General features: G+C 41.3%; 7 protein-coding genes and 1 pseudogene across 19 annotated transcripts in view; 6 read left to right on the top strand and 2 right to left on the bottom strand.

Annotated features, from left to right (window-relative positions):
• The window catches only part of mical2b (microtubule associated monooxygenase, calponin and LIM domain containing 2b), a 33,738-nt gene extending 23,537 nt beyond the window's left edge, over window positions 1–10,201 (bottom strand). For 7 of the 8 annotated variants that reach the window (XM_084672220.1, XM_084672225.1, XM_084672226.1 and 4 more), the window contains exons 1-2: window positions 2,556–3,038; window positions 81–288 (exon numbers count right to left, since the gene is read on the bottom strand). In XM_084672220.1, coding sequence (XP_084528346.1) covers window positions 81–288; window positions 2,556–2,819 — 472 coding nt within the window. In that variant the 5' untranslated portion in view covers window positions 2,820–3,038. Of the gene's footprint in view, window positions 1–80; window positions 289–2,555; window positions 3,039–10,005 lie in introns of those variants that run through there. The other variant, XM_084672221.1, reaches the window with a different exon arrangement.
• Window positions 10,202–11,122: 921 nt separating this feature from the next.
• On the top strand, window positions 11,123–15,993 carry LOC146258321 (dickkopf-related protein 3-like). Of its 2 annotated transcripts, none has more exons than XM_084673343.1 (7): window positions 11,123–11,605; window positions 11,972–12,088; window positions 12,234–12,302; window positions 13,582–13,692; window positions 13,839–13,983; window positions 14,426–14,576; window positions 15,414–15,993. In XM_084673343.1, exons 1-7 carry the CDS (start codon window positions 11,420–11,422, stop codon window positions 15,436–15,438), a joined length of 804 nt encoding a protein of 267 aa, XP_084529469.1. In that variant the 5' UTR covers window positions 11,123–11,419; the 3' UTR covers window positions 15,439–15,993. The 2 variants fall into 2 exon arrangements, with proteins under 2 accessions (XP_084529469.1, XP_084529471.1); XM_084673345.1 differs by having other exon boundaries at window positions 11,126–11,605; window positions 13,600–13,692.
• A 1,282-nt stretch (window positions 15,994–17,275) lies between these two features.
• Window positions 17,276–18,466, top strand: LOC146258320 (alpha-1,3-mannosyl-glycoprotein 4-beta-N-acetylglucosaminyltransferase C pseudogene; annotated as a pseudogene).
• Window positions 18,467–18,848: 382 nt separating this feature from the next.
• Window positions 18,849–23,242, top strand: rlig1 (RNA 5'-phosphate and 3'-OH ligase 1). The gene is made up of 7 exons (XM_084673196.1): window positions 18,849–19,099; window positions 19,912–20,029; window positions 20,154–20,249; window positions 21,304–21,420; window positions 21,524–21,721; window positions 22,333–22,502; window positions 22,648–23,242. Exons 1-7 carry the CDS (start codon window positions 19,010–19,012, stop codon window positions 22,834–22,836), a joined length of 978 nt encoding a protein of 325 aa, XP_084529322.1. The 5' UTR covers window positions 18,849–19,009; the 3' UTR covers window positions 22,837–23,242.
• Window positions 23,243–25,042: 1,800 nt separating this feature from the next.
• LOC146258318 (solute carrier family 23 member 1) lies at window positions 25,043–38,189 on the top strand. Its single transcript, XM_084672190.1, has 12 exons — window positions 25,043–25,114; window positions 27,624–27,782; window positions 29,073–29,230; window positions 30,239–30,416; window positions 30,636–30,817; window positions 32,268–32,385; window positions 33,218–33,374; window positions 34,050–34,303; window positions 34,561–34,725; window positions 35,522–35,630; window positions 37,198–37,293; window positions 37,429–38,189. The coding sequence occupies exons 1-12, from the start codon at window positions 25,043–25,045 to the stop codon at window positions 37,623–37,625; spliced, it is 1,845 nt and encodes a 614-aa protein (XP_084528316.1). The 3' UTR covers window positions 37,626–38,189.
• A 17,848-nt stretch (window positions 38,190–56,037) lies between these two features.
• On the top strand, window positions 56,038–77,242 carry kitlga (kit ligand a). The gene is made up of 10 exons (XM_084672937.1): window positions 56,038–56,422; window positions 69,110–69,217; window positions 70,997–71,053; window positions 71,177–71,329; window positions 71,526–71,739; window positions 72,391–72,435; window positions 73,008–73,111; window positions 73,314–73,423; window positions 73,663–73,716; window positions 73,809–77,242. Exons 1-9 carry the CDS (start codon window positions 56,408–56,410, stop codon window positions 73,691–73,693), a joined length of 837 nt encoding a protein of 278 aa, XP_084529063.1. The 5' UTR covers window positions 56,038–56,407; the 3' UTR covers window positions 73,694–73,716; window positions 73,809–77,242.
• Window positions 77,243–97,882: 20,640 nt separating this feature from the next.
• tmtc3 (transmembrane O-mannosyltransferase targeting cadherins 3) lies at window positions 97,883–120,267 on the bottom strand. The gene is made up of 14 exons (XM_084672782.1): window positions 120,200–120,267; window positions 115,356–115,569; window positions 114,735–114,953; window positions 112,406–112,505; window positions 110,939–111,054; window positions 110,453–110,625; window positions 108,763–109,015; window positions 105,721–105,869; window positions 105,354–105,474; window positions 104,998–105,109; window positions 103,547–103,650; window positions 102,451–102,620; window positions 101,546–101,772; window positions 97,883–100,629 (listed from the first exon to the last, which is right to left on the bottom strand). The coding sequence occupies exons 2-14, from the start codon at window positions 115,542–115,544 to the stop codon at window positions 99,761–99,763; spliced, it is 2,802 nt and encodes a 933-aa protein (XP_084528908.1). The 5' UTR covers window positions 115,545–115,569; window positions 120,200–120,267; the 3' UTR covers window positions 97,883–99,760.
• Window positions 120,268–123,037: 2,770 nt separating this feature from the next.
• cep290 (centrosomal protein 290) lies at window positions 123,038–143,526 on the top strand. Of its 5 annotated transcripts, none has more exons than XM_084672456.1 (54): window positions 123,038–123,561; window positions 123,708–123,785; window positions 124,193–124,262; window positions 124,429–124,475; window positions 124,812–124,955; window positions 125,080–125,133; window positions 125,320–125,340; window positions 125,666–125,812; window positions 126,155–126,337; window positions 126,602–126,691; window positions 126,866–126,988; window positions 127,391–127,514; window positions 127,722–127,894; window positions 128,100–128,262; window positions 128,376–128,476; window positions 128,560–128,626; window positions 128,748–128,857; window positions 129,021–129,105; window positions 129,520–129,653; window positions 130,209–130,379; window positions 130,877–131,026; window positions 131,200–131,315; window positions 131,465–131,567; window positions 131,727–131,957; window positions 132,313–132,486; window positions 132,631–132,742; window positions 132,862–133,067; window positions 133,232–133,383; window positions 133,469–133,580; window positions 133,695–134,150; window positions 134,306–134,470; window positions 134,633–134,740; window positions 134,947–135,081; window positions 135,491–135,760; window positions 135,840–135,947; window positions 136,048–136,247; window positions 136,683–136,896; window positions 137,056–137,193; window positions 137,324–137,545; window positions 137,819–137,950; window positions 138,069–138,214; window positions 138,332–138,490; window positions 138,818–138,941; window positions 139,207–140,076; window positions 140,300–140,434; window positions 140,595–140,681; window positions 140,786–140,950; window positions 141,202–141,324; window positions 141,612–141,781; window positions 141,926–142,067; window positions 142,271–142,338; window positions 142,439–142,542; window positions 142,908–142,966; window positions 143,180–143,526. In XM_084672456.1, the coding sequence occupies exons 1-54, from the start codon at window positions 123,466–123,468 to the stop codon at window positions 143,366–143,368; spliced, it is 8,226 nt and encodes a 2,741-aa protein (XP_084528582.1). In that variant the 5' UTR covers window positions 123,038–123,465; the 3' UTR covers window positions 143,369–143,526. The 5 variants fall into 5 exon arrangements, with proteins under 5 accessions (XP_084528582.1, XP_084528580.1, XP_084528578.1 ...); XM_084672454.1 differs by lacking the exon at window positions 139,207–140,076 and having other exon boundaries at window positions 123,039–123,234; window positions 123,494–123,561; XM_084672452.1 differs by lacking the exon at window positions 139,207–140,076 and having other exon boundaries at window positions 123,039–123,234; window positions 123,417–123,561.
• The last annotated feature ends 321 nt before the right edge of the window (window positions 143,527–143,847 follow it).

Raw genomic sequence — 143,847 nt, 5'->3', positions numbered from 1 at the left:
ACACACACACACACACACACACAAGTACTCAAGCCTTTCAATCCCTTTGGAACTCATCCATCCATTCGCCCGTCACTCACTGATGTGGTCGATGGCTCCAGCGCAGAACTTTCCGTAGAACTTCTTGGCCCCGAGGCCCCGGAGGTCGTGGATGGTGTAGGGCCAAAGGTGGAGGACGTTGTTCCTGGAGAACGTGTCCCTCTTCTCCATCACCACCACCTTGGCCCCCAGCAGGGCCAGCTCGATGGACGTCCGCAGCCCACAGGGACCCCCGCCAATGATCAGGCACTGGGACGAGAGTAGGGGGGGGGGGGGGGGGGCAGAGGGAAAGCAAAAGAGAGAAAGAATAGAGAGAGAGAGAGAGGAAAAAGAGAGAACGAGAGAGAGAGAGAGAGAGAGAGAGAGAGAGAGAGAGAGAGAGAGAGAGAGAGAGAGAGAGAGAGAGAGAGGATCAGAAAGAGAAGGAAGAGAAGAAGAAAAAAGAGACAAAGAGAAGGAGAGGGATAAACAAAGGCAGGGGAGTGACATTTCAATGTTCCTTGGTCCTTGCGCTGTGGGAACATGACAAGGGGTGCAGGTTTCAACGTGACCTACTAAGAGGCAGGCCAGAGGGGGCGGCGTCCGCTCAGAGAGGACGAGCCTCCACCTCAACCTGCCCTGGCACACCCTCTGGGGGTTTCACAACCTGCCTCCACACCAAGACTCACCGCAGGCCCATTGTGACCCAGTCATCTACCGCAGAGCCACTGGGATGACATCATCCATGTCACGCCAGGGATGGGATCACACAGACAGCTGGTACAGGGATTCTGGACACGGCTAAACTGCCACGGCTGAAGAATGCCATACAACCACACAGACCAGATGACTGGTCTGAGATCAGGGACTACAGTCTGATAGACTGAGAAGAAGCATGGGTAAGAGATCGGTCTTGGATGACAGAACAGCATGACACGATATGGCAATGGCATGTTCCAGAAAGAAGGAGGAATCTTATTTACGACGGTCGACTTGAGTCTCGTGTCACCCTCTCGAGACCTCCTGTTCATGTGCAACCCCTCCATTACATTCAGAGTTCATCCTGGAAATGTCCGGGCAACAGATCACTGTAAACATCACAGGCGGAGACAGCATACATGGGTTGAGCCGGAAAGTCCAAATCAGATTAGGTTTCATCCTGCAGCGAGAGCTCCGGTAGGCACTGAGGAAACACTGGTGCTGCGCCCTGATACAACGCCTCAGAGCCTGTCTGAGGAGGGGGCGGGGGGGGTGGGGGGGGGGTGATGAGGGCTGAGGGCTTCCTGAAGAATGTGCGTTGAGATCCTGACAGTCCAGAACCACCCTTTCTAGCCCCGCCTCTCTTGACCGTATAGAACAGTCTAGAACCACCCTGTCTAGGCCTGCTCCTCCTCCTCACCGTCTGGACCCCAGTTCAGCTCTTCTCCTCAGAGACGAATGTCGGATTCAGAATGTGGGAGCGCATTTGGATGAGTTCACTCACTGTAGTGGTCAGTCCACTCGTCAGTCTTAGAGGCGTTATGACATAAGACTTTGGTAAAGTGTAACGATGGGATTTCCCTCTCTCTCTCTTTTTCTATTCCTTCTGATTTCTCTTAAGTCTCTCTCTCCCTCCTTTTATGTCTGTCCCTGTCCCTGTCCCTCTCTCTCTCTCTCTCTGGTGTGTGACTCCAGCCCTGCTTCTCTGAAGGCTCTTATCAATGTTCCTCAGGGAGATATGAACTCAGTCCTTCCACTAAACATTTGTCTTATCTTTCATACCAGACTGCACGTCTATCCTCACTTTCTGTGTTGGAGACAGAGGCTCAGAGATGTCAAACCTTTAAACAAAGTGTAAAAGACATGGTTCGGTGAACCATTCCCGAAAAGGCACCGCCTTCCATTTGAAGCCCAGCCTTTAGCTCAGAGGGTAAACTCACCGTTGTAACGGGCGAGAGAACCATGCAAGCCATGTGCCAGCCACAGGGTACAGGAGGTGTCATGTTTCCCAGGGTTACCTGATCAGAGACAGGGCTGATGGGGCAGAGTCGCCAGCCATGTGCTCAGCGTACCATGTCACTGCCATGAAACCCGACACAAGGGTAGTCACATTCCTGGAGACCAGACTTCCAAACTGCCGACCACGTGACAACGTACAGCATGGCTGTCACACGCACGATAGCTTTAAGGGCGCTCTACATAACACGGACAAGCGACATAGTTCCGGACTGATAGGGGGGTCTAGACAGAGACCAACAACCACAGCCGTGAATCTGAGATCCATGCACCTGACAAATTGTTCCAGAGGGATGTCCGACATCGTCCATCTCTCTCCATGTTACAAGCGTCCGGTATTATTTTGTTACGGTACCAAACTGTAAAGATAACGTACAAAGACATTCTTTCAACGTAATCTCCGTGTGTCTCGACTAACTGCTGACGTCTGAGAAAAAAGACGGAGAACCTGAGCAAGCCTAGCTTATCTTAAAGGTCTGGACAGACTTTAGCTCTGCTGTATAGAACAGTCCCTTCGGCAAAACAGGTTAAAAGCTTCCTACCTTGGTGCCCGGGCAAGCTTTAGACTGATTGTACTCCTTTTGGCTGGCCCTCTTGTCCAGCTTGGTCCAGAGAGCCTTGGCCTTCCAGGAAGTGACCGTGGCTTTGAGGTTGCTGTAGAACGTGGCGTGTTCGAGAGGGTCCAGGTCCATTAGACGACACAGGATGCTGAAGGCCTGCAGCGTGCCCTTGCAGGTGGACGCCTGGACAAAGTTCTCAAAGAGCTGTCCGGCCTGCACGCTGCGTTCCTCCTCCGTCTCCCCCATCCTCACTTCCCCGTTTCTCTCTCACTCTCTGAGGAGGTCTGAAACGTGTAAGGGAGTTTGTTTAGTCAGCGGTTTTCCTAACTATTTGCTTTGTTACTTCTTTCAACTCAAGACATTTCACACAAACAGCTTGGTTGTTGTATATCAAATAAACATCCATGACTTTGCTTGAAAAGTCCAAAAAGCTGATTAGGCTCGACCCTGCAGCAAGAACAGAGAGAGAAGCATGCTGTGTTATGTTCTAAACATGTCATTCAAATCAAAACAAAACAGAGATGGCATTCTAAATGTGTGGCATACGGGGGAATAGGAGGAAGAAAGAGAGACTTGAACAGACTGTCAACTGATTGTGTGAGGAGAGATTTGTCCTCCCCTCACCTCCCCTCTCCCCCCCCCCCCCCCCCCCCCCCAATTCTCCACACACACGGGGGCCTTGATAGGATTATGACAAAGTGTGCACATGAAAACTTTCCACAGAGCAGTCACGGGGAAACATGGTTTCAACAGCTTAGTCTGCAGCGATCAGGGGGAGAATGGACCGTCCAAAACAGCTGATTGAGACCCCGGCTGTACAGTAGGGCTGGTCGAGACACACAGAGTTAGGAGTCAGAGTCAGTCAGAGTCGGGAGTCGGGGTTAAGAGTCAGTCACCCAGCAGACACCTGCAGCAGGACAGAGTTTTAGTCTGTTCCCATGATGAGGCCTGGAAACAGCTTCCGTGTGCAGTAGCATGCAACATGAACTGGTGTCAAAACTGGCAAGGGTCTGCCTGTAGTGTCCCCTCCCCACACACACTCTGCCCTCTGCAACCCTTTCCCTCTCCGCTCCACTTCTGCGGAGCCTCTCCCCATATCTCTCACCATTCTTTCCTTTCATCCCTCCTATCCTTCCTCCCTCCCTTCCTACTCTCCACCCGCTTGCCTCTCCTTTGCCACCTCGTAGGACCCTCCTCCATGTTCTCCTGGCCCCCTCGCTCTCTTTTCTCCCCTCTTCCTCTCCTGCTTTCCTCCTGCCGGCTACTCTTCTCTCCCCTCTCTCTTTGGTTCCTCCTCCTCTCTCCTTCAGTGCAAACATCTCTGATGGCAAATAGACGTTTTAAGATGGTCCTCCTTCTGTTGTTCAACTGGCGAGTGAGTTAAAAAAACAACCATGCAAAACTGGAAACAATCATTGGAATCCCAACAGTCCCATCTCAAACACAGTGCTAGGGGAACGCAATGTTCTTCTTGGTGACTGAGATGACATTTGTGACAGTGTGATGGTTTGATCTTGGTTCCCCAATTCTCCCACATGTCTGTACTGGATTTCTACACACATGGATACACATACAAGCCCACACAGGATAAGTCAAGTCAGAGCTAAGGGACAGACAGAGCAGATGTGTTCGAACACCCGGTCAAAAGGTTTCCTTGACGACTATGAAACTACCATTCAAACACACACACACACACACACAAACGCACACACTTGTGGTATGGGAAAGTTCATGGCTGTTAAGCTATATATATATAACGGCAGAGTGCATTGTGGGAATGTCACAGAGGAAGAGGCTGTCAAGATAACACACTCAGAATCTGGAGCTCTCTGTGTGGAACTAGTTCAGCTCAAGAGCACACACTGACTAGACATGGAGACAGAAGACAGCTTGACCAAGTATTTGCACTGAACACCTTGCATAAAGGAATACCCATCTATTACTCTAAACAACACATATTAGCATCTTAGACTGGGCTGTCCGAGCCTGTTCCTGGAAAGCTACTGTCCTGTTATGCAAGTTCACGCCAGTCTAGCATACATTAAATGTTAGCTTATATGAGGTTGTGTCTGTCTAGTGACGACAGCCACTCTAACCTTGTTTTGTAGCAGAGAGCGGAATTACAACACACAGCGAGCAGTCAGACTTTGAAGCTAAGTCCTTCCCTGCCGTTGTCCAAATACTCCCTCAAGCAGTAGAGAGATGAAGCCAAGATTTCAGAACCTCAAAAACAGCTCTACATAATTAGAACTCAAATTCTTCCAGAATCGTCCACAGCAGGCTGGTGCCATGGCCGGTCTGGGGCTACAATACTTTGCACGCAACTCATGAAAGCTGCATTTTAAAAGCACAACACCTGAACCTCTCGCTATTGAGAAGCAAACTGTGGGTAACTGTGAAGACGTTTGTGACACTGCTTGTGAAAAGGGCAATACAAATAAAGTTGGTTTCGATTTGATTTGATCCAGGCGTGTATGGCAAGTATGGAGAGAGATGTGGAGCATTGAGGATAAGTCAAGTCAGAGCTCAGGGACAGACAGAGCAGGTGTGGGTTACCTCAACTGGGACCCTGCTGTTCCAACACCTGGTCTAAAGGTTTCCTTGACGACTAGAAGACTACCATTCATTGTCTTAGGTCTTGGTGTGTACAGTATGCGTAAGTATGTGTGCATGTGTGTCGGAGGTGGTAAGCTAGCAGGCTACATCCTGGCTCCTGAGTGTTCTGACAACACTGACATAGTGGATGAGGAGAACATATCAGTCAGCTTGTGCTGTTTTAAGACCAGTGCAGGAGGGAAAGACAGAGCGAGAGAGAAAGAGAGAGAGACAGAGCAAGAGACAGAGAGAGAGACAGAGCGAGAGACAGAGCGAGAGACAGAGCGAGAGAGAAAGAGAGAGAGACAGAGCAAGAGACAGAGAGAGAGACAGAGAGAGAGACAGAGTGAGAGACAGAGCGAGAGAGAAAGAGAGAGAGACAGAGCAAGAGACAGAGAGAGACACAGAGCGAGAGACAGAGCGAGAGAGACAGAGCAAGAGACAGAGAGAGAGACAGAGCGAGAGACAGAGCGAGAGACAGAGCGAGAGAGAAAGAGAGAGAGACAGAGCAAGAGACAGAGAGAGAGACAGAGAGAGAGACAGAGAGAGAGACAGAGGGAGAGAGAAAGAGAGAGAGACAGAGCAAGAGACAGAGAGAGAGACAGAGACAGAGTGAGAGAGAGCAAGAGAGCATACAGTAAGAGATTGTGAGAGCCAGATCAAAGCTGAGTGACCAGTGCCTGGTAACACAGATGCTGTGCCAGGATCTCCTCTGAGGACCACTTCAAAGACCCAGCCTCCAATCAGCCTCAAACCAGCCTCAACCTGGCCTTAACCCTGCCTCCAATCACCGGTACCCACCCGGCATTACAACAGCGTCATCTGCGTAAACCCAGTCTCCACCTAGCCTCCACCCAACCTGTAACCAACCTCAACAATAAGCCCTATTGATTGCAAAAACACCACATGCACACATCCTCAACTGCCAGGGTCATGATCTCAAACCATGGTGTGGGTAGAAGTAGTTACCCAGTACTTAATTTGAGTTTGCCTTTGAACCGAGGGCTAACTTTGGCTTTAGCTAGGAGAGCTACCACAGTCCTAGAGGCAGCTCGAAGCACATTCCTGCAGATGGAGAGCAGAGTCCGACAGACTCGAGTTTTGCGGCGAGTGAGAGAGTTTGTGTGGTGAGGAACAGGAAGTAGAATGTGAGGCTGATTGACTCCAGTTCTGTTTGGTTTCCCCCTTCAGCAGGAAATATCTACCAGAGGAATTTCAGAGATCTGAAATATGGACTTTGCAGGCAGCTAGCACACACACCACACACACAGAAAAAGCCTCAGAGACAGAGAGACCCGGAAAGAGAGAGAGAGAGCCAGAGACATAGAGACTGCGGTTGTGTCTCTTTCTCACACACGTCAGACAGGGCTATAAACAGACTAAATGATTAGAGGATTCCTCATGGACTCAAACTGATGTCTATCTGGCTACAGTCTGGCATGATTCCATGAAGACTGAGCATAGTCCGTGTCCGGCGTCCCGCCCCTCCATAGTCTGAAACGCTGGTCTTAATGACTGCCAATGTAGGTCACACACCAGTCACACAGGCAGTTGGGAGGTCCCTGGAGTCTTGTCAAAACTCTGGAGGGTTCAATATCCAGAAGACATCAACCCTGCCAACACACACCCATCATTAAACATCATTAATTCTACAGCACACCAGCTCAGCCAACAAAACCGTTAAAAGAGTGTGCGTGCACGTGAGTGTGTCTGTGTGTGTGTGCGGAAGATGCACTCCTGCAGGTTGTAGGAGCTCGGGGAAGTGCAGGATATTACATGAAAAGAAGAGGAAGGAAGGAACCAGGGAGGGAGGGAGGAATTCTGGAAGTATTCAGTCAGTGCCTCACGTTAACCGGTAGGGCAGAGGGGTGGATGGAGAGTGGGCCGCCAGGAAGGAACCGGAAGTATATTTGGTGAGAGCGGGGAGGGGCCTGCAACCCGACAATTACAACCCACCAATAAGCATCCTCAGCGGACACAATGTGGAGGAGCCAGGACAGCAGCTTGGGTTACTGACAGGCCGCTGAGATGAATAAACAGGTTTCAGGTTCCAGAGCCGATCAAACATGCGATCCTCCTGGCATGTTCCACTCTCCAGCAAAAGGGGGGACAGGGATGACGAATCATACAACCCTGACAGACAACAACTAGTAAACTCCCACCAGAATTGACTCATGATAGCATAATTTACTTTAGGTGTGTTTGTTTTACCCACCCAGGCCCTCGAGAACTATGTGCCTGTTTCAGAAGTAATATGCAAACTTAAATAAAAAATACCTGATCAGATTTCAGAGATGAAGTCTATCAATTGCTGAATCAGCCAGGTAGAGAGGAGGAGGGGGAGAAGGAGGACGATAAGGAGCAGAAAGAAGTGAAAGGGAGAGGAGGAGGAAGTGAAAGGTAGACTGGAGGAAGAGGAAGTGAAGGTGGAGACAGGTCACAGAGAACAAAGGAAGCAGCAAAGAAGACAGTGTGGCCCTCTCACCTGTTGAATAACGTCCAAGTAACACACACACACACACACACTTGCACACACATTCAAATATGCCATTCAAATGTATGAAAATCACTCATACCAACCTCAAAGTCACCAAAACCAACTATCAAATCAAACTCCATGCCCCTGTGCCAACAGAACCCTGTGCCAACGGAAACAAATTCCAAAAGAAACAGAAACTTAAGTGTTGACGGTAGAAACGGATGTTTACCAGTATTAAAAGTGGGTCTCTAGCTCATCAGTGAAAACGATGAATATAAGGACAACACGGCCCATCACCTCAGGGTGCCCAGCGTGTGATGCGGAGAGCTGGGTAACAACAACCTTGCCTGTGTAGCCTCCGCCTCCAGCTGGGACATGAGGAAATGAGGAAGAGGACCAGGCTGCGGGTCACTCACAGAGTGATGAATCATCTTATTGCACTGAACAGCTCATCAGACGAAGAAACAAACTGCCATTTCAATCAGAACATACATTGTAACAAGGGTGACTGCTGTACACACTAGCTCTGGATCAATCACACACACACACACATACACACACACACATACCGCAGTACAGGGAAAGCTGTTGACTCCAAGAATGCGCCTGTCCGATTGTGGGACCAGTTGTCAATATAAACATGCACAGGATATGAGCAGGAACTTAAAGGAAATCGTCTATGAGAACGAGCCAATCAGAGCTGCAGGTGGTAGATGAAAAAAGGGGTTTTCCTCCAGCCAGAGGTCTTATCTCCTACCTGCCTGGCTGCTGTTTACTAATAAGGACATAAAGGGTGTCTGCAACCTGTAGAAAACAGGTCCGAAGGTCGGTAAGACTTAAAGGACTGGACATTGCTCACAAAAGGCAATCAAAGGAGGGGGAATGTTACTGTAAAAGGAAAAAAGTGACTGACTACTCTAGTGTGCATGTATGGGTGTAGGCGTGCTCATTGGGCTGACACATACTGAAACAGATCGTTTGGCAAAACAGAAAAACCACACATCTCCTTAGATGGATTCTAGAGGTATCCATTTCCCTTGTTGCAGGGTGTGTCTTGCCACGTCGAGTGTTGTGTCAGATCCAAGGCGTTCCAGGTGGGAAGAGCTTGTCTGGAGGATTCAGGGGACTACATGGCTGAACAGAGCCCAACTGAGTGCTGCTTCCCTGGCCTGGCCTGGCTCGTCTGCTCCCTCTGATACGGACAGAAGCCCCTACGGTCAGATGGTGACACCCCCTGTGTATTTTAGGCCCAGGGCTGCATGCTGATAGCCAGGGCACAGCCTTATAAGTCACTGACTTATTCCAGGAAGTCTCAGCTTGTGTAACTGTGTTTCTTGCCCCAAGGGCAGCAAGAAGATTATTATGAAATGTAAAAGCCCTCATGAAGATTACCATCCTAAACCAGGGGTGAAACGTGCCAACATGGGGACTCGGTTAGAAATAACTGCTAAACTGTCATTGTGTAGCATCCAGGTCCTAATTAAAAACGTTACAGTCAGCGGTATCAGGCCTTTTGAAATATAATTTGAGAACACACACACACACACAAAGTCATGATGTTATGTTTACCTTTGAGGTGGTTAATCACAAATGAACCACCTGTCGCATCACCCTTATTTTGAATCTAATTCAGGACCAGTTTTTTACTTCCTCAAATTCTCCTCATGAACAGGAAAAGCAGAAGTGATTCAGCTACCTTCACATTAGAGTTATAGGTACTACGTAATATTTTATGTACTATGTAATTTTGTAGAGATGTTATTGTTGTACCCTATCCAGACAGTTGAAATGTGGGTATTTTGCACTGTGCCTGGTAAATACTGACTTTTTCTTGACTGACAACCGAAATAGCTTTCTGTTATGGAATTCTGATCCTTGGTTTTCTGCTGTACTTTCTCAATGCAGTATTTGTTTGTCTCAGATTGCTAATATTGCAATCTGTCTATATCCAACTGACTGGTAACTCATACCCTGCTAGGTTTTTGCATTAGATGAATTCAACAGAAAAATTGACGGGTGTCTATTTTTTTGTTGTGTTCTAATGATATTTCCTGTCATTTCCAAATGCCTCTGATGTTTTCCCACGTCGCTTTAAACTGTAGCCTATAGCCTACGACAAAGATCACGGCGTGAAACCGAAAAAGTGTCTACCCCGAAATCATCGGCTGAGTAATGGATAATTATTTCATTCGTACACAATAAAGAACAAAGCCATTTGAGGGTTAGTTATGAATGATGGGTAAAAGTATCCATTTGCTGCAGTTTGCGTCATAACTAAGTTCTTCATATAACATTCCACTTAATCGGTCAGTCGTACACTCATGCTCAATGAATAACAGGCTGTCAAAATGTACTTACACTTGAGTTTCAGTTGTAACTTCTGAAAATGACAGCGGTCGCAATCGTATCTTTTTCGTTTAATCCAGGGTTTTTTTTTTGTCTACAGCTAACGTTACAAATTGTTAATTCCACAATTAAAACTGCGTTAACGTTTAGCAAGCGACCGCTATGCTTGCGTCAAGAGCGATCGATGCAGTTCTCTATAGAAGCAAACGGGAGCCGCTGCTGGTGTCTGACAAGGCGGTGCTTTGTTAATGACGTCCAATGGGAAGTTAAACGATACACTCAACACGACCCCAGCATAATATAATCGACGAGAGGGATAACTGTCAACCATTGTTTGTCTATTAAAAGTTATGATCAAGATATTAGAATGGAATGTTATTCATGAGAGGAGAACAGGATTCAATTAGAGAGCATAAGAATAATTTCAGAGAGAGAGAGAGAGAGAGAGAGAGAGAGAGAGAGAGAGAGAGAGAGAGAGAGCGTTTAGCATTCAGCCAACCCCACGTAAACTTCAGGCCATGGTTAGAGAGAGAGGGGGCGGTTTTTGGCATTTCACTCTGAAATCACAATTCACCCACTTTGGATTTTAAGGTCTAGGCTCTTCATCACTGTAAGAAAACTTTTGAATAGTTGAGCATGTAGAATCGTAGACAACAGTGCCATCTGCTGACCAGGATGCATAACCACCTCTGAGGCAATTAACAGGTGTGAACTGGCTGTTCCCATCCTTGATTGTGATAGGCTATATCGCGTTCCATGCCGTTGTAAAATCCAGCATAACCTCACAGGTTGTCCTCATAACATTCTTTAACATTCCATATTACTGCGCATCAAATATTTCAAATTAAAAAAGACGGCAAAGATCCATCTGGCTGTTGCGTGGCAACGATTTATGTAGGCTAGGAACTATACTTTGTAGTAGCGGAAGAATGACGGTTTATTATTAAAGGCCTACTATTTTGTTTCTAATTGTTTTTATTGATGAAACCATATCAAATATTTGTAGTAACAGTTTTAGAAAAGCAAGCCCCGCGAGTCCGTGGTTTACGCTGATTTTAGAACAGGTAAGGGGAGTTGTTGGGCACCACGCAAAGCATTTCAGGAAGTGCACCCCCATGTAGAGCACTCTTGTCGATGATTAGCCTACAACGATGATCTTGCTTTGTGATCTACACACATTATTTGGAAAGTAATTGTAGGGACATAACAATGGCCGAGTTTCCCAGATTCGTTAACGAATCTGAGAAACGCTGCAAATACCGGTATTCGTCTTTTTTTAATACGTTTTTTTTTCACCCGTCAGACTTTCCAAATAAAACTTGCATGCGCGAGCTACGTCGGCGTGCTGCCCGGTGTTCAGTCAAACGGTGAGAGCAGAGAGCTTGCAGCTGGATCCCTCTGGTCTGTCAGCCTACCGATCACGACTATGGAGCTCGTGTCGCTCTTCTCTTTTTGTCTATTTTTTGGAAGCTCGAGGCAGTACCTGCTTACTATCGGAGAAGCCCTCGATGACTCACTGGAAAGGGGGCACACGAGTCTGAATGAGATGTTCCGCGAGGTTGAGATGTTAATGGGAGACACGCAGTTCATTCTGGCGGAAGCCGTGGATCAGGTCCATATTCCCATATCGATTTTGGAATACTTTGTAGGCCTACATTTGCAACTCTGCAGGCACTCTGTAGCCTACTGTCGGGAGACTCTAATCTGTTCTTTTGAAATAGACCAGACCTGTTTGTTCATATTTTTGTTGAGATTGTTCTCTCTTTAGTTTTACAGACTAAATTGTGTCTTTTGTACATTCCTTGGATTTTTTGTTTTGAATTCGAATGATTAGGCTATATTGGTACAAATCTAACGATGTGTCGTTGAAGAGTGTTTGTCCATTTCCAACTATATTGCAGTTCTACAGCTGCAATACACATTGTAGACGTATCCTGACAAAGCTCTCTATGTGCACTTTTGATTTTTTTTTTTATAGATGGCTAGTGAGAGTGCCAAGTCTTCTATGACTGACTTGGAAAAGCTTGGCACACTTCTCAACGATACCTTACGCACTTCTCGGGATGGGAACCACACCACCGACAGGTTTGGCAAGGTACTCACTCTGCCAGCAACATGGACAACTGGCACCACAACATAAGTCACTTATGACTTAGACGTATTTTCTTTTAGTCGTGCAATTCTGGGCATGGAAGTTTGTTTGACCGAAATTTGTTTTTTGTTTTTCTCCTGTACGGTAGGATTCTGACGGTATTACAGAGGACACCTCCAGTATGGAGATGAATGGCAGATGGAATGATTTGGATTATGTGAGTTTGAATGTGCATAATTACTTACCTAGCAGCTTTCTAATTGCGCAGCTACAGTTAGGCTAGTTTAGGAACCATCTATGAACGTTAGCAGTTTCTGTCTACGGTCAAAAGTGAACAGGCTATAGTTTAACGCCGTGTTGGCCGCATGCTGTTGACAGGTAAGCTAACCCATAGCCTGTATATAAGGTCTTTATATACAGTGTACTCTATAGTGTAACTACTTTTATGTTTCACACAGTTTATCAAGCCGTAAATGGTCCGTCAATGTTCCCTTGTGTGAAGCTCAGATTCAAGAGAACAGGAAATTGGTTGTTTGTATTGAGGCACAGAGACCGTATCCTGTTGCCCCAGTTGCAGACTAAACGCTGTCAAGGGATTTCATTGGTTATGGTGGAAAGTCTGAGTATGCCTAAATCGTCAGATTCAGCTGAAAAGGGAAAGAGACCTAGTTAAGGAACACTTTGCATGGACTGACTGAAGCACCTTTTGTTTCAAATGAGGTTATTTCTTTTTAACAAGTTTAGAAGGCTATACTTCGCATTGTTAAGCAGCAGGAGAACACCAGTATTAAAGTCATTACTTCAACAGACCTTTTTGCCATTAGGGTTTTTTTTTTACTGCAGCACTTAATCTTTACTTTCCTGGCAGCGTTTCAGATGTGGCCGCATTAATAGACTTGGAAAAAATGCGGAGGAGGCAGGCAGGCAGGCAGGCCTCCGGAACAGCCTGTAGAATGACTAGGGTCTACAACTATTTAACTGTTTGTCTGGAAAGAGACACAATTTTCACATGCATTCAAGAAAACATCTTTCCTATGCTGAAACTGTGCTGTAAGCTTCACTGTCTTCATAATTCTTCAAAATGATTTTGACCACCCATTTGAAGAAGGGAAAACATTTTCAGAGGAAAATCCGTCAGATTTTTTCTCTGATGATACAAAGATAAGTACTATGTGGAGTTAACAAAAAGCATCTGGTATTTATTACCGGAATTACAGTTGTGGGTTCTGTGAACCAATGTCTCTCTGAGCCACACACACACACACACACACACACACACACACACACACACACACACACACAAACCTCCTGTATCACAGAGGGATGTGCTCCTGCAGAATAGGGAGTGGCCGGGGATGGACGTGAGTTGGTTTGTGAAGGAAACTTTGACCACTCACACACAAACAACCACACACGTACGCACACACAAAAACAGGCACGCGTATTTACTCAATTCACGCACACATACACATTTTGCTGGAGGGTTTCTGATGTAGGGGCTGTCTGTCTCCAAGGAGTGCATGGTGGATGAAGATTGTGGAGCCCTCAGCTACTGCCTGTATGATGTGGACGCTTCCAGGTGTTTACCCTGTAGAGCTGTCGACATGGTGGGTACTTATGGATTAATTTATGGACTGTATTAAAAATACCGAAGCAGAAGAAAATTCAATATAAAGCCATGGTTCTTTTGTTATAAATGTGATTTATAATAACTAATTGTCCTTTCACTTGTGCGTGTGTGTGTGTGTTTTAGACATGCAATAAAGATGAGGAGTGTTGCTCTGACAGCATGTGCGTGTGGGGGCAGTGCACAGTCAACGCCACCAGGGGCGCTGCAGGGAGTATCTGTCAGTACCAGAGTGACTGCAGACCATTGCACTGTTGTGCCTTCCAGAGAGGTAAGGTCAAACATTTCCAGCTACTACAGAAGAAAGTTCATAGACACTGATGAAGTATTGGTTTGGGATCTTTTGCATGGGATACTGAATCATTTTCCTTTAGCTAAAACTGTAATCTTGTCAGAAGTAAAGTCTAAATTCTTCTCTCCTTCTTGTCTCTTACCCATCCTGTCCTCCCTCCCTCCACTCCCTCTTTCCCCTTCTCCCTCCCTCTCACTCTTTCCACTCCCCCTTCTCTCTCTCATTCCCCTTCTCCATTCTGTCTCTTTGCACTTATTTGCCCTGCCCTCCCACTTCCCCATCCCTCCCCTCCGACTTTCCTCTCTCACCCACTCCTTTACCCTCTTTTACCCCCCCATTCCCCCTCACTTCCACTTCCCTCCCTCCACCCCACCTCTCCCCACTCCCCCGTTCCCCCCCTCCCCCCCTCCCCATGTCTCAGAGCTGCTGTTCCCCGTGTGCACAGCCAGGCCCAGCAGTGGGGAGCCGTGTCTCAGCCACCCCAACCTGCTGATGGACCTGCTGGCCTGGGACCAGGACGGCCCCCGTGACCACTGCCCCTGCGTCAGCGGCCTTCACTGCCAGCAGCAGGGGTGAGGGGGCAGGGCTCAGCTCAACCCACATGGCAGAAAAGTGGCAGCATGGTTCACTTCTCTTGGGTCCAGTGGGATTTTCACTGAAACAGGCACATCTGGACACTTCAGGAAGTCCTTGGATACATAATCCGCAAAATCCACTTTGAAAAAGGCACGTGAAGCAGTAGTGTAGCCACAAGGGGGCCGGGGGGGGCTCAGGCCCATTAATTTACAAGTCCGACTCCTCCAGATTTCTAATAGCTTACAAAAAACAAAGTATGGAGTTGTTGACATCTAAGTTTTTGTTTGTGTGGGGCCCCATCATTTAACCCTAATTTCCCTAGATGGATCCCCCAAAAACAAAATTCTGGCTACGCTACTGAGGATGAAGACGTGTTCAAAAGAAAATCCCAAAATGGGTGATTAAAGGCTGGGTAGGCAATGTTGTTGAGAAGCACTTTTTGTCCTATTTGCCGAAAGTTACTTCACGTCTTCATGGCAACCAATATATTTAAAGTTTTGATAGTAATATAAGATCATTCTGACATCTTTGGGCGTCGCAATACTGTAATAAACACGACCAATAATTAAGGGTTACCCTGACTATTGATTGGACGGGCTACCTGTCTGTCTACCTACCTACCTACCTGCACGCACTCTGCCCCTCTGCTCAATGCCTGTCACTGTAGTTTTGTGGGAGTGGCTTTGAAGGGAGGATGTGGGATATTTTGGTTTGAATCGTGTCAAGTAGAAGGTAAAATAGCTAGCTTCGCGCAACTTACCTACCCTGCCTTTAAAACATCTCAAATGTATTAACCCCCCCCAACCCCTAAATTTTCTGATTTATTTTAACAGGCGTGGTTCTCTGTGTGAGAAGTAGATGGGAGACAACATCACAGAGGAAGGTCTGAGTCTACTGTCTGACAGGAGACTGGATGGTTCTGTTTTGACCAGAAACAACAGCTATCCCCTACCTTGAACCTTCCTGATGATCTGAAAAGAATGGACTGGCATGAGAAAGTAGGAATGATGATGAATTTGTTTGCTTGTGCCTGTTAAAATACTTTTTTTATACATATTTTTTTAATTTCACGATGCAAAAAACATGAGGTCACAGTCACATTGGAGGATATACACAGGAGTTGTTAATTACAGAATGGTACCGTTTCATTCACATTCGCTTTTGTGTTCAGTTGCATTTTCTATAGTTTCAGTTGTCAGACTCTTGGTAGGCAGGTGTGAATCGCATTTAGACCAGCACTCTTCTCCATCTGTTTTCTGTAATCTCTAATTGAATGTGACACTGTAGCCTATATGCTGTTTATAATGTCTGACAATTGGTTCAGAGTGGGAGGCTCTCTAAGAAGCCATCGTCTTGTAATTGTCTTCTTCGTTGCAACTATGAGAATCTTTTAATAAACATTTATCTCTGGTGTCCAGTTTCTATCCAGTTTCTATGTTTACAAGGTAGAGAGAGACAATATTTAACTCAATGTCAAGTCCTAGTATAGGCCTACTCTTAGTGGCAGCTTAAACATCAGCCCAAAAATATGGGACAAACCAAAATATGTGAGGGATCCGCCATTAAGCGACCACATTGTCGCCAGTATTGATCCCGAAGTCTTCCCACAAAAATATTTGAGTTTTGGGGTTAGGGTCAGGTCAAGAAAATTCATGTCCTCAGTTGTATTCACTTGGAAAAAAGCTTGTTTCCACTTTATCAAAATAAATGTAACACAAACTTCAAATGAATTGTATACAGACATACAGCACTTGCAAATGATTTACAGACATGGACTAAGTATGTCCACCGGGAAGCAGTATTGTCTACATGTACCCTTTGTCACCTCATCCAGATTAACAAAATGATTAGAGAAAACAAGTAACATTAATATTCTGGACTCCCTTTCTGCATATTCAAATACAAGACAACAGTTACAACACACCTAAGGTCAACTACCTTTTGTATTCAACTTTTACACAAACAGACATTTCAGTTCTCCATAAATTATGAATACTGTTGATTTATTTATACTCTAATTTCCATGTAAATGTGACCTATGGGAGAGAGGTTTGTTCCTCTCGCAAAACTGTATGTTTTTTAGCTTTCTGTTGCAGTGAGAGTGTACGTGCATTCATGCTTGGCTATTAACAACAAATCTACTACCTTACATCTCCTTTTGGCATTTCCATTTGAGATTTTGTGGTGCTCTTGTGTGAATACTGAACTTGAATTTACAGCTGTTGTGTACATTTTGCTTAAAGCATACACTTACTGTGATGATGGTCTCTTCTCTTTTTCTTTAAGAAGAGCATTTGCATGACAGATACATGTAAAATGTGTTGCAAGGACAGCAGTTTATCTCCCCCAGCACTGAGGCCATGTACAACATTACACTTCATTTCGTTGGATTTGATGTTTATTCAATTTATGGGTACAGTAGGGTATCAGGCAAGACTGTAATTGGCATTGGTTCCTCATACGGAGCTCCTTGGTCTTCATTTTCAAGGCTGCTCACTGTATAATGAGGTGAACAAGCTGTCCTCACAACTGGGATCAGTCATTAATTCATGGTGTCATGATGAGAGAGAGTGTATACAAGGGGAACAAGGAAACATGGAGGTTTATTTAAGCTTCCTGCCTCACAGATACATTGACTTCATAAATTAGTATAGTCGTAAGTCGTACATGACATTCTGTAAGGGAAAAGACATGAATGGTGTCGAAGGCTTTTAACATCAACAAAGAAGGAGTACACTGAGGGTCAAGCTATGAGAATCCAGTTACGATACAATGAACTTTATTGTCCCGCTCAGGGAAATTTGTCTTGGTCTCTGTGGTGCGTCATAAATGCCTTGACAGTCACAATGACGACAAACAATACGACAAACAATACATCCTCAGCCATCAACTGTTACATAACAGTACTGCACATATCCTATAACATAACAGTACTGCACATCCTTGGAGGGGCTGAAAAGGAACTACAACAATCCAGAAGAGAGGGTCCAATTCCCCTCCAAACAAAACACGGACTATGCCTTTCTCCTGAATTACTGCACCAACCTCTCTCATTTCTACATGTTGCTTGAGGACGATGTGCGTTGCTCAAATAACTTCCTGACAGCCTTGAAGTGGTCACCTCAAGAGAAGGTTCCTATTGGGTGATGCTGGAGTTCTCCAAGCTTATATATATATTAGCTAGATTGGGAAACTCTCCCAATCTAAGGACCAGCCATGCTTGGCCCACTTCCTTCTTATTTACTACCAAGAGATGCCCTGTGACTGGGTTCTCATTCATTTCCCCAAAACACGTCATCCATTTCAAACCCTCCCTGTTCCAACACATGGGGTACTACTTCTCCTATGAGGGGGCAGAGAACAAGTTGAAGGACGATGATTTTGAGGAAAACTCCATTGATATGCCTGATAATTCTCCAACCAGCCTTCACACAAACATCAATGCATTTGAGAATTATGATGCCATTAAGGTTTAAAGCAGTGTTGTGGATGAGTACTTCAGTACCGGTCCTAGCACATTTGGCGCCCTAGACAAGATTTATCACGAGCCTCCTTCAATAGGAACTGTTTGTAGTAGTTTTAAACATATCCGCAGATTTTTGAAATTAAGGTCACCACAGGAACAGACGATCGACTGAATGACATTCATCACCATGGAGTTCTAAAGGTGGGGGAAAAGTTAGTAGGAACAAAGCAAAGCAAGCAGTGTACTTCCTACACCACATTAGGAAATATCAAAAAAGGTAACATTGACGTGCAAGATGTGTATCACAAAATTGGCTTTGACATTGAGTGTGTCCATATTGTGGTTACTGTCAGTCTGAAAGAATGGCTTATTATCATAACAATAGGTTTATTGACAATGACCGGGTTTCCGATTTGTTAAGAAGCTCTTAACGGTAGCGCTTCTTAGGAATGGTGTAAGAGCGTTCTAGAGCGCTCTTAGAACGTTCTTAAGAAGCTCTTAGCGTTAAGAGCTTCATAACGAATCTGGGAAACCCGGCCAATGCAAACAACTAATCAATGAAAGACTGACAATCACAACAAATATTGAATAGAAAAAAATATGTAAATGGTTTGTAAGCTATTAGATTATTAAATTGTATGCATCAACATTGTGTGGAGTTTGAAACTGTGTTTCCAGTTTTCAATACTGACTTTTAATGTTAAATGGCCTACTAGTTGGAACTGCTAGCTCAGGATCGTCTTTGGGCTCCCACACTCCAGCTCAGGTGGTGGCGGTAACGCACCAAAAAACGGAGGATGCCAACCGCTGTTAAACACCACTGAGGAAGAATCCACATGGATAGCTCACTAACTCTATGGGATAGCTCAACGAAACGTAGCTTGGCTACTGCGTTTGTTAAGCTACGAACTCGTTAGCTGTTTTTTTAAATCAACATTTGCCAACAGCTACCTGGCTGCAATAATGAGCCGTCTTGGTTCTGTTCAGCAAAAAATACCATGCGTTTTAATGACGGAGGTGAAAGAAGAACCATCCATAAAACGCCAGAGTCAGGTTGGTTGAAGGCTTTAAACGTTTTAAGATAGCCAATTCGTTGATCCTTTGGATCGTTGTTTTGGTTTGCATGTTTTCTAAACCCCGGTCACAGAAGCTACTGACTGTCAAGCTATCTGAAGCGGTCTGTTGTTGCTAGCTTCTGGTAATCCAATGATTTATAGGACAGTGAGGTTCATGTTTTTGATTGTTTTAATAATTTTGGATTCATATTTTTGTGATTGTTGTGTTTTTTAGTGTACCTGTATGGGTTTAATGTTAAGAATATTGTTGGGGTCGGCTATGTAGCTATAATCATAGACAGAATATGGCTATAATTACGTGGGGAGTACATTTCCGGGTATAGTTCCGGTATTGTGGGCTACCAAAAACAGTGGCTTATCGAAAACTGCAGGGGTTACTGTTCTAATGGCTTGCCAATGTTAGGATAAGGGGTAAGGGCTGAAACGATTGCTAAACAGTACGGCAAGCCATTACAACAGCGACCCCTGGTCACAATTTTGGATAGGTCACCGATTTCGTAAAACACCTGCTCATGCGTTGAAACGTTGATTAACTCAATCTGTGTACGGTCTATGTGGCACAGAAATGGGTTCAGATACAGAAATCTCTGCCTCTGAACGTTTACTAGTACTTCCAAGCTGGCTCACCACAAACTGCATAGTTATTGACTTAGTTGTCTTTCTGGAAGTCATCTAGCAAAATGTCCGTTGATTTTCCACACAGGAGTTTGGAGCAGTTGCCGAGTTTATGATTCTGTCAGATTCCCCCCATCATCTTAATTTATTATAATAATTGTTCTTATTTTACAGCAATTTCGGGTTTTAGCAACCAAAATTGTGAATCCGGTTGCACTTGAATCGAATGTTGAATGTGCACTTGCCACAGAAAAGCTGGATGGCACCTGCTGCTATGTTACTGTTTATAAGGGTGAGACATAATTTACATGATTTTTGTCTAGTTTAAAAGCTTTTCATATCAATATAGTTTTATGTTGTGTTATTCATGTTGCTTCTAGAATATGTAATGATAATGTGTATTCGTTTTTTTCTAGGCCAACCCCACCTTTGGGCTCGTCTAGATAGGAAGCCTAACAAGCAAGCAGATAAGAGGTTAAAACAATATCATCATTCCCACAAAACCTGCAAAGGTATCTGCACTGTGTGTGATATACACCCAAAATAATGTTTTTAAGGTAAAAAAAATAAGTAATCATCCCAATATAACACCAAGTCAATAACAATTCAGGAATGTTAATCTTTCAGTTAGGAAGCATAAGCCATTGTGAATCAATGTCACCACTATTGGTGTGAATGAAACAGGTGCACTGGAGAGGCAACCGCAAGACAATCCCCAAAAGAGAAGTGGTTTTGTGGGTGGTGGCCACAAGCTCTCTCCTTATCCTTCCTGACTGATTGTCCTCTAGCTTTGCGTTTTGCTAGTGTCCTTGTCACTACTGGTAGCATGAGACGGTAACAGCCCATTCAGGTTGTCTCATCAGGAGCAGGCCCACTATCATTTTTTCAGTCTGAAATATTGCTTTGAAGACAGATCAATATCGTCACCATTTTGCTCTTTGATTTTGTCTACACATGCCTGACCATTGTGGTCACTGATGAGATTATCTTACGACACCAAGGAAACCATTTGATTACATCTAAAGAACAGTGAGTTATTGGGCTTTTAACTGTTTAAGATGACTGTGTAAGAATGACTGAAGACTTTGAAGCCCTTTTTGTCGAAAAATCTCTACAAGAGGTGTATACAACCATGTTGAAATCATTGTTACTCTGAGTGACCCTCTAGATCCTAGTAGCATATGTATCCTCTGGGTCTGCAGACGTAAAAACTAGGCTACTTGACAGAACAGTATATGCTGTAAGATCTTAAACGCTTACCTTGCGTATCAATTAAAATAGTGTGCTGTGTCTGAAATTCCACAACACACTACTGAGTCATATTATGAGTTGCCGAGATTACATTTACACGATTACAAGTTGGAACAGCCTGGGATTTCTATTGGTTAACCAATGGAGAGAAAGGGGATTTTCTTTCTGGACACATTTAGAATGAACTTATTTTAGGTGTAGCATCATTATCTACCCTCCTTTGTTTTTAAAAAGGTAATAGATGTTGTTTTTAATATGATGTCAATATCATAATAAAACTCAATGTTATTGATATGCAACACTTTCGTGCATCAGGCTTTACCTGGAACGTGGAGAAAGATTTCAAGACATTGCCAGAAGCCTGGATCCCTGCACACAAAGTCCAACACGTGGACGGCCAACCAGTACCTGATGAACACGGACACATTCCAGGTGAAGAGCTTGGTTACAATGATCCAATCCTATAACGATCGATTTGTCTGATTGTCAATGCATGTATCCTACTGAAGACATAATGGTATCAATTTTGTGTTAGGTTGGGTTCCAGTGGAGAAAGACAACAAACAGTACTGCTGGCACTCCTCTGTGGTGGACCATGATGCTGGGGTGGCTCTTGTTCTCAGGGTCAGTGCTGAGAATGAAGATTTGCTGGAGATCACCATGGTCCCTCTTGCGGATCTTCTAGAACAAACCCTGGAGCTCATTGGAACAAATGTCAACGGGAATCCATATGGTGATTATAAAAGCAGCACAATGGGTCCCACCTATTCACCTATACACACTGAATTTGGCCCATGTATGTCATCTTGTCTACATTGTTCATGTACTTGAACGAGACATCATACAGCTCTCATGGCTGTCAAATGTTTGTAATCTGTTTGTTTTTTATTTTAGTTTTCCTCTTCCAGTTTTATTTAGTTACAGCCAACATTGTTTAATGTAAACAGAATTCGGTAACAATTTAGAATATTTGTCCGTTGTTAGAGTAGCTATGCAGGAAGTAATAGGTAGTACTACATGAACACCAAACTTAATACTATTAACTAATATGAAATCAAGATTAACTAAGCAGGAAGTAATAGCAAATTTAGTATAAAAGTAGTTCCTTGGTATTTGATTATTAGTAATAATCATTATTCTAAAGTGTTACCCAGAGTTATTATATGAAATATTGTTATTAAGTTATTCTTGTTTCTTGAATGTATGTTTATTACGCAATGGGGTGTGTATGCTCACGTGTCAACAAGAACTACAGGATGAGGGAGCAGAAAGTGTCATTTCAGGTTTATCGTTGTTGGTAACGGCTGTGTTTTGTGCTGACATTTTTGCAACCGTTTATAATAGGGATGGGAAGTAAAAAGCAGCCTGTTCACGTGTTGGTGGCACATGGAAGCATGCGCTTCCGGAACCCTCCCCCTGTGGACTACCAGCAGCTCTGTTCCTGGTTCCAGGACAGCCCGGAAGGTGGAGTGGAGGGCATCGTCTGGCACTGTAACAATGGCACTCTGGTGAAGGTATGCAAAATGTTGAACAATGATCTCAGGTATGGAAATACCTGAGGTGTGAACTTTTGCCCTTGAAGGAACATCTTGACTTTCCTTCTCACCGGAAGTTGCTTGTGTGTCTCGTTGATGGCTTGTGTGTTTTCTTGTCCAATAGCTTCATCGTCACCACCTGGGGCTGCGGTGGCCAGATGGAGAAACCTTTCTTAACACCAGGCCTGTGGTTGTGAATGTGGAGGGGACTGTGAAGGAGTACGACATCACAAGGAAAGACTTGTTCATAGCTCTTGGAAAGATAAATGCACATTGCTTTAAGAGGCTTCGGGACATTCAGATTGACTCTTAAATCAACCTAGGCTGTGATCTAGACACATACTTCTTCAAACACTTTGGAAGGGGTATGGTAGTAAATGTACATTTAAATTCAATAACTTGTTTACACAAAGATGACACTTTCAACAATGCTACTGTATAACATTGCCAATGTTATTGTTGCCATTAATATTATTTTATTTTATTTTTATATATGAATACAAACATTCATATTTAACAGCACTAATCTTATTGATGAATCTAGCATGTTAAGATAACTAAAGTGACTAATTTTCGATTGAAACAAACTTTTAATCAATCGAGATTGGTGGTCACTGGAGGTTGTGGGAACTGCAGAAATGTGCATCGACTGACCCATCAGTCTTATTGCATAAACATTGTAAATATGATGCCACATTAAATGTGTAAGGTGAACAATACATGGCCCCAAGGCAGTTTTTGTATGCATTCTTTATGCAAAACAGACATATTTTGCATGGAGTAATTTTACCTCAACTTCTCACACCATGACTAAAACTACTGTTGCACTCTGAAGTTAGATGTTTGTAGGTTCAGAGTTTGCCATCTCAAAACCGTGCATATTACTAAACATAAGTGAAACCTAAAGGCACAATAAATTAATGTTTGTATGTTAAATTGGAAAAAGTAAATGACCAAATGCAACATATAACTATTAGGAAGATATGTGCCCTGTTAGATCATTCTAAAGTACCATCAAATAGCTTTTCAAACAGCTCAAATATTTCATTATGTGGCAGTTTAAACAATACATATTGAAGAAATGTATCGTCACAGATCTGCAGTCTGAATTCACTGCTTTTGCCAGTCCTTATACAGGAGATGCTATTACCTGATACTAAAGTAGAAACTTCCACACAATGTTTGGCAAACAGATATCCACATTCCTCTGCAACATAAAGTATATAGAAAAACGAACCAAAAGGGCATGTTAGTTGGCTCCTTCTTGGCTCCGTCCACATCTTTTTAAGCTGGCTCTACATGTTCCTGGCTTTTTACATCTATGACAGACATTTTGTTGAATAGGTTTCATTTGTAAGAACTAAAGTGTACAGTGATATTTTTGTTAAATTTGAGGTACATATTTTACAATAGTTATATTCCTCACTATTGTGTCCTGTATTATATTTATTTCTCCTGTATACTGTTATAATTTTTTATCTTGAGTGGATCCAATGCACACAACAAGCCATTTCAGTTCAATACTTGAATTATTTAATCATGAAATGTTTTTCCAATGCTTAGTTGGACATTATCTATTTGCATCTGAGAAGCCACAACAAGTGAACTTGATGGTCCTCTATATGTAATTTTCCGACACAAAGCTACGTAAAACATGACAAACAAACATCCGTGCTCTCCAATTCTCTAAAGTTTTGTTTGTCAATGACCACTGCTCTCATGGCAAGTCCCCATCTATGGAGACATCTCCTTAAATTGATTTCACGTCCTGCTGATAATTAACCGGGTTCACTTTTGGTATGTGGAACATACTAAAGTTAATGTTTAAAAAAACCTTTGTCTTGTGTCCTTAAACTGTATCTGATTTTTGATCATGCGTTACAGGAGCACGTGGGAAAGTGTGTTTTTAGACCAATGAGAACCTGAAGAATACAAACTTGAAGAGAAATTCTAAGGGCATATACTGAGTGCTACATTGAGATCTGCAGGTCCAGATACCTTATTTCTTGAATAGATTTCAGAAAGTGATTGAAGTTGCCAAGCACGATGCCCAAATATCTGTAGATGAAAACACTAGAGATGGAGATGAATTTATGGTTAATCATGTTCACATAAGTAATGGAACCTCTTCCTAAATGTACGTTTAATTCAAGTCAAGTACTGTTGAAGGGAAACAACAGTATGTCACTGTAAAGTTAATGTCTTACATTGTCAGCGAAGGCAGCTTAATCGCACCTTATTGTAACACAGCAGACACATGATGGTAAGTCAGGTGATAAAAAAAGGAACTCTTTTTTTCTTGGAAGGTTGGAGGGAGCTTAGTAAACAACTGTTAGCTATCACTGAGTAAGCTCTTGTTTCCCTGACAACGTAACCCCCGCTACCCTTCTCTCCCTCCCTCTCTCACCCCGTCATCCCCCCCACCGTGAATCTAACTTTTGTAGTGAGTGTGTGTTAGTGAAGAGGTCCCCAGGAGACACTGGCTGTCCGAAACCGTCTCCACACCCACAGACACCATCATGCATCTCCCTTCGGATCCAAAGGTAGAGATAGGACTCAGAGAACAAGGCACGGTCAACCTTGCGTTTGGGGTAAGTGGCATCCTGTTACATGAAAACAAGACTGCTGATTAATACTGCTTTGCCCCAACTTAAAATGGTGTTTTTTGTATTTTATTTATTTGGTTGGACTTGCAAAATGGGTCAGGCAGATCTCTGTCGTTGGTCAGTGTGTTGACTTTTAATCCTGGGTATACTGCCTGGTGTTCATTTTGTATTTATGGTTATGGTAGTTTGTGTTTCAATGGACCCTGAGGTATTTTCTCCTTTCACTTCCACGCTCGAAGAAAACAAAGCTAATCGCTTCTGAAATAAGAGCTGTATGTAACCCACTCTGGAATGTTATTTTCCTGCAGCATGGCCTACAGTAGACTGGGTAGCTGAATGGAAGTTATTGTATTGATTGATTGCAGCACATAACATCTTGTACATGTTTGTCCTTTCCCTGCATATTGTATTTGATATCCTGCTGTCCCACTGTCTTGTAAGAGACTGCACCAACATTTGCATAGGACTGATACCTGTGATGTAATTATGCACTGTGCTTGTTAAAATACAGACCATTTCTTGACTAACTTCTGAATTTCGAAGTATGTACTAATGATCTTGATTTCCTGCTGTACTTTATGTATGCACTTTTAAGTTATATGTCGCTTTGGAAAAAGGTGTCAGCAAGACGAATAAAAGGTAAATGTAAATGAGTGAAATTAACTTGACCAGGTTAACAGAAATTAGACAAGAAAAGTTACTTGATTTTGAGGTCATGCAACTGACAGATGACTGTTCACAGTCCTGTCAGTATGGAAGCTATGCTGCTCGGCTAATTTCCAGTTTTCTTTGAATATGTTGCATAAGTATGGATTCTGACATAATGTCAAGTTTTATTGGATGGGGCCCTATAGTGTACACAGCTGTACTGAGGTTTTGTTTTGGACAAAGGAACATGAACAGATAAACACAAAACAACAGCTGTCTTAACAGAGACATACTTTATCCGGTTATATGTAACAAACCATCTGGCAAGTCAGGTGAAATGCCTACACTGGTCAAGCAGAAGTACACAGTCTTTCATTGACTTTGTCAATAGATAACTCCTTGAGAAGAGTAGTTATACTAGGCCTTATGTCTGTTATGAGGCTGGTTACCATAATTCATGCTATGTAGATACAAAGCCAGAAGATGGCAGCAAATGAGTTGACTAACTGTACCTAGACCTGAAATAATTTACAGAATGTTTTCCAACAGTACAATTTTATATATATATATATATATATATATATATATATATATATATATATATATATATATATATATATATATTGACAAAATCAATGAGACAGTGCACTTCTGCTTGACATGAGATATATATATATATACATACATACATACATACATACATATATACACACACACACACACACACACACACACACACACACACACACACACACACAATGTGATCATTTGACTTCATCAAATTACCCCTGAACTGTCACAGTTTTATACTGCTGTCTTAAACTTATGAGGATAATGTTAATGATGCTTACAAGTGAGTGCTGAGAGTTTAAATTTACGAGGAATGAAAACTGGTGATTAGGCGTCCACCAAATGCGTCTATCCCCCCTGCTGTTCTTCCTCCCTGGGCGCCAGGAACAGTGGGCAGCCACATCAGCAGCACCTGGGGGCCAAGTCTACGCACTCACCCATGTCTTGACATGGAGAGCGATCTGTTTTGCATGTTTTTATATTGGGGTTCTTTGCAGAGGGATCCCATGTGAGCACAGGAAAAACATGCAAACTCCACACATAAAGGCCAGGGAGATAGCCCACCCGAGCACTGATAGGTGAGAATCAAACCCAGGATCTTCTTGCTGCATGGTGGCAGTGCAAGGCACCAAAGTCTATTTTATTTTAATTTTATTTTTTATCAATATTTTTTCAATATTGGTAGCATTTAGATGCAGTTATTTTCCCCTGTAATCAGGTAAACGTGACCAGTTCTAGAAACTGTTAGAATAACAACTTGGAGTCCATTTAATGACACTATTGTGCTTGTAGGTATGGAATGATGATGGCAGGCTTATGTGTACTTGTATTAACATATATTAGACTTGACAACTGCAAGTTAAGAAACAGGATTCTATTGAAAGTAGAAGTACTATCACATTTCAGAGCTTCTCTTTTGAGGCACCAACACTTACTCATTGCAGTAAATATTTTTTATTTTTCTTAGACATTTTGAACTAAGCAACAACTATTTAATGGTCAGAATGACTACACATTAAGCAATAAACTCACTGTGAAATCATAAGTCCTCCAAAATATGTAATGGTACATTCTGAGACTGATTTATATGTATGTTTGTGTTTTTTTTCTTCTTCTGTTTGTTTGTAACAAAGTAAAGCCCTCTCATAAAGCAATAACATACAGACTTCAACCATTTTATCACATTATTGTCTTCAACACAATCTATCATAGTCCTTTGGTACACAGGTACAATTAGCTATACATGTGACAGAAGTGTACTTGCTTCTCTTTGCAGGGTTCCGACAGCAACAGAGGAGCAGACAGGATTGACATTGATGGGCCACATAAAGAGAACAAGGAAGAAGAACTGGGCACCAAGATTAAAGGCTTGGATCTGGTCTACTCCCTCAACGACAAGCCTCCCTGGTACCTCTGTATCCTACTCGGTTTCCAAGTAAGGACCAACCAGATTGTGCCCCTTGTGTGTTTTCTATTGTATTCTTTTCCATTAGCTTAATTTCTTTGACCTGTTTTGACATCCGACCTCAGTGACTCAGCACTAACTCAGTTTTTAGTCACATTGGGACAAAATGTAGGTGACATGCATGGCCCTAGTTTAGGATAGAAGGAAGAGTGCCTCACCGCCCTCTAAACCAATAACAGCATTGATTGAGTATTCCAGTCAGAGGAATAGATTTATTGTATGATTGATCTTATTTGATAAAACTAATTACATACATACAGAGACAACATTATGGCTAGATGGTAACACCAGGGGGTTTGCAGTTAAACTGTAAACTTATTTCCTGTATCACATTACTGTCAAAACATGACATTAGAAGTGACGTCACTCCCCAAGTCAACTCGGGAGAGACTTGCAATGAATGAATGCACTGTAGAATTTTGGTTTAGAGGTAATGAACATCTCACATGAGTGACTTGAATACTTGTCAGCTATCGTACTCTTGGGATCAAATCTGGCAAACTGACGATATGTAGCCAAATGTGCAAAGAAATGGGTATCCAGCTGATTGAAGCTATTCTGGGTACCTTAGGTATCCTCACAACATCCTATGTTACTGCCCTGACCCCAGCTCAGGCTGTTATCCATTGATTTATGGGAGTTGTAGTTTTGAAAAATACAGCCATAAATCCACAGTGGACTGCCAACATCTGTCTTGAATTTTGTTCATCTTTCAGCCTAGAAGTCTTTAAAAGTTTGGAGCCTCAAACCTGGCCTCTCTCTCATCCAAAGACAATGGTCCATATTTATTTGCATACTCTCAGTTGGCAGCTGGAACATGTAACATCTTTCCTTGTCAAATCCGACCCAGACCCATTCCTAGCATAGGACTACAACCAGACTCAGGGATCAACTGTTCGCACTTACCAGTCAGCCCAGCATGTGGGACCAATATTAACAGTTTATCCTGTAGTGCCACTCAGAGAAGTAAAAAGTCATTATCATTGGGTTGTTCAATAGTTAATCTAGTGATTTATGTAAAGTCTAATGTAGGGTACTTCAAAGTACAGTGAATTGTACAGTGAACTTCTGTAACAGTGAATTCATTAATCGATTTTCAGATTGTACTAAGGATTGACCCTGGCATCCTATGGAAGGGTGGACTGGTCTTGTTTAAAGTGGCATGGGACTCTCTTGGTCCTAGAGAGTCAGGTCATCCTAGCAGGCATGTACGTTTTTATTGACATGTTGTTGGTTTCACCCATACCCCTGTCTCTGCAGCATTACATATTGGCATTTGGTGGCATCATCGCAATTCCTCTTATCCTGGCGGAGCCTCTCTGCATCGGGGACAATAACGCAGCCAAGAGCAAGTTGATATCCACCATCTTCTTTGTGTCTGGGTTGTGTACACTGCTCCAGACAACAGTTGGAACCAGGTATCCCTTTTGTCTTTCCAAACAGAAATGCATTTACAATTAAGGTTAACGACCCGATAAACAAATATAGAAAATCAGGATATCGATGTGCAGATGTATACCTAAGATATTGTGTACAGTACCATGTACAATTGCAGCATAGGTATGTAGACTCAAACACACACACACACACATACAGACAGCATGAACGGACAAGTGTGTAATCATGCTCACATCTGAACCCAAACACAGCTACCACCATCCTCCTCACTAATCCTCCAGGAGGAGATATAATTCCTGTTTCTGGATGTAGACGAGCCGTGTGTTCACCTTTCAAAGTGATGGCGTCAGACAGGCCTGGACCTGTAATCTGGCATACCGGGCAAATACCCAGTGGGCCGACGCACTTGGGGCCAATATAATATTACAAATATATATAGATCTTTAAATATATATATATTTTTAATACATTTAAAATTGGCCGACAACTGTCCCATAAAGCGGCCCATTGGTTCATTTTCCATACTGACACTGGGCTGGCCCAATCACATCTCATTTCAGGCTCCAGTGGTGTCTGACCGATTGTGGTGGGCTGGTCTGAGCAAAAAATACCAGGGCCATTTTTTTGGCCCAGTCCAGCCCTGGCGTCAGACAGTTTTAAGATAAAACCCCAATATATTGCAAGCACAGAGTTAGGGCTTACCACAGCTTAAAAATGCTTCCAGTCAAAAGCCCCACGTGAGTTACAGCAGTGAAACCAGGTGCAGGATTAGTTTGTTTAGTCATTGATGAGTCAGTATATCACTCTGAACAAATCCATGGTCTCTCACACCCCAGTCATAAATTATTGGCAATACACACATTTATTGTAGATCTCCACTAAGGTTTTAGGAAAGTGTTGCTATGCAGTTGTATTATTTGAGCTATTCAGTCAAGTTAATGAAATAAAGTGTAGAAACTGGATAATGTCTAGGGGCTGTATATTTATAGGATTGTAGGAATCTGATTATTTTTTTCTTTTTTCTTCAGGCTTCCAATCCTCCAAGGGGGCACCTTTAGTTTAATCACCCCCACTCTGGCGATCCTTGCCCTGCCTAAATGGAAGTGTCCTGTCCCAGGGGCCCCGTCACTGTCCATGGAGCTCCAAAATGCTACCGACTTCCTGCAGGGGGACCCTGATGAGGTTTGGAAGTCCCGGATGCGTGAGGTATGTTTAACCCCATTTTCTTATTTCGTTGTTTTAAGACAGTTGTTTTGTTAGTCTATGTTGTGAAAACACAACATTTGGCACACATATCAGTTCTTTATACCTGTATTGAAATGTGGACAGGGTGTTTTTGTAAACAGTTTTACTGCAACTATGCAAAGTAGTGGTTATAGTAATGGTTATAGCTGATGATAGACCCACTAATCCTTTCTGATACAGATTCAAGGAGCTATCCTGGTGTCTTCCCTGCTCCAGCTAGTTCTGGGCTTGTCTGGTATGGTGGGCTTGGTGCTTAAGTTTATTGGCCCACTGGCCATAGCCCCCACCATCAACCTCATAGGCCTCTCACTCTTCATAGAAGCTGGAAAGAAGTCTGGAGCACACTGGGGAATAGCAGCATTGTGAGTGTAACAGAGTTCACAAGTCATTTTTGTAAATTCAAGTCAAGTCTTGAGTATCTTAGAGTCATGTTGAAATCATGTCTCAAGTCCCTTTGCAATAGCTTTTAAGTTAAAGATGTGTTTAAATTCTTTAACCATTTTAAAATACTGCCTTGTTCCTCCCATGCAATTTCAATTGTACATGAAGAACATGAAAGTAAACTTTACTGCTAAAGGTGTTCCTATTGTACTGTAAATATTCAACTGTTTGTCCAATGAAGCAGATGTAGTTTAGTATGGAGTTAGCACTGGTATCTTACTGTGAATTTTGCTGCCACTGCCATACAGCAGGTCTTACAACCTAACATAATAATTACAATTAGGCCATTTGGTTACAGCTCTACTCTAAAAAAGACTGGTCACAGTGTAAGAATACATAAATTACACAGCGGTCTTGCCCATTGTAATCTGATGGAAAGCACAGCAAAAACAAAAACAACCAGTTGTTGCATCGTTCCTTCTCTTCATTGATCCAGTCTCTGATCTACTATTATAAATGGCTCAGATCAGAAGGTAGAAATTTAGACATTTAGAATTTGGATAGCTTTCAAAGAAGGGAAGAAAGGAAGGCTGGCTTTAATTGCTTTTTGTAGAGCTTTGGAAGATGGAATTAGCTCCAGAACAGTCAGTCCTCAACGTTGGTATCCTTTACTTGAAATATGATGTTCTTTTAACAGCTTTAGTGTTTTTGGCCTGTTCATCTGTTAATTTGTTTTAAAAGAACAATACTGTGTACACTGTGTATGCTCTTTATCCATGCCTACTCTCAGCACCATAGCATATGCCCTCTAGCATTCCCCCTGTCAAACACTGGAGTTCTACAAAAACAGATGATTGATACTGTGAGAATGTAGATGTCATTGTCACATGTTTCTGGAAACCAGAAGGTAGGACCTGTGATCATACCTACCAGGGGTTTCTGACCATTAAAGAAAACTCCACTTAGACCGATTTTAAGGTTTGTCACAAAAATACAAACACAAGTGTCAGAGCATCTGCTTCCTTGTTTTCATTGACTAACTCTGACATAGAATTGTTCTACTTTGTTTTAAAACCCTTCACAAAAGTTCAATTTAACATGGAACATCTGTGGTTATTTAAGGGAGAGGTCTAATATGCAGAATTTTCCATTCATTTTCACACGTCACCCTGAAAACCCAGCCGAACACTGATGTTTGATGTGCATTCGGTTTCCTGTTGCCACATACTTTTAATAATTCCCTTAAAACCTGAGTAAAGGTTGGTGCTGTGTTGATATATGAGAAACATGTTTTTACTTGAGCTAATTCACTTTAAGATGGGGTTTATTTGAGGATCCCAAAACAAAACCAACTAAAACAGGCTAGTACTGCAACATTAATAAACAGTGTGTGAGTGTGTCATGTTGTTTTTATTGCACTTTTGCCTACAGGACGGTGTGTCTCATCTTGCTATTCTCCCAGTACCTGAGCAAAGTCAACGTACCTTTGATTACATACCAGGACAAGAAATGGAAGGTTTTTCAATACCCTGTCTTCAAGCTCTTCTCAGTGAGTAGACTGTTGCATGCTAATACTTTCAATCTAATACTTTTCATATGAGCATTAGAGATTGATTGCTGGACATCTGTTACAAATTATTCAAAGTACTGTTTAGAGATATACAGGCTGAAGGTGGGTAGAAGCCGTATGAAATCTAATTAAATCTGTTCCATTGACATTTCATGGTGTCTCACAATTGTGAAAAAAGAGAACCTAAGGATCTCCACGGAATAATGTGTTTTGTTGCTTCTCGGAACATTTTGAGATAAAGGGGATGGTAAAAACAGCTGTTCATAGGGACAGATACAGTAAAGAGATACAAGAAATTTGAGGGTGAGAGATGGGGAAGAAAGGTAGATAGTGTAAGGTAGAGACAACCATAAACATATTTTGATGTAGGGTGGGCACAACTTTTGACAGAAGTTGGGACTGTCTTGCGAGTTTGTGTATGGCAAAAAGATGGGATTAACTGACAACCAGTTCTTCACATATTAAACAAATTAGGGGAGGAGGTGGTCTTGTTTACTTCCACCGCAGTGTTACACTTCCACATGTTGAGAACTTTCTGTCTTGTCCAGAAAATGGTGGTTTGCCAGCAGAGGCACAAAGAGGTTCAGGGAAAGATCTGGCAGCTACAGAATTATCAGAATGAGACTGTTTTATTCCCAAGAGCCAAAGCCCTTTGTTGAAGTTTCATGTTAGTGTGGGGGAGGGAGTAGGAGCCAAAAAGGCTTGTGCTCGGATTCAACAAATAACCTCCATAGGATTTGCTTATATGAGCATGTTCTAAAAAGACGAAAAAAATGATTGTCACATGTACTTCTTGATATCTCCCTCGCAGGCTTTGTTTGGGATGTGTGGAGCTTGGTTGATCTGTTTCTTGCTGACTGTCTTTGACGCCTTGCCATCTAAGCCGGACGAGTACGGCTACACAGCCAGAACCGACATTAACCTGCAGGCCGTGTCCACGGCTCCCTGGTTTCAATTTCCATATCCAGGTGAAAGACAGAACAAAACCCTAGTGGTCATTTGCACTGACAGTTACTTTTGTTTAATTTCAAACTTAGTGGGACGTGTAAACAGGCCAGTGCAATAAAATTATAATTTCAGTGAACACAAATCATGTGTAAGGATAATTGTCAGGTAATTGTTATTGCCATTATTGATATTCTTGTCTCATGTAAGTATTTCAGCTAGGATGTTTTTGGCTTTAATAAGCCCACTCAGCACCTGGTTGGCTAATGCTTTGTAATCATCATGGCCACAATCTGTGGGCAGCAATCGATCAGCTGCTGTTTTCAGAATGTTATTCCTTTCATCTTTTCTGAGCCAAACAACAATTTAACAAAGTTCACATGCCGTGGTATCCCTTCCAACATAGTAATGTTTTGCAGAGAAAAAAACAAACATTACTCTGTCAACAGATCCTTGGTTGGATTATAAACAGTGCAGGAAATTGTGAAAGAAAAATTGACCTTATTCCCCAAAGATGTTGGCAACCTTAAATTCTTTCCTAGGAAAGCACAAGTTGAATATGGGAGTTTTGTTCCTGTCCTAAATAGATTGTCACAGGTTGGACCATGCCAACAGTTTTGGGGGATATGGAATTTGCTGAATGTGTGTCTGTCCGTGTAAAACCAAAATGTATACTGTGTATGATTGTGTTTCCCCAGGCCAGTGGGGAGTGCCCACTGTGAGTGTGTCATCAGTGTTGGGCATGATGGCGGGCGTGTTGGCCTCCACTATGGAGTCCATTGGGGACTACTATGCCTGTGCTCGTCTATCAGGGGCTCCTCCACCACCCACCCATGCCATCAACAGGGGCATTGCAGTGGAGGGCATTGGCTGCATCCTGGCTGCACTCTGGGGTAGTGGAAATGGTACTACCTCCTACAGCCAGAATATCGCAGCACTGGGAATCACCAAAGTACGCATTGTATAAAATGTTCACTTGTTATAAGTAGTTTCCCTGACTTACTTTCAAAAATGAGATGCAATTAACGATACATTTAGCATCAGAGCTGTTCTCAAGCTGATCTTCGACCTCCTCAGTGCTCCTAACCTGGTCCTACTGACACTGTTTACGGTCATGTTTTACAGCCCTAAAAGTCCAACTCAAGATAAAACCTTCACCCAAATGTTATAGATAAATAGTGTCCCTTTGTTTCCGTTTGACCCTGGCAGGTTGGCAGTAGACTGGTACTCCAAACAGCAGGACTCTTGATGATCTTCTTGGGGCTCTTTGGAAAGTTTGGCTCTGTTTTCATCACCATCCCAGACCCAGTCATAGGAGGCATGTTCCTAGTAATGTTTGGGATGATTGCAGCTGTCGGAATATCCAACCTTCAGGTAACAAAACTAAACTGATGGTTTACTTTGTGCTCAGCCATCTTTTTTCTATTACAAGTGTGTAAATGTGGCAACCATTTGATATTGTCTTTGGACCCGACCTTCAAACTATTAATCTTTCTGCTTCAACAGACCCATGATGACTGGCTATCATTTGGCCTCATATGTATTCCATAAGGTCCCAAGGCAATTGAGAGCCGAATATGGTTCACAGATGAATTTTCTAAGAGAAATGCATTTGGCATGTACAGGCTTAGTGTGTTGGTAATGTTTTCTTTGTAAGGTGTGTCAAACATGAGTCACAGTATAGTACATAAGCCTCAATTGAGAAAGGCTGTCAATCACTGAACTGAAGCATTATCACCTCAGTCTTCAGAACACAGAACAACCACACGAGATTCCCATGGGTTTTTTCTATCCATTAGAGCTTTTTGCTGTCCTTTTACCACATGGGCTAATAGCAAGGTTCCTTAGTTAATGTGCCACCAACAAGAAAAGTATGCTGTTTTGGTACATGATTTATATTTTCGCAAATGTATTCAAATTTATGTACAGTAATGCAAATTGTGCATTGTGCTATGCACATTACTAACTATTGAACGACATAGTGTGGGCCTTAAGGCCCACATGTATAGGGTTTGACAGTATAAGTTACAAAACCCATACTGTTAGTGTATGATGATTCCTTTGTATTCCTGTATTCTTGTCCACTACAAGTATTGTCATATAGTTGCTGAATGAGGAAGCTCACCCTGACTGACATCCCTGTCACCTGTTCCTCTCTGACCCCTCGCAGTATGTGGATCTCAACTCCTCAAGGAACCTGCTCATTTTGGGCTTCTCAACATTCAGTGGCCTCGTCCTTCCAACCTGGTTTCACTCCAACCCAGGCATAATTGACACAGGTGATTGTCACATGCGGAAATATATTCTACCCAGACGCAAGCACATGCACAGATGTGCGTACACACGCGCACACTCGCACACTCTATGTCCAATTAGGAGTTCGAAAAAAGCCTTCTTTAATACTCCCAAAGTCTAAGCAATTGCACTAATTCTCATTACTTCCTTCTTAGTTAAACAGTTTGAATGCTTTGTTGAAAAATCAGGTCATCAATTTATCCATGGCTCATTATTCCACCAGTCATAACTATAGCTACGAAAAAACAAAGGGATCCAAAAATGTAAAATATTGCATAAACCTTTCCCAGCCTGATCCTGCTTGATAAGTCGTGATATGGACACTCTCCAAGAGAAGGTATAATTGTACGGGGTAGAGGAGAGGTTACCAGGAGATGAAGACTTGTCTGGCTTCCTTAGGTCTAGGCTGCTTACTTCTCCAATCCTCTTGGCTTGTCTCATTGTCACTGGCTCTAATGTGGCTGTAAGTCTCGGCTTGGCTCAAGTGCCCCCCGTCTATCTTTAACAAGCCTTGCCCTATCTTCAACCCTGTACTTCTCACCTTTGCCCCAATCCCCCCCCCCCCCTGATTTCTTAGGTTGTGCTTCTCCTACAACAAAGCAGCCAGTCTGTAGCATTGATAAACAAAGTGATTGTCATCCTGAATCCAGTTAAACGTACAAAGTACAACTCATGGGAATTAAAAAGCTTAGCTTTGAACTCCTGACCGTTGTGACAGGGTTGGGGATTGGGTAGATGAGGGGTGTAGCTTATTCTGCATTGAGTCTCATACAGATGGATGTGGTTGGTCCCTGGGGTACTTTAACAATGCCAGGATTGTGAAAAAACCTTAAAGGTGCTGTAAAGCAAATTCCATGATTTGCTTCTCAGTACATTGTATACGTGTGAAATGAGTTGCTGAAAGCATGTGCCAACTAAGCTCTAAAACATTGTTGCACTGAAATGTGGAGTTAGAGCAGTTTCTCACCCGTTTTCAGCTCAGGTTTTATAGGCAAAACCCAACCTATCTACGTCACAGCCACCTATCTACGTCAGATCACAGACGGTTTATATAACCTGCATTCTGTTACTCAGCTGGTACGATGCAAAGACAAAGTAATTAACACATAAAACACTGCAGGTAGGTATGTTCTAATATCTGCAATTGATTTAGCTAGTTGTTGCTGTTGTTGCTAAATTCAATAAATTTGAAGGGGTGGTGCTTCAGCTCCTTCAGGCGACACGCCCCCCCAAGCTCAAGCAGAGAAGACTGCTGATTTTCTCACAATTTCAAAGCCAAATGTGACATACTTGTCTTTGTTCTTTTTCATTCCAATTTGGATGGGTAGTTAACAACACATTTTTCTGTGGTGTGATGAACTTAACTCATTTTCAGTTCTGCTTTACAGCGACTTAAATTACATTTTAAGCAACTTCCCTAATCTACTTTGGGGAAGGAAGTTATGAAAGCAAGCATCAATTATCTCCTAAATGAACTGGTACATTATACTGTGAACATGGGGCCTGTGTTCATGGTAGATTTACTGGATGATTTCTTACTTCATCTCACAGGTTCACAAGAACTGGATCAGGTCATTGTTGTTCTCTTTACTACGCATATGTTCATTGGAGGATTCTTTGGATTTGTGCTAGACAACACAATTCCAGGTAAGCAACTGTTTTCCTACTTGCACAATTATAGTAATTTGAAATATTTTGTTGAATGTGCAATACTCATCAAATCACAAAATATTTTTCTGGTCAGATTTTTCTCATGCATCTTTTTGTTCCTGTCCCCATTAGGAACAGAAAAAGAGAGGGGCATTAAGAGTTGGCGGAACAAGGTAGAGGAAAGCAGTAGCACTCAAACAATGGACGAGTCATGCTACAATATTCCATTCTGCAAAGGCTTTCTAAAGCGATTCAAATTCTTTCATTATCTACCTTTTCTTCCATCTTATAATTGTCCAGAACAGACAATGCCAATAATCCCAGAGTAACTCATTTAGTATTACGACTACTGTTACAAGCACCAAGCATCATCTTTTAAACCCTCCATTAAACAATCATTCAATCAGCCACATTACTTTACGTGTTTACCTGTACGTGTTGACTATATGTAAAGTGAAAAGTCTTGTGAAGTTATGACCAGGGTACCATGACTGTGACACATGGGAACACAGAGAGGGTCCAATCTGAGCTTCTTCCCACATTAAACAAAGAAAAAAAAAAAAAATGCAATATTTACATGGCCCACCTTCCATTCAAGAAACAATAGGAAACTTTAAATCTCACATGCATGGGGCCAAACTGGTAGATGTTTCCATAATAAATAACACAATGTTATTTAACACCGGAGTCATCTCCAGGGGAACTGTTTAAGACATAGTCAGCAACATTCCCAGGTATCAAAGGAATGAAAATATAAGGCATCTACAGATTTATGGAAATAGTGTTGCTAACTGTTGCTAATCTTCTTATAAACAAACAAATTATTATTTTTTTGTCTTTGTTTTTCAAACTTTGTAAACTAAAAATGTATAGATTAAAACATTTTGAAATTATTTTGCAGTTATTCTTTTTTTTAAGTTTTGTATGTTAAATTAATTGTAATACTTGTGGAAATATAACAGGGTACATTTTAGTCTTGATTGGTATCTTATCATCATTGGTCAGGGAAGTACAATTTGTAGAGCAGTGGCAAATAATGTTTGTTGCACATTATAACTTTTGGAAGATTATACTTTACTCTTTGTGGATATAAATTGTAACTGACGTTATTGTTAAATGTTATTTTTTGGTTCAATATTTAGCTATGTAAAATGCTGAAATTTGCTGAATTGATCAAACTGTCTTGCTGAAATTCCCTTAGATTAATCTATACATTCCAAGTTGTTTATTTGAAAACGTTTTGGACTTATTTATGTTCAGCCTTTATAATTAAAAGCTGTTGACAGTCAATGTTTTACAGTCAGCGTTTATTTTACAAAAATATACATTGAATTGTTATAAGAAATCCCTTCACACTAAACCAATTACAACTAGAGAGCATACAATTTCTGGGGAAATTGTGAGGGTGTGCTTGTGGCTGCCCCAGCTTTCCATACACTCCTGGTGTTTACATATTTCAAAAAGCATTTAAGTGTATGACTACAGTTCTGACCATTGTGTTCCCTTGATAATAAGTTTGTAAAAATGACATGCATCACTCAGATGGAGGAGAGGTGATACTGGTTGGTTGGAAGAGAAGGAGGCCAAATGTAGCTCATGAAGATGCAGCGCTAGATAACTTATTAAATTGTAATCAGATATAAACAACTTGTTGGTTGCCCTATTATGTCCTATTATCCTCCTATCATCGCCCTATTATGTAATTTGAACGCCCTGAACGGCATCATTTGAGTAATGAGGGCAAGCGTAGGCTTATTGATTACTTAAAAAACGTTAAGTTTCATTATGCATCATAGAGGAGCCTAGTTAGAGAAGGATTTAGCAGTTTAATATTAGAAGCCTATTTTATTAATAATTTTCAGAGTAACCTCAAACCTTTCTTTTGTTTCTTTGACCTTACATTTTCTTTGAGGGCTTAGTGGTCTCGGTTTAACATCATTATTTATAGCGACATAATTACCGGACACTGTTAGCTCGCAATGTAGACAAAGAATGCCCCTGCAACAAAGTTGTAACTTGGTAACAAGTAGCCAGCTAGAAACCGAGCAGAAGTTTGTAGCCATATAAAGGCCTATAAATATAGGCTACTTGATTTGGCTGCAAGATTCGCTGATTTTGAGTGTCCAAGATATGATGGATTCTGATCTGGATCAACAGTCTAGCCATGTAGCTAAGGCTTGTCCGGGAAGAGTACATTTTTTTTACGGCAAGTCTGGAAGATCAATTTAGGCTAGTGCTACTTGCCCCGATGCACTGGACAAGTTATTAAAACTCAAACAAAATAAAATGCAATGTTAGGCCTACTTCACGTTATGTGCCACTCGTTACGTCTATCGATTTTATTTGAGCGAATTCTGCATCAGTAAAACCACCAACCCAAGATCTCTACAGACCAGCTAATTTCCTGCTCAACACTTCAACGGGGGCTTATTACTTGAAAGATGAATTAGGCTATTTACGGTCGTCTCAGTTACACCATGAGGGGTGGGAAATACTGTGATTTGCTTAAGAAGGCAAATGGCTAGTAAAACATAACATTTCATAATAATTTCAATAAATCAAGCAGCGCAGCAAGACCCAGTAAAATGTATATCCTACAGCTAAGCAAGGCTGAAGCAGGCTGACATTAATTATTTTCATGAACAGACAAAGTTTTGACATTGACAAAGTTTAGGCTGTGGCAATGAAGTTCAGGTTAGTAGTCAGATACTTTCACCTATTGAAAAACTTTTGAGTAAGGGGAAAGCCAAACATGTTCCGTCGCCGTTTGACTTTCTAAACATCTCTAAAGAGATGTTTTTGTTAGCTACTCATTAGTGTCTCGGGTAGGCTACAGCGTTGCAGTGAGCCGCCACACTGATTTGAAACCACAGGTAATGGTCATTTCACCAACAAATCGTTTATTAATGTCAAAATAAATCCTACAACAAAAACGTATTTGTGAGGAATGTTTATTTTAACGATTGAAAACAGATGCATCATGACCACTGTAGTATGTGTTGCCCAAGCAACAGAGGCTAATGTCATGATGCTAATGCTTCAGTGAAATAGTAGACTACCGTTTCCGAAAGTAGATGTGGGCCTACTTACTTAATAATATCAGCTAATATTGTACATTACATTTTACAATTATGTTTCACACCACAAAGTAAAATGATTAAATATCACCCTGGCCTCTTTGCTTGTGGCGTTTCTGCAGCTGCCTTGCAGATTAGTATCCCCCAAGTTAACAGATGGGAAACTAATGTTCTGCTAGAGATAGTCACGCGAGTTTTCGTGACGTTGGTGACGTTAGTGGCGTCAGTGACTGTGGCTAGCAAGTTAGCCACCGTTAGCTTCACTTTTTGCCACAAAAATGTAATTTCTACTTAAACCGTGCAATGGAACATAAATCCCAATACAACCAACGCAATCGCTACCGAGACGAACCTTTTGACATCGCCGTTGTCTATGTAGTCCAAATATTGAGGCATCCTTAGGGGGGCGAAAAGAAATAATAAATAATATATATGTGAGATAACAATGGTTTGTGCTCGCCGAAAGCAAGCACACCCCAATAAAATCTTTGTGCTACAAGTTCACACCATGGGTTATAGTTGGTATAATTACAAGTAGTGAGCAAACAACATTGAAACGTAGTTGTGGTGAGGGGTTTAGTCTGGTAGGGAGGCAATATGTTCTGGGGGAAGACTCTGCCCAGACACAGGTCTCCCAGGAAGGCCGCTTGCCTAGAACTTGTGTTCGCACATGTGTCCACTTACAAAACTGGAGTATATCGAGGCCATAAATTACTGAAGACATTGAAGTAAGAGCCAACCAGGAAGGAAAAACACCAAAGCAGACGCCCTCTTCCACCAGTTTATAGCTCCGCTTGCAGCAACGTCTTCAACCACTGAGGAACACATTCTACCACACGCCTGCCTTGAGGCACCTGTCAGATGGGCCACTAAGACACCATATAACAGTCTCAGTTGTCAGACCCGTCCCCTGCCTCCAGTCCTCCTTCCAGGACTCATGTCCCTGAGTCAGTCCTTTTCCATCTCCTACATCTGGTTCACACCACGCTGAGCGAAAGCTCTACCTCGTGGAACGAACCCACTGATGGCCATCACAGGGCTTTTGCCCTGTCTTTTGTCTGCCCAAAATGTTTCGCATTTTGACCCTTTGCCTCCTCCAAACCATTGTCTGAGCCTTCACTACTACAAAATAACCTTTGCATTATATCCAACTCTGTGTCCTACTTCATTACAGGTATTGTCTTTACTGTGCCAGGTCTAATCTCACCAGTCTGGTACACAGTACCAAAACATCACATCATTGTCATAGGTAAAAAATAAAATAAAATGAGAAAGCAACTATAAAACCTACTCAGGAAGATATTGTTCTCCGAAGTGATACACAATATCCGTGCTTTGTCACGTAGGACAATCTCTTGTAGATCTGGAGACTGCCCATGACGCCATGTGAAGAATGTCCATCAGAGCTTTTCTTAAGAGGTTAAACCTAAACCCCTGCTCCCAGACCACAGGCATCTCCCTATCTATAGTTCCTGTAAATACCTGGCTGTTTTAGGATTCTCCATTCAGAGACATCAAAAGGACCATAAGTCTGTAGGTGATTGTGTGTGTGTGTTCTGAGTGTGTAAGTGTGTGTAAATGGTATATACTCGCTGACTCCTTAGACATGCTTTGAAGCTTCTTTTGGAGCCAAGTCCAAAGAGCTTATCTTAATTGTTTGGCTTTCTTATTCCACTTTATACCATGACATATTTACAGTCTTCATCCCTTAGATTATTTGTGATCTACCATTAAGGCATTCAACATTCATGTCTACAGGTTTGAATGAACTAAAACAAATAACCAGGACAAATAATTAGGATACAGGTTACCCTACAAGTTCCTTTGGTATGCAGTAACATGCAGGATCAGATCAAAGAGCTTAACCAGTGTTGCCAGTGTTGTAAAATATCTTAAGATTCATACAATGAAATATGTTACAAGATCCATCACATAATTGCTACTCTCAAAATCAGTGTTTTCTCTCTAATTAAAGTTGTTTTCCTGCTCAGCTTTTCTTTGTTTAGGGATTTGACATATTTGGCAATCTAGGACTGCAAACTACAAGGGTATCACACCTCTCAGCCTCCCTGGTAAAATTCACGTACTCTAAGGTGCTGGAGAGGAGGGTTCAGACGATTATCGAACATCGGTTTGAAGAGAAACAATGTGGGTTCTGTTTCGCCGTCGAGTGTGAAGTGGGTGGGATGAGGTTTAGCACCTCTAAATCTGAGGTCACGGTTCTCAGCCTGAAACCGATGGAGTGCTTACTCTGGGTAGGGAATGAGTTCCTACCCCAAAGTGAAGGAGTTCGAGTACCTCTGGGTCTTGTTCATGAGTGAGGGGAGCATGGAGCGGAAGGTTGGCCAGAGAATCGGGGCGGTGAGGGCGGTATTACATTCGCTCTATCGCACCGTTGTCACAAAAAGAACTGAGACGGAAGGCAAAGCTCTCAAACTACCAGTAAATTTTCGTTCTTCCCCTCACCTATGATCATGAAGGCCGAGTCATGACTGAAAGAACTAGGTCGCAAGTACAAGTGGACAAAATATTTCCTCAGGAGGGTGGCTGGCGTCTCCCTTAGAGATAGGGTGAGGAGCTCAGTCATCCGTGAGGACCTTGTGAGGAGCTTTGCATTGAAAGGAGTCAGTTAAGGTGTTTTGGACATCTGGAAAAGTAAGCCCTCCCTAGGGAGGTGTTCCAGGCACGTCCAGCAGGGAGAAGGCCTAAGGGAAGACACAGGACTAGGTGGAGAGATTATATCTCCTCACTGGCCTAGGAATGCCTTGGGCTCCCCCAGTCAGAGCTGGTTAATGTGGCTTGGGATAGAGAAGGTTGGGGCCCCCTGCTGGAGCTGCACCCCCCGCGATCCGACTCCAGATAAGCGGTTGACGATGGATGGAAGGCATATAACACCTAAACCTTAGTACGGCGGCGTTCTTCATTCTGTCAATGCAATCTCATGCTGTATGCCTGAAATAAAAAATTGCAAGCATTTTGTTTACCACACCCACCCAGATTGTTTGATGGGGTCAAAGATATGCTGGGATATACCATTCCAAACATAAAAATCAAGACAGCTTCATTGTACATTTCCCTACTGTGTGGTTTGAGAATCAGATTGAACACAATTCAGAATTTGCTACAGATGTATTCTTGAAGCTAGGATTTTAGTCTGATTAATTGGTTTACATTCAGTTGGGTCATTGGATGCAGAGCATACATTTAACAGCATTATTTATTAGAATGAGATTGACAGGACTGAGACATATCAACAGCTGTAGGGTGAATTAGGAGAAGAGGCTCTGGTCACATCTTAAATGAGATGTTCAGAGCGTAAGGTACAGCATTAGAGAAAATCTGTTGGTGCACCACCTGCCAAGCATTGGAGCATGCTTGATTCATTTGGGTTCTTGCGTCACTCTGTAATTGGGAATCACGTATTTACAATCTGTCATTACATTTTATTCTGATGTCCTTAACATTTACAAATACCTTTTATTCTCACACTTTGCCATAACGACAAGCATTGTATTTGCATCATTGAGTCAGGTCGGATGTTTCAATTTGATTAAGGTGTGTTCATTTGGCCTGACAAAAGACTAATTACCCCTTGAGGTCTGAAAATGATGTGAAAACACTTTTAATGTGCAGTGCATCACACCCATCCTTTATTTGATCTTTTCAGTGTGGAATAAGAAGTACCACAAAGTTGTGCATGACACAACAAATAGACCATTGATCTAGTGTCCAGTGCCCATCTCTTGAGCCATCTTAAGCTTCTTTCTACAGCTTTACCTTAAAGTACATCGTACTGAATTAGTCTTTGGGCCAGGAGGATGGCAGCTGTTATTTTGGTACTGAATTGGTTTGTGATGCTTCTGGCATGGCTTCAATTAACTTAAGTTTAATTGACTTGTGAAAGTCAGGCAGAATTGGGTATAGCAGTGCAGGGGTTGATAGACTATCACTCTAAAGTGATGCTGTTGTAATACTTCAAGTGGTTTGTGTACATGCAGCTGAACGTCCCCGGCAATAAAAGAGCAATACAAAACTGCCCAGTGGTTTATGTCACATGATGATATGAGATTACTTTTTTGCAAGATGAAATTTACTTTGACCAAGTTGTCTGTGTGTGTTTCGGTCAAACACGCCATCTGTGCTTTGAGAGGGTATGTATTCTCTCTTGTTCAAGCATTATAGTCACATTTCATCTGGGCTCCTAAAACAACATTTAGCAATCAAAGTTTTGCATGGGGGAAAGTCTCCCCTTACTGTGCAACCACAACACATGGTTTGCCTCTCTTGCTGGCTGAAGTGCTTGAGAATGTTGTGGCTCTCATGAAGCTACTAAAGGGACATCTCCCAAGTTTGGATTTCATCACACCCGACTTTGAGACTACAAACTGACTGAAGTGTACCTGTTGTAGGTCAGAGGGCAAGTTAAGTTCAAGATTTTCTCACAGACACGTAAACACAACTTTGAGGTAATAAGTGTGCAATGTGACAAACCACAGTTGATGTGTTACATTGATCAACATTATTAATCATCTTCAAACAGACAGTTTTGTCCTGACACATCGTGCTCCGTTTGTGATTTTTGCAAATGTTTAAGTATTTGTCTCTCATCTGTACTTTTCCTCTGTATGTTTGTGAGAATTGACAAGCCATACTCAAGTCAAGTGCAGTGGTCAGGGGCCAGGAGCCCCTTTGGATGGTGGTCTGGCATGGATCTCTCTCCACTCAAAAAGTGATTTGCTTTGAGGCAATCAGGAACAATTTGTCTCTTTTTTGGAAACCATCCAAATTAAAGCCAGTGAGTTTACGTCTCCTGACCAACTGTAATCCCCTAAGCAGCAGGGATTGTGTGCACTGTACATCATATCATCACCAAGTCAGATCCTGCCATTTATAACTGCCTTGTCACAAGCATTTTCAATTGCCTCCAGTATTCCTAAAGACCTGTTAACACTTCTAAGCCTAAACAAGTTTATCATTTATGGCCGCTTGTTTCCCTCTACTCACATGGTACTGCTTATAATTTCAAAGTGCTTTAGCCTGAACATTTGGCGGGATGACAAAAATGGAGTGTTTGCTGTAGTAAACACTTGAAAATCAATTCCATCTGACATCCTAAATTCAACCCTTATGCTGGTCCATGTGCTTTGAAGGTGACACAGTTCTGTTATTTCAGTTTTTCAAACAAGGGCATTTTTGTAAATGATGTGAAGAGAGAGTTATACCAAATCCTTTAACAGGTCACAGGTCAAATTTGTGTCACACGAGGTTATGGTAAATTTGCTCCGGCCGATTGCAAAAACATTTCAATAGTAATTTTGTTGCCTTAATTCTATGCAATATATATGAAATACAATTAAATTATTGCATAGATTTAATCAATACAAATTAACATTATCACATACTTTTTATTTTTCTGTTTGAAAGTAGGAATAACATAGAGGGAAACAGATGAGAAACACTACATTCTGCTTTTGGACTCAAATGAAGATGCTTTCTGTTAGTTGTACACATTGAAACACTGTACATACATAACTGGGTTCTCATGCTATGTCATTTGTCAACTCATGGAATTCAATAGTTCAACAAAGCCACGCATAATATGGCACACTGCAGCTACTGTACTATGCTGCTCTGGATTTGTGCATGAGTCCAAAGAGGACAGTAAAGAATTGCATGTATCTGTTCATTGTCAAACATGCCTGCTCCTCTCTCACAGCTCATTTGATTGGACGTCTGGAGAGGATCAAGGGTCCGATGCTACACAACTGCACACTTTTCCAGGGGCCTATGATTCACTGTGATCTTGGGGTGGGTCCTATCCCTATGGTGGGTCATACCATAGTCATTATACAGCTTGAACATACCACTACAGTATGTGGCTGCCAAATTAACTGACTTCATGTAATTTTGCAGTAAGCAGCCAAACTGCATTTCCCATCATTTAAAGAATGTGCAAAAACTGTGTAGTGAGTCTCTTCAATTTTTACTTCTAATAAAAATGGTCTCAATTCTATTCCCACTGCATAAACAGAAGGAAAAACAAGCCAGAAAGATTATTCATATTTTTGGCCAAAACCCAACCATTAGAGTGCAAACATTGTTCATGGTTCATTAAAGTTACATCATTAGAAGCCATTTCTTCAAATGTGGATTTTATCAGAAAAGTGTGGTAGCATAAAATATAAATACTTAAGCTGTTTTTGTAATGTTTAGAGTGCGTACCATTAATCATGTTTACCATAAGCAGCTGCAGATATACAGTACCTTAGTCATCACTCAGTGTTGGCCCGAGGTGGAGCTTCCATTATAATGCTGTCATTATAAAACTGTGAAGGCCCAGTTACTGTAGGTCATCATGACTTCAAAGTCTGTCCAGACTTCTAATTCTAGTCTGGCAAGTCTCGTCTGTTTTGGTCAAGTGTATATTATATGAATATCAGTTCTGAGTTTGTATTGAATGTGAGCATAAAAAAATCCTTACATAAACTCACCAGGTAGCAGTTACTTGTTTAAGAGCTTAATCTTAAAAACATGTATAGTAGCTAGAAAAAATCCTAACAATAGCTCAAGTCTAGGCAGTGTGGTGTATTCCTGTCCCTGTAATCCTGCATTCCTGTTCTGAAGTCCCTTCACCAGGTTAACAACACTTCCTGTTGGCATCTAAATGTGGGTTAGCAGAAGAATTCAGTTGTGTGCTAACACCCCTGCTGATATGCGCTTATGTAAAGGAGATTAGTGGCTAACCCTTGAAGCCTCAGACAACAGCCAATTATTATGCCAGACGGGGGCATTCCTATAAAACTCACTTCCTGGTAATGATTTCACAGGGCAATTGCCTTGTGTCTTGTGCCTACCATCTCCAGTATTTTGGGGAATTTTGTGTCCAGCAAAGAGTTCAATCAGTAAACACAATGTAACTGCTGCTGAAGAGCATACTGTACCTATGAAAGTCAAACCTTTTACTAGGTTGCTTTGCACTGTCGCCTCACAGCAAGAAGGTCCTGGGTTTGATTCCCGCATGGGGCACTGTTCGGGCTGTCTCCCGGGTCTATACGTGTGGAGTTTACATGTTCTTCCCATGTTCATATGGGTTTCTTCTACATTTATTCCAATATAAAAACATGAATGATCGCTCTTCTGACCCTGCCCCTGGCCCAGAGCACTCGGACTTGGTCATCGGATGCTACTGATGTGGCTAAACACTGTTCTTGGAGCCCTTGGAGAGTGGACATTAGAATGGGTCAATGCAAAAGGCATTAATACAAGAGTGTACACAATAAATGTCAACGAATCTGAGCAAAAACGTTTAGCGAATTGCACCGGGAACATTCTGTAGAACAATGACCTATTTCATCGATGTTTTAGCTCTTGATAGTTGCTCACCAATTAAGCATTCTGGTGGAAAACAAGATACTTTGAGAGGTGCTTGACAACAGCAAAAACAAATAAAGGACGTTGAACTGGAAATGACTGCTACTCGTGAGATATGTGCTATCTTACTTGATCATCACGATCGTTGATCATTGCACTTTCAATTATCTTCTTCTGTGAGATAATAAATGAATGACAATAAATAATAGATATGCTGGTGCACTTTATTTCTGATGTTACCAATATTTAAGTCTACCTGAAAACAACCTATCTTCTGTTCGAGCACATAGTATGATTCAGAGCAGTCTTATTGTTCTGTTAGATGTATTAGGTGTTGAGCTGAAACGCAGCATGTAAGCCTAATTATTATTCTCAGCAAGCTAAACAGCTAGTCATCAACCGTATGTGGAAAGCTAGTAATTATACAAAGTGTTGTATATAAGGAAATAGTGCATCGTGCCCATGATAACATTTATGGCACACACACAGATTCATGGAATTATAGATGCCCGTAAAGCAGCAGATAATTACATTTTTTCTCTGTGGTTTTGGTATATTGCTCAGGTCACAATTAAAATGGTCTGTCATCTCTGAAGCACTTGTTCAACCTCCATATCTAACCTAGTCAAATTGTCAATGCTGTGGTAGCCTACATTCATGCAATTGATTATTTTTCCTTCATTTGTCTTCTGTTTCCTACGTTATAAATTGCTTATGTTATGTTGATTAAAATGTAGCCTACTACATTGGTTCTCTGTTAAATTGTCCTACCAGTACAAACATTTAATTCTCAACAGAAGAAGGATAGTTTAGGCCTAATTTTATGCCTGATTCACCATACAGTGCTTGAACATTAGCAATTTGCTGGCAGTTTTGAGTAAACACATGTATGTAACAATTCACTGATCTATATACCTGAACGTATATCCACTTTATATTGTCGTTCTGTACGCTAGACAGCCTATGAATCTCGCTGCAGACCAGAGGACTAATCAGAGTGAAGGGACTGTGATACTAAGAGAGCAAGCCAAGCTGCGACAGTCTAACTATTCATTTATTTATTTATTTTTACTTATAAAGAGTTTCTCAGTTATCGAAGTAATACCTAAAGGTCTTGTTCATTTTATGAAGGGTCATTTATCGTTCGTAGAGATTATAAAGATTGAACCTAAATTTACAGTCGGGGACAAAATCATGTATGACCCGAAGTGCAGTAAAGCCAGCCAAAATTATAAGAAGTATTCTCTCTTCGAGGAAACGTCTCACCCCCAAGGGGAAGTTATTTTAGAATTCACAAATAGAGAATATAAATTGGAAAAAAGCATGGCTTTTACCATATATAATTCTGTTTCCCCAACCAAGTTAGAGATGTGCATTTAAGAATTCTACATAAAATGTACCCCACAAATAAAATCGTATTGAAATTTGGCAATAATGAGCTGACTTGTACTTTTTGTAAAACTGACAGTGAGTCTATTGATCAACTTTTTTTTAAGTGCCCTCTTATTGGTAAAGTTTGGGTTGACTTATCTTAGGTCTTTACCTCCAAATTTAATTCAGATATTGTATTAACAATCCATGTTGTAATTTGTTATCTGTCTCACTGCAATTATGATGTAGAATATATAGGGAATGTGTTTTTTTAATGGGTAAATACTTTATTAATAAATGTACATTTTACTCAACAGTGCCTAAATGTATTAATTTTCTACATTACTTAAACTACCTCATTACATTTTTACATTTTAGTCATTAGTCATTGGTCATTAGAACATTAGAACACTAACACAAAAAAAAATCCACAGCGAAAAAAGTGTAAAACTAGTTGAATTGTATGAAAACTTTTTATATACATATATATATATATATATATATTTTTTTTTTTTTTCATTATTTAATGTCGAAATGCTTATCCAAACAACGTCAGTCCTGGCACTGCACTCTGTTGGGTTATAAAGAGGACGTATGCAGAATATGAACTTTGTAAAGTGTCCGGTTCTTTAGTTGAGTATGGGAAACTAAACCCATTCTTATTTGTACACGCACACACCCATTTCTGTCATTATTAGAGAGATAATTACTTTCATGCTATTAACTGGCCATTTACTCGTGTTCTGGGTTGCCATAACTTACTGGTTTATAAGTTGGGTCTAACAGTTGGGCCTGTCTCACAAACAGTGTCAGAGATTGTTACTTTTTATTCTGAACAGGGGTATTTGCTTTTCCTCCAAGAGTTACGTCCATAACTGGATTCATACAGTACCTATCTATAATAGATAGGTCAAAGAGAAGGTAGTAGGAGGGGGAGGTAGAAATGCCAGAAGGGTGCTTTGTTCTTGTCAACCTGATTAATGGATGAATCCAATTCCAAGAGCACAAAGAACAATCATGCAACCTTCAATATCGTCAATATCTAAATTCTAGGATATTGCTGTAAAGATGTAAAATATTTGGTATATATTAAAGATTGTTTTTCAGAGTTAAGTAGAAGTAACAACCTTGTATTAATGGTAGGTGTAGGTCTGTGGAAAACCACTATAAGTATCGTACACAAGTATATAAACCCCACAGTTGCAATTGGATTATCTGCAGTCAGACAAGGGTAACTCCAACAGAAGTAGATGTCTGGCCTGACTGAAAGATGAGGCAGTGACGAGGCAATCAGTAGTAGGTAATTCCAGTGCTTACTCTAAATTTGAGAAAGTTACGGAGGTTCATGCAGTCACTTACACAGAACTGATGAATATAGTCTGAAATACTTAGCCTCCTCCTCTTGATGGAGTGGATTTCCTTAATGAAAAGTATTTGCAATACTAATTGTTCAATAGTATCAGTATATCACCCCAATATGTAACATGACTATAATGTAACACACCAACATGGTGTTACTGGTTTTCCAATCCCCTCTGGGTGTAGATGAATTATTCAGTCATCCAGAAAGTAGAGTGAAGAAACACGAAGGAGACAGGAGGATTAAATTGTATCAAATGTTTGTGTATACAGTATATTAGGATGAACAGGTCTCTAATAGTAATAACTGCCATTAAATACTTTGCACAAGTGTCTCAATGTATGTTTGTTTAACAAGGAGAATTTACAGCAGGGGCGTCGATAGACCCTTTTTACTGGGGCACGTGCCCCCAGTATAAATCTGCTGTGCCCCAGTAAAATCTAAAGTTTGAGTTTTAACAATTGACTTTATTTGTCATTGCATTCATTTAGATTTATAATCCTGGAAAAAATAGTATCACAATCAAGGCTTGTAAAAGTGTTTACCGAAAACACGAAAGATGTATGCAGAATTTGCATGCACTCTGCTGAGCTCGCCAAATAGCCACCGCAGCACGCACACATAAGTCCAGGTGTCAGACTCTGCACACAATTCAGAATTGAGGTAGGCTAAGAAAACATTACAAAACTAAAGATAGTTTCTAAATGATAGGTCTACCAATTATCTTATTTTGACTAAAACATAAAAACCACATTACATGAAGCTCCAAAAAACTGTGTTTGTGCTCAAATGAATGCGAAAAAATGTGCGTGCGCATTAACTATTGATGTCCCTGCCAAAGTTGATATCAAACTTGCATCCCTGAATGGTTGTATAGTGGGTTAAGCAAGGGGAGTTTCTATAGCCTAGTCATGCATTGTGTGCAGCAAGCTTGAAAGAAAAAAAGGGATATGAATAGGGCACTGAACCCCAGTAGAGTTTTATGTCTAACAACGCCTCTGGTCTACAGCCATTAAATACTCTGCACAGGTGTCTCAATGTTTGTTTGTTTAACAAGGAGAGTCTAGAGTTGACTCAATTTTATGCTTCTGGAAATGGGTGGAGCTGAATTACGTAACTCTGTCCCTAGTATGAATACTGGCAATACTTTCAATGGCTTTAGAGGTGTTTCCAGAGGCAATATATTTAAATGGAGAGGGGACAGAGGGTGGAAAGGCTGATCTGACCGTATCTTATGACAAAAAATAAACTAAAGTGAAAAGAAAACAATTACCAAATTAAATAACAAATTGCATACAGAAAATGCTTTGGTTTCAAAAAAAGAAAACGAAAGTCTAGTCTAGTTTTGAGTCTGTATTGAAATAATTACTGTAATACAGTAAATAATCATTAGGCTTTGCAAATCATGTAGCTCACACCACTGTCACAGGGAGAAGAGAGCCTTAGATTATCGTTTTGTTTGATCAGGGATGATCAATGGTGTGGGCCTCTGTTCTGCGTCCAAGGGGCTCATTTGAAGATCTGGATAAAGGATGAAAATCCAAAGTCCTGCGTTGTAGAGATTATGAGCCTCAGTCTGTGTGATTTCAGTTGGAGTTTGCAATGAGTATTATGTTTTGAATTTCTTGGTAAATAGTCCTGATAACGCTTTTAAATGTCTATCCCTTTTACAGTATTGGAACTCAGGCTAGCAGCGTTTTCTTGGTGATATAATTTGCTCATAAGCAAATTCCTTTGGTCCAATGTAGATGGGTTTTGCAACAGACCAAAGTTTTTTGGGCAGACAAAATCTTTAAAGGTCACATGACATGAAAACTTCACTTTAGGAGGTTATTTAACATTAATATGAGTTCCTCTAGCCTGCCTTTGGTCCCCCAGTGGCTACAAATTTGGATAGGTCTAAACCAAGTCCTGGGTATTCTTTTCCGCCTTTGAGAAAATGAAAGCTCAAACGCTTGGTTTTGAAAATCCCCTATTGTGACGTCACCTCCCCTCTCTGCTTTGATAGAAACTGAGCTACGACCAAGCAAGTGTTTTTATCCTTGTGAGACATTTGCTCAGTTTGGATGTAAAAAGGAAAACAAAAGTATTTTTACAGTTCCTTCATCTGAGCCTCTGAAGACCCAGTGTCTTAATTATATTTTCTCTGGAAATGCGCCAACACAACTTCCCAAAGTTTTGTATGTCTGCGCCAAATATTTCAGCCACTACTGTTTCCTCAACTTCAGTACTAACTCTCCTTGGTCCAGCTACAAACCTCGGACAAGTAAGTTAACTAAGGTTATATCATTTTGTTGCTTTATGGTTACCGAGTTTGCTACCCTTAGAATGTGGCTGTAACATTAGCTCTGCAGCTAACAGCTGAGTTACTGTCGCTAAAGCAAAGGTAGATAGCATCAAGTATGTGTGTGAATACACATGCTGTAACGGCGAGTGTTGAACAGTTTTTTGTTATTTGGATAACCATTCTGCTGTTGGTGTTATGGTGCGCGCAATATCTGCCTTTGCCCTCATTTAAATTACTATGAGTGTGCACCTGTGCAAACCAGGGTGATCAGATAAGAAACAGCAAATTCGAGGCATCTTACAGTAACAGGGCTACGAGCCATGGGATACATCCATTGTAAACATTAGCGCATTGTGCCGCCTCTCTCCTCATGATCATTTAAAGCTACAGACACAGAAACAGCGTCTTGAGGAAAGGTCATCGTGGGACTGCTCGTAATGGCCATTGTGGGACCACTAAGGCCTATATAAAAGCATCCAAAAACAGCATGTCATGTGACCTTTAATAATGCTCATGCTGACGGTGCTTGCTGCACTGTCATCTTGGCGGATGGAGTCAAAGATGGGTTATCATCTCAGAGTTTTCATTGAGTTCACAGTATAGGGAATGTCCTGTTTCTGAGGTCAGAAGGTGATTAGTCAAGGAGAAAGTGGGGTCATCCTAACTCCCTCTTTTCCATTCACACTAACTGTAGACGTGAACTGGAGTTTTAGGCTAGTTCACAAGCAGCGACGGACTGATGGGGGAAAAAGTGGCCCGGGAGTTAGTGTCAGACCGGCACACTCAACACACAGCGCGTTGAAAATAGTTGGAGGTGCCGGCTAGGGAGAGGGAGGGCCGGTTGGTGAAATGGGTCGATATTTTGGACCATCCCAACCCCGTCAGCCCACCGGGGATTCCCCCGATATCCCTGATGGCCAGTCCGCCCATGTTCACAAGAATGTTCATTATACTATACTGGGCATCTTTGTATGGTTACAATATATAGGCTAGTTAAATGATTATCTTGTGATTTTAGTTTCATGTAGATACCAAAGACAACGTGTATATCGTTCAGGATGAAGTTACTAAAATCAATATCAAAGTACACATAACATAAGAAGAAAGTAGGCAGTGGCAGATCTAAGGGGTGGCAAGGGGTGGCAGCTGCCACCCCAATAAAAAATACTGCCACCCCAATTCTTTTAATGTTATTTTTTTTTTTTATACAGTTAGCAGACGCTTTTATCCAAAGCGACTTCAAAGAGAGAGCTTTACAAAAGTGCATAGGTCTCTGACCATAACAACGAGATAGCCCCAAACATTGTGGGTAGCCAAAACATGAAGTATACATTGTGAAAAAACTGTCCCAAAAGGAAGAACCATAAGAGCATGTAGTGAAACAAGTTACAATAAAACAACATGAACCTCAATCTTCCCATGGAAATATATTATTTGTACATTACAGAACATTTCAATAAATAAAATGAATGATACTGTTAAGTTTAAACTACAATGTTCTAGCCTAATCATTTACCATAGGGAGTACTGTACCCCCCTACTTTGGGTTTGATTCGGCTCCAGGAGGCCATCCAACAACTTCCTTCTGCCACCCCATTACCACCCCGAATGAAAATCTCTAGATCCGCCCCGGAAAGTAGGCCTAGCAATGATCACTCAAACAGGGGCGATTCTAGGTTCCCACTTTTGGGGGGGCCAAGCCCCTAGATAAAACCTATTATTTTTCCTGTGACCCAGTAAAAATAGGGGGGTCTGGGGGTATATTCCCCCAGAAGACATTTTTGAAAAATATACTTTTAAAGTGTCATCTAGTGGGTTTTAGGAAAAGAAATGAACAAATGTAGATTTAAAATATGAAGATTTTTTTTTTATAATAATTTTTTTTGGGGGGGGCTAATGAAACTTTTGAGGGGGCTCCAGCAAAATAGGGCTAGATACGCCCATGCACTCAAATATTTCTATAATTATTCCACATCGTATTCTCTTGTGATAAAGGTGTGGAAGAAGGTGTCTTGTAGAATTACAGTTCTGTCCACTTCATTCAATGGAAAAAGTATGGTCCTCCTTAGTTTGAAAGGCCCGCCAAGGACGTAGTGAGGAAGAGAACTGATGACTGGAGTCAGGCTGGCTAGGAAGATCCTTTGAAGGTTCTTAGTGGAGATAAGAGAGCAATTCAATGCAAAGTGAAGGGGTCTTCCCCCCCGTTCTTTCTTTTGAATGGCTTGCTGGTGTCAAGAAGGGCTGATTGTGTACTTCGGATGTGGTAGGAAGAGAGCTCTAAAATATTGAATGAAAGTTAATTTACCGCAAATTCGCAATCGTTGGGACCACGTAGGCTACGCGCTCACACATTTTGTGGACCGACCGACCGACCGACAGAGCGAGCTAAAGAGCTACAGGTCACACAGCTAAACAAGTACAAATTAACGTCAATTTAAGGCAATGACTGGCAAAATTGTATCAATAGGCTATCAGTATCTCCTTGTACCCTCATTGGTTGTCACTCTTTCAAAATGTCACTTTGGTTTCCAATGTCTAATGGATACAATTCAGCGTTGGACCAGACTTTACTCGTAATACGGGATGGTTTTGAAAACGTAAATGACTTAATGACAGTAGCAAGTCATGAAAAGTCTGATTTAGAAACCAGCATTAAAGAATAATGCACGTGCTACCAAGGTTCACTGTAGCATGCGAGTGATCAGAGTGAAGCCAGAATTCACGAAATCATAGATGTGAAGGATTAGCAACCACATAAAACTGCATGATGACTCAATATAATTTGTATATTTGCCGATTTACTTGTGATGCCCAAATGAGGGAACTAATGCATAGCCTAGAACAGTTCGGAATTTATATCTGGTTCATGGCTTATAGATTTCTAAACTATATATGTTAACAGTCTTCAACCTCGTGTGATAACCTAATTTATGTATTTCAGATCATGTACGTGCTTGGGTCAGAACAGAACTGTCCAATACTTAATGACTGTAGGCCTATGAGCACATTTTCAAATTCAAATAATACCACGTCTTTAGTGCTTAATTCTTAAGTGTTGAGCTGATATTATTCAAGTTATTTACAAAAACATACAATTGTTTTATTGGTAGGGTGTAGATAAACTGATATACTGACAGTGTCGTGCAATCCCCTCCACACGCCTTTTCCCTCGGCGTTCAGAATAGAAAGCGAGGCACTTTCAATCAGAACATTGAGTAACATGTCATTCTTGTGTTAAGTGAGCATATAGCATCTATCTTAAACCCGATCATTCAATGTTTTTAAATACAGTTTTAAAGTGGCTGAAACACAGGAAATAGCTACGCGGCTGATAAATGTGCCTTCAGTAATAGAGCGTCGGAATAAAGTGGGCGGCACTTACAAGGCTTTGCATAAAAGGGTTGTCTGGGATAAATCTCAATCTTACCAGGGTTTCACAGTTCACAGTTCCGTGCGTTCGGCATGCCGTGTATTTGGATACGTATTATCACAACAGTGCTAAGGTTTAAGCTTTTATTCCTACCTGGATATTATTGACTCGAGCATTGGATATGTGCACGCGGGATGGTGAAAACCCCTTTCCTCCCCGCAGAAGTAAGATAAAATAGGGTTTCGCATACATTGGATTTACTCCTCTCGTTCCATATGAAGAAGTCAAAAGTAAGTGAACACAGACTACACATTTATTAACATGATTGCCTGGTGATTAATTAAGAGTTATAGGCCTATGGCAAATCTACAAAGATTTTCATTTAAGCGTGAGCTGGACTCAGTAGCCAAGCTACACTAACTGCACTAAAAACAACAACAAAAAACATGGAACAACACGTTATTGGCCAAACCATATTACATTTTATACCACTTACGTGTATAAATACACCCCTTATACACCCTTTACTTGTTGAGTGACAGTAGCTAATTTCAATTCTCAAACGCGTGGGTAACAGATATTAGGAAAGCACAAATGGGAGGGCACCAACAAAACCATTGCCCGGCTATGACATTAGTAGCTAATTTGGAAGTAATTTTATCCTCATCTGTTTCCAGGATATACATTTTTTGTTGAGGTATTTTATTTTGCATAACAGTGTATTCCCCGATGCCTATTCCTCGTTGTGTTCACTTAATTTATTTGTTTAAGCGGTTTACTGATGAAATAGACTAAAACTTAAATGTAAGCAGTTAATTACTCCCCCAAATCATTAAAATCATTTAAAAAAATGACACTGCATATCAAGGTCAGTCTAAATCAGCTGTCGGTTCCATTAATTCCTTACGTTGGCTTCAAACACCACTACAGAACAAGACAGATCACCCTCTTATCGTTGTAGTTTTGCATGGTGATACAGGTAAGTAGGCTAAGTCAAGACATCCAGACTAACCAAAAACAGGGGTCTCTCTTATCCTCCCTTGCTCCAGTAAAACATATCACTGACCCTGTCAGCATATTTGACCCAATCCTCTGATTACCTGATTTTGTGCCACATATGGGAAGAATTAATGGTGTGTTTTTTTCTTCAAATTAACTGGGAGGAACATTATGCCACAATTCCAGTCTTTTTGTGCATTTGTCATAGTAAAATGGTTACAGTATTCAATAATGCATTATATATATACAATAATAGTCATTCAATTGGTCCTCTATACACTGCAAAATGTCACAGCTTTATCAAAAGCGATGATGAACGAAATGCTTCAGCAGATGAGCAACCCCACAGAGATTACTCATTTACCCCATCCTTGTTGTTTTACTGATTCAGTGAAACCTTCAACATATCCCTGGCTTTTTTTGGTCTGCTAAAAGGCATACTCAAGACTATTGTCTCAGAGGTCCTCAATGCCTCAGGCATCAATGCACCAAGTCAACAATAAGACGGGGTATATCATTTTACCCCTTTATTGCTCCTCATCCACTGCCCCTTCTTAACAGCTTGATGGAAAAGCAGTATCTCTCTGGCTTTTTCAAAAGGCCATGCCTCTAGGGACGTCTACAGACACCGGTGCACTGAGGGGTCGCACATTGACAAGTGTTCATATACCTGCTTTATGATTCTTCCTGTGGGGAGCGCAAAGCACATTTAGAGAGATATAGTGGTCTGGTGTAAGGAGTCTACTAGGCTATAAATTAGCCCATTTCTATAAAATGAGTGAGATTTATGTGAGTTTAGTTTTTTCCCGCATCTACACGCCCTTTTGGTCAGGTAGCGACCAGAGGCTAGTCTGAAGCCTGGGATAGAATTAGGTGTGACAGATTTTTGCACTTTCATTAAATAATTGTTGATTTAGAGGCCACAACTCTGTAAGGTTAAGCATCGAACGTCTGGGAAGTGTCACAAGCAGGCCACAAAACCTTTCACAGAGAAAGGAGGGAGGGAGAAAGTGGACAGTCCAGCGGAGATGTGCACGCAAGGCAAGTGGAATGCCGTGGCCCCAGTGTCCACATGTTTAGGAATGCTAGTTGAGGGTGTGGGTTCTTTTCACTAAAATAATGCATTCAAAAAGATATATCTTTTAAATACATTTTAAGTACACTTTCAATTAAAGCTATAGTAAAGTAGACATTAAATGCTAGTGCTTCAATTCAGTGCCGTCTTTTATCTTGGTATCTTATTATCCTAAGATCTTCTATTGTGGCAGTTTATCACAATGTAGCATCAAGGTACACTTAGCTGCTATTGTCTCATCTTACACTAGTGGGCAGTTTTTCCGCTATGGCTTGTGTGTCAGCGTAAACCAGTGCTGTAGATCACAGGAAGATGATTACAACAGCAAAGAGTAGCTACATTTGTCAAACAATACTGAATTGAAGTGCAGTACTGACAAGTGCAGTACAGACAAGATTAAACAAATGATTATTTAGCTGACACCAGGTGCATAAGTAATTCTGAGCTCAGTCGCTTCACTTTGATTTGGTATGACTTTTTATTGCTTTCTCTTTAGTCTTTACTAGTAAACAGATGTTGGAGTGTAGAAATTGGCAAAATAATCCATTCTCACCGGTTTCCTGAACATACATCTTAGCCAGTAGTTCCATGAAAACTATTTCAGAGAACATTTGACAACACTATGATCTGTTTTCATGATATCATTCATACTTGATTTTGTGCTACTTTCTCCTATCTATTCAGTGATTTTAAACAAACAAGTTGAGGAAGGACATTGAAATAAATACCTATCAACTGAAAAACCACATAAATTTAAGCAGATTTATCTGTCAGGGTATACCCTTTGATACTGCATGAGTGCATACCACAGTGGGAAAAGAAATGTTGCAATGAGCTGGACCATGGAGGCATGTTAATTAGTCTGAGAGTGTTAAGTTGCAGAAAGGCATAGTTGACAGATGTTGAGGAACAGATAAGGAAGTTCTGCAATTATTTGTACACTCCTCTCAGTTGTCAATGAAAAAGTCACATATGAATTATTATGACTGCAGAACTTCCGAGGTTGCTGTACTTAAGCAATACGTCAGGACTGATGGATCGTGGTAATGTTCAGAGATTTATATTCTGCATAATGGCCCAAGTAATTTGCCTTCAACTCATTTGTGATTCTTGTGAAATACTGATAAAAATTATTGAACTGAAACTTATTTTGGCCGAGCTCATAAAAATGTGGGATTGTGAACAACAAAGTATGGTGTCTAGTGAGGTGAGCAGCATACATTTCCCTCTCTGCATGACTGTAAATGCTCATTCGGGTCATTCCACACACTTCGCTGTAAACACGCATGTCTGTCAAATTGATTTGAGATATGTATGACCATGAATAAACAGAAAATATATTCTGTGAGGCATGTGGGCAATTACACTTTATAGCAGAATACCTGAGATCTTGAGATCACTTGTGTACATAATTGTGTTTTCCTACTTTGATTTAAAGGAAAATGTAACTAAAACGGAATGCAAAGCAAGGGTTTGTCCCAATAGGATGACACATTAAGTCATATGAGGCAGAGATAAGTTGCTGTCAGAATAAGGATTGGTTTTCATATCATCATCTGTTCTAAGGGGGTGTCAGAAGACACAGTGGCATGACACTTTGGAGAGATGGGAACTAGGAAGTCATACAAATAATACAGATTTTGACTAGTGCACAGAGACTAAACAGCATGATATATGGGCAAGCAAAACAAGGGCTATTTTGTTTTAGTTGCGAAAGGGTTCTCTTATTTTGCCAAACTCTGTGAAATCCTTTGTTAGGTTTCATGGGAATGTGAAGGCTTGCCATGTTAAGTATTTATTCCGTTTGCAATTAGCTGTGGACGTGCTAACAATGGCACATATTTTTTAAGGAAACAAATGTGGTTACAGTTTTACTCATCTGGTGAGAAGTACTTCATTACTTTGTGAGTTAGTGTTATTAGTTTAAGTCATTCTGGTGGTTGTCATTAATCCATTTGTAAAATATGAAAAACGTAATTAATAAATACATTTATATTTTCCAGAATCTGAATCATGGAATATCAAAATTGTATTCAGTCCTCACTTTTGTGGTGAGTTATGACATATGAAGCATTAGTTACCTAATAAGCATACTGTGTAACCTCATTTGACTCCATCACTCCACAAACGATACTGATCCTGACAAGACCACTCCTTCAACCACCTTTTTGCATGCTTAAAACAACAAGAATCACATGCATAAGATGTTTCACAATGTAGAGCTCAGTGTACACAATCTCAAACTAATATTTGGACAATCAAACCATTTTTATCGTGACTCCAGTTTCACAAGCATTTCTGCTACAAACACCACCACAAAGCACAACTACATCTTTCATCAGAGCACTTGTATATGATTTATCAATCATCTATGTTAAATAACCATCTGTATTCTGACTTAAATGACAACCAGTCTTCTTTATTACTCCAAGTATTATGACATTGAGGTTCAAGTTATTTAACACCTTACTTCATTATGTTGAAAGAGAGATAAGAAAATCTTCAAGCATTGTGGCTGTGGTCTGCAGTTAAAGAAGCTTGTCTCCACCCTGCCATTGAAGCATTCATTCATCCTGTCATCGCTGTAGTCAGTAGCCATATCAGATATCCCTGAAAAGCCTAAACCCTTTCATTTTTCCTCCCAAGAGGAGCTGACAAGATCTAGATGGATTATTCACAATTGTTTTAAGAAGAAAATGACTGAAAATGGTTTTACCTGATTTAAACACCTGCACCTATAACATTCTATACCTTGCCATCAACCTGTAACATTAAGTTTATTGTGAATGGTAAAAACCAATGAGTAAAACAACTGGGAAGCTCAAAGTACTATCTAACACTCCTTAATTTCTCTGCTGTCGGTTTGACAGCACTGTTTGCATTGACATTGTAAAAGAGATTGAGATTGTAAAAACACGTTGAACACAACTGACACCCTGGGTTTAGTACTCCAGTGAAGTATAAAGTAGTGTGGCTTTTCCTGTGTTACACGTTTTAAGTTGATTGTGTTTAATCCAAGCTTTTGTAAGTGCACCTGAACGAGTCAGGCTGACTCAATGCTATTTGTCAATGCAAATTTGATTTATACACAATTTAAGAGGGCACCAGTCGCTCACTGCCTTGCGGTGTAATCCATCACGCTCCCATGCCTCAGGTCAGAAAGGATGCTCTAGAGCTTTTTCCTGTCATGCCTTCACCTCATCTAATTCAGAAGTGTTTTGACAAAGCCTAATCTTCTCCTGTCATGAGAGTAACAACTGGATAAGCCCACTCAAAAATAGTAGAGGAGTTATCATGTTTTATTTTTATTTTATTCCTTACAGTGAGCAATGAACAGACCCAACTTTGGTCATAGACCTTATGTCCATTGGCTGTTTCCATGTTGCATGAGTCAGGAATTAGTCTGGAATTAAGAGTCCCTAACAGTGAGCTTTATGGATCAAAGCTGTTGCTGTGCTGGCACAGAAATGATTTCTGCAAACAAATTGGGAACAAGGTATGCTTGCCAATAGAAAAAAACATGGCCGGATGGCAGGCATGTGACACTAATGTTATGCAAAGGGCCTTGTGTTTTTGTGTAATGAGATTATGTGGTGGAGAGGGTACAGGCCTGGGTATCTGGAGAGCCTGTTTATGTTAATGATGCCCTGGGTTCAAAGTGCCTGTTGAGAATCAGACATGGATAATCATCATCAGGAAGTGCGGCCCCCACAGATCTAGAGAGCTGTAATGTACCAAACAAAGAGGGACAAGAGGGCTTTTAGTACCCTGGATAGTGTACCTACCTACTTTCATGTCAGTCCACAACTTGATTTAGCCCGCCCTACTGCTCTGGATAATATGACACAAAACATCATGACCTTAAAGCCTTGATTCTCTATGATTGTTCCTCTACAACATAATCAATCTTTGAACTTATTTTTTAAATCCAGTTTATGGGCACACACAGCTAGTTGGTCAATCAAATTCATTGTAGGGAACACATCCCAATAACAATTTTGAATAATGTTACGCAACGCAACAGCACTGTAAGTTAATTATGTATGTGTGATGTTATTTCTATTCTGTTAAATGTGGCAAGAATGATTTGATGAAATCCGGCTTGGTATATTGCACCCTGCTGACATTTCAGTCAAAATTAGTCAGTGAACAGTACTTGTTCCGGGAGTACAACGGTACTTAAGAATGGTTTGCTGAACCCGATGCTAGTTTCCTCAAGGATCACAATGACTCTTGCGTAGAGACTTTTTACTCTAGTTGGTTAGTGGTAACTGATTTAAACTGTTGTATTCGCTGCTTAATATTCTATTTTAGTTCATCTTATTTGTATTTTTACTGTTGCTTGCTTTTTCTACAAGTACACTTGCACTCTTGGTTGCTCACAATGTGTGCTTCTTGTTTTGGCTACCCTTGCTTTGAGGCTATCTTGTTGTTATTATCAGTGACCTATGCACTTTGTAAAGCTCTTTCTTGAAAGTCGCTTTGGATAAAAGCGTCTGCTAAATGAATAAATGTAAATGTGAACATACACATATTTTTCTGTGTGGGATTGAAATCTCCATTTTATAGACACATAGTCATTAATTTAATATACTCCCACTGCCATCTGTGGAAAGGGTTTTATATCGATTGCACCTCTTGTTCACTGTAATGTGGGTTGTAGCAAGCAACAGAATATGGAACACCAGAGAAACACCATGGATGTCAATGAGACTATATACAGAGATCAAAGCCTTTTTTGATCTTTTAGAAATGTTTGAATGACCTTTTCAAAAGTGACTGCCAAATACCTTTAGATATAAAACGAAACCGTATGATAAGAATGTTAATAAATCTCTCTGCACTTGTAATGTTTTATAAGTCATAGGAAAACATTTATACATATGCAGCCTAGCAGTTGCGAAATAGTCAAAACAGTTATTATAATCACTCTTGATAATGCACTAGCCAACAAGTGCTGATGAGGGATCATGTACATGTTATTGATTTACCCGATCATACTTAAATGTCCCAGTGGGAACTTGCATGGAAAACAAGTGGGCTGATATCTTAGACATCAAAATCTAAATGTTTTGGCAAGCCAGTAACCCAACATTTGTCTCTGCAGACCCAAGTTACCTTTACAGTGATTAACTTCAGAAAATGTTTTTGTTCCCGCTTTGACTCTTTCTGTCTTAACCGAGATCCATGTCTAAAGTGAAGCTTTACTCTTTTTAAACAGTCACACTATGCTGACTGTGTACACTATTTAGTACATTATCAGGTTCTGTGAAGGATACACATACTGCACACTAGTGTCACTACATTTCACAAAACACTTTTTTCTAAGTGGCAAACTCCATCTTTCAATTAATAAACCGTAATGCCATGTGATTAAATAACTGTTACAAAGTAATTCATATGTCAGAACAGGTATTAGAATGTACAGTTATGAACACTGATGTAAACTTAGGGTAAAGCTGTACCAATATGACTAACATCCTCCCTGTGAAGCAAGACTTTAACTGAGCAGTGAAACATTTCATTTTTTAATTCTTTATCTCAGCATCGTGGTTGGGGTTAAGGAGAACCCTGGAAGACAAACGTTTGATAGTTCAAGAGAATATGAACCATACTTGACTGGCATCTGGCCAGACATGTTGTAGCCAGTAGTCTCCTGTTGCTCCTCTGATTTCAGGGGTCGTGATCCTGTCTCATAAAGAGCCAGGACACACAACTCTCCATGTGGCTCCCATCACCCGTCCCTCAGCTCTTGCTGTGCTGATTCCTCTGAACATTTGACCCTGTCTGTGGCCATCATAAAATGTACTATTTGTCAACAGTCATAAATTTTAAGGCTGTTTACTGTGTCATTGATAGTGTGTTATGCATACATGCGTGTGTGTATGTTTGTTCACTCTCATGCATGCATGGCAGGATTGAGCTCAGTTTCTACAACACCAACATTGACATTAGAATTTTTTTTTTTTTTTTTTTACTTTTGAGTTGCTCCTGTAGGTTTGGTCACTCTGACTGCAAGGGATTGCAATTTTCCAGGTGATGAATTAACCTTCTGTCTTGTCTGGCTGTCAGTCTTGTTTGTAATCCTCAAGTCTTTTTGGACCATCAAAAAACTAAACAAGTATCTTTTAATTGAGTCCCTCAAATTAAGTGTTTATATATAATTCACTTGCAATTTGATGGATCAATATCTGGAATGTGTGTTGATGAGGGATGGGGGGGGGTGGTAGGGGATGGGGTAATTTTGCATGATGTTGTTTCTTATCATGCTGAAGTGTGATAAATTCCTAAAGCTCTTGAAGATAATTTTATAATGCCTGTAATCAGGGGCAAAAATCTCAGATATACTTGGGGGGGGGGGCAAGTACATTACATTTTCTGAAGAGCAATTTTTGAGGGGGGACACCAAAGGTTGAGATGTAACACATTTCCTACATTGTAAAGTATATTGGGAGGGGGACAAATTATATTTTGCCTATAATTGAGGGGGGTCGTTTCCAATCAGCATAAAATTTTATCCAGACCATAACACGTTGTACTTTTAATATAACCACGACCAGATGTCAGAGTACTGCTACTTTGTTACATTGTTAGGCCCTCTGCCCTACTTTATTAGAGTATTTACGGAAGTTTGTTAACTGACAAATCAAATGCTTCTGAAAATACACCAGAGAATTATAATCCATGGCTGTCCTTTAGAGAATTTATATTTGTCTCACATGGAGTACGCTAAGACTGAACCCTCAAGTGACCTGTTTGAACTTTCCCTAAATTAGAGCCAAGTTTGATTTTAAGTCTAGAACATGAAGTCATGCCAAGTTTGTGTACAGTGTAGTAACGGGGCAGCAAATTAAATGGGTTCTTAAAAAGGTCTCACCAGGGGCCAAATGTATCAAACTCTGGGTGAATTTATCCTTAAAAATGCAGAAACAACTTAACTCCATCGGCTATGTTTTTGTTTTTCTGAGGTTTATGAACACTGCATAGGTTACGCGTTTGATGAACGTTTGTCTTTATATATTAAGTTGTATTGTGTATATACACTGTTATACATCTTAATTTATTTGTGATTGTGTTGAGGTGAACAACATCCTTGTCCACACACCATCAACTCTTGAATTGTACCTTAGGCTACGTTGTTAACCAATAATGTGTTTGGTTTCCTATAAGGCTAGATGTATCAATACACACACACTGAGTAATTATTGTAAAGCAGATAGCTAAGGCAACCAAACAAAGGTTAAAAGCTAGTATTTTGAGCCAGGTTTGAGAACAGGAACAAATGAACAGGGGAATATAGTTTGGGATATTTCGACTGATGTTAATAGAATAAAACCACCAGAAAAGGTTGGATGCCAATACGGAAATGCAACACCTCCCATATCCATTTGCTTTAATCTGAGTAGCTGGGGGTTGGGGTTTGGGTGCAATTTAAAGATTGTGTAGGCAATGTTGTGTTGAGAAGCACTTTTTGGCTTATTTATCTAAATACATTTCACATCTGGATAGCAACCAATACATCTAAAGGTTTGCCGGTATGAAATCAATCTGACATCTGTGGGCGTCGCAGGACTGTAACAAACAGACAAATCATTGATCCAATCGATTCCCATTGTCTCACGGCAGTTCTGTAGTCAGGCAGCGCGTTCCTGTGTTTTGTGGAAATGTTATTATTGATTGAATAGAGTTTGGAATAGAAGCCAAAATCGCTAGCCTCGTAAAACTTGCTACACCAGCTTTAAAACGGACGGGAAGCCGCCCGGGGCGCCACGAAGTTAGGGGTGGCATTTTCCGCCGAGAGGAACGGCTTTTTCCGCAATTTGTGTGTTTGGCAAATCAAGGTATTGCAGTTGTGTTCGTGCCACTTGTTCCGTGTAGTCTGTTGGGGCGGCACAAGATTTCTTCGTTCAGTGGGGAGTCGCCCGGGGCGCCAAATGTGCAAGGACTGCCACTGGACATTGGGCTAATCTACTGCCACTGGTAGTCTCTCTTACGCGTATATTTGTGTTACTCTACCATTCAAGCCACAATTATCATTCCGTGGAATGGTAGGGAAATGAGTCATATAGCACCTTTACTGCACCGTTTTAAAGCCTATTTATTCAAAGCAGACACTTACACTCATTGCAGAGTTCAAACTGAAATAGAGTGGTTGATGTCAAGGAGATTGTGTACAAGAGACAGTGTAAATGTTGTATCAAATACAACATACACAGAAGGGTAGATTTCGCCTATACATAGAGAAGTACATTTACATTTAAATGCCGCATATTGTGCCCTTAGATCAGCTCAATAGTCCAGACCAGCGCCCGGTCTCTGTCCTGCGAAGCCCCGCTATTCGCAGATCGCCTGGCAGCCCATTCCGCCTCTATACACTTTTCTATGAGATGCAAGCACATCGGTGGGATAGCTGTGGGGAGCCAGCATGCCGTGCATGAATACAGTTGAGCTGTACTCAACTATATGCAAATGATTAAGGCACGAAACCATGTGAACACCGATGAACAAACAGAATGTGGGAATGACCATGACGTTGACCCTTCTTCATCTACCTTGCATTGCACCTGATTATACTCACAGATTTTACCTCAACAATCCAGGCAATAGCGGGAAGGTATTTTATTTGATGGTAATAGTTTAGTTTATGAGTTAAGAAGAACTATAGGCCTACACAACCACATTTTGAAATTCCCTGGTTTAATTGTCACATTCTACTGTCTAGCTAATTTAGATGAAGTAGCATCATGTGTGCAACACAAACATTTTGAGTTGATTGACAAACACCCCCAAGCCAGCAATTTGTCACAGTGACGTAATATCATACTGTGTTGTCGTGTATACTTGGGGTTGCCAGGGGCGATTCTAGGATCAGACCTTTAGGGGGGCTCAGCATAGACCTATGTCTATTGGGTTCAGCCCACAATGAGAATGTGACTTGTGTTCTTAATCTGCGCCATGACATTAACTACCTACTTCTTCTTCTTTGGTTTTACTGGCAGACTACTAACGTTAAAGGGGCATGGCAACACTGCATATTAAACCTACTTAAAGCCCTTTGAACGTGTACTGCTCATCTGCTACTAACAGATACGTTCGCAAATTCTTACGTTAGCACTAAAACTTATTTAAGATAATAATAATTTATAACTTTTTAGGGGTGCTGAGATGAAATTGCTTGAGCACCCATAAAAAGAGTCTAAAATCGCCAGTGGTTATACGACTGTATGGTGAGTTCCCATTAAAAGCAATTAAATCCGGGGTTGTGGGAGCCATGGGGAAGCAAGCCACGAGGAGTCTGAATTGAGCGCTGAGAGGCATAAATGTTTTTGAAAAATGTTAACCTTTATAGTGACGCTGGGGTGCGTTAACCATCTACAGGCCCATAGATACACGTTACTTGGTGTCGGTATTCTTGCTGTCTCCTCTAAAATGTCATTTTTGCATGATTACCGAAGTTGAAACAAAAACGTGGATGCAGTGTATGTAAGCAATGCCTTCTGCCCAAAAGGCATCAAAATAGGATGAATGGAGACCTCATCACAAGGTCAGCAGTGACCCGAGAGGCAGGTCTTTCTATTCTTTCTACTTAAGAGCAAAAAGGAGAAGCATACAGGATGGGATCCCTCCAAAAATTGGCTCAATTTCAATTAATTGGTTGTAGGCTATCAAGCACAATTCCCTAGAGGCCCACATTAAAACAAAATTATTTCACACTCAAATTTATGATATATAAATTAAGCTATTATAAGCTATAAATAAGTTATCATTAATTTCTTTATCAATACATTAACAAATAACCATTGTAGACCAAGTAAAGGTACTAAGTATGCATGCAATCTCAGTGCCTTTCAGCAAAAATGTCACCATAACACTGAAAAGCTACTCAAATTCTCAACAAACTGTTTTGTATTTACCATTGTTTGCTCAGAATTGCATAGCTGAAATTATTTATGTATATGTCCAATATTTTAGACCTTTGTTATTTTTCTAGGGCCAACTTTGATCTCGAATGTAAACATTTCATATATTTTATTTCCAAAGATTGAGAGCTGCATAGAGAAAGCAAACACTAGGTTGTATTAATAAAATCTGGTACGTCACCTCCCCCCACCATTTCACCATTTACATCCATCCCATATATTCCTCTTTTTTAAAGACAATGTTATTTGATAACCAAAAGAAGTGAAGAGAATCTTAATTACATTTCATCAACCCTAAACTTTAGTTGTATTCCCCTTAGACTCTCTTCCATTCGTGGCTATTTGTTTCCCAGCTGCAGTATGATGATAAAGATGGCAGATTATAAAAGAATATTACAAATCTGTTGAACTCCTTGACATAAACTAAAAGAACTGGTGGACTAAAAGTCCACCAATTCTCAGTAGACATAGCTCAGCTTTAGTCTTGCATACTCCAATCTGTGAACTTTTACCAAAATTCCCCTCCAGGTTTCTAACTCAAAAGAACACTCCAACCTAATCTTCTGCTATGTTTTTTGTTTGGATCAGTGCCTAATCTCAGTTAAGAGGAATGGTGTCGGTTGCTTACAACATGCTCAAACCAGCAGAATCATGATGGTTGAAAGGTTGGGAAATGGAGTGACAGAAACCTAGGGAGAATGGTGTGGTTCGAGCAGGCATTAGCTCAAGCCTCATAAAATAAAAAAATTAAAACATGGCCTGTTATCAAATGTCTGTGAACAAGAGCTTGACCAAAGGCTGCAACTTTGTACTGGGCCATAACAAAAGAAATGCCAAGGTATTTTCAATAGGAGTAGAGATTGCTTTACTTGTGAGAACACAATCTCCAAAAAGACAGTTTTATTTAGGTCCAGATTGTTTTTTAGCTTGATATATTGTCGTAGATTGTGTGATTGCTTACCACTTTGTTTTGTGTTTTTCAGATTTGGATACACGTCTGTGTCCATTTATTGCTCTCCATCACGCTTGGAGTTTACTCAAGTGAATTTGTAAACCCTGTGACAGATGACATCACCAAACTTTCACAATTAGTAAGGCATTTCCACTTAATTAACAAAACTGTGTTGATAAATGATTTCAAGCTGTCTTTATTGGTTATTTGTTGTTGAGCAAGTGTTTGTAGAAAGGAATGCAATTCTCTGGTACTTTCTTGGGTCAAAAGGATGTAAAACCCTAAGGCAGGGGTGGGGCACCCTGATCCTCAAGAGCCGCTGTCCTGCATGTTCTAGATGTTTCCCTGCTCCAGCACACCTCATTAAAATGAATGGTCATTACCTGGCTTCCACAGAGCTTGATAACAACCCATTCATTTGAATCAGGTATGCTGGAGCAGGAAAACATCTAAAACATGCAGGACAGCGGCTCTCTAGGACCAGAGTTCCCCACCCCTGCACAAAGGCTTAAGAATCGAGTCTGGTCCATTCATTACAAATTTACAGACTGAAGTACATCAACAAAACATGGAACATGTGTGATGGGAATTCATCACAACACAGCTACATAATGACGCTAGAGTGGATTGCATATATTTCATAGACTTTATGAAATGGCTGCCATTGTCAGGACAACATAGACTGGAAACCATAGGGATACATTGGGTGTCTTGTGAAGCCCGATGTCTTCAGTCACACACTGCATTATGTTTCTGTTTAGACTATTGACTAGTTTGCAGCTATCAAGCCTTGTCAAAAATATTGTCTTTGTATCTGATCCAAATGTCAAACAGTGTAAAATGTAAATTGTGCTGTAATTGTACATTTTTGGTTCATATATTTGCAATTGTTGCATAATATTCACAAGTTTACACTCAGTTTATACCTTGTGTGTGAATGTAATTTGTAAAGCACAGTTGTGTTTTTTTTTGTTTTTGTCAATTGCAAAAAGAGTAGAGTAGTTTGGCATTAGGTTTAAGATGAACACAGTTTAGTCCCGTTCTATGCATTACAGTGCCATCTACCAATATAGCTTAGATCTCAACTGTGCTCATATTCTTAGAACGAAAGTAACAGGGAGATATACAAAGCCATATTCAAACCAGTAGTGCTTCACCACTGTCTGGTGATTATCCATACATGTACTTGGATGATAATCCAAAGTGTGCAGTGAGCTCTTAAATATATTATATTGCTGGACCACTTGTTTGAATACTTAAGTTCTGGGTCATTTTCATGGGACAAAATTTGTGAAGGCTTTTAGTAGACTGACAAGCTCTTGCTCATCAAACTTGGACAGAATGAGCCAGACCTGTTTTCTAGCCTTATACTACCAATGTGGACCCAATTTTTGTTGTCACGTGTTGCTTACAGCCTAGTATTGACGCCCTAATTTAGAAAAGGTCATCCTATAATGTTATAAGGTATTATAACATTTTAAGACATAATTTGGCACTACAGTATAATTCAGGATGTGTTCTCAGCCCTCACAAAATGCATTACCTACTTGAAACCACCTGTGCTCATTTTTCCCTGCACAAGGGACTCATTAAACCTGAGATCTATGGTGTAATATGTGCATATTTTTTTACTAGTATTTTCCCTCTTTATTGGTACATTTATAAGATGATTATTTTATATTTGCTATTAGTTTATTCCTTTCAGTATAGCTCAAAGATTTACAACTGTGCTAGGTACCATCTGGTTCTGATAACGGATCAAGGCATCCTATGCATACATAGATGGAATTATGTAGTAACATACAGTTGTCCTTTTGTATGAATAAAAGTTTAATGTGGTTGCTTTAGATTGCTACTGTATATTCACTAATAATTATTTCACTGTGCTTCATTTTTCTGTATTTTCCTTTTTTAACAGAAACAAAATATTCCTAAAGATTACAAGATTCCTGTGCATTACATTCCAAAAGAAGAGGTGAGAAAAGTTTTATTTTTGTAAGCGTCACAATTTTTTTTTGACAATAATATAATATAATTTTTCAGATCTTATGTTGAGTCATTTTAACATATGCATATCTAATTTCCTTCTTTCTTTTAGAGTGGAATGTGTTGGGTGAAGCTAAATATCTTCTACTTGGAGGAAAGTTTAATAGAATTGTCACTTAAGTTTGGAAATATATCATCAAACAAATATGATATTAGCATCTTCATCCAAATGCTGCAAGACATACGATTTAAGATGAGGCCTTTGGTAAGTTGTTGCATAAATCTGTTGGCTCTTCAAACTCATTGTAATTTAATACGTTTAGTACAGTCCGGTAACAAGTACCAATCACAATAAACGTAATCTATACAGTAGCCAGATCAATGCCCAAGAAAATGCTTGCAACACTTCGCAAGTCTACCCAGCTTCAATCTTTCCACCCGCAATGTTCTTGTCTTTACAGGAGGCTTTGATGTTAGATTTTGAGTGCCACTACAGAAAGGAAAGATGGCAGACAGGGCGTTACTTTGAATTGGTGGAAGATTTCCTCAAAACAGCAAGTCAAGAAGAATCAAGGAGAGATTTGACAGACTGTGAGCCACCTTCCTGTCCCACAATAACAACGACCACAACAACAACAACAACAACAACAACAACAACAACAACATACTCAACAGGTCAATATCTGATCAGCTTGAGAAACAAGGCTGCTAAAACATTTTTCGAGTTTACTCTTTACACCTTGTTATGATTCACCCTACTCTAAGATCGTTGTCACTGTTGACAATGCAGACTCATTTAGTGGTCTACTGTTTCTTGTTATCGTACCCATATGGCTACAGTCTGCAATAAACATGTATTTATGTAGTTTGTTCTAGGCTCGATTGGATCTCGAAAGTTATTACTCTCATGACCAGATCATTTTCAGGCTATATCTCTTGTGGTGTTTAAGGTTGTCTTTTTGGGTTTGCACAGCAAATGCTTTTCTTTCAAGAACTTTAGGAGAAAAGAAAATGTACCAGTTGATTGGTAGGTCCATTGTGGTGTTCCTTGTTGCTAGGTCACAGGACCAAGGGAAGATGTCCCCAGGTGGACTAGATGAAAAGAAGAAAAGGACTGAAACCCCACTTGTGTACGTGTTGATTACAGACCAATCTTCAGATCTTCCCAAGCGCTTGGTCTTTTATTTCTGGAGAGGATAGTTTAGATCTTTTGTCTGAGGAAAAGAAAAGGTGTCAGCAAAGAGACTTTTTAGTGTCCGACAATGACGTTTTTTTATAATGAGTATTAACACTCTACCTTCCTTTTTTCCTCCCGTTTGTCTTCAGTCAAGACCACAGACTGTGATGACTCCGCATCAAACTGTAATTCATGTAAGTTAGTTTTCTAATGTAGGTTATGTAAATCCTGTAAATGAAGTTATCTTAATAAGTAAGACTAACGATCCATGTGGATCTGACTTATCAGAAATACACTATTGGAGCTCAAATTAAGTGTATTTGCCCATTTAGTTTAAAAGTAGGCCAACAGGATTTTCCTGATAAAACCTACTAGTGACAGTTGAGTTCACTTGACACACAGTAATATATACAGTTTATTATAAAGAGTCATGGAATATGGTGTAATTGTGATCAAGTCAGCCTTGGGTAATTCTTTAAAAATAAGTGTGAGAAACAAATCTTCTATAAAGATCTTATTCCTCTTGAAGTCAAGACAATTCCTTTGTAAAGTAGTCAGATCTCAGATGTTTCCAATAATAAAATGTATAGTGAAAGAGGTTCATAGCGCTTTCCTGCCAAGGTGTCCATACTAGAGTTATGTCTTTTAAATCAATTTAATTGGAAACCCAGAAGTAACCTATTTTGTTATCAGAGTGTATTTCAAATGGTCCCATTTTCTTAAACAAACAATAACCTAACATTAGTTCACTTTTGAATTCTCTTAGGGAATGAGCGACTGACGTTCTTTCCTGAAGGTGTGGAACAAAGTCTACTGTCGCTACTACTGCTCATTCCAATCGCTGCCATTGTGTTTCTTTTAGTGTGGAAGGTGAGGCAATCTGTGAAGGACTGTCGGCAACTTACAGTTATTGAGAAATTGTATAGTATTTCTACAATTCTTTGCTTGTAGATTTACCGTTTGTACCAACGAGTGTTACTCTATTCTAAGTTTTCTTAATACGCATTTTTCTGTCTGTCTGCAGTGTGATAGTCAATTAAAATCTTAATGTTGGTGCTTCTTTGAGTTTCAGGTCAAAGCTAGGAGGAATGATGATTCAGCAGGTCAGAACTCCGCAGAAGGAGTCTTATTCACCGGGACGGAAGGGAACTCCCACCAACTAACCGATGAAAGCTCTGAAAGGTAGGGTTTATAAATCTGGCCACCTTTCGTGTTCATTTCAGTTTAAGAATAGAATTTAAACGAGATCCCTAAACAGTACTAGACAAAACTCAATATATATATTTTAAATAAACAAAGATGGGTAATTAGGAGTATGAATGAACAACTACTATATGTACTGTATATATGTACTTTCATATTTAAGGTGGTGTTTCATGCACTTTAAAGTTTACATGTATTTCTCCTTTAATGCATTACAGAAACAGATTGACCGTCATTGAGACCGTGTAACTGTTAAACCTTGTTGGAAATTGGTGAGTTTCCCATTATGTTTTTGAGTTGACCACTGCACAATATCGACATGTTTAACTCACATTACAAAATTGTCTCCTTCCAACTGGTCTAGGTGTCAAAAGGAATCCTATCAAGAGCAAGAAAACGACACAACCATAAAACTGACCACTTAATTTCATCTATCTGATGAACGGCCTATGTTACGCGTCCTGTCTAGAAACTTGTCTTTACCTTCCTAAACTAGTGGATGACATTGCTTAGACCTGCAAGGAAATATGTACAGTTACTGCACATCACTCCACCTTGGTTCTGGATAAGCTTTTCTTTCTTACCATCAACTTGACTTCAACCACTGCCAGATGTCACGGATGTGAAGTGAAATGAGGATTCTGGTCCACCTAATGAAAACATCTTGAGACTGGCACTGTCACAAGGACTTCAACATCTGCTGCATTGACTAAACTCTCTGCAGGAAGACTGATCCAAAAGGTTTCGTGGTCATGCTATGTGGTCATGTGGATTTGGCACCGGGTTCTCAAGAACAGAGTGGAAAACTGAGATTTATTTCAATCTAAGGACTAAAGCGTAAATGCCTACCTCTAGTCACCCTTACTTTGACCATTTTCAGTGACTTAATCTACCACTTCAATCTTGGTTTCTACTGGACTACAAGAAAAGAAACATTTTTGAACTCCTCAAACTGAATCATCTATTTTATTTTGGGCACTGTGCTGACGAGGTTGTATAATTAATTTATTTATTTACTCTGAATGCTAACAGCATCGTATTGCTGCTGTTGATTACACACCTGACAAAAATACATATGATGTAACACACTACAGTAAATGGACAGGAAAAAGACCATGAGGGTGCATCTCAAGGACAAATAAGACACCCGTTAGGATTTACTTTTTGTTGCAATTTTACATACTGTAAGCATGTACAAATTGTGTTCTCATACAAGACAACCATAGTGTGCTTGAATCACATTGACAGTTTCACTTGCAAGTGACATACAGTACATGTTCACGTTTGATGATTTGATCATTGATGGCATTTGAGTGGATAATGTGCATGGAGATAAACAACAGTGTATACAGCATGCACTGCTTTGACTAACAAACCTTAGGCAATAACAGCTATCCATGTTGATAAGACTGGAAGATCAGAGTTTTGATATCCAGGCTCATTTCTATAAAAATCTGTTAATCTGAAAACTCTGGGTTAATTGTCTGATGCGCAAACAGATATTTCCCAAGTGATCCACTACATCATAATTCTAGATACTGACCAGTTGTATCAGCAAATTTCACTCATCAGCTTAGAGGTACTTCTGTACTGCTTATTCATCTATGAGGTATATTTTGTATGTTGCATGTACACAGCCACAATACAATACAAATACATATTTTATATAATAGCAAAAATGAATTAGAGTACGACACATAGATGGTTGTTAAATAAATTTCCCTGCATGTATTAAACTGTTTTCAATTTTGTTTTATACATTATTGGTTAAAGCGTCCCCCTAATCAACCGAAATGTCTTAACATTTGATATTGTCAAATATTAATAATTTTCCTACAGCACAAAAATCTGTACATATTTATAAACAAATGATGATGTAGATTATGGTTAACATTGTTATTACTTATTTCACAAATAAAAAATCGAAAACTCCACTCTTAAGTCTTACACCACACATACCCTAACCTAGAATATAGAATTGTTTTGATTACCAGCCATAACCAAAAATGATATCTGTTATGACAGTGACACTTTTTTTGCAATGTCCTTTTCGCAGTTTCCTCTGGAGGTGATCATTTGAAGTTGTACCACTTGTACCCATTCACTGATGAATATAGAAGACATTGCAGCATTTGACACCATTTAGTCACTATCTGAGATATAATGAATAATACCCAACCCATGATGGGACAGTCTTTACTGAGCCTCCTTTTTGTTCAACTTGACCATCTATTTGCCATAGTTGTAATTTGCGTTTTCTCTCTTGCATGTACCTTTTGGTGTTCTTACAAGCTTGCCAGATCTTGGTTTTGTGCCTTGTTCAGAATTATGTTGTTAATTCCACTATGAACAGGTGAAACAATGATTATGCTGTTTGAATTTGAGCATGAAGGTCATTGGACCTGCTTGCAGTGAATTATTAACCATAAACAAACAAATAAGACAATCAGACTTGATCATGACCCTGTCTTTCAAAAATCAATTACTTCTGTTCAATCTGTAGTTGTTTAGTCTAAACCTGTATTTGTTTAAGTTTATTGTAAAATTCTGTCAGAATATTGATTACTCTCAGCATCTATCATCTAATATAAACCGTAAAATTCCATGTGACTTGTATGGTCTTGTGTGTTAACCCTCCACCTTTACTAAATAACAGTACAGTACAGTAAATGAGCCCAACATTATATATGCAGGACAGTAGATCATAAGTATTTTAGAACAATAATAATATTTGTATTCCATGAAAATTCACTAAATCCTCCAAACTGTTTACCTTACTAATTTAAAGCAATGCTACTCAAAATAAGTCGCTCCAAACTGAAATTACACCTTAGGTTGCATTGAGTTCCCTGTCTGCATGCAATGTTTTAACCTTTGTCATTTTTAGGAAACAGTTCCATTGGTAAACATGTGTCTGATTTAGCATATATGGGCCTTTTTTTATTAGAAGCTATATTTATCTTGCAAAATGGAGTCTATGTTAATAATACCACATTGGTGTTCAAATACGTTAGTTCTGAGCAAATGTGACAAGTCTGTTTCAGCGTGAATAGCTGAAGATACTTGGTGTGGTTGAGTGTTGTTTTGTTCTGTTAAAGCTGAAAGAAAGAAACCTTCCTTTAAATAAATTACTTTATACTGTATGTGCTGTGGAGCAAAATTTATGCAAATGAAAGTTTAGATGTCATCAAGCTTTTGGTAAAATAGGCCATAGGTGTTTAAACATTTTGTGCTCAAGAACCAAATGATCGGCTAGACATCTTCATCATCGTGTACAAAACATCAATAATCACCGCCATAAACTGACTATAAGGTAGTGTCAGCTTGTTAACTTCAGCAGTGTTGCATTTTCTAAAATGTTTGAATGAATACCACAGGCTAGGACAGGTTTTAAACTGTGAAGACAAATATGATGGCATCCTCCATCTTCCTGTCTTTGTAAGAGTCCAGGAACACACAGCCAGATGCGTGTAATTTATTCTGTGACTAAGCTGTTGTGTTCAGAAAGCAATTTCCATAAAGTACTGTTACCATATCAGTTCTTGTATGTGTTGTTAGGCTTTTTGACAGTGAAATGAACTGAATGGTGCTTTGGAGCTCTAGATGTTATGTGTCCCATGCATTTACAAGGGGAACCAAAAGGCTTTTGGCAGGAAATTAATCTGGGTGCCAAAAAACACTTATATAAGACCCAGTTGAAAGCTGGGCGACACTCTACTGTATTCTGTATTTTTGTATACATGTAAACATATATATATATATATATATATGAGATATTAATAAAGTACACTTATCCAACTGTTGGTTAAAGATTGTATCTTTTGGACCACTAATTTATACTGTGTAGTGTACAATTAAATAAAATCATCTCTTTTCTGCCTCATAATATAATTGATATAATTAATGAATTGCCAAGCAACACTTGTAAAACCTTTGCAGTTACACATTTTTCACAAATGTCTGCATGCCTCGCAATGTAAAACCCACTTTGACTTTTAATAATTACCTTGTATACATCATAACGCGATTATCATAGTTCAATACATCTATGTGGAAGAGCACCTATCCAACTTCTCTTTTCATCCGGGTGGATCAATATAATACATCATTGATTTTCTATAGTTGTTCCTATAGCTGGTGACAAGGGAAATCTAAAGGAAATCTCAAATGAGTCCAATCTTGTGACGTATCATTGTATTAGAGTTCTATTTGATCATGGACTCAAATCTTTGTGTGGACGGAAACCGGCTTCACCCGCTGTGCATGCCGGGGTTAAATGTAGGCTACAACTGCAGCAAAGTCCTTGGAGGATATGAAGAGGCTAAATTCAAGATATGACCGGAGCTCCCAGACAACTACCATAACCCCACCTCACAGCCAGGACTGGGAGCTTTCCCACCCTTCAGTGGACCGGCCCCAGCTGCACAAACCACTGAAGGAAGAGCAGCTGCCAGTTTTCTTCTGGTTTCAAAGACAAGTTGAACTTGGGGCATGTCGCTGGGTCCTTGTCCAGTATACATTATATGTGTGTGTGTGTGTGTGTGTTTAATGGATAGCTCCCTTGTTTCTTTTTTGGAAAAGTTACAATAATACTTGATACAATTGCCTGAATGTGTTTCAAAAGTTTATTTGAGGTAACTCTTTGAAGGAATGGATTTATTTGTCTTTAGTTACAGTGGGATCTCTTCATCAGGGGATACTGAACCATCACCAGGAGACCCATCTGTATACAATATAAAATCCTATAGATTTATATAACAGTACAGTAGTATTAAGTGGATTGGTATATTGATATGCAGTTTATGATCAGCGTGACTATGGATCATAATGGTGATGGTAACACAAACTCAGTATGTGGCATGTAGACGCAGGAAGTGGGAGTGTTCTGTCCATGTGCAGCCCTCGGTCTCACACTCATACAGTCTAGTAAATGATGTCAATGAAACATTTACAGTATGTGGGCGTGCATTTGGAGTTAACATGTGTATACACGTTGTGGTGTGTAGGGGTGTGTGTGCATGTCGTTGGTGTGTGTGTGTGGGCAGCGCATAATCAAAGGGAGTGAAAGGGATCTCTGAATGGCAGGCCTTGAATACCCCCCCCCCCTCTCTCTCTCTCCAATGACAGTGCATACATTGACAAAAAGGCATTATCCACTCTCTTGAATCTGTGACAAAGGTCTTTATCGTTGTAAACTGTTTTCCCCTCTTTCTCTCTCTGCCTGAGTGTGTGTGTGGGAATCAGTACAGGACCTTAGTCACAGGTCAGCTGGGCTAAGGTTACTAATAGCCCGCACCAACAGACTTGTGATCTACGTCTTACCCTTTATGGAGCTCTTCCCCACGGCCAGGGGAGAATGCGTTCCCCCTCAGGTCGGGAGTGGGGCCTAGCCAGCCCTGTCCCAAGAGGCTGTAACCTGAGGTTTATCAGAGCACCAGGCTGTGCTGTAATACTCCTGTGAAAGACCTTTCAGGCTGCCTCCCAATATTGATTTTTCTGGGCAGGAGGCTGAAATTGAGACCCCCTAGGAAGCGTGGGCTGTGTGGGAGAGGACGGTTGGGTGGGGTTCGAGCAGGGGGGACAGGTAGCAGAGACGGAGAGAAGGAAGGTATGGAGCAAGTGGACATGTGAAAAGGATGAGAGCAGTGACAAGGAAAGCGGAGAGAGATGAGCAGACAGGAGATAGGTTGAGTCTGCCCTGCTGGTATAATGAAAGTGGAGAGGATGAGGTGTGTAGGATGAGGTGGACAGATAAAAGAGCCTTGAGAGCTTTTACTCAGCATCACCTTGTCGACTTGCAAAGGGTACACCTTGCTGCCATCTAATCCACAGTCAGCCCTTGTCCCTAGCGAGATTCTAAATGACTACCTGGCACCTGAATACACCTTTAGATGTGTTAAGTCTGAGTCAACACTGAATCATACCTTTGCTTTATCAATCTGGTATTGATTTCGTTTCCCAGTGGCCTCATTCATTCTTACCCTGAGGAACAGCTGTCATTGCCATGACTTAAGTAAGCATTCAACACATCAAATGAGCTTGGCAATATTAACTACTCTTGAATTTCAATCAACTCGAAATGCTAAACCATGTTCTTTGATCTCAGTTCAAATATGTGCACACTGCCATTTCATTATGTATTATTATGTGCGGTACATGTCTCCCTTGAGGTATATCATTCAAAATATGCGTCAACAAAAGGAGGTGGATGGAATTTGTCACATTGTCTAGTCTTATCAGATTCTCTAGATAATCTACCTTTTGAGTGATTTCAAAGGGAAACATGATAACATTGCACTTGAATGCAAACTGACAAAGAGTAAATGAAAACAAAAGACATCTTCCACTTTACTATGTAACAGATTGGACATGAAAAACACCTAGTCTTTCTCAGATATGATATAAATATAATACAATGATAAAGCAAAGTGATACAAAAAACCTTTACTACCAAATTTGACATAATACTCCAAGAAATTGTTTACCATACAATATCATCAACTATACTCACTATACATGTTACTATCCTCCTAGATATCTCTAAAACACACAGGCATCTTTTTCACATAAATATATACTTCTTGTTATCCTTTTCCATCCTGAGTGTATGTGTGGGAATCAGTCCATGATATAGAGAACATTACTCTGTTTAAGAACATTTAAAGAGTTTGAAACTCAATTCTTACAGAAAGTATTTTTAAACTCAAGACCAAAATATGGTGAAGAATTTCTTACAGTAAAATGTATTTGGAGAAAATAGGATTTGGATTGGAATAATGCTAATTAATTTGATTATTTATTATAATCTATGATTTGTTTTGCATGACTCCAGTTTTGCTCCGTAATTAGAGGTCAGTTTGTGTCTTCAGTTTCTGCCAGGACCATTAAGATTACATGTGTTCATTCACTGCTGCTAAGTGTCATATAGTCGCAGAATAACAGGATTCTTATAAGCCTTTCAAGTCTGCATAAAAAAGGATAGAAAAAGGCTTAGCACAGGATCAAAACACTGGCAAGAAAGTTTAATGTGGTGAGTTTGAGAAAAGCATAACAAAAGCAAACTCAAGGAGCCAAAAATGCTAATTGTACTAATTCACAAGTTTTTTCTAACAGTATATCACAGTCTGTGGTGCTTCTAACAACATGTAGGAATATTGTGCGTTGTTCAAGATTCAGATTGTTTACAAAGGACCAAAGCTAGTTCAGTTGGTAGACTCTCAAAGCGCACAGTTGCAGACATCAGCTGACAGTTAGTTAGCTGCAGTATTAATTTAGTCATACATGATACCAATCACAAACACACTATCTGACTAAACACCTTTTAAATCTACTGGCATTGCTGCTAGTTGACAGAAATAAACTAATGAGTGATTACAGCTACTTTGTTCCTGCAAACTCAAAGGCTCTGCCTTTTCTGCGGTTTCTCTCATGAGATATATGCAATAGATATACGAAGCAGACCAAAAATCATGATAAAATGCAGAAAATGTAACACATGATAACTAAATATAAATTCTTGCAAAGCATTCCCTTCGCTTTTTCCATATTGTATTATGGAATGATATATTCATTTTCTGTGAATTCAGTAGCATAGGGCTTAGTTCCTTAGTTCATTGGTGAGAGAGAAATTCTTGCAGGATTTGCATATATACATCTTTTCCCTGACAAAAGTTGAATATGCAAATCCTGCAAGAGAAAGTGAAACTATGATGTAAAAAAAACTCTGCATAGGACCAAAACATTGTTAAAAGGGTGGTATCATTCATGCCCAGCAACTATTTCTGCGCTATACATTCAGTACTGTTGCGACAGATACAGGTTCTTCAAGGGATTCAGTCCATCACAGTTCTAAGTAGGAAAAACAGTTGACCAAAAAGACCATTACCTCCGATAAAACATTGCAATTTAATAATCATAACTTTCATAAAAGCTGCAGTATTTGATTGTGTGTCGGGAGAAAATATTTGTCTATTATTTGTTACTACCTTGGTGTCACTAGCACCATAAATTACATGAAATGTGAGTGTGTACTTTGTGGTTGGTAATCTATAGATGGAGTCTGATTATATGGTTGGGCAACAATGACCTACTCAAAAAGCAGGCAATTCACTACTCAGTTTATTTAGTGTGGTCATGTGTGTTATTCATTGATGGAGAAATTACCTTATAGTGACAGCTAAAATATACAGGATGAGTATGATTGTTATGTTTCGGATAAATGCCAAAAGGGCATTTTATCTTATATTTACTGGATGCATTAAATAGTGTCACTCACGGATGAGCTTCTATGCGTGATTTGACGATGAAACAACAACCATGGATCCTAGAGAACCTAGTGACAGGGTTCAGGATATTATTTGAGAAGGTTGGTTGGTAGGTATTGTTGGTTAGTGGTAACTGATTTATAGTGTTGTACTCGCTGTGAAATATATATATATATTTTACTGTTGCTTGGTTTTCTACAGGTACACTTGCACTTCTAGCGATTCATGTTGTTTAATTGTTACTTGTTTAACTACATGCTCTTATGGTGCTTCCCTTTGGCACTTATTTTGGTTGTTCACAATATGTGCTTCATGTTTTGGCTACCCACAATGTTTTTGGGGCTATCTTGTTGTTATTATACCTTTGCACTTTGTAAAGGTCTCTCTTCAAAGTCGCTTTGGATAAAAGCATCTGATAAATGAATAAATGTGAATGTAAGGTGCACCAGACCTGGGAGGTGAACTCTCTCCAGGCTCCTGGTGCAGACGGAATACAACCTTGAGTCTTCAAACTCTGCTACACAGTCCTTTCCTCACAGACATCTTCAGCACCTCATTGACACAACGGGCTGTTCTCAAGTGCTTCAAGATGACTAAGATAGCAAGATAGTGTGCCAGTACCAAAGAAAACCAGGGTGGCTCTTGATTACCACCATCCTGTGGAACTTACTTCAGTTGTCATGAAGTGCCTGGAGAAATGAGTTACTGCACACATCAACACCGCCATACCAGACTCACTGAACGCACACCCGTTTGCCTGCAGAGCAAATAGATCAGTCGACGACACCATTTTTTCTGGTGATACATTTTGCACTGGAACATGTTGCCAGACACTATTCATAGACTTCCGTTCTGCCTTCAACACCATCCTTTCCACCCAGAAAGTCCTTAATAGCAGTCTTGAAGACAAGGTCTGTAGCTAGTGTTTAACTAATTTCATATATACTTTATACAGACTTAACTCGGATTCAGCCCGCAAGACTTGACTTGGATGAGTTTAAGTGACTTGCCCACAACTCTGGTTGAAAGTACAATTTAGTTGCTAGTGTTCTTCCGCATGTGCAGTGGTACTCAGTGTCATACAACCTTTGCTCTTCTGATATCTTTAGAGGATGTTGGTATAATATATTTTTTGAAACAAGACGTCCAACACTACACCGTAAAACCCTGTCTAATCCATGTACAAATAAAATAAATTTGGGAAAGTTTCTGCATTGGAAACGCGTCTTACTTCCTTGAAAAGTAGTTTGGTAGAGGTACACATTTGGTGGAAATGTGTCTTATTTGACTATTAGCAAACTGAACACTTTATCAAGTGGCCATTTAATAGTATTCACTTGATTATCATATTGGTTTAGTGGAAAAGCCATTTGGTACATTCCATTTCCAAACCTTATGCAATAATGTATGTGACTATCATGAAGTAACTTTCGTTTTACCATTGCTAAACTGAAGCTTGAAGGTTTTTCCTTAAGTTGAATCTGCGTGTAACACAATTCATCATCAATTTAGACATCTTAATCTAAGATGCAATGCTGATTCTAACTGCTTACTTTTGTAAGATTTAACTGCTGGGGCTAAATGCTAAACACAGACTTGGTCAACTTAAATAAATGATTAAGAACAGAGTGTTGCATTTCACAAAGCCAGTAAATGTTGGGGCTAGGAGAGGAAAACCATGGAAATAATGTGTTAACATGACCTTGTCTATTTGTGAGTCTACTGACAAAGTATGCACCAAACAAACACATGCACTTCTTCAAAGGGCAGAAGGGGGCTCTCACAGAAGACCACTCATACCTGTGTTTCCAAGACGACATTCACGTGCTCAAGCAACAACAACTTTTCACCTTATTCATGATGGACCCGACATTCTCACTTTGGTGATAGACAGCATCATTTTTATGTAAGATTTCTCACCAAACTGCATTTTTTAATGTTTTTTTTTAATTAAGGCAGAGTAACCAGGATAAAATACTTAGCGGCTCCCTTTTTGCCGTAAGACATTAAAAACCTAAATAAACACCCACAAAACATGCTAAAGGCAGGGCAGTTCAGTCTGATATTTCTTTTCCTCGTGCAGATGTAAAAACTGAGCTAAGAATGTCAAGTGAGAGACATGTCATTTTGCAAGCGTTTTAAATCTGTTTTACTGACACATGCTTTTTCTTGACAAATAGCTTGAGTTAGAAAATAGATCACATGCAAACTAAATCCCTGGTAAGATTGAATCATGAAGCAATTTTTTCATATTTAGTCTTTCATAAGTTATTTTTCAATTTGATCAACCAAGTGACTATGTATGCTACTCCCACCAACAGGTTTAATAATTCTCGTAGTCTTTTCCGCCTTGCTATGATCATGACACACACTAGACTCCAGCTTCCCTTCCACTCACACACACACGTGATGACAGTACACAACAAAAAAAAACTACCATTAAGAAGTCATCGCTCTAGAAAACAGCACATTAGGACCTACTGGTATTACGGTCACATCATCAATGACTCCTTTTACAGGAACTGGAGCTATTAGCAATATGAGTGGTTTACATAGTTGTGGATTCTATACGTCATGTCTGTGTCATGGGAATAGCTGACGGAGAGTCGTTCAGATATTCCAGCTCTCCCCAGTTTTCCATCCCTTCTCCTTTTAACCACACAATGGTTGTTTATAGCCCCAAAGTGGCTATAAATGTCAATCACTGGAATGTCATTAAATACCTTTGACCACTTGGTGCCTGGTCGTCTGAAGCAGCAAATCTCATGATGCTGATATTATTATGGTCGTCACTATCTTATTATACACTGATTTGTTTTGACAATCTTCCAGTGGGCACCAACAGCACAGGACTAAAAGTCAGTCTGTGCATGGTTACGGGGTTTGTCACAATCTGTTGCAGATTTTATGTTCTCAAGAAATGAAACAGAAAGTCAGCCTGGGGCTTTAAATTATCCAAGAGATACTTGATCTCTGGATGCTTGAATTAGTAATAACATGTTAAGAAGTATAGCCTCCAGGATTCATAAGGATTACCCAATAGTACTATGCCAGCATGTTGTGAGGGCTAGCATTTGTTCCTTATTTTTGATAATACTATGCAACTATAGCAAACATTTAGTTGGAGTTAAATGAACATACAAGTGTGTGGCTTGAAAATCATTGGGTTTTGCTAGACAAGCCCAACAGGTTTTTACAAACATTGATGTTGTGTGAATACTTGACAGTACATGACAGTTCCTTCAGAGAGGATTGTTTTGCTCCACAGTTTGTATGACAGTTTGCATGACATGGTTGGTCTGTTTAAAGCCCTGAGTGTTGGGGAAACGTTTAAAGACAGTCAGTTGGGTTATGGATGCTGAACCTTTCTGAGCCCCTTACTCATTTATGGAAGAAACAATATCTCACAAAAGTAAGTACACCCCTCACATTTTGGAAATATTTGATTTAGTGGTGGGCATAGATTAATTTTAAAAATCTAGATTAATCTCACTGTAATCTTGGAATTAATCTAAATTAATCTAGATTAAAATAGCTCATTTGAATTCCGCCAAACGCATTCAGAATATGTGTGCTACCCAAATAATGATTACAAGTAAGTCTTTGAGAACGGGTTTCTCAAACCAGGTGAGTGAGGAGATTAGTTAGCTTGGCTGATAGAGCTGTGCTGACGGGCTTGCCTCGGTTGCACTCAAACGTAGTCGTTTGACGACGACCCTTCCCCTGCCCTACATCAGTGCTTGGCCCGGAATCTTCCGCAGTAGCTAAGGGATGCTTGGCGTTTAGGTGGTAGGCCTATTTGAGACTGGAAGGACTCTTACTATAGGCCTACAGTGAACTAATTCCGCATCGCACAAGGTGCAAACAACCTTAGTCTTGTCGAGATTTTCTATTGGAAAGCTTCTTAAAAATGCATTTTCCCTGAAGCAAACCCGGCTGCTTAATAGCTGCATCCATGTTAGCACGTCACGTTTGACGTGATAATTTCATACACAGGGCAAACACACAGGTTCGGAGACTCGTTCTCGCCCCCTACAGTGCATATCGGCTAGATATACTTCCGCGCTAAAATAGGTGAAAGGTGAAAGTCATCATAGCTTGCGTAGTATAGACCCAGCTCCCAACCCAACTTTGAGAATAGATTAACGGCGATATTTTTTTATCGCCCGATAAGAGTCTCACGTTAACGCAGCACGTTAACGCCGATAACGGCACACCACTAATTTGATTATATATTTTCATGTGACAACGCTGAAGAAATGACACTTTGCTACACTGTGTGGTGAGTGTACAGCTTGTACAACAGTGTAAATTTGCTGTCCCCTCAAAATAAGTCAACATACAGCCATTAATGTCTAAACTGCTGGCAACAAAAGTGAGTACACCCCTACCAGTGCGTTCACACTGCAGCGACGCGATATGAGCGACAACATGTTTTCCATTAATTTTCTATGGAACCAGGCGAATTGCTTGCGTGGTGCATTGTGGGTAGCAAGGCGACGCGACAGTGTTGAGATCTTCTCAACTTTATGCAAACGAGGAGCGATTTTCGCTAGCGATGGCCAATCGGAGTGTTTTCTTGTTTCTCATAACTTAGCAACCATGGAAAACATTTATAGGTTTCAAGGTGGAGGAGAAACTAACGCACCTTTAGTTTCTCCTCCACCTTGAAACCTATAAATGTTCACACTGCAGCGGGGCGGGCAGAGCGGGGCGTCGGCTTCCCATTCATTTTCAATGAAACCAGGCGTTGACGCCCGCGTAGGGCATTGTGGGAAGGTGAGCGGGGCGGCGAAGCTCACATAGGGCATTGTGGGAAGGCGAGCGGGGCAGCGAAAGTTGGATTTTCTGAACTTTATGTAAATGAGGAGCGTGAAAACGCCAGCGATGGCCAATCGGGTTGGTTTCTTGTTTCTTGTAACGTAGCAACTGTTGGTAATGGTAAACATTTCTAGGTTTGACAATTTTCAAGATGGAGCAACTCATCGTATGTGTCTTCATACCCAGTATTGTATGATACGTCTATGTTAGATTACAGAGACGTAAACACAAAATACAAAAATAGTATTTTGTACTTTAATTCAGTTTCTTCACATTACGTAACTTTCTTCTGTGCTAGCTGCGTAGTCTAGCTAGCTCACCCGGCACACGACTGACATTCAACGCTGAAATGCTGGCTGGCAGCCACTCGCTATCCATACAGTGAATGTGTAGATGCAAGTCATAATCTAGCGAATGATTTGCACAGATTTCGAGTAATATAATAAAATGTTACACATGTCAACGTTAATGTCTGATGCATCTTTTTTTCCAGCCGGAAAAAGACCCGTTACATAGAGTGCAGGTGGCATTTAATCTTTCACTCGGCCTAAAAAAAGTGTGGAAAAAGATAACCTATTGTGTGCTGAAGATAAGATCATGTCAGATCTAGAAAGCGTGTCGGATTCTTGCTTAATGTGTGTAAAAGTTGTATTTTGTCTGCACATTTGCAATGACATTATAGAACTACAACAGTGATTTAAGAGAATTACAGCTCTGAATGAATCTGTCTGGCACGCCCCCGAGCGTGGTGCACCGTGGGAAGGCTGGCGGTGCTAAGCGGTAAAAAAGTCTGCAGTGTGAACGCACCGTAATCGTTTGTGTGGCTGCTTACGATACGTACAGAGATGTTAATAATAATAAAAACGATCCATGGGGCAAGGTTGCCGAAGTTGTTGGTGCTTGTACTTTCTAATTCAGTCTAGTGACATTACGTAACTTCGTTCTGTAGTAGTTAGCTAACTAGCTATCGATTTGCGTCGCTGCACAGGCCATCATCACTAGCAGGGCCATTTTAAAGCTATGCTCAGCTATCATTACATTTACATGATAGAATTACACAACTATATGGAGGCAGCAAACATTAATTGTAATAGTGGTAATCATTAACCAAATATTAGGTTTTGCACTTGTGTATTCTTAACTTATGGTGGGACAATACTAATATAACTAGGAGAGGGTTTCTAGACTTTTAGCTACTGTATATATGCTGAGAGCTCGCTGATATCGCTGTCTGTGTTTCTAACGTGTGCTGACGTGACGTTGTGACATTGTGACGTAAACCGTGCATTGGATCATGAATCCTAATAGAAGCAACGCAATCGGGACCAAGACGAACATTTTTGACACCAACGTTGTCTATGTAGTCCAAATATTGAGAGATCCTTAGGAGTGGGAAAATAAATAATACATATATATGAGAGAGAACAATGGTTGGGCTCGTCGGCGGCAGGCACACCCAATTATGTGTGACACCTTGTCATTTGTCTCTGCTTCAGTATGTCACAGTACATGTTTGCATTCATGGTTCCCCCAATGAACTGTAGCTCCCCAGTGCCGGCAGCACTCATGCAGCCCCAGACCGTGACACTCTCACCGCCATGCTTAATGTGTAACCGTAGTCGGTGTGAATCGGTGAAACTCACTCCTTAAGTATGTAACAGGCCACCCGCGTCATTGAATAGCTAGATTTTCTTTGGCGTAGTTGGTCGTGGTGGTGCTTGGGAAGTCAGCGATTGGACATTTTCACTGTTCACTGTTACTTTGTTGAAGATTTCAGACATAACAAATGCATAGGCAAGAGCTTTTCAATCTGGGAATGTATACTTACAGTTTTCTTTTTCAAATGCTTACACACAAATTCCTTACTTTTCACACAATTTCTGAAACCTGACACTCAAACACCAGAACCACACCTAAAGTCTCCAAAAGCATACGCACATTTTTAGCCTTTGACCTTTTCAATTTCATAAAACACTTTTTGAAAAACGCAACACACAATTCTCCACGTAACACACAAAATTCTAACAGGAAGCATCTTTTTTCAAACACAACCAAACAAAATGCCACACTAATTCATCAGTGACTTACACTAACTCCTCACATGTGCAAACACTCAATGCTTTACTCAACACCAACCAATCATGGCTTTAGAATAGGCCTATAAATAGCCTAATTTGAGTTGATTTACAGTGGTGGGTATAATTTGAACCTTACTGTAGAAAAGATAACAGGCATGTACAATATACTGTAATATACACATGTTCTAATGTACACATAATAGCTGTTTCAGCACAACACCGGGTATACTATACACAAACATATTTTAGCACCCATGCATCCATTGACTGCTGTGCATTGCATGATTGGTCACAGTCTGGTGGATCACTGTATCATCATGTCCAACAGTACAGTGACTATAAGAAGACCTTCTGACAATATTGTAGAAAATAGTCAATATTACTGTATGCTACAGTTCATGGCACACACAAACACACCATTCCGTAATCACCTTTTTCTAAATTAGGTTTGGTTTCTCACCTACTACACTCTTTCTTTCGTACCCTGTAATACTGTATTCACAACCAAAAATGCTAATAGTAAAAAAAAAAGTTTGGTTTCAATCTTGTTTTCGTGTTTACCATGAATTTTTCATCGTCTCTGCCATTTCAATCTTGTACAGAAATGTACAAAGGAGCTCATGAAAGACGAGCTTTAGCTTTTGAATAACTGTGTGTATACGATATATCAAAAAAATTAATATAATGGCAAAAGTGTTTGCAACATGAGACAAATGTGTGCTTTTGACATGTGTTTGTGATATTTTGATTGCAGTGCTTCATTTAGCAAGAGAAGCGAGGCATTTTGCATTTCATGTGTGCAGTAATTGGATTTGTGTGGACAAGAAGAGGACAAGTGAAAAACATGTGTGTAAGTATTTGAAAAAAACTGTAACAAGAAGAGAGTTCTCATGTGCACACCAACAAAAGATCAACCCCTTTCCTTTCACACAGGAGATCTCTAGAGGGTGACCAAGGTCATTCTTCTTTTTTTGTATTTGCTGCTTCTTGTAATACCTTACAATCCCAGTTTTCTCTTGAGTGTCTTCAACAACTAGGCAAATGCAGTCCTCATGTGTTCGGGTAGACATGAAAACATCCATCTTGACCTGACTGACATAGTCTCAACCTAACCAAAGGCCACTGTAACAGCTCCCAGTGGTCTTGGCCTGTGTCCCCTGACCCAGACCCTTTTCTTTGAGGTAGCAATATAACGTTGACACTGTTTACTCTCGCTAGCATCTCTGGCATGCTTGTCTTATAAACTTGCCTTCTCATGGTGCCCTGTCTATCCTAACAAACATCAAACACTGGTTGCGACTACCACACTGAACATTTAAAATATCAGATGAAGACTCCTTGATGAATAGAATGGAAAACACCCTCACATTGTTGTTAAGTTTTAGATTCCTAAAATTCTTGATGTGTTCCCATTTTTCAAATTGCTGATCTGATTGTGTTTGAAAAAGGAAATCAAGATGCGTCTTGTTAGAATCTTGTGTGTTACGTGGAGAATTGTGTGTTGTGTTTTGCAAAAAGTGTTTTTTGAAATTTAAAAGTGAGTCAAAGGCCAAAAATGTGCAAATGGTTTTGCAGATTTGAGGTGTGGTTCTGGTGTTTGAAAAGTAAGGAATTTTTGTTTAAGCATTTGAAAAAAACTGTAATACAAAATACATTGTCGTCTCTCTTGCCAAATTCCCTCACAATATCACACAGCATCAAATTAAGCATAATCCTGCACACATCCTGTTATTATACACGATCATTCTGTTAAGTGGCCTCATGGTTACAGTAATCTATGACACCGTTAAATTAGACAAAAGCAGCATGGCGTGTCGGCCCTTAAAGCATCAGATTAGCAGTGCACCAATAACTGAAGGAGAACAGCTGTCTTAAGAAGCCAACTAATTGCTTTGTAAGCAGATGAGATGAGCACATTTGAAACTGGTAGAATTGTATTGGTGTAAAGGAATGCTTAACAAGACTTACTGAACACGTGCATAGACATTAGTTCGATAACTTACAGAACGTTTTTCTCCTTTTTTTCCAACATGGCTTACGTAAAGCAGCTACTGCTTGGTGGATTCCATACATTGACAGCTCCTTTAAATCTGTTTCTGGATTTTAACACCAAGCTTCACATTTCCCATGTACTGCTGTGGCAGCAAAGAAGGTTTGTGTTTGTTGGTTGTAGAAGACCTAATGACAATCCCTCACCCTTAGCATCACACAAACTGTACATTGCAAACATGGTAACAGGCTTTTTTTTCTAAGCTATTTATTGATATAAGTAGAAGATGTTGGTGTTTGCAAATCTCAACTGTATGCAAATCCACTTTTGGATGTGTTCTCTTTTAGACAAAGATCAGAATGGTAAATTAATGCAATCTATTCCCTTTTAAGAATCCATGATTCAATTCTACATGCATAATTTCTGCTGTTGGAGGCATTTTTGTGTATGGCAATGAATACAAAAATGAATATTCTGCAGCGCCTTTGTTGACTTAGCATTTACTTTTTTTTTTTTTTACAAGGAAATCCTCTTAGGGTGGACAGGAAAATGACAGAGAACAGGGCCTCATGGAGTGAGGACAGCAATTTGACGCTGTTTCTCGGAGGGGCAAAGAACAAACGTAACCTCTTTTTCTCTTCCTCATTCTGTGGTGAAACTAATTATTGGAGCGGATTAACCCCCTCTGAGGTTACATATTCGGTATTCAAAAAAGGCTCTGGGCAGATTGAGTGACACATGACCACAATGTGCACTTGCCTTTCACAACACTTGAAAGAACCTGATTCCTGGTTAGGATTCCAAAGGTCAAAGATAAGATAAAATAAGACATACCTTTATTCGTCCCACAGTGGGGAAATTTGGGCATTGCAGCAGCAAAGTGGACAGAAGTATACATACAATTTACAAAGTAAGTACGAGATATTATAAAAAAAAGATAACACCAGTTGCATATGGAGACCAAATATAATTATTGCACAGTAGTTTGCACTTTAAGTGTGTCCATGAGTTATTGTGGTTGAGTCCTGTGTGTGTGTGTTCTATTTAGGGCAGTGCTTGTTGTATAGTCTCACAACAGCAGGAAGGAAGGACCTGCGGGACCTGCGTGTGTGAAGGACCACTCCTTCACACACTTAGGGTGAAGGAGCCGGTCGCCGAAGGAGCTGCTCAGTGCAGAGACAGTGTCCTGCATAGGGTGGGATTCATTGTCAATCATTGATGATAGCTTTGCCACCATCCTCCTTTCTCCCACCACCTGCATTGTGTCCAAGGGGCGTCCGAGGACAGCACTGGCCTTCCTGATCAGTCTGTCTAGTGTCCTCCTGTCAGCTGTTGCTCCAGCAGACCACGGCTGATGCCACCACCGTGTCAAAGAAGGTCCTGAGGAACGCCCCCTGCACACCAAAGGACCTGAATCTCCTGAGATATCCAAGGCACAGTAGACACATTATGACCTACATACAGAATGACACAATAACAAAAATACATTCAGAAACTAAACTGTGCAATTTTACATCAAGAACATCCCTGAATTATACATTTGAATGATAAAATAGTGTTCAATTGATTAACAGTAAAATTATCAATAGTGCTCATGTAACAGATTAATATAGCATTTGCCTTCCCCATGCTGTGTTTAACCTCAACTATGGGACCCTCTCCTTGGGCCCCTAGGGTAGAACCTCCTTTCCCTCTTCCCAGTCTACTAGCAATGTCCCATGGGTAGGTTGAGAAGTTGTAAGCACTTGTTATTTATGAGATCTATTGTGAATTTTTTAAATTGTATTTTTTACTTGCATTGCATTATGCTGATGAAGAGTAATTTATTTATACTAAATTTTCGCTTCATTCAACAATGTATTGATAGTTCTTGGGCAGCGATAAGCATGTTTGCGTCACTTGCTAATTAGTTGTCACGTTGTCTTCTTGCATATGTATGCAAGCTAATATTTCCTTCATAGCGTCAGCGTGCAAGCCAGAAAAGGTTCTGACTTTGTTTATTTTGATAGCCGGGTACATTGTTCATTTGGTTCTTTTTATTTGTGTAAGATTCAACATTTGTATTCATATTGTACAGCGCTTATGATCATTGTTGCTTAGTCTACTGGCATGTCACAAGCGACTTACTGACTGAGCCTGCGAAGGTCCTAACTTTGTTCAATGTGATGACCAGAACGCGGCAATGAGAATAAACGGCTGCAGCCGACAACATTGAACTTATGTAAAAAAACAACCCAGGCAAGTTTAATACTATTACACTCAATTGGTTAAAAGTTCAATTATTACCAGGGTCTATAACTCAAATTATAGAAAAGGGATTTTAGCAAGTGGCAGAGTTTTTTGGGGCCTAGTAGCAAGGCAAGGAGGAAAGTAATAGCAGTCTGGCATATCATCATTCAGCTCACTGTTCAGACAAATCCACAATAATATTGAAAGTTAGTAGGCTGCAGTGGCTGAAATTCTTAACAGTTTAATTCCCTAGAGCATCAGTATTTGAGACAAACATTTGTGTTGAAGACATCAAAGACATTTAGTGATTGTTTTGGATCATGGCCAATTCAATACACTGCCGCCCACCTAGAGGTCTTTCCTCAAAAGGATTGGCAGGGAAATCAAATATTTTATCACAGCAAGTGGTTCAGTCACATCCTATTAACACTCACATGCAACATCACCATGGGGCACTATTTGACTGAATAAGTGAAATGACCCTAGTAAATGAGAGAGTTGGCAGGGGTGTCGAGGTGGGGGTAGAATTGGAACTGACTACCCAGGGCCCCAATGAAAGGCCAGACTGTAGCTCGAAAAGCTTGGAATGAAAATTTAATGAATGAAAAAACAGACATAACCAAACTGTGTGTGTGTGTGGGGGATAGCAATCTCTTCAGGGGCACAATATTCTTATCGTTGCCCATGCGTGTGGGGTTCAACTTGAAGGTTACAAAAAATTACGGTCAAAAGGATGGGAGAAAAAGCATTTGTAATTAGGGTGGCAGGCAGCATGTGAGTTATAGAAAGAAAGGACAAGGAGCAATGGTGATCTTTCATTAAATATTGCAGACCCCAGTATTGCAACGGTGGGAATTAAAATTGTAATTTTATATTTAATTTTAAATGCTAAAGAGGCACTAAACAGGGCACTTAGATCTCTTGCCAGTGAGTGAGATAATTGTATCCCTTGTTCAAAAACCTAGGGACCACAAGGAATGCTTGACCCAGAGGAAAAGCCTCTAAAAGTTCCAAAACACTCTGTATAAATTCCCACGATTGTCATGCTTGAGAGGGTGAGGTCACTGTGCTATTAATAATGCTTCTCATGCAACACAGAAAATAGTTTTGATTTGGCTGTATGGAGCAATACAGAAAAATATATACACCTTAGCTATGTGGTAGATAAAATAACAGTTCTCAGTGCCAAGTGAAACCAGTGATGTTTGCAAATGTGGTGTGTATATATATCTTCTTCCAAATAGCACCCCCAAAAAGCTAACTTAATATCTTATGACTGAATAAAAAAATTACGATTGCACAACAACTAATTGGTAACATAATGTAGTAGTTGTATAATGATCATAACCAAGTTATGATCATTATGTGTTCTGTTAACTTTTGGAACTCTTCCCAAACCCAACCAGAGACTCTGATATTAAATTTATACTGTGTAAAACATCAGTACTTCTACTTTAATTAGTTGTATACATCCTTATATAAATCTCTTTTTGCTTCTCTTTGCATAATGCTTCTCTATAGTATACATAATTTGTAATGCAACCTAAAATGGCGTGTGGAGTGTGTGTGCGTGTGTGTGTGTTTGCATAAGTGTGTGTGTGTGGACGTATTTGGCTCATTCAATCTGTTCACTTTTTCTCCAGCAAGTTCATGGAATCAATCACCCACTTCTATTTCTTTGTGCATTCTCGAAAGCTACCAACCTAAATTTCAAAGCCGGAAAGATCTGAGTGATAAAAACAGAACTGAGGTCATAAGATACATACACAATGACATCATCCAAAAACATCAAATTGAACTGTGACAGATTTGTCAGAACACCACTACACTCTTGAAATGAATTAATATGTATGGGCCCTTTCCCAGTAAATTTACGACCTTGATGGAAAGAATTTTGTAATTTAGATACTGTTCAAATTTGAATACAAATACAAGAATAAAACAGATATTTCTATTGGGAAACGACAGAGAACACAAAGGCTACCATTATGTGAGGAATTACATTTTAAATTGAATTTCTCTGAAACAGTTTACGCAAAATCAGCTTTATCCGGCCCACCTTCCAATGCACCAAAATCTGTGTTTGGCATCTAAATATTAAACTGTAATCTACATGTTGCACAGGTCAGGTCAATAAATGAGAAGGTGGTGGTTACGGTGGTCTTTTTCTACTTTGTCCTTATTTGGGATCATTCAAAATATTTGCTGATCAAATTCACAAATTAGGTCTCTAATATGGGGGTACAGAAAAGATATTGGCATCTTTCTGCACCTTGAGAGCCCATGGTCATTTGTACATAGTACATAATAGTGGGAATACATACAGCAATATAACATGTCACCACAAAAAGTACAAACTGTCTCTCTTCCCTTGTCGTCAATGAGACAGCTAAAGAATGTACAAACTGCAGACATGGCCATTTAAATCGTAATAGGGTATGAGAGAGTCATTGAGCATTTGATTCAATAATAGCAGGATGACTCACAGACGCAAGATGTAATCACATTATGCTACTATGATCAAATGTCAGAGGGATCACTATCTCTGCTTTAAATCTGATCGGACCTTCTCAAAACTATTTGGATCGTATCGGCTGCTGGAAGTCACTAACACTCTTTTATAAAGTCTGATAAGCCTGTCTGGAACATTCATAAAAATGGCCTTGAGGGAGACATAAACTAACAGTAAAAAATAAAAAAACAGTAAACCATTAACCATGTTTGAAGGCAAACCAATCATTAAGCCTTGGATTGGATCGAATGCATGCCAAGGCCTTACTGCTGTGGCCAGGGTTTCATACAGGCCTGGGCCATTCTCTGTTTGTCCATTCACTTTAAATACTGTCTCTATCCCAATAAATCCAGAAGGCCCAAAAGATACTATCGTGATGTAACTGCAATGCTTTGCACCTCTCTAGCTGGAGCTCAGAGTAAAGGGCTCTGTTTCTCTCTCTACATTTATCTGTGGACACCGCCTGAAAATGTGTATTAAGTGTAAAAACAGATTGCAAAATTCCAAACGTTGTTTGTCTGGGGCTTCATGGAATGGGTTTCCATGGCCTAAGATCACCACGTACAAAGAAAGCGTTGGCTGTTGTAATGTCCCACCCACCATGTTGTCATGATGCTACAACAACCCAGATGACTCATGACAGAGTATGATGGCAGCTGGCAAGAAATGTGTATAGGGTGCACGAGGGAGAGGAATGGGTTTCCATGGCCTAAGCGCTGAACGCGCTCCTCGGACTGATCAAGCTTTCATGAAGGTGAGCGATTCTGTCCAAGACGACGGCTAGCAGTTTGGACTGCCTCTCTGGGTTGAGTCCCAGGACCAAGCCTGCCCTACAGACCAGCTTTTACGCTGCTTCCAAAGCACACAACTGCATAGAAGATTGCACTCTAACACAGACAGATTGTCAGCATAGTGCTGCACACACATCACAGCACCTAGCCTACCTCAATTAGCTGTATGTGGTCGTGCCGTTTCCTGTCTGTTCCTGGCAGTTGGTCAAGTGTAATCCTTGTACTTGACTAAAGCTCAACATCAACTCTCTGTATGCATTAGGAATCCATGGAGCTCTGGATCTCCACCACCATCTCCCTGGTCCTTCGCAAACGAGGCTGCAGGTCATTCAGTGTTAACAGCACTCAACACAGTCACACTTAACCAACACTTAACCATGTCTCCTTATTCCTCCTGTAACATGTCACACAATCACAGAAGCAAATGAGAATTTCTGGAAATGGCATGTCTTCTGAGTTATGGTCCTACCACTGGTTGTGACACAAAGCCCCAAAGCCTCACATTCTGTGGACAAGATTATACCAAGATTTGGGTGTATCCAGGTGTATGCTTTTGCCTGCAGCACAACAATATAACAATATAAAGTATTTTCTCATTTTATTTGGTTGACGCCGGAAGCGAGATCGAAACAACAGATGGTGTGGGAGGCGATGTGGACTAAATCTCCAAAACATTTATCTTAATTGTTAAGACCTAATAAACACACCATTCAACAGCAATTATATTAAAGGGATTACATGGTAGGAGGACAGAAAGACAAATGTGGAAGGATTACATTTCCTCTAAGGATTCAAAATGTTTTAAATTAATTTTGCGCCTAACTTTGAGCCTGACCGCACTGATCATGAATGCACACGTTGAATGCACAAAGTGAAACAAAACCAATAGACCGAAAACAAGCGGCTGTCTATATATGAACGTCCGGATATTATACTAACGCTGCTCGTATTTGTTTTATAGTTACGATGGAGTTAATGAGAACCGCCATTGTGTGGGTGCAGCTGGATGCCCTTCAAATGTGCACTTATGTGTTCGTGACCTACAAGTGCCTTTTGACACTATAAAGTATGAATTATACATTGCATCATTGTCTGATGACGTTTTTTTCTTCTCAGACTTTTCAATGTTGATTGTAGCACACATTGGCACAGGGTCATTACATTTTTTTATTTACCCTTTGTTTTTATTATATTTTGTGATATGAGTTGTGGCCAACCTTTTTGAGGAAAAAAGGCAATAATACTGCCTTTCAATATACAGTATATATATATTTTTTGATAAAATAAAAAAATACGAATTCACACATTGGCCTCCCAGTTGATAATTGTTATTTTAAACTTAAATCGAAAGAATATGAAACAGTTCATTTTAAAATGTTCACTAGGAGAGCAATGTTTCACTTCAAGGGTAGTATTTTAAATCCCATAAGAGTTCACTTCTAAAATAATTGGATGAGGACCTCAAATGTCTGTGCATTGGCATTATGAAATCAGGAGCACCACGTTCAATTCAGTTAATTCTGTGTCAACCCCACATCTTAAAAGCCATCTATACCATCCTGTATAACTCCTAATCTGTTGCATGGCAAAACGAGTATGAATGGAAGATAACATATGATCGATACCAGTATACAGTTTAAGGTTTGATAATATGACAAAGTAATATGTCCCAAACAGGTTGTATTCTATGTATACTGCCTAAAGCAGTACATATTATGCAAGCTGTAGAATTTGTACCATGTGAAGCAATGTATTGTTTTTTTGTCAACCACCTTTATTTGATATCATTTCACCTGACCACCACCCCTTTGCGAGCCAAACTTGTGGCTACAATTACAAAAAATACAATATTGTAAAATAAATCATCCTCTTCATCAAATAAACATAGATAAAAACAAAGTAATGATAGATAGGTCAAGTGATAGATATGGTGTTTAAAATGTTACTACAGGTATGGATATGAACAATGCTTGTCAACAACGGCAGCTTGGTAATTATAGATAGCAGGGGGGAAAAATGGTACCAACAGTTTTCAAGAACATGCCAAATGGCAAACAATTTATGGTGAGTCAGAAGCAATTACAATATGAAGATCACAGTGCATGTAAAAATAATAAATAATTGACAAACATAAGCATCTATACAAAAACTCCCCACCAACATGATACACATTCTTCTGACTGCTTATTTAAGAAGTGGACAGAAAAAAAAAAAGAAAAAAAAAAAGCAACACTGTAGTGCTAGTCAAACTGTTTAGTTTCCATCATAGTAATTATGGACAGTTAATTGCTCACCACTTAAATTTACTACATAAAAATGAAAGTGGAATAATATGACACTGTGCTGTAGCATTAACAGACTGGCGAAACAGCCAGCCAATTGCTACCGCATTCGCCTCAGTGATTATTGTGTAACAAACCCTGCTACAGACATTGAAAGAAATGAATCGGTGTGAGGTTTGTAACAATGTCAGGAAAAAACTGTGTTCCCAAGAAAGAAATATTAAAATAAAGAGAACACATTTTCTGGGGGGGATCTGTCTACATTCTCTCTCTGTGTGTGTGTGTGTGTCAGCTGGGTGTTTTCTGTGCATCTTAAAAATCCAAGTGCGTGGAAGCTCAACAAGCTGAGAAGAGGAAGCATCTTCAGTGTAAGTGTGCTGTGAAATCAGCCAGTGAGCAGAAGGAGCCTTGGTAAATGAGATGAACCCCATGACACAGCCTGGGGGAGGGACATGGTGCTTAGGGTGCAACGGGAGTAGAGAGTGGGTTTTGCACGTGTCACAGCCCCCAAACATGACAGGCACAGACCAGAGCTGAAACGCTGACACCACCGTGCCATCAGCAGTGAGCCAGAAGAAACACATCTGAAGAGCATTGCAAGTGGGCCCCGGGGCACGGTTGGATGTATGGGGCTTTGAAGGACGAGGAGTAAGTTATCTTAATCAAAGAAGGAGCCTGTGCACCCACACCACCGAGACAGTAGGAAACGCAGATGACATCAAGGGAGTAGAAATAGAAAAACAGAAGCTTGGCGTTCACACTGAGCGTCTAGGGGCCTGCTGTAATGTGACAGAGCAACAGCTTCAGTGAGGTGGTGCGAGTTATTTTCATGCACGTACGTAACACAGACCATCCTGTCTGAAGTGGGGCTAGAGTAAACGTCATTTCCTTTAATTGTTTGGAATACAATCATTCAATAAAAACAAACACACACACACACACACACAGAAGAAAACTAAAAAAGCACATTTGGAAAATTATAATAAATCCAGTGATACACAAGAAGGGGCATCCATCTGACATAACAATATATAAATAACTACAAATGCAAACATTCAGCACTCGCAGCTTTGCATCCTTGACTGTAATATTATAGGCATTAAATAGATTACTCGTGGTTCACCCCTTAAGCGGCTTAGAGTAAATAAACCAGTTTCCAAAACAAGTTTCCCTTTAATTTTGGTGATTAGAGTTCAAACTGCTTGTTAGTATGGCATTAATCTATTCACACATCAACAAAACAAAAGAATAAAAAGCATGCATGAAATTGGGTTTGTTCTTGACAACTAAATCTCATTCTGGAGCTGTGAATAGCTCTATAAAAAAAGCAGTCTTGGGTTAAATTGGAGTTAATCACCGCTCAATATGCGCTCAATCTCTTCCAGTCTCTTTAGGGCTGCCGCCCTTTTCTTTTCTATGTCCTTAATCTCTTTTGTGGATTTACTCTTAGTCCGCTTGTCTGCCTGGCTGCCCTCCAAGTGTTCTGATTTATCCTCTCCTGCATCTCTGAGGGTCCCCACAGAAGCGGATTTCCGTGCATTCTTCTCATTCACGGCCCCCTCCCTAGCGTCAGTGGTTCCCCTCCCTTCCTTGTCCTCTTCCTGCTCCACCTTTTGTCGGGCCTCCAGCTCTTCCTTTGCTGGTATGGTGGCGCCCTCTGCGGGGCTAAGTGGATGCCCCGCTGCGCTCAAAGCCGCCATCTTGTTGCGCACGATGCTCAGGTGGCGGCGCACGTACTCCTCGTGAGGCGCCATGGCGAGAGTCTCTTCCAGGCAGCGCTCGGCGCGGGCCAGGTCGCGCTCCTCGAAGAAGACCACGCACAGATTGTGCTTGCCTTGAACATTGGTGGGGTCCATGCGCAGGATGTGCTCGAAGCATGCCTTGGCACCCCCGGTGTCCTTCTTGTGGTTCATCAGGATGTCTCCTTTGAGGATCAGGCCTTTGACGTGCTCCGGGTGGTGACGCAGCAGCTCGTCGAGCACAGGCAGCGCCTCCAGCTCCCGCTTGGCCTGCGAGTACAGCAGCGCCAGGTTGAAGAGGGCGCTGCGGAACCCCGCTTGCAGCCGTATGGCCTTGCGCATCCAGCGCTCAGCCGCCGCGTTCTCGTTGGCGTCCATGGCGAGCATGCCCAAGTTGAAGTAGCCGTTGGCGTCGTCTGGTTCCTCTTCCACGTACATGAGGAAACGGCGGTTGGCCTCCGGGCGCAGCCTGGGCTCACCTGCAGCACAGGAAATGTTTTATCCTACAACTAAAACTAAGAATCAAGCTGTGCCTAAACCCTATGGATGAGTTTTGGCAATTATCGTGAAAAAAGAGGCGTGGGCACAAAGAGATGATGAGGCGCAGTTACCCAGGGGAACAGAAAAGGCTAGATTTATCGTTTTGAGAACCGTAACGACAGGTTGACTGCAGTAGGCGTACATAATCCTTATATATGTCATTCTGTAAAACCTGTGAATAAATAAGCAACGAAACAAACCTTCTGAACTTGACATAACCTATATTAAGATTGATAGTATAAAAACCGGGGAGTGTGCAATTACAGTGCTAACACATGATTGACGAGCCGCACAGAGTTGAGAGAGACCTATGTCAACAATCGCACTGAATCGCACAGGAGGTACGCCTTACCTAATAAATAAGGTTCTTACAATTCAGGTGAAGCGTGGAACATGTGGGGGAGTACTAATAGGCTACGGTTGAAATGGAGGGGGGGTTATCTGGTTTTAGAGAATAGCAGCTGGTGAAAAAAGAGCTTTGGTCAACACACCTACGAGAGAGGCAGCATCAGGAGAGTGAACTTTGTTGAGAAAACATCTCTGCCAAGAAAAAAACATAGTGCTGCCTGTCTACAACTGTTGGGAGTCTTCTTCCAAGAAACCACACCCTGCTCAGATAACCACTTTCTAAAGTTTTTGAGTGATGACTAAGCAATTGGGCAAGCAAAGACCTGAAATCATATTTCTCTTGCTAATCCCTTCCCCTCAGCACATTCAGACCAGGGGTTAGCTATCATTGTGACAATATCAATAAAATATCACCCTGAAGTTAACTGAATATTCAAACAATTTTCAAAATGAAATTTGCTTCAATCCTTCCGTAAAACCCAGGATTTGGGGGTTATGCCAACTCACCAGACTCTTGCATGAGCAAAGCAGAGTTGAATAGGGCCAGCTTGTGACGAGAGTTAAGCTCCAGCGCGTGGTTGAAGTTCTTCAGTGCCTCCGATGGTTCCTTCATCTCAATGTTGACGATGGCCAAGTTGTACCACAGGTCGGCGTTAGTGCGGTCCAACTCCAGGGCTCTGAGGTAGGCCTCCCTGGCCTCCGTAGGCTTGTTCATCTTCAGAAGCAGCTCCCCTCTGTGTTCAGAAAGATGCCGAAGAGGGTTAGACAGAAACATATATCAGATGCTATGGATCTGGAGGGGGGAAAACAAACTGCATCGTCAGGTGTGGTCTTATAATTGCAAAAATACAGTAAAAAAAAAAGTACAAGTCTGCAGAAACATAGTGTGAATTCATGATGAATTCAACCCAGTTATTCTACCGTTACCATAAGAAAACTAAGACACAAACTCATTTTTTGTCATTATACAGCCAAACCAGTATCACACCGTGCACCTGTGGCATTCATGCCTCACGACATTCGAATGAGGAAGTCGATGCTGTATGGTAAGGTCAAAGAGGAGCAACAATGTTTTTTCACAATATGAGGTTGGGTGGTGTTGAAAGTGGCACATTCCTCATTCTCTGTGGACCAGAGATATCAGCCAGAAGTAATTCTGCTTTCCCAGCTGAGGTGAACAACGGTGCCACTGAACAAAGGTGTCATAATACCCATGAAACAATTGCCATGACATGTAAGGTTATGTAGGGATTTAAAAATCTAGGCTAGACAGTTAGACTATACAACTTGCACATTATGTACCAATTATGTGCCTTTAAAGATGCTTTAATTCAGACACATCCAGGATCTTAGATTCACAAACTGAAAGTGTAAAAGTACGATACAGAAAAAAAGGAGGCAGTGTGCCTTGCCTGCTGATGTAGGCTTGTTTAAAGTCAGGCCTCATGCTGATGGCCTGTCGATAGAGTTGGTCAGCCTCTTCCAGGCGTGAGTCATTCGTCCGGATCAGATTGGCCAGGTTGATGTACACGTTCAGGTGGTTGGGTGCCACCCGTGTGGCATACTTCTTTCCTGGAATAATCTGTCGAGGCAAATAAGGGTCTGTTTTTGAAAGCAACATGTGATCCAACTCTATCCACTTGTCATATGACACTAATGAATAAAAATCTCTCCATCTTCTCTCTCTCTCTCTCTCTCTCTCTCTCGCTCTCTCTCTCTCTCTCTTTGAAAAGGTGGTGGACTAAACTCTGGACACTTATATCCATGTACAACCGGCTTGAGAGCCCTCACCGCAAGGAACACCGAGTACGATAATTGAGACACATGCAGTCTTGCACACATACCCAAGCAAGGCAGTCTGTCTGATGTTATTTTTACATTTGTATGATGCATTTATTTGCTAACCGCAAATGTCATAGTCTAAGTCCCAGTCCTTAGACTATGTAATCAAATAGTTTACCTCATTTTTGTGTTCATGTGACCTTGGACTAATGGCATAGCAGTAGGTACACAAGGGCTTGTTGGGACAAGGTATATGGAATTTGCTAGGATTAGCCCTAAATCTTATGTTTTCTTGAATTGATGAATGAGCGTATGCATCAAATAGTCCTCCGAGTGACCTTGATTGTGTCAGAGGTGACGGTTGTGGCTGTTGCACCACACCACTCGGGATTAGAGAGATTATCCAAGGCTATCATTACATTTAAGATACACAAGAAGGTTAAAAACCCTAGGTTAAATTGTCAAAACGTAATTTGCTGTGGTAATCAATAATCTGTCAACTGTGGAGATTAAACACGTTGAATGCAACTGACACTTTGGTCTCAAAGCAGGCCTCGGGCAAAACGAACAATATGCACCCTGTTTCTCTGACGCTCAAAGCAGCCATATATCAAGCCTTTCAAAGGGGACAGGGTATTCTGCAGTCCTCCTTGGGAACAGCAAACACAACACATATTTCATTTAAACGCGTGCGCATGTGTGTGTGTGTGTGGTCTTGTCACATACCTGTGGCATGAGGGATTTGGCAACAAGGTAGGCGTCTTCAGCCTCTTTTGATTTGTTTAGGTTCTTGTATGTCCTTCCTACATTCATATGTGCCCCAATGTCATCTGTGAGGGCATGCCATGGGGAACAAAGGTTAGAAAAAGAAGCCCTTAACCAGAACTAACATGTTTCCTGCTGTCAAGCCAGGATAAAAGTACAGGATCAGGTCGAGGTGAAGCACCAGATCTGATCTGTGGAACTGTTTAGGAAACAACCAAAAGGCATTACCAATTTACATATTGGAATTAAATAAGGCATCAGTACAGCAAACTAATAACACACACACACACACACGCACACACACTTAAAATACATAAAAAAAAGAAATAAAAATGCAAACAGTTGCCTGCGGGAACCTGTGACCTACAGTTAAATGTTAGAAACTATTGATGTTATGACAAGCGTAATGGACAACTGAAGATAAGTGAACCAGGAAATCCCTGCCCGTTAATGTGTTTACAGAGTTGATCTTGTAAAAACACCACTTGAGTGATGAACCAGCAAAACATTTTAAGAACATATTGAGTCCGTTACCAAGTTTTATGTCTGACGAGTCGCAATCCACCCTCCCTGCCCAAATGATATTGTCAACACACTAACCTACTCAAACTATGGAAATCAACTTCATACAGGTCCTTAAAACATATTGCTTCACAGACTATACATTTGAATTGTATCTCTTATTCAGTCCTATTACATGAACCATACAATGTTGAGAAGCAATAGCTGGGCCACTGTTTCTCCACTTGCTTCTTGTTATACAGTCTGAACTGAGTAGGAGCTCAGAGAGAGAAAGACTAAAGTTTGTAACATCGTCATTTAAGTCCTATTCATACACTGTCCTTGTCTCTAAATTCAGAAACTATAACGCTGAGAGTGATATACAAGAGGGTGCAGAGATCCAATTAAATGGCCAAATGTATACTTGAACAGTATTTTACTCTTTACATACATTTTCTTTCTCAGTCAGAACAGACACAAACACCGCTCACCCCACATTCTCCACACAGTGCTGATGCTGTTGAATGTCAGCCCAGTTAGTTATCATTGTTCCATTTGATTACTTGGCTAATCCCTGTATTTTTTCTGTGCTTTTTTCAGATGAACTGATTTGTACTTTTCACACGCCTAAAATGTGAACTATGGAACATCAAGGCCAGTAATAATATAAATGAGAGTTGAAGAACAACAATGAGATGACTACACATACCTTCACTGTGATTGTTGCGATCTTATCATAAACTGGTTTTTGATAGCAAGTTCAGCCAAAATAACAGAACACAATTTGAGGCACTGAAGTATCACCTTTGAGACGGTGAAGTCATCCTGTATCAACCACTGCTTAAGATATCCAAGTTCTAAGGTTTGCTTTGAGGCAGATTATAATGATAAATCCGTTATTACTTTCTTACCTGGCTGGACCCGAGTAGCCTGAAGGAAATATCTCAAGGCTTTTTCATAACTGTTTTGATTCTCCAGAGCATGGCCAACATTGTTCCATAACTTGGCATTATTCTTGTTGACCTGAGGGAGGGGCGAGAGGAAGCAAACCTAAGATCAAGATACTTTTTTTGCTAAATGTCTGCAATCACATAAAAAACACAAAAGATTGATCTGTCTCAGGTTGATGACAAAGATGAATTATCCGGCTACAGAGTGAGTACAAAAATATTTATGGGAGTAATTTGGAAAACATTGCTCTGGGAGGTGAGCAAATATAAATTGAAAGTTGTGTAGCTGTTCATGTCCAGGAAAGACCTACACCTACTTTGAGTGCAGATGTAAACAGCGTGTACTCAGTCTCCCAGTCCCAGTTTCTGTTGAATGTTTTGACCGCATGCGTTGCGAGAAGCACGCCTATCATCAACCACGAAAACCTCTTCATGTATCTGTGAAATCAATAGACATGTTGCACATACAGTCAACACAAGAAGACAACACCTAATATTGTCTGTTTTGTTAGATATTGTCTGTATTGGTAAAATTGTACAATAACTTTCACATGAACCTAGCCTAACATTATCTGACACCCTTCAAAAATAATAAATAAATGAGCGTGGCCTGCTAAAGGATTTTGTAAGGGCTTTGAACTTTCTATATTAATCAAAAAGGAAGTGTATTGGCCTTGTACTCACCCTTTATTGGAGACAATCCTAAATCCATGTGCCACAAGCACACAGAATCCCATGCTGGGAACATACAGTACCCTCTCTGCCACCACAAATCCCACAGGGAAGAAGAGGTTGGATGCAGGGATGAAAGGAAGCACAATCAAAGAAAGGGCCTGTGGAGGATGGGGGAAAAAAACCAAGGATTAAACGAAATTGAATTAACATCGCCATTCTTTTTTGCTACACAAACTAAATATGTCAGTAGGATAACAGAAAGAATACTGTTGTCGGTGTCTGTTTATTAAAATAGAATAGAAACACCAGAATTCTGATGTACTGAACATCGAAGGCACATTAAAGGCACAACAGAGAGGTGTGCAGTATGTAGTCCGACAAAATGTGCCACCTCAAAATCGGTGTTGACTTTTGACCGTGCCAAATTGGCATTGTGATGTGTGAAAGGCATAGTAGAAAGGCATGACCCGGGAGGTCAACCTTGTGGTCAAGAGGTAATTATGTTTAAAAACTGATGTACTGTGCTCCTAAAAATCCGTCATCTGTAAATGCTGTAAAAGTATACAAAATATTGTTCATCTGAATAGACCAATACAACCCGCATTAATACAAAACATCCAAACAAAGTAAATATAATCGCTATTTCAACCTAAATACCTCTCCAACCACGGCTGCACATGACCTGACATGGAAAACAGGATGTGCACATATGTAACTCCAAAAGTTTCAAATGTTTGTTTATCAACATCAATTCCTGAAAATGTCCATGTACAGATCCTAAGGATTTCTTTTGCATAACATTCCCATATTTGTGTTAGTCTGCTACCACAGTGTCCTTGGACCCTAACTTCTCAGCCCCTATTTTGTTTAGACAGTGTCCACGCTCAGGCTCACACTCCAAGGTTAAGATTTTCCATGGACTTCAGCAACTACACAACTTTCCAGGATATGAGTCTGTTTCCTTCATGTCTCTTTGATCCAGGAACTTAGAGAGGAGCAATGTCGTCACTGTCAGAGACTCAAGGGTGATTTTGTGGCACACACTGTCCTCTGATAACTTTGGTGTGGGCTGAACCCAATTACACTTTGCATAAAACATTTTCTTGTAAACTACTGTTATAAATCCAGTGTTCCTGTACCAGTCTCCTTTAGTCATGATTGTATGGCTAGATGTCTGTGTTGTGACGTTGATGTGAATCATCAGTCTTTATTGTGTATTCTTGAATTCTTCAACTTGATACATAAAAAGCTTCAGCTCCTCTAACATAATTTAGAGAAAACACTTAAAGGGTGAGAACAAGATAGTCTCATAAGATAGAAATCAATCCTTCATTGCCATAAATTCACAACTAGGCAACTGTTAACCTCATAATTTCACATCACAGGGATTGTTTTTGGCGATGGCTTCTGAGGATTGTCGGAGATGGGGTGTGTTTTATGGATCTTTTGACCACTAAAACAAGATACAGGGCCGAAAGAACGCAAGACTTTATTATCAATTCATGTTTTTGGTCCATTTTCATCGCATGGAAACATCCATGATCCAAAGTCAACCTTACTGGGAGTCTGAAAACACTGCTACCACACACACACACACACACACAAACACACACACTACCACACACACACTACCACACACACACTACCACACACACACACAATTAAGCTACACTGGAGCATGGTCTGAACAAAAAGGACAGTTTTGAAGAGACTACCTCCAGCAGGTGTTTGTAAAAGGTAACCGAATAAAAAGAGTAAAAATAAGTGAACTCCTGAGTGAACTCCTCCAACATTTTTGTGAACATGAGAAATCTCCAAATAAACTTGCATATCTTTTTTGGGGTTTGCCGTATGATTTACTTGTCCTACGCATTTACTGATAATTTAAGAGCATCAAGTCCTGCAGTTAAGACATAATAAATGTCCTTGGTTCTTCTTTCATCAATAGCAACCAAAACTGTCTAAATGCAAACAGGACAACACTTCTCCATGTCTGCTGAAAAATCACATGATCAAGTTAGACTATATTTTTAACTATCAACCGATTGTCACAACCTATTTTGTAACATGCCCCATATACTCACATATTGTCAAAGTGAACAAACTCCAAACGTTTCCTTTTGAAAGCATATGGCTTTTTTGGGGAAGGATAAAAAAATAAAAATAAAAGTTGTAATAAAATTTGACTGTCACAGCCTATGCAATTTTTATATCCTCATAGAACCTGTTCAACAGAACTTCAGGTCATTTTTCCACAACTGTTGATTTGTAGTCGTTTTCCCTCACTGTCCGCAAGGTTAAAAGCAACAGTGCGAGGAGGAAGTTCACTCACCCCCTTTTGAAAGTCATAGGACTGTTGCACAAGACTTGGGGGATTGAGTACCCCTGTTTCTCTAAGGGAAGACAGAGAATAGAGAGTATGCCGGCGTTCACACTGAACTTTCAAGGGCATTAAATCTGCAAAAGGGGGTCATTCAAAGGAGAACATTATTTGTACTGATCTAGGAACGAGAAAGAGGCTGTTGAGTAAGAAAACAACACTTATATTGGTGGGTCAGGCATTAAAAATATATATATATTTTTTTATAATACTTGCAATGTAGGAAAATATTGACTTTGGAAACATTCGAGAAATGTGTTAAAGCTGTGGCATCAAAAGAGAAACTTGGTACCAAGATGCATTGTACAACAAATCTACAGTCCATCTAAAACGTCCCAATAAACTATCCAGACGATTTGGATGCACACTTGGAATAAGGAATTACACGAGAGTAGCTGCCAGGATTAAAGGGGGGAAAAAAAACGACTTCAACTTGAAAGTTGCACCTTCAACATGAGGCTACTTAAGACTAAACAAATGTCGATCACTATAAAACAAACAAGAGTGCAGACAGTGCAGCAGACATCACAAAGTTCAATATACCCGTACAGGAATCGACTTTAAACCGGCCTCTGAACATCAGAAGGAAGATTTAGGAAGAGTAATCCTTTTGGAGCCAAAGAGAAGACAAGAACTTGTCCACTGATCCGTAGCCCTCGCTTTTTCCTTACCATGATGACAGTCTTGGAGGAGCTGTGGCTGTAACGCAGGCTGTGGTAGGCCAGCAGACCCAGGAGGCTGTAGAACGCCAGGGTGGCCAAGTTCCGCAGGTCCAGGGGTGACTCCACCAGTGGGATGGTGCCCATGGTCCAGTCACAGCAGAGCTCAGAGGGATTGAGCAACAACCATGCATTGACGGGCAGCAAGTAGTTGAAGGTTAGCTGCCTGGTAGGCGCAGGACTGACGGCTGCAGGGTTATCAAACCTGGAGGCAGGAGAAGAGGATGAGTGGAAATGTGATGTGTTGGTGTATCAAGCACAAGAATGGTAGGAATACAAATCCAATATAGTATAAAGACCCTTGATCTCTGTACATCTATTATAGTGTTTCATTAGAAAATGACGGGATGAGGGAGAGGGTTATTTTGAGATGCTTAACTTTCTGTAATGTCAAGCTGTTGTTTTGAGCCATGGGAAAATACCTCTTGTGGATGTGGCTGGCTTCATTGCCAATGTGCTTTCTAATCAGTTGTCACAGTATGGCTATGAGGACTACCACATTGACTTCCTTTGGCAAAACTATTGAGTTCAAACGTAACAACTCGCATGCAATAAAAATTGAGTGTGGTGCATTGTGTCGTTAATCATTATTATGTCTAGATGCTTCCTGTTGTTTTGATAACACAAAATGATGTGATACAATCTGGAGACAGGCAGCAGATTACTGGACAAAGATTAAAATAGAGGAAATCTTTAGGAATGTTATCTTCGTCATGAAATGCCATCAACTTAAATCTGCGCACATTCCTTAAATGAAGAACACTGATACTGGATACATGGAACACCAGAAAAAATGTGTTTGGAGGAAGACTTGGGTAATATATTGGGTAATATAAGCAAACATTTGAGATTTACTATAACATCCAATGATTGGTGCTCTCCACATCTGAGATACCAATACACAGCTATAGCCTTGTAGCCTATAGCCAATAAGTGAAATGTTTGTGTTGCATACCTCCCACATTCTTCAATAGGCAGTGGTGACATCCTTAGCACATTCACATGGGAAAAGTAATCTACAGTAGCCTATGGCAACAGCTCAGCATTCACTCCACTTTGGCACTGTCACAGAATAAACCAGTTTTGTCTCTCAGGCATAAGGGCATGACTATAACAATAAAAAGGTGTTAAACTCCTTTTAAAATATTCTAAGTTGCCTTAGGACAGACAAAAAAAAAAAAAACTACATAAAAAGATCAAGTCAGGACATAGTGGAACAGGCCTATTTGAATTTCCTTTGTAACCCACGCTCTATTAAATATGACAGACTGGTGTAAGGTTCAGGTGTAGAAAGGATCGAGACCATTTGGAGCCTGAGTCATGGGTCCTTCCAGAGCCTTGTTGAATTGCCTAGCACCACTGGTGCCGAGATGAACAGCTTTTACAGGCCGAGGACAACCAGCTTAGGAGCATCAAAGGGAATGAGCACAGATAGTAGATCCGGTTGTGTCACTGTAAGTGAGCAGGATGTTTTGATATTCAACTCATTAAAAAGGTCAGGGAGCTACCAGAGATTGATGAGGCTAGGGGTTATGTACTCAGGGTTTGTGTATGTTTATTTTTTTTACAGCTAATTTCCCACTGTTGTAGCCTGTAGGTAGCCTGATAGTTTTCCGTGTATTGTATTTGTGCTGTCACCCACCTGGTAAAAACAGGGAGCTGGGATTGGATGACCTGGACACGGATGATAACCAGCAGTAAGGTGCTGATAATGAGAATGATAAGCTTGAGGAGTGTCTGCAGGACTGCATAGGGGAAACCATCTTTCCCCCGAAGTACCTGTAGTAGAGTGTCTACAAGTATGGGCAGAGTGAACTGAAAGAACAGAATAGAGAGGGAAGGGGGGGGGCAGAATAATGGAGAGAACATAGACTGTGTGAGCTGTCTGAAAATGCATCTTTCATTTCACAGATATGTACTTGTGACATTGATAAATAATTCCTGTTCATAACTTGAACTCATGTCCTTGCATGTAAAGAAACAAAGAGAGGACAACGTTTCCATAATAGAGGAACAAGTCCAACAGCTAAAATACCTTCGTCCAGCTTATTTTTTATAAAATGATGCTACATTAGGGCTAAATTCACCCTATGCTCATATTGACAGTAAGCAAGAATACAGGTCTTACCCCTTGAGCAACAAACACCTCGTGGACACAGCAGATGCCAATAACAGTGATACCCTGCTCTTTACAAAGTGTGGCTGCAGCCACCAGGACCACAGTCAGAGCAATGGGGGTCCAAACTGAAGAAAGGCAGAGAGAGGAAAAAGAGTGAGTGAATTGCTTTGCCCAAAAGGATCATCTCAAAGCAGTGTGTGGTGTGCTTTGTAGTGGATACGTGAACTATGATAGTACGGTAGTTTAGCTGCGCATGTTTCGGCTCCACAGCACACTAACCACCTAATTTTGAGCCAGGAAAAACCCTATACATTATAGTGTATTTCATCCAATGATATTAATATGAATTAAATAGGCATTATTTAGGTCCCATGGCATGAAAATGTCACTTTATGAGGTTACTTAACATTAATATGAGTTCCCCTAGCCCACCTTTGGTCCCCTAGTGGCTAGAAATTTTGATAGGTGTAAACCAAGCCCTGGTATTCTTCTCCGCCTTTGAAAAAATGAAGGCTCAAATGCTCCGATCTGAAAATCTTCCCCTTATGTTATCATAAGGGGAAAGGTTACCTCCCCTTTCTCTGCTTTGCCCGCACAGAGAGTTTGGCCCACCAATGAGAAAAACAAGCTACGACCGTGCTAGCATGATATTGGTGTTTCCTCGAGACATTATGGCTTGCAAACGACCGAAGCATGGCAGTTAGCCCCGCCTCTCTCCTCCTCATAGCATTTAAAGCTACAGACACAGAAATAGCACGTCCTAAGGAAAGCTCACTGTGGGACTGCTCGTAGTGGCTGTAATTCTGCACCAAGGCTGAATTTCGGGAAAGAGACTTCAGATACAGTATTAGGGGACCACTAAGGCCTATATAAAAGCATCCAAAAACAGCATGCCATGGGACCTTTAAACTACAAAGTTATCATAACCTATGGTCGCATTGGGGTCACACTGTCCCTCCACGCCACCCTACAACTACCTCCTGCCACCCTCTTATCACCCAAAGGGTGAAAATGTCCACCCCTGGTGTCCTGTTCCATTCATTATAATGGAAGAAATAACACTCGGTCGGTCACCTTGCATCCGTCACCTGCGTACCGCCTGACGTGTGTGGGTGGGGTTTGATTACCCTTAAACTAACACTGCATCCTCTGATGGAGAGTAATTCCTATAGTCAACTGCCAGCCTTCTTTATATCCTCATTTCTCAAGAAAGCAGCCCGCCCCCACACATACCCTGGAACAGGTTTTTTTGCCAGCGAACTGAGACGACTGGTTTGAATGTGAGAAGGCTGTTGACATTATTCATCTGATGTGAAGACACTCAGAACATGCTTGCATTGTTTCTCACGAGTGTCACGAAGAACACTGGCACGAGGAAGAAGTTTGGAGGAAAATGTAACGTGTTTAGTCATGCGTTTCATTACCCATTTCTTGTTCCTGGTCACAATTGAATGAGTTCTAGAATACTCGACTTACCAATTGAATGGTCTGCCCCTTTGGACCTGGTATAGGCCAAGAAAGCAGCCAACAAGAAGATTGAAGACAGAAGCTCTGCTCTGCCGACCACGCCTGTAATCTGTCAATCAATCATTGAATGGATGAGAAAAAATAAATTGATATGTTTTATAGGTATCGAAAACAATATATTCATATTCACAATATAATATATATATTCAATTTATCCATGGCCTAATACACTGAATCAGTTGTGAAAATCACGTGTTTAATTGAACACATAAATCCTTTCTAAGCCGTAAAACAAAAAAAACAAAAATTGGGGATGAATACTGTTACAGTACAAGTGTGAAATATGACTGCCACCCTATGGAGGGATGTCTAACTGCATAATATTTGTTTTACCAGGTTGTCTGGTCAATATTGAGGAGTAGCCTATTTAGCCGTTAAGACGGTAAGAATGTTCACATTATATAACTTAACTCTACACTGTAGACAGTTTTGACTGTCACTTAACCCATTTAGGCCTCAATCTAGAAGATAACGCCGAGCTAAATCACTTTAACCGACCTCTACCACCAGTTCCTTACAGTGTCATCTTCTTGAAAAATCGTATCATTGTTTCTGAATGACTGAATTCTAGGAGATCACTGCACCTTGGACTAATATGGAAGACTAATATGGAAGTCAAACCATAAAGAGCATACCAGAGCACTTTATATGTTAACTATATGTGTTCTTGCAACATGTAAAAACATACAGACGGTAGTGGCATAAACCATTCCACATCCACATTCAGACAGACACACAGACTCCCTTGAGACACTGTGTAATAAGCTGGCCGGACGAAGGCACAAGGAGTCTTTGTCAATGTTGATCATGAAGGGACCTTCAGTGTGCACTACATCAAATGAAAAACAAATGATCCATTGAGAGTGAGATTCCAGACAGAGATAAAGCAAAAGGGCATCAGCTGGACTGAGGGCTCCTTCGTGAATGTAATGGGTTCCTTTCAGGAGGTCTGTGAGAGTGACTGCACTTAGGCCGCATGAAGGAGGAACGACATGAAGACGATTGAAGGACCAGGGCTAGATGCGTAACATTATCGGTCCCTTCCTAGGTGTCGGAATGTCCCACTTTGTCTGGTTTTTTTTCTCCTGTTGTCAAGCCATGTCTTGTCATTGCAACTCAACAATTAGGATGTAATTCAAGTACAAATTGGGGGGAGGGGTTTAGGTGAGAAGCCAGAAGGTGAAGTCCAGTTCAGATGTGTGTGTGTGTGTGTGTGTGTGTGTGTGCCCGCCAGTGTCTGAGCTGGATTCAGGCCACTTGAGTTTGAGTGAATTCAAAAGACACAAAACTAAATATCATGTTTAACTGCGCTGAGAACGTTTTTCAATAGCATGATAGTCTGACAAATCTGTTTATAACTCAAAAACTGTGCACCTTGAGTTCTTGATTATGTGTTACGCTCACTATACGATAGGTGTAATTTTTACATTGCTTTGGATAAAAATGGCTAAACCAATAAATGTAAATGCAACTTTGACTTATTGACTTATAGTATTAATCAGCGCTTCACACTAATTGTATTTATCTATTTTACCCCTTCAGGAGAAATTACTAATTTGTGTGAAATTCAATGAACAAAGATTTGTCTCAAAAAAGTTTTGTATAGGAAGTCAGGCTGAGCGGTGAGGGAATCGGGCTAGTAATCTGAAGGTTGCCAGTTCAATTCCTGGCTGTGCCAAATGACATTGTGTCCTTGGGCAAGGCATTTCACCCTACTTGCCTTGGGGGAATGTCCCTGTACTTACTGTAAGTCGCTCTGGATAAGAGCATTTGCTAAATGACTAAATGTAAATGTAGTATAAGGTTGAGCACTTAAACCTTGTACTCTGGTGTTTACACAGGGGGAAAGCAACAAAAAGCTTAGAGACTTTTCAAAATGCTTCATCAATCTGGTGGCTTTAGATTATTATGTTAGAACTGATCTGGTGCCTCATTTTTTAATATAAATTATATAGTTGTTGGCCATTAAACCCACATAAACAATATTGAGATATATATTGTATATTGCTCTTCAGACCAAAAATATAGAGATGTGATTTTTGGTCCATATCGCCCAGCCCTAAGGCAAAAATGTTCATGTGATTTCTACGGACAGTTTAATAAATGAGCCCCACGGTTGCTCACATTTGAATAATAGTGAGCTTCTCATTCCATCTTATCTGACCTATGGACCTCTTAAACAACATGCCTACACTGACTTGGATGATAGGTAGTTTGAGAGCCCCCTTTATTAGGTGGTTTAAAATCAACCAGGTCAAATAAGGATGTGCAGTCTTACCGCCTCAGTGTGGATGGGGTGCACTGCAAACAGCAGCGCCGCCACCAGGCTGGAGGTCATATCCAGGAAAAGGCGGCAGACACGCAGGAACAGCACACACACCACGGCGTGCAGAATAACATTGAGCAGGTGGTAGGACGAGGCCCTCAGCTCACTGAAGATGTAGTTCAGCCGGAAAGTGAGTACCGTCAGGGGTCTGTAGGATTTGTGGCTCCTCTCCTGTAAATTAACATTGAACGTCAGTTTCCTAATCACTTGGGAACAGACGTGACATGACAAGTTGCAAACACTAGGCTGGTGAACAGTATAACTTAAGTATCAGAAAAATCCAGGAAGGACAGGAACTAACCCTGGTGAAATCTCAACTTTTTGACTAATGCTAACCCACATATCTGATTCACAGGACATGTTTCACAAGGACATGTTTCTGGAACTGAATCTTGTCAAAATATCTAAGGAACCATTTCAACTGCTGTGTGATTGTCTTTATGATTTCTAACCGCTAACCCTATTTATTAGCTCTGAGGGATATGTAGCAGTGCTTTAAATATAAAAAAATATATTATATTTTCTAGGAAAGTATTTTCATGCTATACAGTCATCTCACAGGGAGATATTTACCTCAGCCATGGGAGTCCCCCAGAAGTCATTGAGGAAAAGGTTGCGGAGAGGGGTAGAGGGGCGCAGATCCTTGTTGTCGAGGATGGCTGAGACATCGTCAAACACAAAGCCACAAGACAGGCTGTTCCAGTAACAACCCACCACCAGTCCAGTCAAAAGCAAGATCTCCTTCCACGACACAACAGCCATTGCTGATCAAAGACTTCATTGATCACTGTGGAACAGAGAGTAATAAATCAGTGCCACTTTGCATGAGATTTAAATAAATTCTAAGTTTAGTCTCTCTATTCATTTCAGGAATCTGTGTGTGTACAAATTAGAATGGATTTAGTTTCCCACGCTCAACTAAAGAAGTGGACACTCCGCAAAGTTCATATTTTGCATACGTCCTCTTTATAACCCAACGTGTGCAGTGCCGGGATTGACGTTGTTTGGATACGTATTTCGTACGGTTGCCATGAAGTGCAAACCACACCCTCTAATATGAGTACATCCCACAAATGAAAACACTCCCCCAAAATACGAGTCAACTCCCCCAAATAGGATGACTTGCTCACCTCCCCCAAATGGGAAACGACATTACATTAACTCAAAAACCCATTACATTAACTCAAAACGGAAAGGGTTGGTACTACACTGTGTCGCTGAATGGATGCAGTAACTAACAAAAAATAAGAAATTCATTGACAGAAGTACAAAATGAAATATCCTGACAGTTACGAGCACCAGGACCTTTATTTGGCTATCGAAGCATGTAGCAAGTAGTAGGCTACTTATGCAAAATGTCTATGGCTCTGGCATAGATGTGCTAAGACTGTTGCACAGCAAGTATCGTATCGTCAGAGCCTGTTTAAGGAGAGCCTTGCCACTCCCCATTAAGCCCCATTGTACCGAATTTGGCTGCAGTTCCACTTGGGGTGATCGCGAGCGAGTGCATGTCGAATGGGAGTCTATGGAGCTAAACGGCTAAATTTGTCTCTTTCGCCTGATTGTCGTTGAAAAATCTCCGATTTGATTGTAGTTTGTGCATATTCAACATGGATTATAGGTCGAAAGTTGAATGTACGAGTACTTATGTCCTTTTGATTTCTTACATGGTGAGTCGTTGTTGCCCATAACACGCTAGCATTCTGCTAATGAATGCTGATTGGTTAGTGAAGGACTGATACGACCAGAGTTCCCGCTTGATGGCATCCGAAGCGAAATCAGAAAGTTGGAGCATTAGCAACATTAGCAACAACATAGCAAGCCAAAACTCTTTCTAGCATATGTATTGACAGGGAGAGCCTAACCTGTCAGCTGTGTTGTTGATGCCCTGAGAGAAAAAAGTAAGTGACCAGAGCTTGCCGTCAAGCAGTAGCTCTGGTCGTACGATGTGTATGACGTCAATGACATTTTCAAAAGCTTTTTAGAACAGAAAGGCGACTTTAAAACAATCCAACAGCCAGCAGTGTGTATTTTTTTTGCCTCCCCTTTTGAATTCAGAATTCAAATCACTAGACAACAAATTATATACTGAGAAAAGTGTATTTTGAGGGGTACCGCTCCATGGACCTCCATTCATTCTGCACTCGCTCGTTGGCGCCCTCACATGGAACTTCAACCAGTTCAGAACCCGGAAGTTTCCCGAGAGTGGCAGTTCTCTCTATATTAGACATTCTCTGGTATCGTGCCGTGGTGTACTTCTAGTAGCATCATCAATTGCATCAAGACTTGCATGTACAGTAAGTAATGTCACATTAAATAATGTATTTCAACTCAAGCTTGTGTGGTGCGTCGCTGTCTTCAATGCCACTAAACTTTATGTCAAAAGAAACGTTTTTAATTTCCGGCACATTCAAGTTTGGCTAGCAACAGCAGCTATAGAAGGCTAGCTTGCTCGTAGCACAATCCAAGAACTTATAATAGGTGCGTTCGATATGGACCGACTTCATGCAGCGCTGCAGTCGGCTGACTTGACACAGTGAATTCCGGTTAGACTTTTTGTCCGACTTGAGACGGCGCCGAGGCTAGGTCACTGTGACGTAGCCATCAAAGTACCTTGAGATCGATTTGAGAACTGCCGGCTGTGTAGCCGAGCGCATTTTCTCAAGAGCAACTGCACGGGTTCTAATGACGACACAGCTATTTCATGATTGGCCAGACTCACACACGACAACTTTGACGCGTGTTTTGTAATTATTCTGACACCTTCAATTTCGCTAAGCTCAAATCGGGACCAAACTGTTTATTTGAATTAAAAATGTGTTGAAGGGTTTGAGTCCGCCTTCACTAACGGAAAGACTAAGTTTAATTATAAATAAAGTAAAATGAACAAACAGCGCTTGATCGGCCATGACTGACGTCAACGCAGCAAACCACATTAAGGTTGAATGTCCGACTTCACAGAGCCGTTTTCAACTTCTCCTCGACTGCAAGCGGCTAATTTTGCCGGTCGTTTCATGCAGATGCAGTCCATGTCGAACGCACCAATTGACTCTATGGCAGTACTGAGACTATGCAGGTCACGTGAAAAATTATCCAAAGACTCATACCCGGCAGATGAACAAATCATTGATCCTAAGACTTGGTTAGCAGAAGAACAAAACATTGATCCAAAGACACAATTTGGAGGTGAACGATTCGTTATTCGTAGGAGTCTGGATCATTTTTCACGTGACCTGTATAGGCTCAGAAGAGGAAACAGAAAGGATTTGTTTACCTCATTCACTTTCGCGTGACTAGGTTTAGTAAGACGTGAATAATATTCGTTCACAAGTAATAATTACAAGTTTTGTTATTTTATCCATTCGCTTTACTTACAGTTAAGTGCAGTGTAATTTTTTGCCGCGATAACTAAATATTAAATGCTAGTGTTTTTTTTTATTATCATACAAACTGTCATAGGAATTTATTTTAAAATAGTATCTTCTGGTTTACATGCAGGCCTACATGGGAATATGATACATTTTGGACAGTTGCAGTGGACGTATCTTGGCCAGGGAATTGGCAAAAAAAAATTGAACACCAAAAATATGAAAAAAGTGGGCGGGGCTGAATAAGATGAATAGGTAGGTAATAGCTAATTGCGCATGGGTTTGTGACGTTGTGATGTTAATGACGTTGGTGACTGTGGATAGCTAGTAAGCCACAGTTACCTTCACTTTCTCAAAATAAATTAAATTAAACCTAAAACTTGTAAAATCCAATACAAGCAACGCAATCGTGACCAAAACGAACCTTTTAACATAGATATTGTCTATGTAGTGCAAAAACTGAAGGACGAGTTGGGGTGTAAATAATAATAGTAAATATATATGACAGATAATATAGGTTGTGCCTTGCCAAAGGCAAGCACGCCCCAAATGTAGCCTACCGTGATTGAACTAATGCAAACAAAAGCATTCGCAATTAAATTAAGCTGTAAGGAAAATAGGGAAATTCTGTTACGTTATTTAAGCGAATTTGCTTTTACAAACGATATTCAGCTGCTTTCTCAAAGGAGAAATGTCATCACCAACATCATCACAGGCACTGTGCCCTATCTAAAGTTCCAGGAATCTGTGTGCAATTTTATCACAGGCACTATGCACTATCTAGAGTTCAAGGCATTTGTATGGTGTTTCACTGACAGCTTAATCACCAACTGCATCACGGGCACTGCGCACTACAAATCTACCAAGTAGTGCTGGATGGAAAGCACTGTCAGAGAGACAGCTGACATAAGATTTCAGACAGACTTTTCAATCATTACACTGAAAAGACTGGTCGATTTCACTGCCATTAATCTATCACCAAAGGAAGGTTTTTCTATGTTCCCTGCTTAAGTCAGACCTTATGCCCACGTAAACTATTTAGACCCACTGGTAGATATACTGTTTATCTCACATGTTTAAAATCACATGTATACACCCTTCAGTCTAAATGCAATCAGCTGACTAAATGACTACAAAACAACAACCCTGGCTTTACTGCTTTCGGTGAATCTACACTTAGAAGACTTTCCTGTGTAATACTAGCAAATAGTACATTGTAAATCTTTTTTAGGTCACGTTGATGTTGAGTGTACATTTCTGTCCATTGTATCTACCTGACTAACACTGTCTGACTCCTAGTACAACTCAACAAGACATTGGTCAGGAAAAACAAGCAGTGACTTATACCATGCCGAAATCGAACACAAAGTAGGAGCAGATGGTTTAGTGGTGATCCCTTCAGTCATTTAACTTGTGTGTGTGTTTAGTGTTGTGTCATATCCACTTGTCACACTGTGTGGTGTCAATGGATGCAAGGCAAAGCACCAAACATGTCAGCGTAATTGTTGATGTACTCAGGGGTGTGAATACTTATGACAAATATACTATCTCTCTGTATTTCATTTTCAGTAAGTTAACGCAAACGGCGTAGTTGGCAACGCGTACTACTTTGTCAACGTTCAAGCTCCCGCTACTCTAGTACTGTACATCTGAAGTATGACTCTTAATGTAGCCCGTGATCTAAACCAACGTTGTATCTGTCTGTAAGTACCTGAAGAGTGTGAAGTATTATTCTGTCGTATGTTAATACAAATATGCAAAACACTGTCTGATACCGAGCTAGCTATGCATATAGCAGCAACTTGGACATCATTAAAAAAATCTCGTCAAGGACTACGTACTGTACCGTCGACTCGGAGCTAACTCTACTGCTAAGACAAGCTAGCTAGCGTTTCAATCAACCAGCCATTCGTTGTTCCTTGCCTGTTAACCTTTTGCATTGTAAAACCTGTATTCAATCACATCAATATAGACAATTTACTTAAAAATCGACACAATATTATAGAGCAAAAACTCAGTTAACATTCAGAATAAAATGTTGAAACATACGTTAGAATGTTACTTGGAGATTGGCATTCCAGGTTTCCTGCTAACCATGAATAATCTTACTACTTCCGGTTCACATTAAGAAGTACCGTGTAGAAGGGGAAATCTAATAGACAACATTTATAAACTTCTATGATATTTGTTTATGATATTGAGGTTTTTGATAACCTAGTATAGTAGTCCTACTGACCAACCGTCTCTGAACAATGTATCATTATGCTAAAATGAATATATATCTACCATTAAAGTCAATAATAAATGTGTTCTGAGTTTGTCACACCACATGAAAATGTGTCAATAACCACCCAACCCATTGGAACGATTAAAAAGATCGCCAAGTAAATAAAATAAGTTATAAAACTGTTGAAAGAATAAGCAGTATTCTCCTCTCAAGCGTTAAGGCTGTGTCCGCTGAGGGCATTGAAACCACGCCCACTCACGTTGCCTCTCTCAACTATCGAAGAAAATGTCAAATGTGTCAGATGTTCACAGCAGAGGCAGGTGTGTTGGTGGTGAAAATCAGCTCTCCATCTCTCCTCTTCACAAAATCAATCCACCTCTTCTTAAGCTCATCATTCTTGAGAATTTTTTATAAGGAGATCTCTAACTGTTTTGTAGCGCTTGCAGGGGCGCCACTATATGTTTTGATGATTTCTATAAGTTTTTCAATTTTTTGGGGCCCCTGTCAGTCAAGGGGCCTTAGAATCGTCCTACCTTTCCCCCCCGATATGGCACCCCTGAGCGCATCCAGGGAATATGCATCTGCAGGACAAAGGCATAGCTTGCTAGCAAACTGTAGGCTGTAGTGATTACTAAATAAATGTGTTCATGCAGCGGCGCGGCTGACTTAAAGCAGTGAATTCTGGTTAGACGTATAACCTACAGTAGACACAGCAAGCCTGCTCTTTAAAGATGGCGTCCACATTAATTTCTATGAAAAGTGCTCAGCCTATGGAACATATGTTGCACATCAGTAGCGGTTTTTGGCACGGGATCCGGGAGGTGGCAGCTCACCACTATTATTTATAATGGTTGCGGAGCTGTTATCTATAAAACCAATGGTATTGAAGGTTTAACAGTGTCAGATAGACAAATAATAGTAAGTCAGTTTGCTGATGACACAACTTTGTTTCAAAAAAATTAACAGTAAATTCCACTCGCCTTACATTCTTTCAACCAGTTTTCAAAGGCTTTCAGGGATACATTTAACCCCCCAAAATTTTGAAATGTTAACATCACATGAATTTCCTTTGCAGGCATTGTCTAATATACAAATTAAGAAGGAAGTGAAATATTTGGGGATTGTTATTTCTAAGGATAGAGGCTAAATGGAAAATACAAATGTACAAAACAACATAGATCAATGTAAATCCATACTGGATAGATGGCTGCAGAGGGATCTTACTATCTTTGGGAGGGTTCTTTTGTCTAAAATTGATAGTTTGTCCAGACTCATCTACCCAGCATTCTCCTTGCCAATTTCCACACAAATGATTAAACTAGTAAATAAGGTGAATTTTAAATGTATTTGGAGAAATAAATGTCAGTACAGGATGACATGACTAAAAAATTTGAAGACGGTGGTGTGAACGCAATTTATTTTGACATTATGAATGGTGTTCTGGAATTAAAATGGTTGAAATCAGTCATACAAAATAACCACTCTGTCTGGTTTATTGTCCCCAATGCAATTTTTGACAAACTAGGATAAATACACTTTTCTTTCGCTGTGACGTTGAGTGTATTGCATACTTGTTAAACTTTCAGCCTTTCATCAGCAAGTGCTGCTTTCTTGGAAGATGTTCAAACACAACTTCACACCTCACAACACTCCAGTTTGGAATAACAAATTTGCTCCATCGGTTTGTTTGCTAGCCATGCAAATGCAGCTAGGTTAGTGTGTGTGGACCCTGCCAACATTGTGACATCGATATGGTGCGATTAACTGGATTAATTTCACTTTAGCTACGTGCATTTCAGATGGTAGACACTCAGGTCACCTTGTCAGATAAGAAACACAATGAATTGTTTAATTCACTTCCTTAAACAGGCTCTGACTCAACTCTCAATAAGATCAACTCTATGGCTATAATGTATTAGCCTGGCTGCCAGCCCAACTTCTCCCCGCCCACAAAAAAAATTGGTCGGGAAGTTGGGTCTGGAGGGTCTCGTATTGGGAACAACGACATAAAACCAGGATCTGGGCGGACCAATGAAATTGCCAGGGCGGCCTTTATACGATGATGGACAGATGATCAACAGTAACGTAATCAACAACGTCACGAAAGAGCCCTTGGGTTGAATTCGTTTTCAACAAACAACATATTACGTTGCTCTGATTGGTTGTAGGTCTATCCAATTGAGCGAAGAGGCATTTGTTTACGAGTTCGGTTGAAACACGCCCGTAGTCACAGCCCAACGGAGAGTTTTCAGACTCATATTCTGAATAGAATTATGAGTATGACAACGTCAGGCTGATAATGTATCCCAGAGCCATAGAAAAAGGCAATGGCTTTTCTATGGCTCTGATGTGTCACCTCAACTATGGCGGAAAGGGATCAATTGTGAAACTGACTGCAAAATTTTTTTGGGGGATCTCGAAGCGTTTACACCTGAAAAAAATCTAAACAATCGTTTCCCTAAAATCAGACTATAAATCTTGCACAGACGCACAGAGATTTATTTCATTATAGTCAAAGAGTATAGAAAGCACAATATAAGTTATTTGTTATAGTGTAGACCTTTATTACACATTCTGTGGTGTAGATGTGCCATAGAGTTATAAATGTGTAACCTCTCTTCTGTCGTAAAATTAGTAATCGCTTTACGATTGTTGTCAGCTGTAACCGGGCAACGGGAGCATCGGTTGAGGATATGTCTGGCATACCAGCTAGCACGATAGCATAGAGCTACTTTTACACATGATGTAAAAGATTCGAGGCAACAATTACACAAGTAAACGTTTTAAAAATACGTTTTTTGGGGTGGATAAAGCTAGTTTGCAAGCTTACTAACAAGCTCCGAAAACCAAAGCCTCGGTAATTCGTAGTTTTTTCCACTTTGTTGGCGAGCTCAGCTGGCTCGCTGCTGCTTTTCTTGCTAAATTATGTAATTACAGTAGACTCAGTGAAAATGCATATCCTGCATGTCTTCGGTAAACAATCCCATGTTGTAGCTATCCTGTCGAGCTCGTTCTGTTTCACGTTGCTTTATTTTGAAGATACTCATATGATCACATTCTGACAAATCATCAACACACGGTTGTCACGATGCCTCCAAAACTTGATTGGGGTGAAGTGATGGGAGCCGACCCAGACAAACTGCCAGACAAAGAAGTAGACATGTTCTACAACATGCTCTCAGAGGTACTGTCCATGTGTTCAAAGAATATACTGTCTGCCTTTCAATTCATGTCCGCATGCCCCCCACAACAATAACGAGTAGACACAACAGAACCAAAGAAACTGAAATCAATGAACTGCACGCTTTAATGTAACTTTGTCCTTCATAGGTGAAAGAGTGGGAGCTGAAAGGATGCACTCCAGACAAAATGGTTCAGCTATTTCGAGTGTCCCAGACTGTAATGAAGGTGCTCAAATAAAGCCACTGGTACAGGGGTGGCCAACCCTGGTCCACGAGAGCCTCAGTCCTGCATGTTTTAGATGTTCCCCTGCTCCAGCACACCTGTTTCAAATGAACGGTCATTATCCAAGCCTGAGAATGACCGTTCATTTGAATCAGGTGTGCTGGAGCAGGGAAACATCTAAAACATGCAGGACTGAGGCTCTTGAGGACCAGGGTTGGCCACCCCTGCACTAGTACATTACATTTTTTAACAGCCCCCATTCCAAGCACAAAGTGAAAGAATCATTTAAAATGTATAAATAACAAAAATGTTTCAGTGCATAGGCTATTGCATTTGCCTTCTGCAAAGTTACCTATTAGTCATTGTATGTAGACATATGTATTCATATTATAATTGTTTTTCTTTTTCAGATGAAGGGTCAGGAAGCTACTGTAGCCTATGAACTCATTGATAACGCTGGCTCAGACCAAGCAATAGTTGGTAAGTCCAACATGAAAGGCTTTCAATCGAGCACTGTTATACATTTACATGTATTCTTTAACAGACGCTTTTATCCAATGCGACTTCCAAGAGAAAGCTTTACAAAAGTGATATAGAAGTTTTAGAAGTGACTCACAAATAATTACACATTTTCTGTGTCTTACAGAAAATGAATTAAGGGCCCGGGCATTCAAGTTGGAACAAGAGCTAGAGGTAAACTCAGTATTACAAATATCTGCATAGTCTTCTGGAAAGGGGTTTTAATTGACTGGAATATATAATTTAGAATCCTTGCTGATTGTATTTCGGTAATATTACTTCTATATGTAGCCAGTCAGAGGCTACAAAGAAGATTACATCATGTGACCACAGAAGATAGCATGTAAGAAGATTAGAGAGGTAGCTAATTCCTCTATGTTCTGTTGGTCTGAGAACGTTGTAATTGTGTAACGGTGTGTTCAATGCAAGTGGATGGTGAAAACAGTCGGAGGCTGATTAAGTCTGACAGTTTACTTGTGGGGGTGTTTGTTTGGTTCGTTTCCTGTCCAGATGGCCCAGCGCTCATCAGTGGGACGAGACACCCGCTTCTTACGGGATGAGATTCGCCAACTGGAGACTCAGTTGGAGCAAAGGGAGAAGGAATACAGCCAGTTGGAGAAGGAAATGAGCAAGGAGAAAAAAATCAACGAGGAAGTATGACCTCACTGCGCGTCATTCCATAGCATACATGTGTCTGATATGATCTATTCTCTCATGTGGCTTGATTCCCTTGGGGATGTTGTCCTTTCAATGTCCATGTGCTCATGTGTGTCTACAGTTGATATTTCGGGCAGAGGAGGCCGAGGATGAGAGCAGGAAACTGAAACGAGAGGTTAGTGGTTGTCATCATCTTATCAGGTGTACTTTTCTGTCGTTTTGTTTTTCGAATTGCATCATTGCCCTCGTCCCTTTAGTAGCAGTGTTTTATTTTGTTCAGTGGTTTCTTGCATGTCATTTTGTCTCTCTTACATTTGTTCTTGCATGTCTGTTTTTTTCCATCTTTTTTCCATGCACATAGATAAAACAGCTTAAGAAAAAGGTAAGACGTTGAGTGTAGTGAGGAAGTAAGGTAAAAATTAAATATAAATATGGTAGATGAGTCTATCATTAATTGTGTAGTAGTACTAAGTTACTTTGGGTTATATAATATACAGTCCACCGGCTTGTAGAAACTATTAGTAGATGAAAATCACATAACAGCCTGTCGGTCTGTGTGGGTGTTGTATTTTTTGTTTGCTAACTCAGGGGAATAGTGGGAACAACTCCTTTAAGTATTAGTAACTACTGTGCATATACCTTTAACTTCCTATACTAATATCTGGAAATATCCATCATTTCTGTACATGTTTCGCCTTGTGTGTCAGAACGAGCAACTTCAGCAGGATGCAGACTTCTACCGCCGGGAGCTGGACCAGACGGAGCCAGTCCAGTCGAGAAAGGAAGGCAGTGAGACCCAGCGGAGGCTCAACTCAGCCAATCGACAGCTCTATCAGTGTATGGAGGACATCCAGGTACTGGAATTTTGAATTGAAAACACTTCCACAGATGCCCGCCGGCCTTCAACATCTGTTCATTAAAACAAAATCTTGACTGATCAGATTAAGGTCTGTGAATCTATGGCTGGATACTCTCAGATAGAAAAGATATCAAGGAAATGATTGCTTTCGTTAATTAATACTGTGATAATTTGGGGGTAATTAACAATAATCTGTTGACAAACTAACATTTTGAGGCACAAAGTATTGTAAAATATATGTACAACTATAATCTTGATTATTTAAGATATCACGTCACGTTATTGAATATGACTTGCATTCAGGCCTCATTCAAGGACTAACAATTTCTTTCTGTAGAGGGCAGAAGACGAAATAGTGCACCTGAAAACACAGAATGAACAGATGCAGAAGAGTCTTGAGGAGTCTGTAAAGGAGATGGAAAAGATGACAGACGAGTATAACAAGATGAAGATTGTAGTGCAACAAACCGACTCCATCATGGACCAGCTCAGGAGAGAGAGGGATAGTGCCAAGCTGCAGGTAAATCTTCTGTTGCATGCTTAGACTACCTCTTTTATACCCATTTAGGGAGTGGAGTAACCAAACCCACTTGAGATATTTGATATACATACTTAACATATTCTAAAAATGCAGCCTCTTTTTTTCCGCATTGACATTTGTAAAGCATAGTGTGTTAAATTGTAACTCCAACTGAAAACTTACTGAGTGGATCAAATCCACTAGTTGGTACATGTAAAGCAAAGCCTTTTTGAATGAATAAGAGTTTGTGTCCTCCACCTCAAGGTCAGAGAGCTGAGTGAGCACATCCAGAGCCGCGCCGAGGAGGATGACCCGGTTATGGCAGCAGTCAATGCCAAGGTGGAGGAATGGAAGGTATGCACTATTCATCCTCCTGAAGACCCTTAGAGGATCCTTTGGGAGCACACATCTTCTTTGGATCTCATACGCATGTGGCCCAGCAAACTGAACTTCCGGACTGCTCTGAAAAACATCTTGTTTCTTGTGAGTGAGCCCTGGATGTGCCATTTCCGTTTCCCTAACTTACAGAGAGTGCTGGTCGGAAAGGATGAGGAGATCATGGAGTACCAGCAGATGGTCCACGAGCTGAGGGATAAGCTACGCAGTGCCCAAATGGACACAGACAAAAGCAATGTCATTGCCCTGCAGCAGGTGTGTTTCAAATGTTGAACTGACTTGTGGGTGACAACATATCAATGCAACTTGACAGGGTTGAGGTTTAAAAAAATTCAGTTTACTTTTTCTTTTCCTCTCTGGTTACTTGCATGGCTTCTTCTGTTTCTCTACTATACTATTGCGTTTTATCATTCTGTCCTTTTGCACATCCATCTCTGGCTTGGGCCAGGTCATATACGAGCTATGCAGTGTAAGTTGAGCCTTTTTCCATACTTGTTTTATGATCATCATCATTTTATGTATCTGCTTTCTTTTCTTTCTCTAGCTTGTCTATTAATCACAGCCCTCTCTGTACTGACAACAACATTCACTGCAGTTGGCTCAGTAGGGTCATTTAGTCTCATCAATCCAAACCTATGAAATGTTTATGAACTTAAGGCAGTGCAAGAGAGGGATAATCAAATCAAGATGCTGACGGAACAAGTGGAGCAGTATACGGAAGAGATGGAGAAGAATGCGTTGCTCATAGAGGAACTGAAGAAACCCACAGCAAAGGGCAGAGGTAAAGCCCTCTTTTCAAACTTGTGATGCGCTAGAAACTGAATCTTGTGAGAGAGATGGTAAGGCCTTAGGATTCAAGGCAGATCAGCCGCAGAAATGAACATGTTTGCAACATATTTACTTTGGATACAATGATGCGGACCAGCCATAATTTAAGTTTTCTTTTACGTGACTGTACCATGACACATTAAAGCCCATGTCGTCCTAGGCCTGTCCTCGACCCCCCAGCAGAGGAAGATTGAGGAGCTGAACTTGAAGCTGCAGGCTGCAGAAACAAGAGCGCGGGAATCAGAGCGTGTGGCAGAGTTAGCTGAGGCTGACGCAAGAGACAAAGACAAAGATCTCAGTGAAACGCTCAATCGCATGAGGACATACGAGTCTGTGAGTCTGCCCAGTCGCACACATTCGGAATAGCCTGAGGGGCCAAACTTACAAAATGGCTTTTTATCTACGATAGTTGGGGCCAAGACTAATTCAATGTCCTCAACCACAATGGTCTCTGTGGCCATTTAAGGCCAACTTGGCTGTCAGACCTTGTATTCTGGTCAATGTCAATATAAAGATGAGGTTCTGTTTTGTATTTCAGGGAACCGATGGCCTGGAGGCTGCAATTGCTGAGATCAAGGAGTGTAAAAACCAGATAAGATTGCGAGACCATGAGACGGAAGCCATGACCAAAGAGATCAACCAGTTGGAGATGCAAATCAATAACCTACTGGATGAGAACGAGGATCTTAGGGAAAGACTCGGTCAGTAATCCTAGATTTGTTCAGGAAAACCCTATGTGTTTTGAAAAAGTCTCAAGAATAGGTGACACTGCCTAGTTGTTAAAACTGGGGGTCCTTCATCCATGCCTATTTAGGTCTAGATCCGAAAGGGGAAATAGATTTGTCAGAATTCCGAAGAACCAAAGATCATAGACAACGGCAGTACAAAGCAGAAAATCTGGTCCTCACAAAAGAGGTGATTATTTGGGTGGAAGGGCACATCAGGTAATCTTGGTTGGGTTTGAAGTCAGCTTGCCCCTTATTTGTCCTTTTCTACAGATTGAACGCCTGGAAGAGGAAAGACTTGAATTGAAAATACAAATTCGACGCATGGTGAAGGACAAGGGTAATTGCAGTTTAGTCTCTCTTTGTCAAGCCATTATGCAATTGATTGTCAAATTAAAACGAGTAATACCACTTTCAGTCCATTAACAGTCCATTATCATTTGTGGTTGGCACTCATTTAGGGATCACACTGACTAGTTCAGTGCTAGAAGATGATGTCATTACCAGCAAACACATCCAGATGACAAACAAGCAGACCTCCACTTTTACAGATGAGGAGATAAAACGCAAGGTATGTTCTTTTCTCAAATTCAAAACCTAGATCAGCATATGAAATATATTCAGCTTGAGTAAAAAAACTAAACAACCTCTGAATAATTCATGTTTGAATATGAACCGATAGGCCTACAAAAGGTATATTTATAATTATTTTGACCTTCTCTTGTTTCGGGCAGTATGATCATCTGCTGAAGGACCTCAACACCAAGGAGAGAGAACTAGAGCTCCAGAAAACTCAGTCATCTGAGTTAAAAGCCAAATGTAAGTAGTAGACTGGGCCTATCTCCTTATCTCAATGATAGTGGATATAGTGGAAAATTTGACACATACTTTCTTTCCAATACTTCTTTTGAGTATTTGTTTATGCTCACATAAGTGGTTTAAATGATTTAATTATATAGTTGTAACATATCAACAATCACTCTAAAACGCATTCTGTATTTATTCCATTGTTATTTTATGCCAGTGTGAATTCACAAATGAATTAATTCTTCAAATTGTTAAAATATTCCACCCATATGAACAAATGACACCCAGGTAAATATCATTAACACCAATTGCAGACCATTTTATCTAAAGATTTTGTCACTTGACAATTACCTTGACAATTGCTGGTTTGGTTTGTTCAATCCAGATAAAAGTGATTGTTATTCTCCTCTCTCTTAATTATCATAGTGGAAGACTTATCCAAGGACAAGAAGCAGTTAGAAGAAGGAATGACAGAGATCCTTCAAGCCCTAAAGGATGCTCAACAGAGTGCCCCCGCTGGAACAAGTGTTACTATTCCCAGTCTAGAGAGGCTGGTTGATGTAAGTGTAGTCTCTTGTGTAAAAGCTGTTAGTCGGGGTGGTGTAGGCATTGTTCATCAAAACATGCATAGAATTCATTTTCATTGTTTTGAGAACTTTTTGAGAACCCTTCACTTTTCCAGATGTTGTTATAATACAGCCTTATTCAAAAAATCCATGTACACAGGTTATTTTTCTTCCCTCAATTAAACCGTTGTATTATTATTATTTTTTTACAATTCATACATTGTTCCGTACATTTAGACATTTATCAAAAACAGGGTCCCTGGCTGAGGCCCTCAAAGACATCCCTATAATTCTCGTGAGTCCTTTAGAAGCCTGTAAAGTCCTTTAGAAGCCTGCTTCTATGTGTCTTTAACTCAGATAGGACACATAACTGATTAACTGTGCACTGATTACTACCAAGGGGTCTGATGAATACCTGTGGTTTGTGGGTTGAAGTTTTGGCACACATAGCGTATGACACGATTGTGCTGCTACTTTTAATGCCTTTGTGGTAGATTACTGTTATTATAATGTGCCAATACATACACTGATCCTATATTTATGTTTCAGGCCATAGAGATTAAGAACTTCACGTTGGCGGGAAAGTTTGACGCCAACCTGCACCTAAAGGCCCAAGTAAACCAGCTGATTGGCAGAAACGACGAGCTCAGACAGGAAATGAGGTTGGCCCGGGACGAGGCCGCCAGTACCTTGAGTCAGCTTGTCAGAGCAAGAGAAAATGTCAGTAATATATTTTTACAGTATTTACATCAAACTGGGGACTTGCTTCTTATGGATGAGAGTTGAGTGAACTGAACACTGTCCCCCAGACCCTCATTATTTTATTTGATCTTTGGCCAACTTTGTATTTTAAATGATTGGCTAAACAAAAAGGCAGTGTTTTTATAGTCCAACTTCTAGAGCCTTAAATATATGCAGTAATACAACATAATGTAGTTATTGTATAAAAAGTGATTTCAACTTTTTGTATACCGCCAAAGGACGTTCCTCGTCACTGTAATATTGTAAACATTACTGAATATTTCAGTATATTATTTATGTACCGTCTGACTTCTTAAAATGAATCAGTAATCAGTCAAACTTATAAAGAAAATGTTATACAATGTTTTGATGAACTTGAGAATAGGGAAAATCTATCACTTATTAGATGTCAGTTGAAAATACCGTAATGGCAGGTTCAGCTTTCAAAGCTCTTACTAAGATGTCTTCTGTACCAGGTTGTCCATTTACAGTGCGAGGTGGAGGCACTGAGGAAGTCTGGAGGCAGTGGGACCAGCTTTAGGACCCTGAATCTCCCTGAGGACATGGCCCCATCCAGCACTGAGGCCATCAGTTCCCTGAATAAGTATGCTGTCAGACTGCTACAGGTCAGTTTTACAAGTCGTGCACTCTGAACAACAGTCAATACATGAATATTGAAAAGAAAAAAAACAAATCTGTAAACTGTGAAACTATTAATAAAGGGGATCCCATCCATATAGCACATATTTAACTTGCTTGTGTCATGGAATCCTAAAATTTTTTATAAAATGCGTTCTAGGAGATCAAAGTCAAGGAGGAGTCCAATAAGAAGCTTGTGTTGGCCTTGGAGGAGTACCAGAGGAAGTTTTCTGTAATCCGCCACCAGCAGGGACTTCTCTACAAAGATTACCAGAGGTAGGGGCCAACCTCAAGTATGACCGTCTTTCAGATGACCAATTAGCTTATTGCTAACAAAAAGGGGTGTTGAATCCCTTTACACAGCCTATAATTTGTTAAACGATGCTCCACGATATTCAACTCAAACGACCTCCTTTTGTGTTTAGTGAGAAAGAGTGCTGGCAAAAGGAAAGGGAGGTGTTTACAGAACTAAAGAACAAGCTGGAAGAACAGAAGGAGGTGGACACAATCAGAGTCAAAGAGTTCAACGTGAGTACACCTCTAATAGGTGGACGTTCAGCAGTTGGCCAAAACACCAAACTTTAGTGACGTAAGCAGAGCCCATTTGTATTTATTCGATCAGATGAAAGTCTTCCCTCCCCCCCCCCCCATAGACCCTCACTAAATGTGTCCTCTCCCGTTCACCAGCATTGGCTGGACGCCCTGCAGAAGGACCCGGAAGAGGTCCGCAGGCACGCGTCCGAGGCAGCCAGGAAGCTGACAGTGCTGCGGGTGAACGAGACGTGTCTGACGCGCTGCTACACCACCCTGCTGGAGCAGGAGCACCACCTCCGCAAGGAGAACGCCAAACTCAGGGAGGACTTCACCGCCATGCAGGCCGCGGTCACCCAGCACATGGGCTACTTGCAGAGATACAAGGTAGTCCGACAGGGATGCCATGGTGATATAGGCTGGGTGCTAGGGAGTCAGGCGGCTGAGCGGTGAGGGAATCGGGCTAGTAATGCGCCTGTTCGTTTCCCGGGTGTGCCAAAATGATGTTGTGTCCGTGGGCAAGGCACTTCACCCTACTTCCCTCGGGGGAATGTCCCTGTACTTACTGTAAGTCGCTCTGGATAAGAGCGTCTGCTAAATGACTAAATGTAAATGCTAAATGTGTGTTCCTTGGTTCCCCAATAGGTTTTGTAACTGTACAATTTACGAGTGTGTACACACATGGTATTTTATTAGGCTGTATATATTATGTATTCTGTCTCGCATGTGTCCTGATGGGTAGGAAATGGCTGCATACAAGATGGCAGCGCTGCAGAGGGCCTTGGATGAAAGCGTTCCTTCTTCAGAGCTCGAGAGGGCTAACAGGCAGTACACAGAGCTGACGGTGAAATACAGGGACATGCTTCAGAGGGACAATCACCTCGTCCAGAGGACCACCAGCCTTGAACATCTCAACGTAGGAAAACCAACGACATGCTTTTCTTTGGCTTCGTCTAGCATTTCAGATCCACTTTTCCTGTTATCCTTGATTTGTGTCGTAGCATACTGCTTATTTTCCAAATGCTGACGTTTCCCCCCCCCCCCCCCCTTTGCCTTTAAGAACGAGAACGAGTGTCTCCACGAGCAAATCTCCGGTCTCAACAAGGAGCTGGCGATAACCAAGGAGAAACTTCATACGTTAGAGCAAGCTTGGGAGCACATCAACACAGTCGGTCCGTCGGCCCCTTTTGAACACAAAACAATGAATTTGTTAGTTGTTCCGTTTCCCCAGGATGGTGGACGGGTGTCTGCATCCGAATCACTTACGTTGACTTTGGCCGTTAACGGACAGGTGGGGAGAGCGGCATGGACAAAGCGGCCAAGGCGGTGGCCAACAGTGAGATCGTGTCTGCTTCCAGGAGGATCACCACGCTGGAGATGAAGGAGCTGAACGAGAGGCAGCGCGCCGAGCACGCCCTCCAGATGTACGAGCACCTGAGGAAGTCCCTCAGGCAGGTGGAGGAGCGCAACTCGGAGCTGGAGACCAAGTTTGCAGAGGTCGGGGGAGACGTAGCCTAAACCGTTTAGTGTCGTTTCTTATTACAGCACATTTAATGGAGTTTAAGGGTTGAGACAGACATTCGCAAGTCGTTTTTTTCTTTCAAAATAAATGTTAAAAAACGACAGAAGAACCCATTGAACACTTGTCGTGTGTTCCTCAGCTGACCAAGCAGAGCCTGGAGGCCCAGAAGGTGGAGTGGGAGTTGAGGGACGAGCTGACCAACAGCGTGAGCAAGGCAGCGAGCGATGCAGACCGCGCCAGGATCAGCGAGCTGGAGGAAAGCGAGGCCAAGCTCCGGATCGAAGCCTCCAAGTATGATCCGTGTTTCGATGTGTTGATGGATGGGGGGCCCTTTAGGATCCAGATGGAAATGCTGAGGTGGTTTGTGCCTGCGCAGGTTGCGGGAGGTATCGGACGTGGCTAAAATGCAGGTGGCGGCTTTTGAGGCACGGCAGCAGTCCAGAGAAAAGGAAGTGGAAGCCTTACGGAGACAAGTTCTAGACTATCAGGCAAGAAAACACAATGGTCTTACACATCACTCATAACAAGAACCTAGTGGTAAATGTTCCCCCTGTCATTCTTATTGGTATCAACTATTGTTCACGGTTTTACCTGTTACTCAGTCCCAGTCAGATGAGAGAGCCCTCATTGCCAAACTCCACCAGCACATAGTTGCGTTGCAACTCAGCGAGTCAGCCGCCGTGGGAAAACTGGAGGTCGCCACCACTCGCATCCAACAACTGGAGGCCTACAAGCTCCGCGCGGAGCAGAAGCTGGACGCCGGCGAGCGATCCCTGTACCACGCTCGCCAGGCAGGCCAAAATCGTGTCCGGTATCTACGCCAAATCATCCAGTCTTTGCGCAGGCAGTTTGCCGGAGCCCTGCCCTTAGCCCATCAGGAGAAGTTCTCTCAGACCCTGATGAACCTGCAGGACGATCAAGAGAAGGTGCAGAAAGAGAAGCGCTTGGCGGTCAATGAGAGGAGAGAGGCCGAGGGAAAGGTGCAGGAACTGGAGGTCAAGCTGAGAGGACTGGAAGAGCTCATATCTACACTGAAGGACGTGAAGGGTGCTCAGAAGGTTTGGGAGTTCTCCACCACAGTTCTCCTTTCCACCGTCTAGGTCACTGACGGTTAAGGAATACAAACTACAGCTCAGGATTGACGTTTTTTTGGTTTGTTGTTGGGCCGCCAAAAGTCCCAAATTTGAAGTGGCTTCATTTTGGATGTTCACAGGTGAACGAGTGGCACAAGAAGATGGAGGAAGTTCGTCTGCAGGAGTTGAGGCGGGGCAGGGAGCTGGGCGTCCAGAAGGAGGAGATCAGACACCTGAAGAACCTGGTGGCTGAGCAGGAGCGCAGCATCCAGACCTTGGAGGAGGACATCGTCCAGCAAAACACTGTGAGAGACAGAGAAACGGACACACACACACAGGGGATATTAAGAATCACCACGCATCCACGTTTACAGGACTGCGGATCGAATTCTTAGCATACCTGTCTGCATTTTGACACTCCCTCCCTCAGTCAAACACAGCCGTCCCTCCTTCCTTTGCCCCCTCAGATCCTGGAGGAGCGGCAGCTGTCCTGGGACCAGCGAGAGGTGGAGTTGGAGCGCCAGCTGGACCTCTACGAGAAGCAGCAGAACGAAATCCTTGGCACCGCCCGAAAGGTAGGAACACGAATGCACTGCACTGCCCGAAAGGTAGGAACGCGAATGCACTGCACTGTACAAAACTGTTGTTCATGATGAAACTATTATTTGGGGGTTGGTTGGCAGTGGTTTACTGCTTTTTGTTTAACCAAGGTTATCCTGATGCTGTTATAGCCACCATGCATGCTCCATGATGATAAGCCCGCTGTCTCTGCTTGTTGTAGCTTGAGGAAACCACAGGTGCCCTGCTCGACCCGAGTCTTCCTCTGGCCCACCAGTTGGATTTTGCGCTGGGTAAAATCAAAGAGCAAGTCCGCACCATCCTGGAGACACAAGCCACCTGCAAAACTCTGGACGAGGTACCGCTCTTTGCTTTTTTCCTTTAACACTCCTCAATTCATGTTATTACATTTCCCTACCCCAGACATTGAAAAGACAGTTGAATAAAAAAAAATCGACCTAGTGTTATATTACAACATGACGCGAGCAGCATTCATTACCACCTAGACTAGAGGCATCAAACATGGCTAACCCCTCCCCCTGGTGGCAAATCTGTTCACCAGGTGGAGCACACACCCTGGAATTTGCATCTAGTTGCGTCATTTCTTCTAATATGACCCTTGTTGCACAATTTCTTTTTTGAATAAAACAAAAGAATTTCTTGGTAGACTTTGAATGTTGCAATACGTGGCCAATGTCGGGAAAGAGTTGCTGAAATACAATGATGTAAATTCCAGACACAGCAGCATATCTCTTTCCCTCATATAGAAGCTGAAGGAGAAAGAGGCAGCCCTTTGGAAGGCGGAGCAGAATGTTCTGTCTCGGGACAAGGTCATCAACGAGCTGCGACTCCGCCTCCCTGCCTCTGCGGACCGAGAGAGGCTCCTAGCCGACCTCTCGAAGCACCAGGAGGACCAGTCAGAAAGCCAACCGGCCCTCAAAGTGGCCCACCAGACCATCAACAATCTGCAGGGTCGTCTGGATCAGAAAGAGGAGGTTCTCAAGAAGTATCAGAACTTGCTGGCAAGGGCTAGACAGGTACGTCCTTGTTTGTCCAGTGTGTGTCCGTGTGTCTGTCCATGCACAGTTATAACAGTTGTTCCTCTCTAACCCCCAGGAGCAGGAAGACATGACCAAAAAACACGAGGAGGAGGTGAGGATTCTGAATCAGAAGCTGGACCTGCACACGGATACGTCCCTGGACCGCTTCAAACAGACTGCGTTGGTAAGCGTCGCTCCCACTGGGAATCGAGGTTCCAAGTAGCCCTCGGGACCGTCTTCCGACCAACTGCAGATCCTGACCGGTCTCTCTCTGGCGTCTCCAGGACCTGATGAAGAAGCCCAGCATCGCCGTGCCGACCACCAAGCACCTGGTGCGTCTGGCTGAGATGGAGCAGACCGTGGTGGAGCAGGACAGCTCCCTCTCCACCCTCGACAACCGGCTGAAGGCCGTCAGCAGCGAACTGGAGCGCCAAAGGGCCGCCGCCATCATGCAGGCCAAGGAGCATGCCATCGAGAGGTCAAAGTTAGTATCCCCACCAGGATACCCCATCCTAAGGGAGATATGCAGTCACAACTTCATTTGCGGTGGCCGGCATGTCGAGTGAGAGGCAGACAAGGCCTGTTGTCTTTTATTTCCACTCCTGTTTCAAGGTGATGTACATGTACTGTACGTAGCCTGTCGACCATTTAGAAATGTGTCAAAGGAGTCAGGTGGCTGAACGGTGAGGGGATCGGGCTAGTAATCTGAAGGTTGCGAGATCGATTCCCGGCCGTGCCAAATGACGTTGTGTCCTTGGGCAAGGCACTTCACCCTACTTGCCTCGAGGGGGGGGGGGGGGAATGTCCCTGTACTTACTGTAAGGCACTCTGGATAAGAGCGTCTGCTAAACGTAAATGCAAGTTATGTCTTTGAGATGAAGCGGGTGGATTCCAGTCTAAATGAGCTGAACTGCTCCAGGTTGGAGGAGCACCATGCGTCCCAGGCGAAGGCTCTGTCCGGGGAGGTGGAGGAGCAGCACGCCCAGATGGCGCAGATGGAGAAGGAGCTGCACTACCTCCGCGCCGAGCTGGAGGCCCAGAAGGAGGCCAACGTCCGCTCGCCCAGCAACACCATGAAGAGCCTGGTGGAGCGGCTGAAGGCCCAGCTCCTCCAGAAAGACAAGCAGCTCAAGGTGCGGCAGAGCCACTGCGCGACGTCTTCCGAACGACGTTTCTCTGACGGCAAACGATGCTAGCTATTTTAGTGCCGCAGTCGACGAGTCGCTGATGTGTTTTTTTTTCTTTTCTGTTTTGGGGTCTTTTACCTTTCTCTCTGTCTCTTATCACGTCAGGGTCTCAGCAAAGCCCTGTTGGAGCTGAGGGCAGAGATGACCTCCCACGCTGAACAGCAGATTATATCTAACGCAGCCCACAAGGAGGAGAGCCATAACATCCAGAGTCTGGTGGACAGGCAAACAAAAGACCTTAAGGTTAGACCTTAACATACCCTCGCCTCCCATCAAGACAGTCCATACACGAGAACCAAACGAGCCACCTCACCACCCGAGTATTTGGTAGCTGTTCCACGTAAACCTGCAACGCGACAGGCTTTCCTTTCAGGCCGTCGTGCTGGAGCTGAAGGAGGACCTCCAGGGAGCCAGAGAGTCCCTGAAGGCAGCTAAGGGGCGAGAGAACGCCCTCGGTGAGAAGCTGGAGGGTCTGAGGAGAGACCTGCAAAAGAGCCAGCGAGCGGAGAGCCGCCTGCGGGGAGAGAAGGAGGAGCGCGACCAGGAGATCCAGGTGCTGAGGCAGCGGGTCAAGAGGCTCAACAGCGGCCTGCAGGTGATTTGCACCCAAAGCACTTGTCCATCGCGATGCCCACCTGACTGCGACAGGCCAGGGCGTCGCATTTACCTTCACCGCATCTCGGTCGATTGTAGGTTAGGCTGTGCTGGATTTGGAAGTACAGTTAAAACGGTAACATTGGGTGATCTTGGTGAAATGAAAATGGAGAGTTAAAGTCAATTGGGGAGGGGGGGGGGGAACGATTGGGCTTTTCTAACGTATTAGTGGATGTGTGTTAATGAATACCTGTACGTGTGTGTGCCGGGACAGAATCAGTCAGAGGCTGATTTGAAGGGGCCCACAGTGGAGGCACTGCAGAAGAAAATTCGAAAATTGGAGGCAGAGCTGGAGAAGAGAGGCGTTCCAGACCCTACCAAGAGGAAGAACTTCAACGATGACAAGGTAAAGGTCACATGTGGACTGTAACCTATGACTTAAACCTAGTGGAATGGACGTATGGACTTCCTGGGTTACTACAAAGGTCAAAGGTAAGATAATGTCCCACTGTTCCATCCGTCAGTCATCAAAGGAAGAAATGGCGCGCTGGGAGGAGGGCAAGAAGTGGCAAGCTAAGATGGAGAAAATGAAGAGTACGCTGAAGGACAAGGAGAGAGAAACAGAGACTCTCACCAAACAACTAGGCACCCTCAAAGAGCTTTATGGCAGGTCTGTAACACACACACACACAACCCCAACTTATATCGCTTGTACCGATGATCACATCCAATAGAAACAGGTGGACTAAAATGCCAACTTTGGTCATGCACTTGGCCGCGTGTTCAGACTGGACCAGGAGAAGGCCTCCCTGCTGAGGAAGCTAAAAGGACGCGTTGCCGTGACGGCCGATCAGGTGGTCGGCGCCCGCCACCTGGAGGCTGAGAACGAGGTGGAGGAGCTGAGGAGGAGAAACGCAGAGCTGGAGCAAGATCTCCTCAGCGTGAGGTACATGACACTTTTACATTATGCTGCGTAGGTGCTCATTCTGCGGGATCGATGTTTCATCGAAGCGGGGCATGAAGGGACATCATATTCACCCTAATGAATTCAACTGAGAGGCTAAAACGAGGAATCTTAGTCGCAGGTGCCAGGACTTCTTAACTGGCTATATAACTAGTCTACCGGATAGAGTGTAGATTCAACATGACTATGGATCATAACAACACTTACTGATCCAAACACCGCCTCGCCACTGAAAATGACGCTCGTATTGAAGGAGTTGAAAGCGAGTGTTTGCACTGTAATCAGTCGATGCGTATTTCTCCCTGTCAGACAGAAGCAGGCCTTACCCCGAGACACTGCCATGGAGGAAATGACCCAGAGGAACCGCCACCTGGAGGAGAGGCTTCACTCACTGGAGGGCCAGATGTCTGTGGAGCCCCCCTCGAGACCCTCTGTAATTATACCAACATACACACTCCAGTCCTGTTAAGCCACAAGCACTGTCATCACCAACGGATGTCATTTCTTTCTTCTTTTTTTTTTCTTTTTTTTTCCTCTTTCACTACATTTCATCCCCTGTGTGTTTGAATTTGAATGACGTTTATTTTCTTTTTCTTCTAAAACTCTTCTCTGTGTTTTTCTTTACTTCACTTTCCATTCTTGTTTTTCGATCCCTTTCCTTCCTTCCCTGTCGTAATACCGCAACACGCGTAACGAAGACAAAGGGTATGGCGTCCCCATCTCTGAGAGAGTTGCGTTGTCTTACATTCGATGTCAGGGTTGGGCCTGGGTTAGAGGACGAAACCATCGAGGATGTCCATCTCACCTCGTCTTACACCGAAGTGGCTGAGGGTCTGTCAACAACCAGCCGAAACCAGACAGAAAGCCGGACCGACCTTGCAGGCATGTGGGATGTGAGCGAGGCTGAGCATCCGAAACCAAACGGAGCAGAACACAGAAAGTGTGACGGAACGACTCAAACAAGCGGAGACAAAGATGGAGACACAAGAACGTACAGTGTTGGGGAGGACGCATGGCAGGTGGACGACGCAAGTGGCGAAGAGTCCCAGGACACCAAAGCCGGGGTTGCTGACGACAAGGTGGATACGAGCACAGCACACCTCCTAGGAGGCCCAGAGCGAAGCAGGAGTGAGTCCCAGAAGGGCGACGCTGAACCCCACGTGTCCCAGAGCCCGAACGAAGGCGAGCCAGACACCGCCAAGCTATCAGAAAGATCCGAATCCTCCAAATCCTGTCCTCGAAGAGGCAGTGAAACCAGGACAGAGGACAGAACGGACGGAGAGGAAGAGGGTGGCGATAGAGAGGAAGTGGATGAAACTGCTGAGGACACCTCCGTGGCGGAAGGCGAAGTAGAGGACAGCACATCCACCGCACCACAGGGGGCCACTGAGAAACCCGAGGAGTCGCCTGTAACCGACGCAGACACAGACCCCAGCGTCGTCCTCAGTGAAGATCTCGACATTTTAGCGTCCGAGCCAGAAAGTACCTGCAGTCAACCGAGCTTGGAATCTGTTGTCACCAAAAGAGAGCAAAAGGGCACATCCAAATGTAAACCTAAATCCGCCAAGGTATTGATGGACGTCCCACTCCCTCAGCCAGATGTTAGGGGGATAGTCGCGCAGCAGTAGCATTAGCAGTCATTGCACTTCATAGTGTAGTAGCTGTGATGTTTTTGATATGCTCGACTCGTCCTGTCTTGCCTTCCTTCTCTCGATGCCCAAGTTGTTTGTCTCTCATGTCCTGGTGAGTTTGTTATCTCCTGGTATAAGATCTGCAGAACTTTCCTTGTAGACATCTGGTCGAGGCACCAGCACCCCTGCTCAGAAGGACCACGAGCTGCAGAGGGACAACCTGAAGCTCTCCTCAGAGAACCTGGAACTCCGCTTTCAGCTGGAACAGGCCAACAAGGATCTGCCCAGGCTCAAGGTACAACGCAGGGATCCCATATGATCCCCCCCTGGTCCATATAGCTTTTCACGGGCCAAACCAGACTCCCGTCTTATGAACAAAAGAAAATCCTGTTTGATTGCAGATATTTGCTTAGATGCTTGTATTCTCTCTTTTTGACTTGCTCACGTACCTCCAGGACCAGGTTGCCGACCTTAAAGAGCTGTGTAATGCACTGAAGAACGACAAGGCTGAAGTGGAGAGAAAGCTAAGCCACATTCGTGGAGTAGGGCCACCTATGCCTTTTACAAGCTATAGAGGATCTCCAAATCAAATGGTCAATTAAGACTCTTAAGTTGCACTGTTTTTCATGTTTTGTCCATTGTCCAGGCGGGTCGCAGCGGTAAGACTGTGCCAGAACTGGAGAAAACCATTGGATTGATGAAGAGGGTGGTGGAAAGGGTGCAGAGGGAAAATGAGGCTCTCAAGAAAAGTCCTGCAACTCCGACACAGGAGCAGTTCACCACTCTGAAGCAAGCACATGATAAGCTCAAGGTGAACAATACATTAAACTGTGTACAAATGGCCAGGTTTAATTTATATTTATGTACAAGTGTATTTTAAATACTTTATAGATGTTCATAACATTTTGGTAAGTTACATACAGTACCAGTCAGAAGTATGGACACATTTTCCCGAATGATGTTATAAGCATGTGTCCTATGAAACAGTATTCTGTATACATTAATTTCTCAGGTGACGTTAGACAGTTTCTAATACACCTCCTCACTCAACTTTATTCCTAGATTGATTATGGGCAACTCAAGGAACAAACTGCAGCACAACTCAGCTCCAGACAAGAGTCCAAAACCAAACAAATTGAGAAAATTGTGATGGAAAATGAACGTTTACGAAAGGAGATTAAAAGGGTAAAGGTCTTGTGTATATATAAAACAACTATACTGGATAAAAACATCCAGTTTGGCAAAAGCTAATCCTATTACTGAAAATGCCAATTACTGAATTTTATTTCAAATCAACACTGAAGGGAATTTGGAGACAGCCGGGTGTTTGAAAAAAATAAAAAAAATAAAGATTTGCTTGATTTGTCTCAAAAAGATAATGTGATAGTGAATTACATTGGTATAATACCAGCTTACTTAAAAGCTTATTCAGACTTGCAGTACCAACCATATCTAGCCTTTTTTCCATGCAGGAGACAGAGGCTGTGGAGAAGCTTAGAGTGGCCAAGACTAGCTTGGAGGTAACTAATGACAAGCTGGAGACTGAGCTTGATGAAATGAAGCAAAGACTACTGGCAGCACAGTCCAGAACCATCCCAGAGGGAGCCGACAGTAAGACCTGGAAGGCAACTGTGATATCCAGGTAAAGTGCCAGTTCATTGTCATGCACCAAGCGCTTTTCTATTCAAATGTCACCTTGTAGCCTTAGTGTGTACTATTTCCATCCTCACATTTCAGGGAGGATTTGAGTGGTATAGTCATTTGAATACTGGTTCCCCTTCCTCAGACTGTTTGAGAATAAGATGAAGGAGCTGGAGAAGGACAACGCTCAGAAGACGTCCAGTCTATCAGAGCTCAGGCAGCAGCTGCGTCAGGCCAGCGCCGCAGAGGAGAGAGCGCAGCATGCGCTCAGACAGCTGGAAGACCAGGTAAGACCTCATGACGCATGCGCCGGTCCACTCTGCTGTCTCCCTGACTACTGTTCATCCTTGGTCTTCCCGTGTCGAGATGTCTTTGGGGATCTCGACACAGGAACAACGATAAACGACGCGTCCATTTTGCGATGGCGCGACCCACGTGTATCGTGGGATCTTTGTGATGGCATGATGCACAGTGGGTGTTCATTCCCCAGGTGGAGATGTTGAAGATCTTTCCCACTGGAGAGCAGACCGATCTCTCGAAGGACCTTCAGTCAGCTAGGTGAAAAAACAATATACTGCAATATATAGCAAATAATGTAACGTACTAAAACACATTGCTCATAGCACTTTTGACTAAATATTTACTGTCTGTGTCCTAGATTGACCAATAGACAGCTGGAAAGGGAAAAGGCAGATTTGGTCAAGAGGCTCCATGAGTTAAGTGAGCTGTGTGGGACCACTTCTGGTGACTCTGCTAGACCAGGTGAGACACGCTGACCTGTTATACACATCATCAGCGCTGTGCTGTGTACTTGACCAACAGCGTTGTAGATAGAGTTCAACCAGCCACTCTGTAGCCTCATGTTGACTTAAGGTTGTCTGCAAATGTACCCATTAAACCCAACTACATTGAGAATTGTCAATGTGACAAATTCCATATGAAACATTCCGTATGCTACCGCGAGACTCCTCCTGCCCCCTCATCTCAAAACGCCCTTAACTGCTCTTCACTGGCTCCATGTGCAGACTAAGCTAACATGCCTGAGGTAGCATGAACAATGGAAAATGCCCAGTGCCTTGGATATTTTGTTGAAATGTATCGTTAAGATCAATCATTTTTGTTGTCAGGTTACGAAGAGCTGCAAAATCTACTCAAGGCAACTGACCTAGAGAAAAGACAGTTAAAGGTATTGATTCTACAACTATACAAAGCCTTTCAATTAGTGATGCAACAAAATTAACATTCCAGGCCAAATCCCCAAATTAGGCCTTTTTTGTCTTGTCATTTTTGGCTGAAAATCTTCGGGGGCTGAAATTTAGGTGCATTCCTACTTCAATAAGCACATTTAGTGTTTATTTTCTATGATAAGTACTTCATTGGTGTGCCTTTATGTTTCCAGGCTCAAGTTAAAAAACTGAAGACAGAACTGGAAAACTTTGATCCAACATTTTTCGAGGAAATTGAAGACCTGAAGTTTAACTACAATTTAGAGGTGAAGAAAAATATTGTTTTGGAAGAACAGTTAAAGAAGGTTTGTGAGCAGTTTGGTGTGGTGGCGGATATCCCTGCTAATGTCTCCATCAGCTAACCCAGGATGAATGTGCCTTTTAAAGCAGACTTTATATGTCTGTGGTTTTGCACTATATCAGAAGACCCCTATAGTAGGTGACATTTAGATCTTGAATGTAATTGTGTTTTCTGTAGGACTTTTTATTTATAAATGTTTTTCTGATAATAATAGAGCTGTGTAAAATAGTGTATTCGTGCCAATCACATTCTTGAAACAATCAACATTAAAGTTATCTAGCTCTGCTTTAAGTCAAACAAATGTAAACAATCTTTGCATTTTTGTAGTAGAAAGGTTCCAGTAGAAAGTTATTCAACATCTCTCCCTGGGGAATTCCACCCATTCAAATGCCTATTTGTGAGAGGAAGGCCTCTTTTTATTTGCAGGTCACAACATGGCTAAAATATAGTGATGAAAAATCGTAATAGTTATATTCCTTTTGCTCAGCATTCAAGACGTGTATTCATGCATTTTGTTTGAGGAGGACTGTACAGTCACAT

Source organism: Hypomesus nipponensis, chromosome 14 (genome assembly GCF_054491055.1).
Source record: "Hypomesus nipponensis isolate SF chromosome 14, ASM5449105v1, whole genome shotgun sequence".
Classification (NCBI taxonomy): Eukaryota; Metazoa; Chordata; class Actinopteri; order Osmeriformes; family Osmeridae; genus Hypomesus; species Hypomesus nipponensis.
This window is presented reverse-complemented; position numbering and strand designations above follow the sequence as displayed.

What these genes read in the sequence shown, in the direction of transcription:
- LOC146258321 (XM_084673343.1), top strand. Translation starts at nt 11,420, where the DNA reads ATGGAGCTCGTGTCGCTCTTCTCTTTTTGTCTATTTTTTGGAAGCTCG. An exon ending in CCTGTAGAGCTGTCGACATG is followed by an intron (nt 13,693 to 13,838) that starts GTGGGTACTTAT and finishes TGTGTGTTTTAG; the next exon opens with ACATGCAATAAAGATGAGGA. An exon ending in CTGTTGTGCCTTCCAGAGAG is followed by an intron (nt 13,984 to 14,425) that starts GTAAGGTCAAAC and finishes CCCATGTCTCAG; the next exon opens with AGCTGCTGTTCCCCGTGTGC.
- rlig1 (XM_084673196.1), top strand. Translation starts at nt 19,010, where the DNA reads ATGAGCCGTCTTGGTTCTGTTCAGCAAAAAATACCATGCGTTTTAATG. An exon ending in TGAACACGGACACATTCCAG is followed by an intron (nt 21,421 to 21,523) that starts GTGAAGAGCTTG and finishes ATTTTGTGTTAG; the next exon opens with GTTGGGTTCCAGTGGAGAAA. An exon ending in ACAATGGCACTCTGGTGAAG is followed by an intron (nt 22,503 to 22,647) that starts GTATGCAAAATG and finishes CTTGTCCAATAG; the next exon opens with CTTCATCGTCACCACCTGGG.
- kitlga (XM_084672937.1), top strand. An exon ending in TCACCAAACTTTCACAATTA is followed by an intron (nt 69,218 to 70,996) that starts GTAAGGCATTTC and finishes CTTTTTTAACAG; the next exon opens with AAACAAAATATTCCTAAAGA. An exon ending in CGCATCAAACTGTAATTCAT is followed by an intron (nt 72,436 to 73,007) that starts GTAAGTTAGTTT and finishes GAATTCTCTTAG; the next exon opens with GGAATGAGCGACTGACGTTC.
- tmtc3 (XM_084672782.1), bottom strand. Translation starts at nt 115,544, where the DNA reads ATGGCTGTTGTGTCGTGGAAGGAGATCTTGCTTTTGACTGGACTGGTG. An exon ending in GGGGGACTCCCATGGCTGAG is followed by an intron (nt 114,954 to 115,355) that starts GTAAATATCTCC and finishes GTTAATTTACAG; the next exon opens with GAGAGGAGCCACAAATCCTA. An exon ending in CAGCTCCCTGTTTTTACCAG is followed by an intron (nt 109,016 to 110,452) that starts GTGGGTGACAGC and finishes TCCTGCCTCCAG; the next exon opens with GTTTGATAACCCTGCAGCCG.
- cep290 (XM_084672456.1), top strand. Translation starts at nt 123,466, where the DNA reads ATGCCTCCAAAACTTGATTGGGGTGAAGTGATGGGAGCCGACCCAGAC. An exon ending in CCAGCCTTGAACATCTCAAC is followed by an intron (nt 132,487 to 132,630) that starts GTAGGAAAACCA and finishes TTTGCCTTTAAG; the next exon opens with AACGAGAACGAGTGTCTCCA. An exon ending in GGCTCAACAGCGGCCTGCAG is followed by an intron (nt 137,546 to 137,818) that starts GTGATTTGCACC and finishes GTGCCGGGACAG; the next exon opens with AATCAGTCAGAGGCTGATTT.
- LOC146258318 (XM_084672190.1), top strand. Translation starts at nt 25,043, where the DNA reads ATGCATCTCCCTTCGGATCCAAAGGTAGAGATAGGACTCAGAGAACAA. An exon ending in CACTGGGGAATAGCAGCATT is followed by an intron (nt 30,818 to 32,267) that starts GTGAGTGTAACA and finishes TTTTGCCTACAG; the next exon opens with GACGGTGTGTCTCATCTTGC. An exon ending in GTTTCAATTTCCATATCCAG is followed by an intron (nt 33,375 to 34,049) that starts GTGAAAGACAGA and finishes GTGTTTCCCCAG; the next exon opens with GCCAGTGGGGAGTGCCCACT.